At 42.4% G+C, this 144179-nt stretch overlaps 3 protein-coding genes across 40 annotated transcripts; all 3 read right to left on the reverse strand.

Annotated features, from left to right (window-relative positions):
* Positions 1–385: 385 nt before the first annotated feature.
* On the reverse strand, positions 386–67064 carry CFAP53 (cilia and flagella associated protein 53). Its single transcript, XM_022584276.2, is given in 9 exon segments — positions 386–406; positions 408–615; positions 10472–10574; positions 12179–12395; positions 31026–31244; positions 35931–36234; positions 61926–62099; positions 62608–62837; positions 66831–67064. Coding segments are annotated over 9 exon segments (1710 nt in total).
* Positions 67065–67165: 101 nt separating this feature from the next.
* MBD1 (methyl-CpG binding domain protein 1) lies at positions 67166–85043 on the reverse strand. Of its 35 annotated transcripts, none has more exons than XM_022584490.3 (18): positions 84862–84970; positions 83507–83640; positions 77244–77358; positions 76982–77148; positions 76814–76896; positions 76602–76642; positions 76079–76225; positions 75857–75985; positions 75619–75693; positions 75369–75488; positions 75217–75285; positions 74451–74618; positions 73777–74076; positions 73546–73683; positions 73061–73195; positions 72916–72977; positions 71712–71783; positions 69896–70007 (listed from the first exon to the last, which is right to left on the reverse strand). In XM_022584490.3, the coding sequence occupies exons 2-17, from the start codon at positions 83614–83616 to the stop codon at positions 71744–71746; spliced, it is 1899 nt and encodes a 632-aa protein (XP_022440198.2). In that variant the 5' UTR covers positions 83617–83640; positions 84862–84970; the 3' UTR covers positions 69896–70007; positions 71712–71743. The 35 variants fall into 35 exon arrangements, with proteins under 35 accessions (XP_089751317.1, XP_022440194.2, XP_022440186.2 ...); XM_022584489.3 differs by having other exon boundaries at positions 69909–70014; XM_089895191.1 differs by lacking the exons at positions 69896–70007; positions 71712–71783 and adding an exon at positions 67166–68228 and having other exon boundaries at positions 84884–85042.
* An 18002-nt stretch (positions 85044–103045) lies between these two features.
* On the reverse strand, positions 103046–113474 carry CXXC1 (CXXC finger protein 1). 4 transcript variants are annotated; one of them, XM_089895193.1, is made up of 17 exons: positions 113339–113474; positions 112435–112553; positions 112233–112333; positions 111681–111916; positions 111414–111590; positions 110975–111001; positions 110653–110898; positions 110378–110485; positions 110061–110245; positions 109565–109772; positions 109372–109482; positions 109195–109244; positions 108997–109093; positions 108569–108721; positions 106641–108487; positions 105200–105324; positions 103046–104471 (listed from the first exon to the last, which is right to left on the reverse strand). In XM_089895193.1, exons 1-15 carry the CDS (start codon positions 113339–113341, stop codon positions 108341–108343), a joined length of 1968 nt encoding a protein of 655 aa, XP_089751319.1. In that variant the 5' UTR covers positions 113342–113474; the 3' UTR covers positions 103046–104471; positions 105200–105324; positions 106641–108340. The 4 variants fall into 4 exon arrangements, with proteins under 4 accessions (XP_089751319.1, XP_089751322.1, XP_089751321.1 ...); XM_089895196.1 differs by lacking the exon at positions 110975–111001; XM_089895195.1 differs by lacking the exon at positions 105200–105324 and having other exon boundaries at positions 103046–104026.
* Positions 113475–144179: the final 30705 nt, after the last annotated feature.

Genomic DNA, 144179 nt, shown 5'->3' on the forward strand with positions numbered 1-144179 from the left:
CTGATAGTCCCAGCTCCGCCTGCAAAAATGCCCTGCTAATATTGTGAATGATGTCTGTGAGAGAGAAGAGAAAGGAGGCAAGAGGAAATGGGCATATTGGCAGATGGATGGAAGAAAGTGAAGCTATTAATAAATGAACAAGAAAGGGAGGCATGGAGATAAATAAGGAAAATAACTGTGTGATAGGAAGTAGATCATTCAGATTTGTCAGTCTATGAAATCTCAAAAAGGAACAGTTTAATCTGTAAGAAGGAACTTTCGTGGCATATAATTATGCAAACTCAGTATAAAAGAACAGTTTATCCATGAGTTAAAAGGGATATACAGGCATGCTATAGTTTAAAATAGTAAAGGACTGAGAAAAGCTAGGTTGACGTTTATGAAGCTATGGTGGAAGTTTATCAGGGCGATGCTCTCCGCATGGGATGAATACTTTGGGGCAGCACTTGATGGGTGGACAGGATCTCCTGGATCTTGTCCTGGAAATTCTTCTCTGCTGTCATCCCTGCTTCAAACTCTCGGCGTTCCTCCTCCTTCTCCGCTTCACGGGCCTGCTGTTGGGAGCACATTTGCATCTGAAGTTGCTTCCTGTACTCCTGGGCTAAACTGGAGCGTCTAAGGTATCAGAAATGTCAAAGCATAAAACTGTCAAAGTAAGTATTTGGATTTATGTAGACCATTACACTTAAAATGTAATTTTCAAAGTCAAATTAAAATTCCCATTAAAATCAGGGTGAGTGGGGAAGAAATAGATGAAAAATTCAATAATGTGTTTATTACCCAATAATAATTAAGACAACCTTAGAACAAAAATTGATTTTAGCAAGGGAATGTCTCTTCTTCATTCAAAATATTGACTGCTATGTGGAGAGAGCCCTTGGCCTCTCTCCATCCCCTCTCACTCCCCTCCAAGGAAGAAGGTAAAATGGAACAAGTTGTTCTGCCTATTTCTTGTCCGCTTTCTATATCAAAGGGGGCATATTCTCCCTGCAGGGGAGGCCTGCAGTGGTCTGGCACTGCTGGTGACTGGGTGGGTTGCTGGTGACCGGGTGGGTAAGTTTGACTCATTCTGTTCAGTATTAACTAGGTGATTTCCTCCATATATAAGCCACAGTTAAAATATATAAGCCACATTTAAAAATTTATAGTGATTTTTTTTACTGTGGTAAAAAACACATAATGTAAAATTTACCATCTTAACCATTTTTAAGTGCACAGTTCAGTAGTGTTAAGTATATTCACATTGTTGTGAAGCAGATCTCCAGAACTTTTCGTCTTGCAAATCTGAAACTCTATACCCATTAAACAACAACTCTTTTCTGTCCCCTCCCACCAGCCCTCAGTAACCACCATTCTACTTGCTGTCTTTATGAATTTGACTCTTCTAGGTACCTCAAGTAAGTGAGATCAAACAGTATCTGTCTTTTTGTGACTGGGTTTATTTTACTTAGCACGTCCTCAAGGTTCATCCATGCTGTAGTATCTGACAGGATTTCCTTCCGTTTTAAAGCTGAATAATATTCAACTGTATGTACATACCACACTTTGTTTATCCATTCACCTGTTAATGGATATTTGGGTTATTTCCACCTTGGCTACTGTGAATAGTGCTGCTATGAACACAAGTATACAAACATCTCTTTAAGGTCCTGCTTTCATTTATTTTGGATTTATACCCAGAAGTGGGATTACTGGATCATATGGTATTTCTAATTTTAATTTTTTGAGGAAACTTCATATTGTTTTCCATAGCAGTTTTACCATTTTACAATCTATAAGCCACATTATTAATATAAGACTTTATCAGAAATAGAGATTACAGCATGCATACGCCTCTGTGTGGCAGATTCCATTTTCCAAAGACTGCCACAGTGATATCGCCCCCTCCCATATGCTCTTCTGCAATGTGAACCTCTACTCCCCTATCAAGAGGTGGAGCTTATTTCTCCATCCCACTGAATCTAGATGGGCCCTGTGGCTGCTTTTTTTTTTTTTTTTTTTTTTTTTTGCGGTACGTGGGCCTCTCACTGCCGTGGCCTCCTGTTACAGAGCACAGGCTCCGGATGCGCAGGCCCAGCGGCCATGGCTCACGGGCCCAGCCGCTCTGCGGCATGTGGGATCTTCCCGGACCAGGGCACGAACCCGTGTCCCCTGCATCGACAGGCGGACTCCCAACCACTGCGCCAGCTGGGAAGCCCTGTGTGGCTGCTTTTTATGGCCAATAGAATATGACAGAAGTGATGCTATAGCAGTCCTAGATGTAGTCCTTAATTGGCCTGGCAGCTTACCCTTCCTGTCTCTTGGAATGCTTGATGTTGGAACTATCCCTCTCAAAACCAGCTACCACACTGTAAGAACCCCAAGCCCCACGGAGAGGCCACGTGTACGTGTTCTGGCTGGTAATACCAGATGAGATCCCCAGGCACAGTCAGTACATGCTACAAGCTATATGAATAGGTATCTTAGGTGTGCATTCCAGCTGAGCCTTCACATGAATGTAGCCCCAGCCAGCATCTGACTTGAACCACATGAGAGACCCCAAGCAAGAACCACCCAGCTGAGCCTTGTCAACCACAGAATCATGAGACAGAATCATAACTCACTTTAAACCACAAATTTGGGAGTGAGTTGTTATACACCAGTAGGTAACTGTGATACCTTCTGCTCACACGACTTTTCTTATTTCTCAGTTGATTCAAAAGTTGGGCAGGGGCTTAGGACCTGCACAGAAGGGGAGAGGCAGCACGTTGAAAGGAGGGCCTCTGGAGTGTGGAGGTCCAGAAGTTTGGAGATGGAGAAACTGAGGCCTGGAGAATAAAATAGGCTGCCCAAGTTTGCACAGCTGCTGTGTGGCTAACAGGGTCTTGGTGCTCCTGCCAGGTGTTCGGCCTGAACCTCTGAGGTGGGAGAGCCAAGTTCAGGACATTGGTCCACCAGAGACCTCCCGGCCCCACGTAATATCAATTGGCGAGAGCTCTCCCAGAGATCTCCATCTCAACGCTAAGACCCAGCTCCACTCAATGACCAGCAACCTCAAGGGCTGGACACCCAATGCCAGACAACTAGCAAGACAGAACACAACCCCACCCATTAGTAGAGAGGCTGCCTAAAATCATAATAAGGTTACAAACACCCCAAAACACACCATCGGATGCAGTCCTGCCCACCAGAAAGACAAGATCCAGCCTCATCAACCAGAACACAGGCACCAACTCCTCCACCAGGAGGCCTACAACCCACTGAACCAACCTTAGCCACTGCGGACAGACACCAAAAACAATGGGAACTACGAACCTGCAGCCTGTGAAAAGGAGACCCCAAACACAGTAAGTTAAGCAAAATGAGAAGACAGAGAAATACACAGCAGATGAAGGAGCAAGGAAAAAACCCACCCGACCAAAACAATGAAGAGAAAATAGGCAGTCTACTTGAAAAAGAATTCAGAGTAATGATAATAAAGATGATCCAAAATCTTGGAAATAGAAGGAGAAAATAAAAGAAACATTTAAGAAGGACCTAGAAGAAATAAAGACCAAACAAACAATGATGAACAACACAATAAATGAAATTAAAAATTCTCTAGAAGGAATCAATAGCAGAAGAACGGATAAGTGACCTGGAAGATAAAATACTGGAAATAACTACTGCCGAGCAGAATAAAGAAAAAAGAATGAAAAGAATTGAGGACAGTCTCAGAGATCTCTGGGACAACATTAAATGCACCAACATTTGAATTATAGGGGTCCCAGAAGAAGAAGACAAAAAGAAAGGGACTGAGAAAATATTTGAAGAGATTATAGTTGAAAACTTCCCTAACATGGGAAAGGAAATAGCCAATCAAGTCCAGGAAGCACAGAGAGTCCTATACAGGATAAATCCAAGGAGAAACATGCCAAGACACATATTAATCAAACTATCAAAAATTAAATACAAAGAAAAAATATTAAAAGCAGCAAGGGAAAAGTAACAAATAACATACAAGGGAATCCCCATAAGGTTAACACCTGATCTTTCAGCAGAAACTCTGCAAGCCAGAAGGGAGTGGCAGGACATATTTAAAGTGATGAAAGGGAAAACCTACAACCAAGATTACTCTATCCAGCAAGGATCTCATTCAGATTCGACAGAGAAAATAAAACCTTTACAGACAAGAAAAACCTAAGAGAATTCAGCACCACCAAACCAGCTTTACAACAAATGCTAAAGGAACTTCCCTAGGCAGAAAACACAAGAGAAGGAAAAGACCTACAATAACAAACCCAAAACAATTAACAAAATGGTAATAGGAACATACATATCGATAACTACCTAAAATGTAAATGGATTAAATGCTCCAACCAAAAGACATAGATTGGCTGAATGGATACAGAAACAAGACCCATATATATGCTGTCTACAAGAGACCCACTTCAGACCTAGGGACACATACAGACTGAAAGTGAGGGGATGGAAAAAGATATTCCATGAAAATGAAAATCAAAAGAAAGCTGGATTAGCAAGTCTTATTATCAGAAAATATAGACTTTAAAATAAAGACTATTACAAGAGACAAAGAAGGACACTACGTAATGATTAAGGGATCAAACCAAGAAGAAGATATAACAATTTTAAGTATTTATGTACCCAACATAGGAGCACCTCAATACATAAGGCAAATACTAACAGCCATAAAAGGGGAAATCGACAGTAACACAAGCAAAGTAGGTGACTTTAACACCCCACTTTCACTAATGGACAGATCATCCAAAATGAAAATAAATAAGGAAACACAAGCATGAAATGATACATTAAACAAGATGGACTTAATTGATATTTATACGACACTCCATCCAAAAACAACAGAATACACTTTCTTCTCAAGTGTTCATGGAACATTATCTAGGACAGATCATATCTTGGGACACAAATCAGCTTTGGTAAATTAAAAAAATTGAAATCTTATCAAGAATCTTTTCTGACCACACACTATGAGACTAGATATCAATTACAGGAAAAAATCTGTAAAAGATACAAACACATGGAGACCAAACAATACACTACTTAATAACCAAGAGATCACTGAAGAAATCAAAGAGGTAATCAAAAAATACCTAGAGACAAATGACAATGAAAACACGATGACCCAAAACCTATGGGATGCAGCAAAAGCAGCTCTAAGAGGGAAGTTTAGAGCAATACAATCCTACCTCAAGAAACAAGAAACATCTCAAATAAACAACGTAAACTTACACCTAAAACAATCAGAGAAAAAAGAACAAAAAAAACCCAAAGGTAGCAGAAGGAAAGAAATCATAAACGTCAGATCAGAAATAAATGAAAAAGAAATGAAGGAAACGATAGCAAAGATCAATAAAACTAAAAGCTGGTTCTTTGAGAAGATAAAGAAAATTGATAAACCATTAGCCAGACTCATCAAGATAAAAAGGGAGAAGACTCAAATCAACAGAATTAGAAACGAAAAAGGAGAAGTAACAACTGACACTGCAGAAATACAAAGGATCATGAGAGATTACTACAAGCAACTCTATGCCAATAAAATGGACAACCTGGAAGAAATGGACACATTCGTAGAAAAGCACAACCTTCTGAGACTGAACCAGGAAGAAATAGAAAATATGAACAAACCAATCACAAGAACTGAAATTGAAACTGTGATTAAAAATCTTCCAACAAACAAAAGTCCACTACCAGATGGCTTCACAGGCAAATTCTATCAAACATTTAGAGAAGAGCTAACACCTATCCTTCTCAAACTCTTCCAAATATAGCAGAGGGAGGAACACTCCCATACTTATTCTAAGGGCCACCATCACCCTGATACCAAAACCAGACAAAGATGTCACAAAGAAAGAAAACTACAGGCCAATATCACTGATGAACATAGATGCAAAAATCCTCAACAAAATACTAGTAAACAGAATCCAACAGCACATTAAAAGGATCATACATCATGATCAAGTGGGGCTTATCCCAGGAATGCAAGGATTCTTCAATATACGCAAATCAATCAATGTGATACACCATATTAACAAACTGAAGGAGAAAATTCATATGATCCTCTCAATAGATGCAGAATAAGCTTTTGACAAAATCCAACATCCATTTATGATAAAAACCCTCCAGAAACTAGGCATAGAGGGACCTTACCTCAACATAATAAAGGTCATATATGACAAACCCACAGCCAACACAGTTCTCAATGGTGAAAAACTGAAAGCATTTCCTCCAAGATCAGGAACAAGACAAGTTTGTCCACTCTCACCACTATTATTCAACATTGTTTTGGAAGTTTTAGCCACAGCAATCAGAGAAGAAAAAGAAATAAAAGGAATCCAAATCGGAAAAGAAGTAAAGCTGTCACTGTTTGCAGATGACATGATACTACACATAGAGTATCCTAAAGATGCTACCAGAAAACTACTAGCGCTAATCAATGAATTTGGTAAAGCAGCAGGATACAAAATTAATGCACAGAAATCTCTTGCAATCCTATACACTAGTGATGAAAAAGCGGAAAGAGAAATTAAGGAAACACTCCCATTTACCACTGCAACAAAAGAATAAAATATCTAGGAATAAACCTACCTAAGGAGACAAAAGACCTGTATACAGAAAACTATAAGACACTGATGAAAGAAATTAAAGATGATACAAACAGGTGGAGAGATATACCATGTTCTTGGATTGGAAGAATCAATATTGTGCAAATGACTCTACTACCCAAAGCAATATACAGATTCAATGCAATCCCTATCAAAGTACCACTGACATTTTCACAGAACTAGAACAAAATATTTCACAATTTGTATGGAAACACGAAAGACCCCAAATAGCCAAAGCAATCTTGTAAAGAAAAATGGAGCTGGAGGAATCAGGCTCCCTGACTTCAGACTATACTACAAAGCTACAGTAATCAAGACAATATGGTACTGGCAAAAAAACAGAAATATAGATCAATGGAACAGGATGGAAAGCCCAGAGATAAACACATGCACATACGGTCACCTTATTTTTGATAAAGGAGGCAAGAATATACAGTGGAGAAAAGACAGCCTCTTCAAGAAGTGGTGCTGGGAAATCTAGACAGCTACATGTAAAAGAATGAAATTAGAACACTCCCTAACACTATCCACAAAAATAAACTCAAAATGGATTAAAGATCTCAATGTAAGGGCAGACACTGTAAAACTCTTAGAGGAAAACATAGGCAGAACACTCTAGGACATAAATCACAGCAAGATCCTTTTTGACCCACCTCCTAGAGAAATGGAAATAGAAACAAAAATAAACAAATGGGACCTAATGAAGCTTAAAAGCTTTTGCACAGCAAACGAAAACATAAACAAGACAAAAGGACAGCCCTCACAATGGGAGAAAATATTTGCAAATGAAGTAACTGACAAAAGATTAACCTCTAAAATTTACAAGCAGCTCATGCAACTCAATATCAAAGAAACAAACAACCCAATCCAAAAATGGGCAGAAGACCTAAATAGACCTTTCTCCAAAGAAGATATACAGATTGCCAACAAACACATGAAAGGATGCTCAACATCACTAATTATTAGAGACATGCAAACCAAAACTACAATGAGGTATCACCTCACACCAGTCAGAATGGCCATCATCAAAAAATCTACAAACAATAAATGCTGGAGAAGGTGTGGAGAAAAGGGAACCCTCTTGCACTGTTGGTGGGAATGTAAATTGATACAGCCACTATGGAGAACAGTATGGAGGTTCCTTAAAAAACTAAAAATAGAACTACCATATGACCCAGCAATCCCACTACTGGGTATATACACTGAGAAAACCATAATTCAAAAAGAGTCATGTACCAAAATGTTCACTGCAACTCTATTTACAATAGCCAGGACATGGAAGCAACCTCAGTGTCCATCGACAGATGAATGGATAAAGAAGATGTGGCACATATATACAGTGGAATATTACTCAGCCATAAAAAGAGAAGAAATTGAGTTATTTGTAGTGAGGTGGATGGACCTAGAGTCTGTCATACAGAGTGAAGTAAGTCAGAAAGAGAAAGACAAATACCATATGCTAACACATATATATGGAATCTAAGAAAAAAAATGTCATGAAGAACCTAGGGATAACACAGGAATAAAGACACAGACCTACTAGAGAATGGACTTGAGGATATGGGGAGGGGGAAGGGTAAGCTGTGACAAAGCGAGAGATAGGCATGGACATATATACACTACCAAACGTAAGGTAGATAGCTAGTGGGAAGCAGCCGCATAGCACAGGGAGATCAGCTCGGTGCTTTGTGAGTGCCTGGAGGGGTGGGGTAGGGAGGGTGGGAGGGAGGGAGATGCAAGAGCGAAGATATATGGGAACATATGTATATGTATAACTGATTCACTTCGTTATAAAGCAGAAACTAACACACCATTGTAAAGCAATTATACTCCAATAAAGATGTAAAAAAAAAAACAAATACCATATGCTAACACAAGATATGGAATCTAAAAAAAAAAAAAGGGGGGTTTCTGAAGAACCTAGGGGCAGGACAGGAATAAAGACACAGACGTAGAGAATGGACTTGAGGACACAGGGAGGGGGAAGGGTAAGCTGGGATGAAGTGAGAGAGTGGACTGGACATATATACACTAGCAAATGTAAAGTAGATAGCTAGTGGGAAGCAGCCGCATAGCACAGGGAGATCAGCTCCGTGCTTTGTGACCACCTAGAGGGGTGGGATAGGGAGGGTGGGAGGGAGACGCAAGAGGGAGGAGATATGGGGATGTGTGTTTATGTATAGCTGGTTCACTTTGTTATACAGCAGAAACTAACACACCATTGTAACGCGATTATACTCCAATAAAGGTGTTAAAAAAAAACAGGGCACTGGGTTAAATTTGAATTTCAGATTAAAAAATATATATTTACATATATTATAAATATATTTAATATTTTATAAACCTAAATAAATACATTCTGAAGCAAAACTGAAAAAAGAGAAAATAGACTCATGTACCACAATGTTCATTGCAGCACTATTTGCAATAGCCAGGACATGGAAGCAACCTAAGTGTCCATTGACAGATGAATGGATAAAGAAGTTGTGGCACATATATACAATGGAATATTACTCAGCCATAAAAAGAAACGAAACTGAGTTATTTGTAGTGACGTGGATGGACCCAGAGTCTGTCATACAGAGTGAAGTAGAACCTAGGGGCAGGACAGGAATAAAGATGCAGACGTAGAGAATGGACTTGAGGACACGGGGAGGGGGAAGGGTAAGCTGGGATGAAGTGAGAGAGTGGCATGGACATACATACACTACGAAATGTAAAACAGGTAGTAGGAAGCAACCGCATAGCACAGGGAGATCAGCTAGGTGCTCTGTGAGCATCTAGAGGGGTGGGATAGGGAGGGTGGGGGAGAGACGCAAGAGGGAGGGGATGTGGGGATATATGTATACGTAGAGCGGATTCACTTTATGATATAGGAGAAAGTAACACACCATTGGAAAGCAATTATACTCCAATAAAGATGTTAAAATAAGAAAAAAATAAAAGTTGGGCAGGGAAGAGAGTTGTTATTCATTAAATTCCCTTCACATCTCCAACAACAGACTTTTCAAAAGTGAGAAGGAAGGACCTCCAGAGTAGAACAAGTAGAGGAAGTCAGTAGGGTCGGCCAGATATTGTTGGTAGTGCCCCCAAAGTAACAATAGGCTCAGGTATATAAACCATACTCTTCCTATAAAGAAGAGAGCTTATTTCTATGCACCAAATATGGGTGAGCCGGGGAACAGGCCCTAGGGACAGGGAGGGTGACCAGTAATTAGAGGAGCCAGGTCCTCTTTCTCCACCACACTGGTCACCTGAATTGGGTGTCATAGTCATCAGTGGGAAGGGACTGCTATGATCTGTGAAAGGCTGCAAGGAGGCATCAGCCAATTATCTCTACCTGAGCCTGATTATGGTGATCAGAGGGACACTTGCCCGAGGAGGGAAGTGGTACATCTCAAAGCACCCAGAGCACTTCAGTTTTCCAGCTCAGCGAGGCTACAAAAAATCTTCCTGGGACATTTGCATGGAATCATAACCCCATAAGCCATTTCTGTTAATCTAAGTAATTAGGTCATGCTGTATTTCCGGGTTTATTTCATGGGGATAAAAACTTATTTCATTATGATTTAGGGTTGGTGCCTACTTTATAAAAAATGTTTCTAATTTGTTTTATTTTTTAAGATGTTTATCTAGTTTAATACCTAATGTGTATAATCAGAATTACACAATGTACAGAATTTAATTTTACCAAAATGGTTGTTGCTTATTTTTATATGAAATTTTATAAACTGAATTGAGCTTTTAGGACAAACATAAGACTGATGTAAAATAACATCAATAATACATGAATTATGGCACATTGTCCTCTATGCTAAAAATCTCCTATTTTTGGTTAGTTAGTAATAATAAAAAAAACAAAATCATACCTTGTAAAATCCTCCCTCTCTTCACGGTTAAGCTCTTTAAGACCTTCATTTATGCGTTCCTGTTCCATAGCACGTTCTTCCTGTTCTTTTGCTTTGCGTTGCACTAAGAAAGACAAAAGTAATTTTTGCTGAATGACTTTTTCAGAAAAGCCTTGCTGACATCTTTCGGGGCATCGATGCCATATTGTCTTTAGAAAGGCAGAGCTTAGGATCACTGGGCTGGATCTTAGCTTAATAAGGTAGAAGTAGTCATCTCCTTTAAGGAAAGAATAGGGTTTAGATTCATATGTGCTGCAATCTACAGAGATTTTCTCTTAATCATTTGTCATTGAAATCTATGATCAGCCTTTTTCATACCAGATTACCACTGTTTGAACACTTCTCACCTTTCTCTTCTTGAGGACAAACAGTTCTATTGCCATTTATATTAATAGGCGACTTTATTTATTACAAAATAAGTATTGGAAAAACAGTATGTAAGTCTCTTATAAATTAAATAAGGAAAACTTAAACAACCCAGTAGGTAAAAAAAATGACAAAGAGAACAGAGTTCACAAAAGGATAAATAAAACCAGGCAATATACATCTAAAATGTACATATCTTTGGTCCCAAATCCATTTACAGGAATTTATCTTAATCATATATGAGCCAAAAAACATATGTACAGAGACAGTAACCTCCAATGCTAACACAGGAGGAAAAAGATTCAAAACAAGCTGAAGGTCCATTAGCTGTGTTTAGGTAAAATAAATTATGGTCCATTTTTATAATGGATTTCTAGGCAGCATTACAAATCTTACAATTGAAGAAAAATAACCTGGAAAAATGTTAATGATAAGTGGGAAATGCAGGCTGTAAAAAAATATATACAACAAGATCCTAATTTGTGAGGGGAAATGACATATATAATAAAAAATACTCGAAGGAAATACAGGAAGTTGTGAACAGTAGCTATTCCTGGGTGGTGCATTATGGTTGGTTTTATTTCCTTGTTTATAAATGGTTCCAAATACTTAAATTTTCCATGTTTTCTCAATATATTCTAAAACATTTATCATGGGACAATACAGAAATCATTTTATCATAGAAGCTTTCTTTTCATTTCTTAAAACTCCATCTAATACTGGCTTAACAATTTTCAACTGCCATTATAATTCCTGGAGTGGAGAATTAATCAGTGGAACCAAGATGAGCTTTCTCTTGCAAAGACAGCTAGTGTGAAGTCCATAGTACCCTACTAGTAAATGTTTACATCTGGGTATAGAAATCCTCTCAACAAATATTTCCTTCTGTGACCAAGCACTGAAGCTGAGGGAATTCAGTGGTATGCTAAGAGATGTGAACAAGCAATGGTGAGAACCCCAGAAAGAAGATTTATTATGAATAGAGGAACACAGAGGGCCTCTCAAGGAATGAGATATTTGAGCTGGCCTTGAAGGATGTCCAGGATTTCTCAAGATCAAAAGTATCATAGGGAGAGAAAACTACCCAAGCAAAGGCATGCAGGTATGGACGTATGGAGACACCTGCAGAAAGATATTCAAGTATTCAATTAGGTAAGGTCCCTGCAAAGCAGCGATCTTGCCTTAATCCGTTTTACATTCTTCATAGTATTTCACACATAATACTTATTTAATAAATATTTTGGTTGCTACTTAAATTGAATTAAGGCCCTAATATAATATAATTATAATTCATTTCCTTACACTTTTCTTGAACTTGCAGTTTTCTTGTATACATGACCTCATTCAAAAGTTGTTTTCTTGCCTCCTTTTCAAGTCTCAGCTCCTTGTCCTTCTCAGCAAACTTCTTTTCCTTCTCTTTCTCTAACATTCTGTCCAGTTCTTTCTCCTGAGCTTTTTCTTCCTCACGCCGCTGTGCCAAGTACTGATGATATATCTTCTGTTCTCTTATCATATCTTCCTACATAACATAAAAATTACCTCATGTTGTTAAAACTTTTAGGTGCAATAATGATATAGAGGATAAGTTTTAAAATAATCTTTTAGAGCTACAATTCCAATATTTCAGAATTACATACTGAAACATTTACAGATATTGTAAAATATTATTTCTAGGGTTTACTTAAAAATGTTCGGGGTGGGGCTTCCCTGGTGGCGCAGTGGTTAAGAATCCGCCTGCCAATGCAGGGGACATGGGTTCGATCCCTGGTCCGGGAAGATCCCACATGTCGCGGAGCAACTAAGCCCATGCGCCACAGATATGGAGCCTGTGCTCTAGAGCCTGCAAGCCACAACTACTGAGCCCACATGCCACAACTACTGAAGCCCACGCACCTAGAGCCTGTGCTCCGCAACAAGAGAAGCCACTGCAATGAGAAACTCGCACGCCACAACGAAGAGTAGCCCCCGCTTGCTGCAACTAGAGAAAGCCCACATGCAGCAACGAAGACCCAATGCAGCCAAAAATAAATAAATAAATTTATTTTTTAAAAAATTCGGATGACAGTGGAAAATGGGTGGGAGGGACAGATGAAACAAGAAGAGCTATTGGTTGATGGTTGTTGAAGTTAGGAAATTGACGCATGGGGGTTCATTGTACTATTCTTTGCAACTGTTTGAAATGTTTTATAACACATTTTTGAACAGTTCAAATAGTAATTCAAATACTTTCTCAAATTGTTTCTCAAAGAAGTTCCCAAATAATTTTCAATTATACAACTTTATTTTAATTTAGGTAGATGAAATATCAACCTGATAAAATAAGTCACTACTATTATTACAGCACTGTCTCTGACTAGAAGGTGAGTTAGTTGATAATTTACAACAGCAAATGTCAATCTTAGCTACACTTTGAAATCACCTGGGGAGCTTTAAAAAGTACTAAGTCTCACCCCTTGAGATTCCTATCTAATGAATAGCTTTTAAGTTCCCCAGGTGATTTGACTGTGCAGCTAAGGCTGTGAACTAGGCTTTATAACACAGGTAATTTCAGTTGCCTTCTGTCTTTCATGGTATTATATTTGTGCTGTTTGATCCAATCTGTGATCTCTTTTGAGAATATCACAGATTTGAGGTAGAACTAGCAAGATCTGAGGGTGTAGCTGCACCCTCAGAATGGCTTGTATACATAGTTTCATACTTCGGGGAATAATTTAACAAAAGAAGTGCAAACCTTATACTCTGAAAACTAAGAAGCATTACTGAAAAAAATTAAAGAAGACCTAAATAAATGGAAAGATATCCGATGTTCATGGATCAGAAGACAATATTGTTAAAATGGCAATTATCCCCAAATTGGTCTATAAGTTCAAAATAATCCCTATCAAAATCCCAGTTGGTTTCTTTGCAGAAATTGACAAGCTGATCCTAAATTCAAATGGAAATTCAAGGGAGCTGGAATAGCCAAAACAATTTGAAAATGAAGAACAAAGTTGGAAAATTCACATTTCCTGATTTCAAACTTACTACAAATCTATAGTGATCAAGACATGATATTGGCCTAGGAATGGATATATAGATTAATGGAATAGAACTGAGAGTCCAAAATAAACCCTCACATTTACTGTCAATTGATTTTTGACATAGTGCCAAGACAATTCAATAGAGGAAAAATAGTCTCTTCAACAAATGGTGCTGGGACAACTGGATATCCACATGCAAAAGAATGAAGTTAGGCCTCTACCTCATACCATATACAAAAGTTAACTCAAAATGGATCAAAGGCAGGTACTTCTCTGGCAGTCCAGTGGTTAAGACTTCACCTTCCCATGCAGGGGGTGTGGGTTCAATCCCTGGTCAGGGAGCTAAGATCCCACATGCCTCGCGGCCCAAAAACCAAAACATAAAACAGAAATAATATTGTAACAAATTCAATAAAGACTTTAAAAATGCTCCACATCAAAAAAATCTTTAAAAAAAATGGATCAAAGGCCTAAATGTAAGAGCTAAAACTATAAAACTTTAAGAAGAAAACAGGACATCTTCATGACCTTGGCGTAATAAGAGTGTTTTGGATATGACACCAAAAAGCACAAGCAACAACAGAAAATATAGATAAATTTTACTTCATCAAAATTTAAAACTCTTGTACTTCAAGGGACACCATCAAGAGCGAAAAGGCAACCCACAGAATGAGAAAAATATTTACAGATCACTTATGTGATAAGGGATTTGTGTCTAGAACATAAAAAGAGCTCCTACAACTCAATAATAAAAAGACAACCCAGTTAAAAACTGGGCAAATAACTTGAATATACTTCTTAAGACTTCAGTAGCCTTTAGACAGATTACTCCAAGGAAGATATATAAATGGCCAATATGCACAGAAAAAGAGGCTCAACGTTTTTACTCATTAGGGAAATGCAAATGAAAACCACAGTAACATACTACTTTAGACAAACTAGGATGTTTAAAATAAAAAAGACAGACAATAACAAATGTTAACAAGCATGGGGAAAAATCAGAACCCTCCTAAGTATGTGAGAATGTAAAACAGTGAAGCCACTTTGAAAAACAATTTGGTGATCACTCACAAGCTTAAACATAGAGTCAGTAATTCTACTCCTAGGCATATGCCCAAGAGAAACAAAAATATATGTCCAAACAAAAATTCACATATGAATGTTCACATTAGCATTATTCATAATAGCAAAAAAGTAGAAACAACTCAAATGCCCATCAACTGACAAATGTATGAACAAAATGTGGTATATCCATACACTGACATATTATTCAGCCGTATAAAGGCGTAAACTACTCATACAGGTTACAACATGGATAAGCCTTGAAAACATTATGCTGCGTGAAAGAAGCCAGTCAGAAGATCCCATAATATATGATTTCATTCATATGAAAGTCCAGAATAGGGAATCAATAGAGACAGACTATTAGTAGTTGCTTAGGATTGGGGGTGGAGGGAGGGGAAGAGGGAAAGTGGGATAATAAAAATGTTCTAAAATCAACTGTGGTGATGGTTGCACTAAAATCCATTGAAATGTACACTTTAAATGGGTGAATTGTATGTTTTATGAATGATACCGTAATGAAGCTGTTAAGAATTTAAGAAAAAAATATCCAATTGAGAAGAAAAAGCTCAATATCAAAAATAGTAAGAAAGAAAGAAAGAGAAAGAAAGAAAGGGAAAAATCAAATAAGCAATCCAGTTAGAAAATGGGCAAAAGATATCAGAAGACATTTGGTTGAAGAGGATATACAGATGGCAAATAAGCACATTAAAAGTTGGTCAACATCATTAGCTATTTTGGAAATGCAAATTGAAAACACAATGAGATTGGCCGGAGGCTCAGTGTGGACTGCTCTGAGTTAAAAACTCTAAGGGGACCCAATCATCCAGGGGGACCCCACACTTTTGTGAGTTTTACCTCCTGTAAACTCACAAAACCTTACCTCAGGTTCTACAGTAAATATCAGAGAAAAATCCCCTCATGCTTATGGCAAGGGGAGGGGAAAATGAACCATTCTGAAATACACCAGAGCATTCTATTCTTCTTAATAAGGTTTGGCCTCAGGAGAAAGTATTTAACCAGAGTCTAACCTGCTGGGGTTTTATCAGAGCCTCACTGACCTGGGGGAAGGGAAATACCCAACTCTGGGCAACCTCTAGCCTTCCATGTGGGAAAAGGGAAACACCATAATTGAGGCTTCCAATGACCAGGGAGAGTCCAAACCCAAAGGCACTAGCCCTAAAGGTATAGAAAGAGAATCCCTTCCCCTGTTTACTTGGATTTTTAACGCTTGGCACTGAGATCACCCTTCTACTGCGGTTATTACCACAAAGGTTCAAAGCCAATGGAAAACACTAGATGAGGCCTGACTCCCTCTCTGTAAGACTGGTATGGGTCAATGGATCTATCACTTCTTTGAACAGAGCAACCCAGATGACCTAGATTTCACCTCCAATCCTGAAGAGGCCCTAATTGACCCCAGATCCAGATAATTCTTCTTACAGGGAGTCCCCCCCACAAATTACAAGGCCATGTTCCTCCACTTTGTGAGGGGTTCAACCTGGCAGAGGCTCGGCACGGCCACTGAGGCCTCACTGTTAAAATGGAAATAGCACCTTCAGAAAAGGGCTAAATCTGATATCAAGGGTCTTTCCAAATTACAGGAAAGTGGTTTCCCCATGCCCAGCCCCTTGCTCACTGACATTGAGGTGCAACTAGTGGCACCCTCATGCCAGCCCATCTAGTAGTTTGGGGAGGCCCTTCCTTGCAAACAAAATCTGACATGGAAAGGGAGTTGGTATTCTTCACCATTGGCAGCACCACCATTGTACACATAGGCCATGGCACATCCCTAGTATAGGACAGCTTTCTTGACTCGGTCCAACTGGCAGAGTTAGAGGCAGTGTACCTTGATCTACGACAGATCATAAAAATGAGATTTCTAAGGGCACATACTTTTCCCTCACTCCTGGGAGGTAGCCAATGGATTCACAGTCTAGTCTGGACAATGGCAAAAGGATAATTTCATGATTCAGGGAAAGCCCATCTGGGGTGCCTCCATTTGGAAAGAAATAGCCAACTCACACATGCCGATTAGGGTCATTCGTCTCTGCACACACACACACAGCAAACACCAGAAGCATATAGTAACATTACAGACTCATCTAAATTACATGTATGAGCCCCCTCCCGGAGTACCAAAAGCGAGCCTGGACACAACTATTCCTCAGTGCCATACTCACTAGCAGAGTGGGCCCATATTATATCAGGCCATAGGGGAGTGACAGCACTTACTGACTGGGCATACAGGTGTATGCCCTTTACTCCAGCTCTAGCCAAAGTGGTGGTAGACAATTGCTTCCTTTGCTCCCGAACAAAACTCTGGAAAGATGCTTGGTGGGGACACATGCCCCAAGCGACAGACTCTACTTCAGATGGCATATGGAGTTTATAAGGCTGCTGTTGCCCTCCACAAGATCTAATAGGTATGCAAACACCATCATCCATACCTTCAGTGGATGTCTGCTGGCTGCTTCCCATTATGTGACCTCCTTCTTAATCAAGTATGTGCTCATCCCCTTTGCCCCACCAAGAGTAGATTCAGATCAAGGTACCCATTTCACCTCCCAAGTTGTTCCGTCATGGGTTCTAGAATACGGAATCTTGTGGAATTCTACTTAGCTTACCAGCCTCAAGCAGCTGGACTTACAGAAAGACACAATGGCCTATGCATAGATATACTCCTCAAGCTCTTATACACTGTGTTGTCCCCCAAATGGGCAGAAATTTGGCCCCAGGCTCTAATACTACTTAATTCCCAGCTTCATGTCTCTAAACACCACCACACGTACTACCAGTCTCCTCCAAAGACTCTCCTGTTAGTACTAAAAGGGAACCCCCAATCCTTTGACATTAGAGAGGATGCCACTCACATCCACTCACCAGGTGAATACTCCCCTTACCATTCTGATTATTCCATTGTCTCTCTGCCTTCCACACGCTGGCAACCCAGTCAAGGGAAGATTGTGCAATATGATCCTCTTATAATTGAAAGCCTGAGAGGACAAATTCCTACCAAATTCCTTAGAATCATGATTATACAGATTTTATTGACCCAGAAGATGACTCAGTATCAGTCACGAATCTAGGGCCACCAGCTACGGCTCATTATTTGGGTTATAAAGGCTGGTTAATTAAAACAAATTCATCACAAATTTTGCTGGAGATTGAAATTATAGCTCCAGGACCCACTAGCTGAACTGTGTGGATCTCAGAGAGAGGAAAAGTGGCCCTCAACCTAGTGGTTGTCAACCACATTAGGAAATGAAATCCAAAAAGGACCCTGGGATCTAGCAGCCTCTATCAGCAGATGTGGGCTGGGTCCCTACCTAACTTTAGATGAAGAGGTAAATGAGCTCATGCTCCAAAGCAACTATACCCCACCTTTGGTCAGTATCCAGATTGCTGGCCCCAAAGGAGGCCTCTGCAAGTCAGTCAAATGTAAATGATCTTAGATGTGCCTATTACTCTTACTGTGTACAGCATGGGTAATAGGATTACCAGTAGACCCCTCAGGCCTAACCATGTCTCAGGAGATACGCTGGAACAAAACCAGCCAGGGGCGCAACTGGATAGCAGAGCACCCGGCGCTGGCAGGCCCTGTTAGAAGAGTTTCTGCCAGTTTGCCAGCAGGCATGGATTCTGACCCAGAGTTCACCTCCCTCTACATTAAATGGTGCCAGTAGAAGCGATGCTTAAGTGAGTCACTCCCTTTTAGACCATGCCTCAAATTATATCCCAGGCAGAACGGCCGTCTCAATGTAACCAAATCAGACTCCTCTGGCTGGCAAGTTCATGCTCTAATGGTCTTACTATAGTTTTAATGGGGTGATCTCTGGATTACAAAGCTGCCATCCACAAAATGTCCCTAGGACTAGCCTATCATTGTGCCCAGAATCTATACACATTGTGGTTAGAGTCCCCACAAAGCTTGGTCATGGACACCAAGTGTTCCTTTGCAAGGTATGCCCCTGATGACCCCATGGAGTTCACTGAATCTGCTCAACTAGTAGTAGAGCGCATACTTGTAGTTTCGTCCTGAGTCAGGCCTCTAGCATTTATACTCAGAACTTAACACCAACCAGCCATTCCTACCCTTCATGACTCTCCACCTGGGAAGAGGCTAGTGTAAGGCTAGTGTAAGCTAGCCTCTGCCACCCCGAAGCACACTAGCTCCGCAGAGAACATAGCCCCAGACCAAGGGCTCACTGCTGGACATGACTGCACCTCAGGTGACAACACAACAACCCAACAGAACAAAGAGGGAGACAACGTGCCCCAACCTCATTGGACGTTGGGACTTTTGTCTCCCAGGTCCCCTCCACACCAGGGGGTGATGACTGTGGTGACTGTTAACCTCAAGGCTGTTGAAACCAAGCAGGACCCTATGGGACCTTCCCGGTCACAGAGCTCTCTGTGTCCCCTGCTTCTTTTTTGTAGGAAAAGCTTTGGTTTCCTCGTCCTCTTGAGTTTTAAAGACCAGGCTCAATAAGTTAATAATTAGAGAATCGGGGTAATGCAGAAACAAAGAAAAAGCAGTCAAGCAAGAAAAGTAATAGTAACTTAAACAATAAGTCAGCCATAAAACAGAGTCAGAGGACTGTGGTTCCTCCCTGAGGGATCCAGATAGCAATCTGATCCACACTCTTGAATTGTTTTTATAGACACCAGCACCCCACCAGACCCTGACCACCAGCACATAGACCCCCTACTATAGGAGAGACCCCCAACTGTGGGGAGCCAGAAGACTGATGATTTAGGTTCCCGAAACATCATCCTGTTGCCTCACCACCCACCAGTCAGAAAACTGTGTACGAGCTGATCATGTTACCCATGACCCTCTCCCTCACTTTGTCTTTAAAAACTCATCCTTGAAAGCCATCAGGGAATTTAGGTCTTTTGAGCATGAGCCACCTGTTATCCTTGATTGGTGCCCTACAAATAAACACTGTATTTTCCTTCACCACAATCCCGTGTCAGTAGATTGGCTTCGCTGCATGTGTTGGGCGAGCCGACCCAAGTGCAGTTCGGTGACAGTGACTGTTAACCTCAAGGCCAAGATGCAAAAACGCCTCCAGTAGATCAACCCAGAAGACTCTACAGAGTACTATTTTCCTGAAATAGCTAACTGCTTGCCTCACGACCCTTGCCTCTATAAAAACCCTTGAAAATCTATAAGTCCCCTGCTGACTGCCTGGCAGCATTAGACATCATTTCACCTTTATGGCAAGCCAAACAATGTATTCTAAACTATATGAGCCACAATGAGGCACCTCTAGCCTGACTGACCTGCCTAGACCCCATGGTCAGGGAATTCTCAGTGCTGTGTTCCCTGCTCAGTGTACTAGGTTACAGCTTTTGCTTTCTACCTGATGTATCCACAACAGGCCTACTCCCCTCATTATTCCCAGCACCACCACCACTGCCAGCACATCCTCCATACCCAAAAAGCTACCTCCACACCTCTCTACATCTCATCCACAACTCCTTCCTGCTGCATGCCACGATCCTGCCCCACACCACAACCCTAGATCCTACATGACAAATATATTCATACAAACCTGCAAGGTGGCAGCTCAGGACTTGCAAGTAAAAAGGTGTTGGGTCTGTGAGCACCCAGGGCAAGATGTACAGCCCCATGTCCCTACGTATCCTATAGCTCTTCCTGGTTATCAGACCCTTGTACTAATTCCCTCCAAAACACCTCGAGCCTCATTTAGGCTGGACCAAACCCCTAATCTAGACCCTACACATGGCACCCTGTGGGTAGGCATCAAAGTAACTGCAGTACTTTCTGAGGGCTACCGACTATACTCAAACACAAAGGCTGGACCTCACCCTGTATACTCATCGCCTCTTAACGATGAATAACACCGCATTCATAGTCTGTTGTGGATCTGACTCAAGGGGCTGGAGCAGGTCTACTTGACTCTGCCCAGTCTGCAAGCTATCCATGGAGATGGTCCCTATTATTGTAACATTGTTACAGGCCAACCTCCAGATGTCAAGAGATACAGGTCATGCTTAATATCACTAAAGTATTTCAACAAATTCCCACATTCCGAGGTCCCTGATTTGTTCTCATGGCTCTCGACATCCACCTGAGGGCAATGGCTAAGGCCTGGATTCCAAACAGTAGCAAGTCTATTTATCATAGGCTTCATCATTATTGCCTTGGTTAAATGTGCCTTAAGGTGGCTTCAGAAAACAATACTGGGACTTCCCTGGTGGTCCAGTTGTTGGGACGCCGTGCTTCCAATACAGGGGGTGCAGGCTTGCTCCCTGGTATGGGAACTAGGATCCCACATGCCATGCGGCATGGTCAAAAAAAAAATTTTTTTTTAAAGAAAGAAAACAATACCTATGTCTTTAACATATCCACTACACAAGTGATTGTTATTCCTGATGACAAGGAATCACAAGATAGACTGTCAAGAGTTTAGCTAAGGGCTTCCCTGGTGGCACAGTGGTTGAGAGTCTGTCTGCCGATGAAGGGGACATGGGTTCATGCCCCGGTCCGGGAAGATCCCACATGCCACAGAGTGGCTGGGCCTGTGAGTCATGGCCGCTGAGCCTGCGCGTCCGGAGCCTGTGCTCCACAGCGGAAGAGGCCACAACAGTGAGAGGACCGTGTACCACAAAAAAAAAAAAAAAGAGTTTAGCTAAGCTACTCTACTGCATCGCTGCCTCTGAATCCATATTGTTTGGCTAAGTATCCTGCAGGGATCTCAAATTGACACGAGCCCTCATGCAAGTGCATGCTCTAGATAGCAGTCCACAGAGTCACAAGCTAATGTAAGTTCCTAATATGACTTCCCCAAGAGCCCCTGTGATCGACAGTGCCCGACCTCCCAACATCTTCCCCTTATATACCTCTTAGATAAGACCCCTGTGGGGCTTACTGAAACCCCACACTTTTGTTTTGAGTTGACCAATCCAGCCTTAGCCTGGGAACCACAAAGTACTCCACCCATGGATCCTAACAAAGGCATGTGCCTCAGGTCCTGCCTCTCTCTGTCTGCACTCTGCTTTGACTACCATCTGTGGTCCCTGAAGGCATGCCATGTACTTCCTCTAGAATATATATATAAATATACACACACGTATATACATATATGCACACACATACATATAAGGAAAGAAAAAGATCTAAAATCAATAATCTATGGAGGAGCTGCAAGATGGCGGAAGAGTGAGACACGGAGATCACCTTCCTCCCCACAAAAACATCAGAAATACATCTACATGTGGAACAACTCCTACAGAACACCTACTGAACGCTGGCAGAGGGCCTCAGACCTCCCAAAAGACAAGAAACTCCCCACATACCTGGGTAGGGCAAAAGAAAAAAGAATAAACAGAGACAAAAGAATAGGGACGGGACCTGCACCAGTGGGAGGGAGCTGTGAAGGAGGAAAGGTTTCCACACACTAGAAGCCCCTTCGCGGGGAAAGACTGCGGGTGGCGAAGGGGGGAAGCTTTGGAGCCATGGAGGAGAGCGCAGCAACAGGGGTGTGGAGGGCAAAGCGTTGAGATCCCTGCACAGAGGACCGGTGCCAACCAGCACTCACCAGCCCGAGAGGCTTGTCTGCTCACCCGCCGGGGCGGGCGGGGGCTGGGAGCTGAGGCTCCGGCTTCGGAGGTCGGATCCCAGGGAGAGGATTGGGGTTGCCGGCGTGAACACAGCCTGAAGGGGGCTAGTGCGCCACAGCTAGCCGGGAGGGAGTCCGGGAAAAAGCCTGGAGCTGCCGAAGAGGCAAGAGACTTTTTCTTGCCTCTGTTTCCCGGTGTGCGAGGAGAGGGGATTAAGAGAGCTGCTTAAAGGAGCTCCAGAGACGGGCCCGAGCCACGGTTAACAGCACAGACACCAGAGAGGGGCATGAGACGCTAAGGCTGTGGCTGCCGCCACCAAGAAACCTGTGTGCAAGCACAGGTCACTATCCACACACCCCCTCCCGGGAGCCTGTGCAGCCCCTCACTACCAGGGTTCCGTGATCCAGGGACAACTTCCCCGGGAGAACACACAGCGCGCCTCAGGCTGGTGCAACGTCACACCGGCCTCTGCCGCCGTAGGCTCGCCCCGCATCCGTACCCCTCCCTCCCCACGGCCTGAGTGAGCCAGAGCCCCCGAAGCAGCTTCTCCTTTAACCCCGTCCTGTCTGAGCGAAGAATAGACGCCCTCAGGCGACCTACATGCAGAGGCGGGGCCAAAGCCAAAGCTGAACCCCAGGAGCTGTGCAAGAAAAGAAGAGAAAGGGAAATTTCTCCCAGCAGCCTCAGGAGCAGCAGATTAATTCTCCACAATCAACTTGATGTACCCTGCATCTGTGGAATACCTGAAGAGACAACAAGTCATCCCAAATTGAGGAGGTGGACTTTGGGAGCAACGATATATATATATTTTTCCCCTTTTTCTCTTTTTGTGAGTGTGCATGTGCATGCTTCTGTGTGTGACTTTGTCTCTATAGCTTTGCTTTTACCGTCTGTCCTAGGGTTCTGTCTGTCCGTTTTTTTACTTAAAAAATTTTTTTCTTAATATAATTATTTTTTTATTTTAATAACTTTATTTTATTTTATCTTCTTTCTTTCATCCTTTTTTTTTCTGCCTTTTATTCTGAGCCGTGTGGATGACAGGCTGTTGGTGCTGCAGCCAGGAGTCAGTGCTGTGCCTCTGAGGTGGGAGAGCCAACTTCAGGACACTGGTCTACAAGAGACCTCCCAGCTCCACATAATATCAAATGATGAAAATCTTCCAGAGATCTCCATCTCAACACCAAGACCCAGTTCCACTCAACGACCAGCAAGCTACAGTGCTGGACACCCTATGCCAAACAACTAGCAAGACAGGAACACCACCCCATCCATTAGCAGAGAAGCTGACTAAAATCATAATAAGGCCACAGACACCCCAAAACACACCACCAGACGTGGACCTGCCCACCAGAAAGACAAGATCCAGCCTCATCCACCAGAACACAGGCACGAGTCCCCTCCACCAGGAAGCCTACACAACACACTGAACCAACCTTAGCCACTGGGGACAGACACCAAAAACAACGGGAACTACAAACTGCAGCCTGCGAAAACGAGTCCCGAAACACAGTAAGTTAAGCAAAATGAGAAGACAGAGAAACACACAGCAGATGAAGGAGCAAGGAAAAAAACCACCAGACCTAACAAGTGAAGAGGAAATAGGCAGTCTACCAGAAAAAGAATTCAGAATAATGATAGTAAAGATGATCCAAAATCGTGGAAACAGAATTGAGAAAATACAAGAAACATTTAACAAGGAACTAGAAGAGCTAAAGAGCAAACAAACAGTGATGAACAACACAATAAATGAAATTAAAAATACTCTAGAAGGGATCAATAGCACAATAACTGAGGCAGAAGAACGGATAAGTGACCTGGAAGATAAAATACTGGAAATAACTACTGCAGAGCAGAATAAAGAAAAAAGAATGAAAAGAATTGAGGACAGTCTCAGAGACCTCTGGGACAACATTAAATGCACCAACATTCAAATTACAGGAGTCCCAGAAGAAGAAGAGAAAAAGAAAGGGACTGAGAGAATATTTGAAGAGATTATAGTTGAAAACTTCCTTAACATGGGAAAGGAAATAGTTAATCAAGTCCAGGAAGCAAAGAGAGTCCCATAAAGGATAAATCCGAGGAGAAACACACCAAGACACATATTAATTAAACTATCAAAAATTAAATACAAAGAAAAACAATTAAAAGCAGCAAGGGAAAAACAACAAATAACACACAAGGGAATCCCCATAAGGATAACAGCTGATCTTTTTTTTTTAACATCTTTATTCGAGTATAATTGCTTTACAATGGTTAGTTTCTGCTTTATAACAAAGTGAATCCATTATACATATACATATGTTCCCATATCTCTTCCCTCTTGTGTCTCCCTACCTCCCACCCTCCCACCCTTCTAGGTGGTCACAAACCACTGAGCTGATCTCCCTGTGCTATGTGGCTGCTTCCCACTAGCTATCTATTTTACATTTGGTAGTGTATATATGTCCATGCCACTCTCTCACTTGATCACAGATTACCCTTCCTCCTCCCCATATCCTCAAGTCCATTCTCTAGTAGGTCTGTGTCTTTTTTCCCGTCTTACCCCTAGGTTCTTCATGATCTTTTTTTTTTTCTTTCTTAGATTCCATATATATGTGTAAGCAAACGGTATTTGTTTTTCTCTTTCTGACTTACTTCGCTCTGTATGACAGACTCTAGGTCCATCCACCTCACAACAAATAACTCAATTTCATTTCTTTTTATGGCTGAGTAATATTCCATTGTATATATGTGCCACATCTTCTTTATCCATTTGTCTGTTAATGGAAACTTAGGTTGCTCCCACGTCCTGGCTATTGTAAACAGAGCTGAAATGAACATTTTGGCACATGACTCTTTTTGAATTATGGTTTTCTCAGGGTATATGCCCAGTAGTGGGATTGCTGGGTCATATGGTAATTCTATTTTTAGTTTTTTAAGGAACCTCCATACTGTTCTCCATAGTGGCTGTATCAATTTACATTCCCACAAACAGTGCAAAAGTGTTCCCTTTTCTCCACACCCTCTCCAGCATTTATTGTTTCTAGATTTTTTGATGATGGCCTTACTGACCGGTGTTAGATGATATCTCATTGTAGTTTTGACTTGCATTTCTCTAATGATTAATGATGTTGAGCATTCTTTCTTTGGGGAAATGTCTATTTAGGTCTTCTGCCCATTTTTGGATTGGGTTGTTTGTTTTTTTGTTATTAAGCTGCATGAGCTGCTTGTAAATTTTGGAGATTAATCCTTTGTCAGTTGCTTCATTTGCAAATATTTTCTCCCATTCTGAGGGTTGCCTTTTCATCTTGTTTATGGTTTCCTTTGCTGTGCAAAAGCTTTTAAGTTTCATTAGGTCCCATTTGTTTGTTTTTGGTTTTATTTACATTTCTCTAGGAGGTGGGTCAAAAAGGATCTTGCTGTGATTTATGTCACAGAGTGTTCTGCCTATGTTTTCCTCTAAGAGTTTGATAGTGTCTGGCCTTACATTTAGGTCTTTAATCCATTTTGAGTTTATTTTTGTGTATGGTGTTAGGGACTGTTCTAATTTCATACTTTTACATTTACCTGTCCAGTTTTCCCAGCACCACTTATTGAAGAGGCTGTCTTTTCTCCACTCTATATTCTTGCCTCCTTTATCAAAGATAAGGTGTCCATATGTGCGTGGGTTTATCTCTGGGCTTTCTATCCAGTTCCATTGATCTATATTTCTGTTTTTGCACCAGTACCATACTGTCTTGATTACTGTAGCTTTGTAGTGTAGTCTGAAGTCAAGGAGCGTGATTCCTCCAGCTCCATGTTTCATTCTCAAGATTGCTTTGGCTATTTGGGGTCTGTTGTGTTTCCATACAAATTGTGAAATTTTTTGTTCTAGTTCTGTGAAAAATGCCAGTGGTAGTTTGATAGGGATTGCATTGAATATGTAGATTGCTTTGGGTACTAGAGTAATTTTCACCATGTTGATTCTTCCAATCCAAGAACATAGTATATCTCTCCATCTATTTGTATCATCTTTAATTTCTTTCATCAGTGTCTTATAATTTTCTGCATATAGGTCTTTTGTCTCCTTAGGTAGGTTTATTCCTAGATATTTTATTCTTTTCGTTGCAATGGTAAATGGGAGTGTTATCTTAATTTCACTTTCAGATTTTTCATTGTTAGAGTATAGGAATGCCAGAGATTTCTGTGCATTAATTTTGTATCCTGCTACTTTACCAAATTCATTGACTAGCTCTAGTAGTTTTCTGGTAGCATCTTTAGGATTCTCTTTGTATAGTATCATGTCATCTGCAAACAGTGACAGCTTTATTTCTCCTTTTCTGAATTGGATTCCATTTATTTCTTTTCTTCTCTGATTGGTTTATCCTAGGTAGCAAGGCTGGTTCACCATGCAAAAATCAATTAATGTAATCCATCATATCAACAGGCTAAAGAAGAAGAACCACATGATCATATCAAGTAATGCAGAAAAAAGTTTTGGCCGAATCCAACACCCACTCATGTTAAAATTTAAAAAAACCCTCTCAGTAAACCAGGAATAAAGGTGGGAATTCCTCAACTTGATAATGAATATCTACAAAAAACCTACAACTAACATCATACTTAATGATGAAAAACTAGAAGCTTTCCCACTAAAATCAGGTACAAGGCAAGGATGCCCCCTCTCAGCACTCTTTTTCACATTATACTGAAAGTCCTAGCTGAAACAATAAGACGAGAATAGGAAATGAAAGGTATATTGATTGGGAAGAACAAAATAAAGTTGGTCTTTTTTCACAGATAACTTGGTCGTCTATGTAGAAAATCTGAAGGAACCTATAAAAAACTCCTGGAGCTAATAAGCAATTAAAGGAAGGTTACAGGATACAAGGTTAACATACAAAAGTCAACTGATTTCCTATATACCAGCAATGAAGTAGAATTTGAAATTAAAAACACAATACCATTTACATTAGCACCCCAAAAATGAAATACACAGGTACAAATCTAACAAAATATGTACCAGATCTATATGAGGAAAAGCACAAAGCTGATGAGAAAAATCAAAGAACTAAATAGAGAGATAGTCCATGTTCATGAATAGGAATACTCAATATTGTCAAAATATCAGTTCTTCCATTCTTGATCTATAGATTCAATGTAATTTAAAAAAATCCCAGCAAATTATTTTGTGGAAATCAACAAACTGATTCTAAAATTTATATGAAGAGGCTAAAGACCCAAATTGGCCAACTCAGTATTTAAGGACAAGATCAAAGTCAGACGACTGACCCTGCCCAACTTTAAGACTTACTATAGTAATCAAGATGGTATGGAATTGGTGAAAGAATAGATCAATGGATCAATAGAAAAGAACATAGAGCCCCAAAATAGACTCATATAAATATAGTCAACTGATCTTTGACTAGGAAGCAAAGGCTATACAATGGAGTTAAGAGAATCTCTTCAACAAATTGTGCTAGAACAACTGGACATCTACATGCCAAAAAAAAAAAAATAGAATCTAGAAACAGACCTTACACCTTTACAAAAATTAACTCAAAATGGACCAAAGATCTAAACATAAAATATAAAACTCCTAGAAGTTGTAAAAGAAAAAAAAAAAAACTCCTAGAAGATAACAAAGGAGAAAATCTAGGTGACCTTGGGTTTGGTGATAAGGTTTTAGATACAATAGCAAAGGCATAATCCATGAAAGAAAGAATAGATAAGCTAGACTTCATTAAAATTAAAAATTTTGCTCTATGAAAGCTCTGATCAAGAGAATGAAAGACAAGTCACAGACTGGGAGAAAATATTTGCTAAAAACTTATCTGATAACGGACTGTTATCTAAAATATACAGAGAGCATTGGAGACAAGATGGTGGAACAGAAGGACTTGAGCTCCCCTCCTCTCATGAAAACACAAAAATCACAACTAACTGCTGAACAACCATTAACAAAAAAAGACTGGGACCTACCAGAAGAGATATTCTACGTCCAAAGACAAAGAAGCTACAACAAGACGGTAGGAAGGGTGCTTTCGCGATAAAATATACAAAGAACTCTTAAAACTCAACAAGAAGAAAACAAACAACTCAAAAAATGAGCCAAATATCTTAACAGGCACCTCATCAAAAATATATAGATGGCAAACATATAAAAAGATGCTTGTGGTATTATGATTTATAATAAATATATATTTGGTCTTCATCCCCATTTCTGGCACAGAACTCCTAAAACCCTTAGAATTTCCTAAGTGATGAGAGCAACAAAGTTGTCTTTTGTTCTGTTAATGAGGTGACTTTTGGACCACACCTCTGGTTGCCAGGAGAACCAACCATGTGATTAGAGGGTTGGAACTTTCAGCCCCAGTTCCCTGACCTCTGGGGAGGGGAGAAGGTTTGGAGGGTGAAATCAATCACTGATGGCCAATGACTTAACCAATCATGTCTATGTAATGAAGCCTACATAAAAACCCCAAAGGAGAGGGTTCAGAATTGGGGAACCAGAACACTTCCACCATGCCAGGCCCCAAACTCCATGAGGACAGAAGCTCCTTTGTTCAGGACCTCATCCTATACGTCTCTTCATCTGGCTATTTATTTGTATCCTTTAATATACTCTGTAATAAATTGGTAAGCTAGTGAGCAAACTGGTTTCCTGAGTTCTGTGAGCTGCTCTAGCCAATCAATTGAACTCAAGGAGGGGGTCATGGGAACCTCTGATTTACAGCCAGTCTGTCAAGTAACAACTTGGATTTGCAATTGGCATCCTGAGTTTGAGGGGGAAATCATTGGAACTTCCAGTTTGTAGCCAGTTGGTCAGATGCACAGGTAACCATCTGGGCTTGTGACTGGCAACTGAAGTAGAGGGCAGTCTTATAGAACTGAGCCCTTTCCCTGTGGAATCCGATGCTATCTCTGGGTAGATAGTGTCAGAATTGAACGGAATTGTAGGACACCCAGCTCGTGTCCCGAGCAGTGCTTGGATACCACTCTACATATTGGAATTGGGTTCAGAATCCTTAATGCTCTATATCACATGACATTAGGGAAATTAAAATTAAACAACAATGATATGTCACTACGCACCTAATAGAATGGCTCAAGTCCAGAATACGGATGACACGAAATACTGACAAGGACGCTGCGCAATAGGAACTCTCATTCACTGCTGGTGGGAATGCAAAATGGTATAGACACTTTGGAAGACAATTTGGCTGTTCTTACAAAACTACACATACTCTTACCATATGATCCAGCAATAACGCTTCTTGATATTTACCCAAAGGTTATGCTGATATTTACCCAAAGGTTATGTTCACACAAAAACCTGCCTAAGAATGTACACAATAACTTTATTCATAATCACCAAAACCTGGAAGCAACCAAGGATGTCCTTCAGAAGGTGACTGGATAAATATACTGTGGTACATCCACACAATGGAATAGATGCAGTGCTAAAAGTAAATGAGCTATCAAGCCATGAAAAGATATGGAGGGAAATTAAATGCATATTAGTTAGTGAAAGAAGCCAATCTGAAAAGGCTACATACTATATGATTCCAATGATATGACGTTCTGGAAAAGGCAAAACTATGGAGACAGTAAAAATATCAGTGGTTTCCAGGGGTTTGGGGTGGAGGAAGGGATGAACAGGTGGGGCACAGAGGATTTTTAGCCTAGTGAAATCACTCTGTATAATACTCTCATGGTGGATAAATGTCATCATATGTTTGTCCAAACCTATAGATCTACACCACCAAAGAATGCACCCTAATGTAAACTATGGACTTTGGGTGATAATGTGTCAATGTAGGTTCATCGATTGTAACAAATGTACCCTCTGGTGGAGGATGTTGAGAATGGGGAAGGCTATGCATGTGTTGGGGCAGGGGGTATATGGGAAGTTTCTGTACTTTTTGCCCAATTTTGCTGTGAACCTAAAACTGCTCTAAAAAATAAAGTCTATCAAAACAAAACAAAACAAATCATAGTACCTTTAGGAAAACAACAACACCCTAAAGAGTTCAATACAAATTTTAAAGAAACAGCTAAATAAACACTGGAATGATTTTCTCTACTCTCTTTGCCTGTCAAAACTACATATCCTTCAAAGTACAACTTGAACACCACTTTCTCAGTGATGTCTTCCCCAACTTCTGGACATACTTAGTCACTCCACTTCCTGCGATCCCATCCTGCTATCACAGTACTAATACCATGTTATAGAGTAGGAGTTCTCAAATTTTAATGAGCATCAGAATCACCTGGGAGAACTTGTTAAAACAGGTTTCTTGTCCCGGCCAAGATCTGAATTTGGAGATTCTGAGTCTGAAGCCTATGAATTTCTATTTCTAACATCCTCCCAGATGATGCTAATGCTGTTGGTTCGTGGACCACACTTACAGTAGCAGTTATGCTTTATTCTACACATGGCTGGCTCCCGTAAGACTGAGAGCTCAACAAGGAACCTCATCCAGCACACAGTAGGCACTGAATAAATGTCTTACTCTTTTTTGCTTCCTTTTATCAGCCTCTTCCTGTAAGTTTTGAAGGGCGCTTTGCATGAGCTTCATGTTCAAGTCCTGATCTTCTCTGTATTCCTGCTGAATATGCTCCATCTTCTCTTGGAGGGCTTTTTGCAAAGCAGCCCTTATTTCCTGTTTTGTCTTCTGTTTCTTTAGCCTATCCTGTTCATTCTCAAGTTTCACCTGTGCTTTGTCATTTTCCTATGGCAGAACAATAGTGAAGATACTGTATCAGTACAGTTGGACAAAACAAAGAAGTTAATGCATTTCATTTAAGAGGTGAGAATAAATGGTTTCTTGGAAACACACACTCCTGGGTGAAAAGGTACTATAAGAAATAAAACTTGCCTTTTCATTGCTGAATCAGCAATACGGCTTTGTGAAATTGCTGTCTGTGTGTGATTATCAAGTAATAAATAGTTGTGGAGTTCAAAATGCAGAAAAGTATAAGGATAAATCACTTTTATTCTTAATACCCATTCACCCACTACCATTCTCAACGTTTTGGTGTATTGACCTTCCAGACTTTAGTCTTCTATGCACATCTGCACATCTAGATTTGGATACATTATTAACCAGCAATAAGAGTCCAGAAATGCAGATGTCCACATCAGCTAAATATACAAAAGTAAATTAAGCATTTTGTTCTTTAAAAGCTCTCCCCCATTCCTCTCATTTTCTTATCTATCTGACCCTCCTGGCTAGCTTAACTGCCTGACCAATCAGTTTTAACTGGGGTACCACTGCTGTTGGGTGCTGTGAGCTTGGTATAAACTGAGGCATTAATCCTCCTGTCAAAGGCATTTGCACTCTCCTGGAGGGATAAGTCCTTGCCCAGCGGGGACAGGAGATGACACATTGATAGTGAGGAGGGATATAATCCCCAATTGACTTGATCTAACTGAGACTCACGACAGCCATGATTGCCATGATTTCTGGCTTGTGAGAAGAAAGTTATATGCTAGACTTTTCCATTAATGTCATGAGAGTAATTCCACACTGAATTGTGAGGGTCAAATGAGACAATAAAAGTAAAAATGCTCTGCAATATTTAAGGAAAAACGACGGATATCAAACATGAAAGCCAGTGGGATAGCAGGCCACACTTTTTATTTATTTATTTATTTTTCATTCATTTATTTATTTGGCTGCACCGGGTCTTAGTTGCCGCGTGCAGGACATTCGTTGCGGCATGCGGGATCTTCAGTTGCGGCATGTAAACTTTTACTTGTGGCATGTGGGATCTAGTTCCCCGACCTGGGATCAAACCCGGGGCCCCTGCAGTGGGAGTGTGGAGTCTTAGCCACTGGACCACCAGGGAAGTTCCAGGCCACACTTTTTAAAAAGTAAGGTTGACTATACCAGGAGGCAGCAATCAGCCAAATCAGACTATGAAGCAGGTAAAGATGGTATGGGGGGAGAACTGCTCAAAATTAAGAGACCTAAAAGCAGTTTACTATGTCTTGGTTTTCCCAGGATAGTTCTGATTTTACACTGTTGCGCTTATGTACTGAATTAAATGCACCCCTTTCAATCTCAAATGTGACCATATTTGAATAATAAACAGTGACTCATTCTAAAAGAGACTTATAAGAGGACAACAACGTTTGGATCCTGATTTAAATGTCAAATAACTTAGACAGTGATGGAAATTTGATGCTGATTTTAGATGATAGCAATGAATTATTATTAATTTTTTTAGGTTTGATATTGGCATTGTATAAGAAAATATCCTTAATCATGTTGTTGAGACGCATACTAGAGATGTATTTAAGGGAGAAATGACATGTCTGGGATACACACACACACACACACACACACACATATATTTTTGGCTCCATCCGGTCTTAGTTGTGGCCCACAGGATCTTTGCTGAGGCACGCGGGATCTTTCATTGCAGCGTGCGGGCTCTTTGTTGTGGTATGCGGGCTTCTCTCTAGTTGTGGCGTGCGGGTTTTCTCTTCTCTAGTTGTGGTGCTTGGGTTCCAGAGCACGTGGGCTCTGTAGTTTGGGGCACGCGGGCTCTAGCTGAGGCACGCAAGCTCAGTAGTTGTGGCATACGGGCTTAGTTGCCCTGCAGCATGTAGGATCTTAGTTCCCTGACCAGGGATTGAACCTGCGTCCCCTGCATTGTGAGGTGGATTCTTTACCACTGGACCACCAGGGAAGTCCCTGGGACATATTTTAAAACAAAAACAGAAGGAGGTAGAATATAGGAAATCAACATGTCAAAATGCAACAGCTGCTGAAACTGGGAGATCAGTACATGAGTATGATCATTGTACTCTCCACTTCTGTGCATTTGAAAGTGTTCATATTATTATTTAATATGACATTACTGTTATAATTATAACAAATGTTATAATTATAAACATTAAAAAGGGTGAAAAAACATTCTTGAAATTACAAAATAATAGAGATAAAGAACCCATCAGTGGCTGCCAGGGGTTAGGGTTGAGGGTGGTGATGAAATAAAATTTATATTTTAAGGTAGGATGAAAATGTAAACATAAAATTCTTTCTCTCTCTGTTTGGGCCTCCTCCCTCCCCCTTTACAGTGCAATGTGCATCTTCATTATACATTAACCAGACCTCCTCAAAGATGGGAATGCCTACTTCACGGCAAAGATCAATTCTTTTTTCTTTCTTCTGACGCCAGCAATAGAACTTTATAGAAGATTAATATTCTTTCCCAACTCTGTAAGGGGTCATGGTGACTTACTGCTTGCTTCGTATGTGCTTACCCGGACTATGTATCTTTGGTGAACTTATGTAAAATGTCAGTGCGTCATTTTGATGTATGATCCTCTGTCTTGAAAATGTATATGACTGTGCCTTCAACTACTAACAGGTGGAACAATTCTCAGAGCTTCTGAGTCTGTCTCTTGTATTATATAATCCTTAGTTTGGCTTGAATAAAATTCTCTTTTCCTTCTTAACTTGATTGTTAATTGAATTTTCTTTGACAGAGGTTATAACAGTAAAGGAGTAGCTGGAAGGAGTTTCTTTGAATGATGGAACAATTCTATATCCTGATTCAGTAGTGGTTACATAAATGTAGTGGTTACATATGGTAAAATTTCATAGAACTACACCCCTTCCTCCAAAGAGTGCATGTAAAAGCTGGTGAAATCCAAAGGAGGGTTTTTTAGTTTAGTTAAATAAGGGAGTAACTTTAGTTGAAAGTATTATACGAGTTTAAGTTTTTATAAGTCTCTATATATAATATTTTGTCATGTAAAGGTACACAGAAACTCTAATATTTTTGGCAACTCCTTGTTAAAGTTATTTCCAAAAAAAAATTTTTTTAAAGTAAGGTAGAAATAGAGATAGCTAGGTGTGCTATAAAAAATAAATATTTTGTCTTTGCCCCTGGTTCCTGGCACATAGCTCCTAACACCCTTGAAATCTCCAAAGTGATAAGATTATCTTTTGTAGCCTAATGAGATGACCAGTGGCTGGACCCCCTAGATAGCTTCAGGATGGGAGATGATAACTAGAAAGACCAAACCATGTGATCAGAGGGTTGGAACTTTAGCTCCACCCCTTGACCTCCAGGGAGGGAAGAGGGGCCAGAGATTGAGTTCAATCACCAATGGTGATTGAATTAATCAATCACGCCCATGTGATGAAACCTCCATAAACCCCGAAATGATGAGGTCCAGAGAGCTTCTGGATTGAATGCATCAAGGTGGTGGGGGCATGGAAGCTCTGTGTACCACCCCACATACCTTCCCCTATGCATCTCTTCCATTTGACCATCTCTGAGTTGTATACCTTACAATAAGCTGGTAATGGTAAGTAAAGCACTTTCCTAAGTTCTATGAGCTATTTTAGTGAATTACTGAAACTGAGGGGGAGTCATGAGAACCTTGGACTTTGTAGCCAAGCTGGACAGAAGTGTGGGTAACCTAGGGACCCACTACTTGTGATGGGTATCTGAAGTGAGGGCAGTCTTGTGGGACTAAGCCCTTCAACTTACAGAGTCTGACACTAACTCCATATAGTATCAGAACTGAATCAAATTGTAGGACACCTAATCAGTGTCTGCAGAGCATCAGAGTATTGTTTGATGTGAGAAAAAAACCCACACATTTGGTGTCAGAAGTGTTGTGAGTAAAACTGGCTCACTAAGTATCTTACACCAGAGGAGGGGGTATATATAAGGCCATTTGGGGGCCACTATTTTGATTTTCTTAGAGATCTTCTACTAAACTCTTCAAAATAAAACAATCTTAAACCCAGAGAAGATTTCTGGGCTCTGCATGTACCTTACCTTTGATGTTTCTTATGGTTTCAAATTTCAATACTTGGGATTCCCCAAGAAAATATTACCATCTTCCTAAATTTAGTGGTATTAAAGTATCAGATGTTGAAAGCTTTATATACGTATAAAATTGCTACCTTTTTGAGTGCTTGCACACATTTCCATTGACAACTCTAATTTGTATATACTAGGGGCAGTGATCTTGTAGGAACAAAATTATTGATGCTGGTGGTCTGGGGGGTCACTGTAGCTGTTGTATAAGCACTTTATATAGGATTTGGAAACTATCAATTATTCATATCAAAGAATGGGGGGATGTTGCCAAACTGCCACTAGGCTTCATTGGCACTGCCAATGATTATCCCATTTCATCCTCACAACAAAGACAAGTGCCCTTTGCCTCATTTTGTAGATGAGGAAACTGAATCACAGTAGTGAAGTAACTTGCCCTATACAATGAGATGGCACTGTCAGCTGGGCCTTGAAATCCAAGGCTCTGACCATGGTCTGTTGCTCTGTGAATGAGCCTTGGCCATCAGGCAAACTACAGTAGCAGGCCCGGAAACTGTATTCTAGCCACTGAGTTCATCGTCCTATCACAAGCATTTCAAAAGACCCACCACAAGGCGCGCCTCCTCCTCCTTCAGCCGCCGTGCTGCCTGCCTTTGCGCCTGGATGCTGGTGATCTGGGCATTCAGCCCCAGCCGTGTGTTCTCCACCAGCTCTCTTTGTCTCCTCGCCTCTTCGGCTTCTCGCTTCTCTTTGGCCAGTCGGTCTTCCTCCCAGAGCTTTGAGAACATCTGCTCTTCCACCAGCTTCTGCCTTTTCAGCTCCTCATTAAATGCTATCTGTGCTTTCCGATCCTTGCTCACTGCCTTCTGATGGATACAGGACAACTCAACACGGAGCTCCTCACACCGTTCCCTGAAAGGACAATTTTAAAAAGAAACCCAGCCTTTCATAAGACATTGCTCTCTGTAGGCACAAATCTGCACAGTCAGACACTGAAGTAAGAAAGTTAAAGACCTGGATGTAGGCCATCTGAACACCGGAAACACATGAGGGAGCAGCAAGGAGGCAGGCACCATGATGCCACAGACAAAGCACAGGCACTGGAGTCAAGCAGAGCAGGCTTTGAAATCTGGTTTTGATATTTCCTATGTGACCTTAGATCAAAAACTCGATCTATCTGAGCCTGTTTCTATATCTGTGAAAGAACTGACTTTCAAGGTTCTGGTAAGAATCAGAGATAGATGGACATAAATACCTAGTAGGTAACAGGAACTCAGTAAATGGCAACTACTATTATTACTATAGAGGAAATAGAAGAGGGATGAGTCCCTGCAACATTACAAGTAGATTAAGGCTTTGGTAGAAAGAGACCCTGAATGTACATCCAAGAAAAGACCCAAGGATAGAGTTAGCATATCATGGTGATGTTTCCCCATTGCATCTAGATTCCTGGCAGGGCACACATCCACTGAAGGGGTTTCTGCTAGAGTTGAGAAAACAGCCCTCTTGTTGCCTTTTTACAACCAGGCTTGTGTCACCATTCAAGAAGAAATGCTATTTCAGTAAGTGTTTGGACCTCATCCTTTCTTTCAGCCTCAGTAATTTAAATTTCTTCAAATGTTCTTGACTGAGCCCATTTTTAATTTAAGAGCTGTGAAATTATTTAGGAATATTTTCAAAACCCTACTCTCCTCTTCCTCCCTACTCCCTCCCAGACCAGACTTGTTAAATCAGAATGTTTAACACATCTGTATTTTTTAAAAGCTCCTCAGATGGTTCTGACATATAGCCAAGTTTGAGAACTGTGATGGAAGGCAATGTTTTTTATAAACATCAAGTCTTCCTGGTTTCTAAATCAAATTCTACACCAAGAAGCTAAAGTTTGGAGAATAGGCTCAATAAAGAACTTTTAAAGAAATTCGAGTTGTTAAGACTGAAAGAAAAGATGATGTCTAAGCTCTTATTGCAAGAGTGGTCAATTTCACACAAAATGAAACCCCCAAAATACACTTTAACATTTAAAAAAACGAATTCAGCTGTCTGAAATTCATCAGTGAAATTCTCAGAATTGGCCATGATAACTTATTAAAAGTCCTTCCCAATCCTATGATTCATACTCTAACAAAGGTATTCAATTAATGGAAATCTAAAGCCTAAGGATAATAAGTATGGCTTATATTTTTAAATTTTTATTTAAAATCAACTCTTTCTTCCTAAGTATAAAACTAATACATGTTCATTGCAGAAAAACTAGAAAATATAGAAAAGTATGAAGACACTAAAAATAACACGTAATCCTACTATCAGGAGATAATCACTATTAGCATGTTAATATATTTCTTTCCAGTCTTATGTATGTGCATTTTTACTAGAACTGGAGTTATTCTGCATATCTATATCTCCTTGTATCTTAATTTTTCCACCTACCATTATATTGGGAATGCTTCCTCATGAAATATTTTTTAAAACAATTCCTAACCTTAGAACTTTATTTTAGTTTACTAAGCTGCATAACAGAGGCTACAGCCTATAAATATATCACGGTTTACTTAAACATTCCCCTATTTGATGAACATACAGGTTATGTCTAACTTTTATTACAATGTTGCAATGAACATTGTTTCTGTAGCTCTTTGTTTATTGCTAATGACTTTCTTAAGGTAATTCCTTCCTTAATATGAAATCTAAGAGTACAAAGACATTCTTAAGGCAGTTGATGATGCATGCTGCCAAGAATGCCAGAATTAACACATTATTGACCAGAGATGTATTAATACGTCTTTTGTTACCCGAACATTATTGACCAGAGACGTATCAATATGGTTTTAGAGAGTGATACAATTAACATCACCATGCGAAGTTGTTAGAGCTTAAAATTGATCACAACTTATGATTGTCATTATCATTCACATTTTGCTCAGTTAGGTTTTTGTTCCAACCCTGTGTATATTATAAATGCAAGTTTATTATCATAAAATGTTCAAAAATAACGCATTGCGAAATTTTGAGTGAAGAAGAACTTTTCAGTGAATTTTATGCAGATACTTTCTCTGATTGTCTGAGTGACATATATGCTAGTGTCTCAGAAGATGGTAGTTCTTCAGAATACAGTTCTGATTCAGATGATGTGAATATTAGACCAACAAAAAGACAAAAAACCTTAGTGATTGATTCTGATACAGAAAGTGAAAATGAAACTCACGGTGCTGGAGAATGCTCCTTTGCTTCTACAGAAAAGTGGACTGAGGACAACATTTCATAACAAAAATTAGAAGACTTTAGAGGTGTGTCAGGTATAACTATTGAATGTAATAACACGCAAAGTATTAGCAAAATAACAGAATTAATTTTTGGTAATGACTTTTTCAAGTTGGTCGCTTCTCAAACAAACTTGTATCACCAACAGAATGAAAAATCATATAAAAAGTATGATAAGGCTTTAAAATGGACTGATGTAACCAATAGTGACATGAAAAAGTTTCTTGGATTAATAATTTTGATGGGACAAATAAGAAAGTCACACTGGAAAAAATAGTCGGTTGATCCCTTACTTGAAACCTATCTTTCCAAAGATTATGACCAGAAGAAGGTTCGAACAAATAATGACATTTCTTCACTTTAACGATAACTTGGAAACTCCACTTCCTGCCGACAGAATTTCAAAAGTTAAAGCTCTTTTGAATTATTTTCTACCAAAATTTCAATTGATCTATATACTCAAACAAGAGCTATCACTTGATGAGGCAATGATAAAGTGGAGAGGACGACTCAGATTCAAAACCTATAATCCCGGAAAACTTACAAAATATGGAATTTCGGTCAGGATGGTTAGCAAAAGTGAAACCGGATATATATGTAACCTTGAGACTTACATGGGTGAAGAAAAGAAACTTCAAGAAACGGTTTCAGTCCTACAACCTTATCTTAGTTCATGGCACCATATTTACCAAGACAATTATTACAACAGTGTGTCCACATCTGAAATACTGTTGAAAAATAAAACCAGAGTTTGTGGGACTATAAGAGATAATTGTGGTCTACCAAACCAATTAAAGGATAAATCTAAAAATCTACAGAGGGGAGAAATGACATTCTTATGGAAGGGAGAAGTGATTCTTCTTATATGGAAAGACAAGGGGTTAGTCCGCATGGTGACAGTTATTCATGACGCCTCCATAGCATCTACAGGAAAGGAAGACAGGAGGAGTGGCCATCAGATAACTAAGCCCACTTGTCTAATAGAGTATAATAAATATATAAGGAGTTGATCGATCTGATCAATGCCTGGAAAACTTCAATATCCTCTGGAAAACTCAAAAATGGTATAAGAAAGTGGGTTTCTATTTGAGTAATTGCAGTTTATTCAATGTGTTTAAAATTAATTGTGGCTTTAACGCACAGAATAAAATGACTTACAAGCAACTTTTGTTAGCAATAGTTAGAGAATGGGTAACTGACCATTCTGGTGAATGTAGTGGTAGTCCCGCACCTGGTCCTTCTTGTGGCGTTTCTAAAAGAGTCCCCCACAAAGATCCACCTTGTCAACTATCAAGTAAAATAAAATAACGTATTCTAGAGGAAATAATATCCACAGGACTAAAAAAAAAAAAATGTCACCAGAAAGTGTAGAGTCTGCTCTTCCAGGGGAAAGTGCAGTGAAACATGGTATATTTGTAATAGATGTTCTGTTCCCCTGCACAGAGGTGCCTGCTAGGGCCTATCACACTCTAACGAAATATTAGAATGCTTTCGTAAGACATGTACAAAGTTTCAAATAAATACATTAAGTGCAAAAAAAGTTGTTGATATTTACTCAAACGTGGGTGTTTCAATATTCACTTACAAAACAAATCTTTGGCCACAGGCATTAGTTTATGCAAAAATCCCCCAGTCAATAATGTGTTAACACTGCATGAATGAGCTCATATCATAAACACTTCTTTAGATCAGTAGGTTTTCAAGCTTTTTTGATTATGTATGTCTTTCAGTAAAAAAACTTCTAAGCACCCACAACATTGTTTATAAATTATATGAGGTTATTAATATGTAACTATATCATATAAATTATTTATATGCAAAAATTAAAATAGATGAGCTAAAAAACATCAAATAGAATATCTATTTTAATGATAATAATCATTAATAAGAGGAAAACTTTTTGTCAGTGCTTCACATGGCACTTTCACACATAAAATCTTATTTCATCCTCATAAGTGCCTTATAACTTAGATGGGGCAGCAAGTATCATCCCCATTTTAGAGTTAAAGAAATCGAAACCTGGCACTTCCCTGGTGGTCCAGGGGTTAAGACTCCACACTCCCAATGCAGGGGATCCGAGTTCAATCCCTGGTCAGGGAACTAGATCCCGCATGCCGCAACTAAAAGATCCCACGTGCTGCAACTAAAGATCCTGCATGCGGCAATGAAAATACCACATGCCACAACTAAGACCTGGCGCAGCCAAATAAATAAATAAATATTTTTTAAAACAGAGGGATTTCCCTGGTGGTGCAGTGGTTAAGAATCCACCTGCCAATGCAGGGGACACAGGTTCGAGTCCTGGTCTGGGAACATCCTACATGCTGCGGATCAACTAAGCCTATGTGCCACAACTATTGAGCCTGTACTCTAGAGCCTTGAGCCACAACTACTGAGCCCGTGTGCCATAACTACTGAAGCCCGTGGACCTAGAGCGCATGCCCTGCCACAAGAGAAGCCATCGCAATGAGAAGCACATGCGCTGCAATGAAGAGTAGCCCTCACTCACCGCAACTAGAGAAAGCCTGCGCACAGCAACGAAGACCCAAGGCAGCCAAAAAAAAATAAATAAAAAATAGTAATAAAAGAAAAGAAAGAAAGAAATAGAAACTCAGGGAGCCTAAGTATCTTTCCAAGCCACAGAGCCAGGAGTAGTAATATTATTAGCAACAGTTATTAAGTGCTTACTATTTGCCAGGCACTGTTCTAAGCACTTTACATATTTGAACTCTTATGATCTTCATAACAACCAGTCTTGCAACAAACACTATTGTAAGCTAATTATTATTATTATTTTATCCCCAGTTTACAGATGAGGAAATGAAGGCACAGAGCTGTTAAGTATCTTACGTAATTTCATACATTCAATATGTAGTAGAGCAGGGACTGAAGACCTGGCAGTCTGGTCCTGGAGTTCCTTGGTACTTCATTATATCATCAAGTGTTCTGACCACACATCCTAGGATATTCATTTAATAAAAACACCACAAAATACTAAAAAGCCAAAAAAATTCCTTCCTTAATCTGGGGTCCAATCACTGTGTACAAATATAGGACATTTAAAAAGAAGTCTGGGGCACAGAGGGAACATACCTCAACATCATACTTAACAGTGAAAAACTGAAAGCATTTCCACTAAGCTCAGGAATAAGACAAGAATGCCCACTCTCCCCACTTTTATTCAACAGTTTGGAAGTCCTAGGCACAGCAATCAGAGAAGAAAAAGAAATAAAAGGAATTCTAATTGGAAACAAAGAAGTAAAACTGTTTGCAGATAACATGATACTATACATAAAAAAATCCTACAGACACCACCAGAAAACTACTAGAGCTCATTGGTGAATTTGGTAAAGTTGCAGGATACAAAATAAATATACAGAAATATGTTGCATTTCTATACACTAACAACAAATAATCATAAAGAGAAATTAAGGAAACAATCTCATTTACCATCACGTCAAAAAGAATAAAATACCTAGGAATAAACCTACCTAAGGAGGTAAAAGACCTGTACTTGGAACACTAAAAGACTCTAAAGAATGGAATTGAAGATGACACAATGAAATGGAAAGATACACTGTGTTCTTGGATTGGAAGAATTAATATTGTTAAAAAAGGATCATACCACACCCAAGGCAATCTACAAATGCAATGCAACCCCTATCAAAATACCAATGGCATCTTTCACAAAAATAGAATGAATAATTTTAAAATCTGTATGGAAATACAAAAGACCCCAAATAGCTAAAGCAATCTTGAGAAAGAAGAATACAGCTGGAGAAACCATGCTCCCTGACTTCAAACTATACCACAAAGCTACAGTAATCACAACTGTATGGTACTGGCACAAAAACAGACACACAGATCAATGGAACAGAATAGAGAGCCCAGAAATAAACCCATGAACTTATGGTAAATTAATCTATGATAAAGGAGGCAAGAATATACAATGGAGAAAATACAGTCCCTTCAATAAGTGTTGGGAAAACTGGACAGCTACATGTAGAATAATGAAATCAGAACATTCTCTAACAACATATATAAAAGTAAGCTCAAAATGGATTAAAGATCTAAATGTAAGACCAGATACCATAAAACTCCTAGAGGAAAACATAGACAGAAGACTCTTTGACATAAACCATAGCAATATTTTTTTGGATCTGTCTCCTTAAACAAGGGAAATAAAAGCAAAAATAAACAAATGGGACCTAATTAAACTTAAAAGCTTTTGCATAACAAAATAAACAATCGACAAAATGAAAAGACAACCTACTGAATGGGAGAAAATATTTGCAAATGATATGACTGATAAGGGGTTAATATCCAACATATATAAACAGTTCATACAACTCAACATCAAAAGAAAAGAAAAAAAACCCGATTAAAAAATGGGCAGAAGAACTGAAGACATTTCTCCAAAGAGGATATGCAAATGGCCAAAAAGCACATGAAAAGATGCTCAGCATGGTTAATCATCAGGGAAATGCAAATCGAAACCACAATGAAGGGATTCCCTGGTGGTCCAGTGGCTAGCACTCCATGCTTTCACTGCTGAGGGCCCAGGCTCAATCCCTGGTTGGAGAACTAAGATCCCACGATGCACAAGGCATGGCCAAAAAAAAAAAAAAAAAAAAAAAATGAAAGAAACAAAACCACAATGAGGTATCACCTTGCACCTGTCAGAATGGCTATCGTCGGGGGAGACCTTCAAGCTGGCAGAGGATTAAGACGTGGAGATCACCTTCCTCCCCACAAATACATCAGAAATACATCTACATGTGGAACAACTCCTACAGAACACGTACTGAACACTGGCAGAAGACCTCAGACCTCCCCAAAGGCAAGAAACTCCCCACATACCTGGGTAGGGCAAAAGAAAGAAGAAAAAACAGACAAAAGAATAGGAAAAGGACCTGCACCTCTAGGAGGGAGCTGTGAAGGGGAAAAATTTCCACACACTAGGAAGCCTCTTCACTGGTGGATACAGGTGGCAGAGGCGGGAAGCTTCAGAGCCACGGAGGAGAGTGCAGCAACAGGGGTGCAGAGGGCAAAGCGGAGAGATTCCCACACAGAAGATCAGTGCCGACCAGCACTCACCACCCTGAGAGGCTTGTCTGCTCACTCGCCAGGGTGGGTGCGGGCTGGGAGCTGAGGTTTGGGCTTTGGAGGTCGGATCCCAGTGAGAGGACTGGGGTTGGCTGCGTGAACACTGCCTGAAGGGGCTACTGCACCACAGCTAGCCGAGAGGGAGTCCGGGAAAAAGTCTGGAACTGCCTAAGAGGCAAGAGACCATTGTTTCGGGGTGCATGAGGAGAGGGGATTCAGAGCACCGCCTAAACGAGTTCCATAGACAGGCGCGAGCTGCGGCTATCAGCGCGGACCCCAGAGACGGCCATAAAATGCTAAGGCTGCTACCGCAGCCACCAAGAAGCCTGTGTGCAAACACAGGTCACTATCCACACCTCCCATCCTGGGAGCCTCTGCAGCCCACCACAGCCAGGGTCCCGTGATCCAGGGACAACTTCCCCGGGAGAACACACAGTGCACCTCAGGCTGTTGCAACGTCACGACAGCCTCTGCCGCTGCAGGCTTGCCCCGCGTTCCATATCCCTCCCTCCCCCCCGCCTCAGTGAGCCAGAGCCCCCGAATCAGCTGCTACTTCAACCCTGTCCTGTCTGGGTGCAGAACAGACGCCCTCAGGCAACCTACACACAGAGGCGGGGCCAAATCCAAAGCTGAACCCCAGGAGCTGTGCGAATGAAGAAGAGAAAGGGAAATTTCTCCCAGCAGCCTCAGGAGCAGCGGATTAAACCTCCACAATCAACTTGATGTACGTTGCATCTGTGGAATACCTGAATAGACAAAGAACCATCCCAAAATTGAGGCGGTGGACTTTGGGAGCAACTGTAGACTTGCGGTTTGCTTCCTGCATGTAATTCGTTTCTGGTTTTATGTTTATCTTAGTTTAGTATTTAGAGTTTATTATTATTGGTAGGTTTGTTTATTGATTTGGTTGCTTGCTTCCTTCTATATATATATATATATATATTTCCTTTTTCTCTTTTTGTGAGTGTGTATGTGTATGCTTCTATCTGTGATTTTGTCTGCATAGCTTCGCTTTTACCATTTGTCCTAGGGTTCTGTCTGTCCCTTTTTTCTTTTAGTATAGTTTTTAGCACTTTTTATCATTGGTGGATTTGATTTTTAGTTTGGTTGCTCTCTTCTTTCTTTCTTTCTTTTTTTGAATTACTTTATAATTTTTTTAGCACTTTTTATCATTGGTGGATTTGATTTTTAGTTTGGTTGCTCTCTTCTTTCTTTCTTTCTTTTTTTGAATTACTTTATAATTTTTAATAATTTAAAATTTTTTTTATTTTAATAACTTTATTTTCTTTCTTTCTTTCCTTCCTTCTCTCTTTCTTTCTTTCTTTTCTTTCTTTTTTTTCTCCCTTTTCTTCTCAGCCATGTGGTTCACAGGGTCTTGGTACTCTGGCCAGGTGTCAGGCCTGTGCCTCTGAGGTGGGAGAGCCAAGCTCAGGACGTTGGTCCACCAGAGACCTCCTGGCTTCACGTAATATCAAACAGCAAAAGCTCTCCCAGAGATCTCCATCTCAATGCTAAGACCCAGCTCCATTAAATGACCAGCAAGCTACAGAGCTAGACACCTTATGCCAAACAACTAGCAAGACAGGAACTCAACACTACCCATTAGCAGACAGCCTGCCTAAAATCATACAAAGTTCGCAGACGAAGCCAAAACACACCACCAGATGCAGTCCTGCCCACCAGAAAGACAAGATCCAGGCTCATCCACCAGACCACAGGCACTAGTCCCCTCCACCACGAAGCCTACACAACCGACTGAACCAACCTTAGCCACTGAGGGCAGACAACAAAAACAACAGGAACAACAAACCTGCAGCCTATGTAAAGGAGACACCAAAACACAGTAAGTCAAGCAAAATAAGAAGACAGAGAAACACACAGCAGATAAAGGAGCAAGGTAAAAATCCACCAGACCAAAAAAATGAAGAGAAAATGGGCAGTCTACCTGAAAAAGAATTCAGAGTAATGATAATAAAGATTATCCAAAATCTTGGAAATACAAGGAGAAAATACAAGAGACGTTTAAGAAGGACCTAGAAGAAATAAAGACCAAACAACCAACGATGAACAACACAATAAATGAAATTAAAAATTCTCTAGAAGGAATCAATAGCAGAATAACTGAGGCAGAAGAACGGATAAGTAACGTGGAAGATAAAAATAGTGGAAATAACTACCGCAGAGCAGAATAAAAAAAAAAAAAGAAAACAACTGAGGACAGTCTCAGAGACCTCTGGGACAACATTAAATGCCCCAACATTCAAATTATAGGGGTCCCAGAAGAAGAAGAGAAAAAGAAAGGGACCGAGAAAATATCTGAAGAGATTATAGTTGAAAACTTCCCTATATGGGAAAGGAAATAGTTAATCAGGTCCAGGAAGCGCAGAGAGTCCCATACAGGATAATTCCAAGGAGAAACATGCCAAGACACATATTAATCAAACTATCAAAAATTAAATAAAAAGAAAAAACATTAAAAAGAGCAAGGGAAAAGCAACAAATAACATACAAAGGAATCCCTATAAGGATAACACCTGATCTATCAGCAGAAACTCTACAAGCCAGAAGGCACAGGCAGGACATATTCAAAGTGATGAAAGGGAAAAACCTACAACCAAGATTACTCTATCCAGCTAGAATATCATTCAGATTTGACGGAGAAATTAAAACCTTTACAGACAATCAAACACCAAGAGAATTCAGCACCATCAAACCAGCTTTACAACAAATGCTAAAGGAACTTCTCTAAGCAGGAAACACAAAAGAAGGAAAAGATCTACAATAACAAACCCGAAACAATTAACAAAATGGTAACAGGAACATACATATCGATAACTAACTTAAATGTAAATGGATTACATGCTCCAATCAAAAGACATAGACTGGCTGAATGGATACCAAACAACACCCATATATAGGTTGTCTACAGAGACTCACTTAAGACCTAGCAACACATACAGACTGAAAGTGAGGGGATGGATAAAGATATTCCATGCAAAAGGAAATCAAAAGAAAGCTGGAGTAGCAATTCTCATCTCAGACAAAACAGGCTTTAAAATAAAGACTATTACAAGAGACAAAGAAGGACACTACATAATAATTAAGGGATCAATCAAAGAAGATATAACAATTGTAAATATTTGTGCACCCAACACAGGAGCACCTCAATACATAAGGCAAATGTTAACAGCCATAAAAAGGGGAAATCAACAGTAACACAATCATAATATGGGATTTTAACACCCCACTTTCACCAGTGGACACATCAGCCAAAATGAAAATAAATAAGGAAACACAAGCTTTAAATGATACATTAAACAGATGGGCTTAATTGATATTTTATAGGACATTCCAGCCAAAAACAACAGAATACACTGTCTTCTCAAGTGCTCATGGAACATTCTCCAGGATAGATCATATTGTGAGTCACAAATCAACCCTTTGTAAATTTTAAAAAACTGAAATAGTATAAAGTATCATTTCTGACCACAACGCTATGATACTAAATATCAATTACAGAAAAAAATCTGTAAAAACTAAAAACACACGGAGGCTAAACAATACACTACTAAATAACCAAGAGATCACTGAAGAAATCAAACAGGAAATCAAACAATACCTAGAAACAAATAACAATGAAAACACAATGACCCAAAACCTAGGGGAGGCAGCAAAATCAATTCTAAGAGAGAAGTTTATAGCAATACAATCCTACCTTAAGAAACAAGAAACACCTCAAATAAACAACGTAACTTTACACTTAAAGCAGTTAGAGAAAGAATAAAGAATAAAGAATAAAACCCCAAAGTCAGCAGAAAGAAAGAAATCATAAAGATCAGATCAGAACAGAAATAAATGAAATAGAAAAGAAGGAGACGATCTCAAAGATCAATAAAACTAAAAGCTGGTTCTTTGAGAAGATAAACAAAATTGATAAAATATTAGCCAGACTCATCAACAAAAAAAGGGACAAGACTCAAATCAACAGAATTAGAAATGAAAAAGGAGAAGTAACAACTGACACTGCAGAAATACAAAGGATCATGAGAGATTACTACAAGCAACCATATGCGGATAATATGGACAACCTGGAAGAAATGGACAAATTCTTAGAAAAGCACAACCTTCCGAAACTGAACCAGGAATAAATAGAAAATATGAACAGACCAAACACAAGCACTGAAATTGAAACTGTGATTAAAAATCTTCCAAAAAACAAAAGCCCAGGACCAGATGGCTTCACAGGCAAATTCTATCAAACATTTAGAGAAGAGCTAACACCTATCCTTCTCAAACTCTTCCAAAATATAGCAGAGGGAGGAACACTCCCAAACTCATTCTACGAGGCCACCATCACCTTGATACCAAAACCAGACAAAGATGTCACAAAGAAAGAAAACTACAGGCCAATATCACTGATGAACATAGATGCAAAAATCCTCAACAAAATACTAGCAAACAGAATCCAACAGCACATTAAAAGGATCATACACCATGATCAAGTGGGGTTTATTCCAGGAATGAAAGGATTCTTCAATATACGCAAATCAATCAACATGATAAATCATATTAACAAATTGAAGGAGAAGAACCATATGATCATCTAAATAGATGCAGAAAAATCTTTCAACAAAATTCAACACCCATTTATGATAAAACCCCTGCAGAAAGTAGGCAGAGAGGGAATTTTCCTCAACATAATGAAGGCCATATGTGACAAACCCACAGACAAGTTCCTCTTCAATGGTGAAAAACTGAAACCTTTTCCACTAAGATCAGGAACAAGACAAGGTTGCCCACTCTCACCACTCTTATTCAACATAGTTTTGGAAGTTCTAGCCACAGCAATCAGAGAAGAAAAAGAAATTAAAGGAATCCAAATCGGAAAAGAAGAAGTAAAGCTGTCACTGTTTGCAGGTGACATGATACTCTACATAGAATATCCTAAAGATGCTACCAGAAAACTACTAGAGCTAATCAATGAATCTGGTAAAGTAGTAGGATACAAAATTAATGCACAGAAATCTCTGGCATTCCTATACACTAATGATGAAAAATCTGAAAGTGAAATCAAGAAAACACTTCCATTTACCATTGCAACAAAAAGAATAAAATATCTATGAATAAACCTACCTAAGGAGACAAAAGACCTGTATGCGGAAAATTATAAGACAATGATGAAAGAAATTAATGATGATACAAATAGATGGAGAGATATACCATGTTCTTGGATTGGAAGAATCAACATTGTGCAAATGACTCTAGTACCCAAAGCAATCTACATATTCAATGCAATCCCTATCAAACTACCACTGGAATTTTTCACAGAGCTAGAACAAAAATTTCACAATTTGTATGGAAACACAAAAGACCCTGAATAGCCAAAGCAATCTTGTAAAGAAAAATGGAGCTGGAGGAATCAGGCTCCCTGACTTCAGACTATACTACAAAGCTACAGTAATCAAGACAGTATGGTACTGGTACAAAAACAGAAATACAGATCAATGGAACAGGATAGAAAGCCCACAGAGAAACCCACGTACATATAGTCACCTTATCTTTGATAAAGGAGGCAAGAATATACAGTGGAGAAAAGACAGCCTCTTCAATAAGTGGTGCTGGCAAAACTGGACAGATACATGTAAAAGTATGAAATTAGAACACTCCTGAACACCATACACAAAAATAAATTCAAAATGGATTAAAGACCTAAATGTAAGGCCAGACACTGTCAAACTCTTAGAGGAAAACATAGGCAGAACACTCTATGACATAAATCACAGCAAGATCCATTTTGACCCACCTTCTAGAGAAATGTAAATAAAAACAAAAATAAACAAATGGGACCTAATGAAACATAAAAGCTTTTGCACAGCAAAGGAAAACATAAACAAGACCAAAAGACAACCCTCACAATGGGAGAAAATATTTGTAAATGAAGCAACTGACAAAGGATTAATCTCCAAGATTTACAAGCAGCTCATGCAGCTCAATAGCAAAAAAAAAAACAAACAACCCAATCCAAAAATGGGCAGAAGACCTAAATAGACATTTCTCCAAAGAAGATATACAGATTGCCAACAAACTCATGAAAGAATGCTCAACATCACTAATCATTATAGAAAAGCAAATCAAAACTACAATGAGATATCATCTCACACCAGTCAGAATGGCCATCATGAAAAAATCTGCAAACAATAAATGCTGGAGAGGGTGTGGAGAAAAGGGAACACTCTTGCACTGTTGGTGGGAATGTAAATTGATACAGCCACGATGGAGAACAGTATGGAGGTTCCATAAAAAAGTATAAATAGAACTACCATACGACCCAGGCATCCCACTTCTGGGCATATACCCTGAGAAAACCATAATTCAAAAAGAGTCATGTACCAAAATGTTCATTGCAGCTCTGTTTACAATAGCCAGGACACGGAAGCAAACTAACTGTCCATCAACAGATGAATGGATAAAGATGTGGCACATATATACAATGGCATATTACTCAGCCATAAAAAGAAACGAAATTGAGTTATTTGTAGTGAGGTGGGTGGACGTAGAGTGTGTCATACAGAGTGAAGTAAGTCAGAAGGAGAAAAACAAATACCGTATGCTAACACATATATGTGGAATCTAAGGAAAAATAATGTCATGAAGAGCATAGGTAGGACGGGAATAAAGACATAGACCTACTAGAGCATGGACTTGAGGATATGGGGAGGGGGAAGGGTAAGCTGGGACAAATTGAGAGAGTGGCATGGACATTTATACAGTACCAAACGCAGGGTGGATAGCTAGTGGGAAGCGGCCGCATGGCACAGGGAGATCAGCTAGGTGGTTTGTGACCACCTAGAGGGGTGGGATAGGGAGGGTGGGAGGGAGGGAAACGCAAGAGGGAAGAGATATGGGAACATATGTATATGTATAACTGATTCACTTTGTTATAAAGCAGTAAGTAACACACCATTGTAAAGCAATTATACTCCAATAAAGATGTTAAAAAAAATACTAGCAAACAGAATCCAAAAGCACATTAAAAGGATCATACATCATGATCAAGTGGGGTTTATCCCAGGAATGCAAGGATTCTTCAATATACTCAAATCAGTCAGTGTGATACACCTTGTCAACAAATTGAAGGAGAATAACCATATGATCCTCTCAATACATGCAGAAAAATCTTTCAACAAAATTCAACACCCATTTATGATAAAAACCCTCCAGAAAGTCAGCACAGAGGGAACTTACCTCAACATAATAAAGGCCATGTATGACAAACCCACAGCCAACATTCTTCTCAACGGTGAAAAACTGAAACCATTTTCTCTAAGATCAGAAACAAGACAAGTTTGTCCACTCTCACCACTATTATTCAATATAGTTTTGGGAGTTTTAGCCACAGGAATCAGAGAAGAGAAACAAATAAAAGGAATCCAAATCGGAAAAGAAGAAGTAAAGCTGTCACTGTTTGCAGGTGACATGATACTCTACATAGAATATCCTAAAGATGCTACCAGAAAACTACTAGAGCTAATCAATGAATGTGGTAAAGTAGCAGGATACCAAATTAATGCACAGAAATCTCTGGCATTCCTATACACTAATGATGAAAAATCTGAAAGTGAAATTAAGAAAACGCTCCCATTTATCATTGCAACGAAAAGAATAAAATATCTAGGAATAAACCTACCTAAGGAGACAAAAGACCTGTATGCGGAAAATTATAAGACAATGATGAAAGAAATTAATGATGATACAAATAGATGGAGAGATATACCATGTTCTTGGATTGGAAGAATCAACATTGTGCAAATGACTCTAGTACCCAAAGCAATCTACATATTCAATGCAATCCCTATCAAACTACCACTGGAATTTTTCACAGAGCTAGAACAAAAATTTCACAATTTGTATGGAAACACAAAAGACCCCGAATAGCCAAAGCAATCTTGTAAAGAAAAATGGAGCTGGAGGAATCAGGCTCCCTGACTTCAGACTATACTACAAAGCTACAGTAATCAAAAGTATGGTACTGGCACAAAAAAAGAAATATAGATCAATGGAACAGGATAGAAACCCAGAGATAAAGCCACGCACATATGGTCACCTCATCTTTGATAAAGGAGGCAAGAATATACAGTGGAGAAAAGACAGCCTCTTCAGTAAGTGGTGCTGGCAAAACTGGACAGATACATGTAAAAGTATGAAATTAGAACACTCCTGAACACCATACACAAAAATAAATTCAAAATGGATTAAAGACCTAAATGTAAGGCCAGACACTGTCAAACTCTTAGAGGAAAACATAGGCAGAACACTCTATGACATAAATCACAGCAAGATCCATTTTGACCCACCTCCTAGAGAAATGTAAATAAAAACAAAAATAAACAAATGGGACCTAATGAAACATAAAAGCTTTTGCACAGCAAAGGAAAACATAAACAAGACCAAAAGACAACCCTCACAATGGGAGAAAATATTTGTAAATGAAGCAACTGACAAAGGATTAATCTCCAAGATTTACAAGCAGCTCATGCAGCTCAATAGCAAAAAAAAAAACAAACAACCCAATCCAAAAATGGGCAGAAGACCTAAACAGGCATTTCTCCAAAGAAGATATACAGATTGCCAACAAACACATGAAAGAATGCTCAACATCACTAATCATTATAGAAAAGCAAATCAAAACTACATTGAGGTATCACCTCACACCGGTCAGAATGGCCATCATCAAAAAAATCTGCAAACAATAAATGCTGGAGAGGGTGTGGAGAAAAGGGAACCCTCTTGCACTGTTGGTGGGAATGTAAATTGATACAGCCACTATGGAGAACAGTATGGAGGTTCCTTAAAAAACTAAGAATAGAACTACCATATGACCCAGCAATCCCACTACTGGGTGTATACCTTGAGAAAACCATAATTCAAAAAGAGTCATGTACCAAAATGTTCATTGCAGCTCTGTTTACAATGGCCAGGACATGGAAGCAATGTAAGTGTCCATCATCAAATGAACGGATAAAGAAGATGTGGCACATATATACAATGGAATATTACTCAGCCATAAAAGGAAATGAAATTGAGATATTTGTAGTGAGGTGGATGGACATAGAGTCTGTCATACAGAGTGAAGTAAGTCAGAAAGAGAAAGACAAATACCGTATGCTAACACATATACACAGAATCTAAAAAATAAAATGGTTCCGAAGAAACTAGTGGCAGGACAAGAATAAAGATGCAGACGTAGAGAATGGAGTTGAGGACACGGGGAGGGGGAAGGGTAAGCTGGGACGAAATGAGAGAGTGGCATGGACATATATACACTACCAAATGTAAAATAGATAGCTAGTGGGAAGCAGCTGCATAGCACAGGATATTAGCTCAGTGTTTTGTGACCACCTAGAGGGGTGGGATAGGGAGGGTGGGAGGGAGATGCAAGAGGGGGGGATATAGGGATATATGTATACGTATAGCTGATTCACTTTCTTATAAAGCAGAAACTAACACAACATTGTAAAGCAATTATACTCCAATAAAGATGTTAAAAAAAAAAGAATGGCTATCATCAAAAAGAACATAAATAACAATGTTGGCAAGGATGTTGCACTATTGGTAGCAATGTAAATTAGTGCAGCCACTTTGGAAAACAGCATGAAGGTTTCTCTAAAAAGTAAAAACAGAACTACCATATGACCCAGCAATTCCAGTCCTGGGTACATATCCAAAAATAAAAAAACAAACACTAATTCAGAAAGACACACACACCACAATGTTCATAGTAGCAGTATTTATAATTGTCAAGATATGGAAGCAACCTAAGTGTCCATTAACAGATGAATGGATAAAGAAGATATGGCATATATATACAATGGAATACTACTCAGCCATAAAAAAGAATGAAATTTTGCCATTTGCAGCAACATGGATGGACTTGGAGAGCATTATGCTAAGTGAAATAAGTCAAACAGAGAAATACAAATACCATATGATATCACTTACATGTGGAATCCAAAAAAATACAAGAAACTAATGACTATAACTAAAAAGAAGCAGACTCAGAAATATAGAGAACAAACTTAGTGGTTACCAGTGGGGAGAGGGAAGGGGGGAAAGGCAATACAGGGGTAGGGGATTAAAAAAGTTTTTTTCATGATGTACCAACTTTTTCTCTGTGAAAGACACCCCTAAGAGGAAAAAAAAACAAGCTACAGACTAGGAAAAACTATTTCTAAACCACATATCCTACAAAGGACTCATATCTGGAATATACAAAGACTTTTCAAAACTTAACAGCTAATCCAATTAGAAAATGGGAAAAGATATGAAGAGACACTTCACCAAATTGAATGTACACATGGCAAATAAGCATATGAAAAGTTGTTCAACACCACCACCCATTAGGGAAATGCCAGTAAAGGTGGCAATGAGGTATCATTACACACCTCTGCTGTACTAGTGACAGTAAGAAAAGCTGGCAAAGATATGGAAAAACTTAATCTTTTACACATTACTGGTAGAAATATAAAATCGTACAGCCACACTGGAAAACAATTTGTCAGTTTCTTACAAAATTAAGCATACATATAAGACCCAGCATATGGCAATTATCCTAGAGAAAGGAAAACTTACGTTCACACAACTATCTGTACACAAATGTTCATATCAGATTCATTTGTAATAGTTAAAAACTAGAAACAATCAAAATGTACTGCAGTAAGTGAATGATTTATAGAAACTTAAGTACATCCATGCAATGGAATACCACTCAGCAATAAAAAGGACAAACTATTGATACATGCAGCAATTTGGATGAACCTCAAAGGCAATTCATTGACTGAAAAGAGCCAATTTCGAAAGATCACATATTGTATGATTCCATTTATATAAAATTCTTGAAATGATGAAATTATGGAGACGGAAAAGGGATTAGAAATTGCCTGAGGTTAGGAATGATGGGGGTGACAGTGGTGGTTGTGACTATAAAGGGGAGCACAAGGGAGACTTTTGTGATGATGGAACAGTTCTGTATCTTGATTGTGGTGGCGGATTAGATGGATCTACACATGTGATAAAATGGCACAGAATTATATACATACATTATACCAATGTCAATTTCCTTCTAGGATACTGTGTTATAGTTACATAAGATATAACCATTGGAGGAAACTGGGACTGTAAGAATACATGAGATTTTTGTACTATCTTTTCAATTTCTGTGAATATATAATTATTTAAAAATAAAAAAAATTTTGGGCTTCCCTGGTGGTGCAGTGGTTGAGAGTCCGCCTGCCGATGCAGCGGACATGGGTTCGTGCCCCGGTCCAGGAAGATCCCACATGCCACGGAGCGGCTAGGCCCATGAGCCATGGCCGCTGAGTCTGCGTGTCTGGAGCCTGTGCTCCGCAACAGGAGAGGCCACAACAGTGAGAGGCCCGCGTACCGCAAAAAATAAATTAATAAATAAATAAATTTAAAATCACTGGTTATCTTGTCACTGTTATTCATTTCATTTCATTGTTATTACTGAAAATAATTTTGCTGTTTGGAAGACCTGGAGCAATACAAATGATCCATTCTAGAGTGTCAAATATTCTAGGTATGCCACTGAATATACCTAAAAGAAATGAATGTGCTTGTCTACCAGAAGACATGTACAAGAATGTCTGCAGCAGCTTTATTTATAGGAATAAACTGGAAATGACTGAAATGCCTATAACCTGGAAGATGAATAAATTGTGGTATATTCACACAATGGAATACTAAAAGGAAGAGGAAGGGAAAGGAGAGGAAGAGGAAAAATTTCATCTCACTTTATGTATACATTAAAGCCTCAATTATATTTTCAGTAATGGGGCCTGATTTAGCATCCTTGATCAAAATTTAACACTGCCCCTTCACCGTTATAATGAATTAAAACTATATTTGCTGCTCTGTATTAAAGAGTTGGTGGTATTACATTAAAAACACTGAAAACAGTTGGATTTCAAATGAATTATGGTAGTCTCCTTTACCCACCATTTCACTTTCTACAGTTTCTATTACCCACAATCTACTGTGGTCTGAAAACATTAAATGGAAAACTCCAGAAATAAACAATTCATAAGTTTTTCAACTGCACTCTGTTCTAAGTAGTGTAATGAAATTTTGCACCCACTTGGGATCTCCGTCAACATTTTCTGCTCCTGACATCAACCATCAACATCGTCATTGATCAATGATCCAGGATCACCCGAAGCAGGCGATCCTGCTTCTGACGTGTGGTCAGAAGGCCAGTAGCCTAATGCTACATCACAACGTCTACATCATTCACGTCACTTCATCTTACTTATCACATAGACATTTTATCATCTCACATCATCACAAGAAGAAGGGTGAGTACAGTACAATAAGATATTTTGAGATAGAGAGATAGACCGCATTCATGAATTTTACAGTATATTGTTATAACTGTTCCATTTCATTATTGTTGTTAATCCCTGACTGTGCCTAATTTATAAATTAAATTTTATCATAGGTCTGTATGTATTGGAAAAAACATAGTATATACAGAATTTGGTACTCGCCCCAGTTTCAGACATTTACTGGGGATGGATAAGGGGGGCTACTGTATATTGTTGCAGGATATAACTGTTTCTTCAAAAATTCGAATAATTCATCTAACTAGCAAGTTATACAACTTGAAGTTGTATACTTAGTTATATAAGATCTCTCTATGAAATCTGTAAAAATTGTTACCAAATTAATACGTATTTTAAGAGCACAAACCACTTATGAAACTTCATTTTTATTACTGTGTCAAAAAACATTTACTAGAGAGTGGAAAATATATTAATGGTCCATTGAAATTCACTTCCCAGTGTCCCCTTTGCCCCTTACAGCATCTTCTCCTCTAGCAGCCAGTAGGGAGAATCCAGATCCTGCCAAAGACAGGGTGTGAGGCTATGCTTTACATACACTCGAGAGAACAAGAAGTGTAGAGCAGGTGCATCCATAGAAAAGGTCTGAGAAAGGTCTCAGAATCCCTAGCTGGGCTGATTGGTGATGGTATTTCTTTCCTGAGGCCAGCTAGTAAAAACTGGAGGGGGTAAATACTTCTTTCAATGCAAAGACAGCAACACAAGACTTCGAAGCTTACAAAAAATCAAGGAAACAGACACCAACAAAGGAACACGATGATTTTCTAATAACCAGTCCTAAAGAAATAAAGCTCTACAAATTACCTGACGAAGAATTCCAAACAATTGTTTTAAGGAAGGTTGGTAAACTACCAGAGAACACAGATAGACAATGCAACAAAATCAGGAAAACAACACAGGAACAAAATGAGAAATTCAACAGAGATAGAAATCATCAAAAAGAACCAAACAGAAATTCCGGAGCTGAAGAATACAATGAATGAAATGAAAAATCCAAGAGACAGCATCAACATCAGGCGTGAACAAACAAAACAGAAGAAAAAAATCTGAGAACTCAAAGACAGGTAATTTGAAATTATCTAGTCAGCGTGTCTGAATGTATAAAAAACAATATCAAACAATATGCTGCTTACAAGAGACCTGCTTCGGCTTTAAGGATACACATATCTTTAAAGTGAAGGGATGGAAAAAGGTATTTCATGCAAGTAGAAACCAAAAGAGAGCAGAGGTAGCTACACTTATGTTAGATAAAATACACTTTAACTCAAAAGCTGTAATAAGAGAGAAAGAAAGTCATTATATAATGATAAAAGGAGCAATTCATCAAGAGGATATAACAATTATAAATATAGATTCATCCCTTGGTATCTGCAGGGGATTTGTTTGAGGACCTGCTACAGATACCAAAACCCACAGATGCTCAAGTCCTGTAGTCAGCCCTCCACATCTGCGAATTCAACTAATCCCAGATCATGTAGTACTGCATTTACTGAAAAAAACCACATTTAAGTGGACCTGCAGAGTTCATATCTGTGTTGTTCAAGGGGTCAGCTATATATGCACCCAACATGAGAGCACTCAAATATGTTAAGCAAATATTAACAGATATCAAAGTAGAAACAGACAGCAGTGTGGTAATAGTAAGGAACTTCAATACTCCACTTTCAACAGTGCATAGATCATCCAGACAGAAAATCAGTAAGGAAACACTGGATTGAACCATACTTTAGATCAAATGCACCTAACAGACATACACAGAACATTCCATCTAATAGCAGCAGAATACACATTCTTCTCAGGTACACATGGAACATTCTCCAGGATAGATCACATGCTAGGTCACAAAAAAGTCTTAACAGATTTAAAAAGATTAAAGTCATATAAGTATCTTTTCTGACCACAATGGCATAAAACTAGAAACCAAACACCGGAAGAAAGCTGGAAAATTAACAAATATGTGGAAATTAAACAACACACTCCTGAATAACCAATGGGTCAAAGAAGAAATGAAAAGGGAAATCAAAACATATCTTAAATGAAAACAGAAATACAACATACCCAAACTTATGGGATGCAACAAAAGCAGCTTTAAGAGGGAAGTTTATAGCAATAAACATCTATATTAAGAGAAAAGAAAGATCTCAAATAAACAACCTGACTTTAAACCTCAAGGAACTATAAAAAGAACAAACTAAGCCCAAAGTAAGCAGAAGGAAGAAAATAACAAAGATCAGGGCAGAAATAAATGAAGTAGAGACTAGAAAAATGATAAAACAAATCAATGAAACTAAAGCTGGTTTTTTGAAAAGATAAACAAAATTGACAACCTTTACCTGGACTAGCTAAGGAAAAAAGAGAGAAGATTTGAATAAATAAAACCAGAAATGAAAGAGGAAACATTACAACTGACACTGCAGTAATACAAGGGATCATGAAAGACTATTATGAACAATTATATGCAAACAAATTAGATAATCTAAAAAATGGATAAATTCCTAGACACATATAAACTACCAAGGCTGAATCATGACAAAATAGAAAATCTGAAAAGACCAATAATGAGTAAGGAGATTGAACCAGTAATCAAAAATCTACCAATAGGGCTTCCCTGGTGGCGCAGTGGTTGGGAGTCCGCCTGCCGATGTGGGGGACGCGGGTTCGTGCCCCAGTCCAGGAGGATCCCACATGCTGTGGGTGAGTTCTACCAGATATTTAAAGAAGAATTAATACCCATCTTTCTCAAATCCTCCAAAAAAATTGAAGAAGAGAAAACACTTCCAATATCCCTGAATAACACAGATGCAAAAATCCTCAATATAATACTAGCATGGCAAATTTAACAGCACATTAAAAGAAGCAGATACCATGATCAAGTGGAATTTATCCTTGGGATGCAAGGATGGTTCAACATATGCAAATCAATAAATGTGATATACCACATTAACAGAATGAAGGATAAAAATTATATGATCATCTTAATACAGAAAAAGGTTTGACAAATTCATGATAAAAAAAAAACTCTTAACAAATTACTTATAGAAGGAACGTAGCTCAACACAATAAAGGCCATATATAACAAGTGCACAGCTAACATCATGCTCAAAAGTAGAAAACTGAAGGCTTCTCCTCTAAAATCAGGGATAAGACAAGGGTGCCCACTCTTGCCACTTGTATTCAACATAGTACTGGAAATCCTAGTCAGAGCAATTAGGCAAGAAAAAGAAATGAAAGACATCCAAAATGAAAAGGAAGAAGTAAAATTATCTGTTTGCAGATGACATGATCTTGCATATAGAAAACCCTAAAGACTCCATCAAAAACTGTTAGAACTAATCAATGAATTCAGTAAAGCTATAGGATTTGAAATCAACAAACAAAATCAGCTGCATTTTTTACACTAATGATGAACGATCTGAAAGAGAAATTAAGAAAACAATCCCTTTTGCAACAGCTTCAAAAGCAATAAAATACAAAAGAATAAATTTAACCAAGGAGGTTAAAGATCTGTACACTGAAAATTATGAGACACTGATGAAAGAAATTGAAGACTCAAATAAATGGAAAGATATCCTTTGTCCTTGGGTTGGAAGAATTAATATTTTTAACATGTCCATACTGGGGCTTCCCTGGTGGTGCAGTGGTTAAGAATCCGTCTGCCAATGCAGGAGACACGGGTTCGAGCCCTGGTCTGGGAAGATCCCACATGCCGCGGAGCAATTAAGCCCATGAGCCACAGTTACTGAAGCCTGTCCACCCTAGAGCCTGTGCTCCGCAACAAGAGAAGCCACCACAATGAGAAGCCTGCGCACCACAATGAAGAGTAGCCCCCGCTTGCCGCAACTAGAGAAAGCCCGCACGCAGCAACGAAGACCCAACACAGCCAAAAATAAATAAACAAAATAAAATTAATTAATTAATTTTTAAAAATGTCCATACTACGCAAAGTGATCTACCGGTTCAATGCAATCCTTATCCAAATTCGAATGGCATTTTCACAGAAACAGAAAAAGAAAAATCCCAAAATTCCAACTGAATTACAAAAGACCATGAATAGCCAAAGCAATCTTGAGAAAGAAGAACAAAGCTGGAAGCATCACATACTTGATTTCCATCTATATTACAAAGCTATCATAATCAAAACAGTATGGTAGCTGCATAAATACAGTTGCATAGACCAGTGGAACAGAATAGAGGGCCCAGAAATAAATCCAGGCATATATGGTCAACCAATCTTTTACAAGGAGACCAAGAACACACAATGAATAGTCTTGGTAAATAAACACAATAAACAGTCTTGGTAAAACTGGATATCTACATGCAAAAGAATGGAATTGCATCCTTATATACACCATTCAAAAAAATTAACTCAAGGGCTTCCCTGGTGGCACAGTGGTTGAGAGTCCGCCTGCCGATGCAGGGGACACGGGTTCGTGCCCCAGTCCAGGAAGATCCCACATGCCGTGGAGCGGCTAGGCCCGTGAGCCATGGCTGCTGAGCCTGCGCGTCTGGTGCCAATGCTCTGCAACGGGAGAGGCCACAACAGTGAGAGGCTCGCGTACCACAAAAAAAAAAAAAAAAAAAAAAAATTTAACTCAAAATGGATTAAAAATTTAAACATAAGACCTGAAACTGTAAAACCCATAGAAGAAAACATAGAGAAAAAGCTCCTTGACATTGGTCTTGACAATGATTTTTCGGATATGACACTAAAAGCAAAGGCAACAAAATGAAAAATAAACCAGTAGGACTATATCCAATTAAAAAGCTTCTGCACAGCAATGGAAACAATCAACAAAATAAAAAGGCAACCTACAGAATGGAAGAGAATATTTTCAAACCATATATCTGTTAAAGAGTTAATATCTAAAATACATAAGAAACTCATTTAACTCAATAGCAAAAAAAAAAAAAAAACAACCAAATAATCTGACTAAAAAAATGAGCAAAAGTCCTGAATAGACATTTTTCCAAGAAGACATACAAATAGCCAACAAGTATGTGAAAACATCACTAATCACCAGAAAAATGCAAATCAGAACCACAATGAGATATCACCTCACACCTGTTCAGATGGCTATTATAAAAAAGACAAGAGGTGACCAGGTGTCAGCAAGGATGTAGAGAAAACGACACCTTTGTACACTGTTGGTGGGAATATAAATTGGTATCGCCGTTCTGAAAAACAGTATGGAGATCCCTCAAAAAATTAAAACCAGAACTACCATATGGAAACAAACTAAGTGTCCATTGATGTATGAATGGATAAAGAAAGTATGAAATGGAATATTATTCAGCATAAAAAAGAAAATTCTGCCATTTGAGACAACATGGATGAACCTGGAGGATATAATACTAAGTGAAATAAGCCAGGCAGAGAAAGACAAGTACTGTATGATCTCACTAAATGTGGAGTCTAAGAAAAAAAAGTTGAATATATAGAAACAGAGAGTAGAATGCTGGTTCTCAGGGGTTATGGGGTGGGAGAAATCTGAACATATTGGTCAAAGGATATAAATTTTCAGCTATAAGATGAATGAATAAGTTTTGGGGATCTAATATACAGTATGGTGACTACAGGCAATAATACTGTATTATATATTTGAAATATGCTAAGAGAGTGAATCTTATGCATTCTCACCACAAAACAAACAAAACTCCTCAGTATCTGCATTATGCGATGATGTATATATAATTAACAAGACTTAAAGGTACAACTACTGTGTATACCCTCTTAAGGCTACACTTTACTGTAGTTAGCTTTCCTAAATAATTCTTAATATACCAACTTCAGGTTCTGTGTGTGTGTTTTTCTGATATCATTACCTGAATTGCTGGTCTAGCTTTTCAGCCACAAAATCCTGTCTCTCTTTTTCTTTCTTCTCTCTTAATAATCTGATTTTTTCTCTCATTCTATCTTTTTTCTCCTCAATTGTTTCTTCTTTCAATTGCATTTCAATAAAATATTCATTTTCTTCTGATGCTAAAAGTTCACGTAACCTAAGTTCACAAAACAAAATGACAAGAGAAAAGGAAATTAAAACTATCATGCCACATGTACCATTTCACTAACTGATTTTTATTTTGTTAAATCTGATTTCAGAAGTACACATTCAGTCATAAATTTTTTAAGAAGGAAAGATCATTACAGTATTCCATAAAATAAGACTAGTTGCCATTTAAAGCAATAAAGATACTGATCTATGCCATGTTTTATTTGATCACATACAGATGAGATATGTAATGTATATCTTCAACAAAAAGGCAAAATGAGCAGATTTTAATTAAAAATAAAGAAATCTGAAACAATATGTTCTTTTGCTTTCTATCAAACATAGGTTATCACAAGTGAAAATAGAAACAAGCAATAGCTATTGGTTTGGTAGGAATATGCATAGCTCAGCCATGATCCTTACTGTAAAAATTCACTTGATTTTTGATTGATCAATCTCAAACTGTGGTTTTAGGAATGTTTCAGAGTCTGGATCAGCTGGTTTACGAGCCTTACTTATTTCGTCTTTCTTCAGTATTGATGATAAACCCTTGCATGGCATCCTTGACTCTTGCTTTCACAAGACTGTCCACAAACTTGCGGTCATTGTGCTGGTCCCACTCAACTTTCAAGCGATCCCGCTCGTTTGACTTAATGGAAGCCAAAATAGCATGATGCTTCTGATGGCTGCGTCGGATTCTTTCCAGATGATGTTCAGCCCCTTGGCCTTTGGGAGGCTTGGCTCTCTGAAAACAAATAGCAACTATCACTTATGATAGACCCAAAATCGATTGCATATTTTCAATTAATCATGACCTCCACCAATACTCATATTAATCAAAACTTGGTATATAAAACTAATACATCCTGCTACAACTGCAAACAACTTAGGTGCCTAAGATGTAACTTGTTTGATTCTTTGAACCTATACCTAAGATGTCATCAAATCAGTCTCAAATATTTCTCAAATGCCATTTGAGTAAAAGTTCATGGAATTATAAAGTTAAAAATTTGAACAGGGCTCCAGAGATTATCTAGTCAATAGATAATTGACTAGATAATCTCTGGATTATCTAGATAAGTTATAACTTAACAATAGATAAGTTATTTGCTCAAAGTGCTTTAAATAGTTAGGGCAAAAAAAAAAAATAGTTAGGGCAGACCTGGATAGAACAAGAATTAGTTCCTGACCTTAATCTTGCCACCAACTACCCCACATTGTTTCTCAGGGGTGGACAACATAGTTACCGACATAAAAATTCTTTCAATTAAGAGACTACTATCTAAGTGTAAGGATATATCAATATATAACAAGTTGTGACAATGAAAAACCCTTTACTAAGAAGGAAGCAAGGAAGATAGAAAGGGAGGGAGGGAAAGAAGGAAAAGAAAAGCGGGAAAAAAAAAAACCCTAGTGGTAGAACTTTTTTCCTATTTCTATTGTACCCAGAAGTTTAATGTAAGAGCCGTGCTCCTGACATTTTGGGGTAAATTGAATTTCTGTAAATATGTTCATTTTATACAAACTTCCACCAGAAAGTTGGAAATGCATACATCATTGTGAATACATATTGACACATTTAATAAAATCATATGGACTATATCTTTTTCATTTCTGTATTCCTAGCAATGAACATGCCTACCAGCATCAGGTTCTCAATATGAATGGGAAAGATGAATGAATGAAACAATGTTTATGGGTGGGCTTGATGTGATTCCTGCTCCTCCTGGGCCACCATGAAATCCATGGTCTTGAGCTTTGTATTTTCAGCCAGTTTTAGCAAATCATCCTTAGGTGAGTAGTGAGACTCTGGTGTGCTGATTCACAGTAACAAAACTTTTTTTTTTGCGGTAAGCGGGCCTCTCACTGTTGTGGCCTCTCCCGTTGCGGAGCACAGGCTCCGGACACGCAGGCTCAGCGGCCATGGCTCACGGGCCCAGCCGCCCCGCGGCATGTGGGATCTTCCCGGACCGGGGCACGAACCCATGTCCCCTGCATCGGCAGGCAGACTCTCAACCACTGCGCCACCAGGGAAGCCCAGGAACAAAACTTTTAACTCATGTGGCAGAGTCAATCTGATCATTTACACTTAGAATTGGGACTTGGTAAGGGAATCTCCTAGGGAAAGAAAATCAACATTTGAAGATAGCTTCATGAAAAGATTCAGGGCTCAGGGTATATATATATATATATATATATACACACACCTAGATTAGTTGAATAAGATAATACAAAACTGAGGTAGGTTGGAGACAAAAGATGATACTGAGGGTTACATCATGGGAAGTAGCTAATTCATATCCAAATTATTTAGAGCCTAGATTTAGTTAACAAACTACTGTTCTCTAATACATAAAACATTTTATGAATGTGGATTCAGTGACAACAAAGCAGAGCTGGGTCAAGACTGCACCCTGGGCAGGATATACATAGGAACTCACGCTCCCAGTAGACAGATGGGCTGAGAACAGGAACCAAGCACCAAGGTCATAAGGAATCAATTGTCAAATTGTCAGGGCAAGAACCAGGTTCTGAGGTACATTTTGACTGAAGAGGGGGATGGGGGTGGAGGGTGGTGAGAAACAGCCTGAGCAGTAGCTGGGGATTAGGAAGCCCTTTAAGGCTTGGGCATCCTGTGTAGGACTTTGTGATCAGGAAGGACCTTATCTCTGGATGAACAGGTATGATCTGGAGTTCTCTAACAACGAGGTGGTGCCAATCCATGCAGTCTTAGCATTATGTAATCAAAACCTGTCCTGTTTAACAGAAATATAATATAAACCAGATATGTAATTTAATAACATTTTCTAGTAGCTGTATTTTAAAAAGTAAAAAGAAACAGGGGAAATTAATTTTAATAATATATTTTTATTTAACCAATATATCCAAAATATTATCATTTCAACATGTGACTCTACGCATAGTTCAAGTGCTCAAAAGCCATTTGTGGCTAGTGGCCACCATAATGGACACTGCAACTCTTAAACCATGCTAAATTCAGAACAAAGGGTTTAATAACTACTCTGTACTTTCAAGGTCACTGAAGGCTTTTGTTACTGCAACATCTCAAATTAGTTTCTACTATTACAGTTTAATGTCTTAAAGAATGATGTCTTACAGCCTAGGTTTGATCCTGGCCTCTACTGATTACTAATTGTATGATCTTGAGCAAGTTACTTAATCTTTTTAAGTCACAGTTTTCTCACCTGTCAAAATGAGCAAAATAAATGTCCTCCTAAAAAATTATTTCAAGAAGTAAATAACTGGGTTCCTAGGAGGCACTCACCAAATAGCCGCTCCTTTTGCTTCTCCATTACTTCAGACATTTCATCTTTCACCAACTTCTCCTGGAGGAATTGTTTAGCATCCAAGTCTCATCTCTGGTGGCTTTAATTCTTCTCCCACCACAACTCTGCAACCTCTAACATCCACACTTCTTATCACACTCTGACATCTGAGATACACCAGCTCTGACCTCTTCCTTTTCCTCTTTATTCTTCTATAAACTTAAAGTATTCAATAGGCCTCCTTCTCCGGTTTGGTGGTAATTTGGTGGAACAGAAATCCTTATTGGTTCCCAACACAAGTAATATCACCTGACCAATGGCCCAGCCCCTGAGCTCAGTGTTCGCATACAGAACCCAAAGTACATCAATTTCTGTCCCTCATAAAGTCTGTCTATAATGATCACCTTGAACCGTACAGACTGTAAAAGACTCCACTCTACTGATTTCCAAACCCAGATCCTACAGTCCCTGGACCTAAAAAAGAGGGGGCATTGAGAACTGCTATGCGCACTATGGAGCATAATAAAACTGCACCCTTCATTATCCCTGATATTTCTTCCACAATGTTCCAACACAGACAGTATAGCACATCATTATCTACTGTGTTAACCTTTGATGGTTTTGTGCATGAGCAAGTTTTTTCTGCAGTTAGATGATAAGCAACGTGAAGGCAGGGATCAGACTTCTAAAGAAGGGTAAACCTCCCAGGGTCACTGTATTCACCCCTGTATTTTCCACAGAGCTGTGCACACAGCAGGGGCTCAAGTAATACCTCTATAATTGCCTGCCTACACGTGGTTTTCTAGCCTGTAGAAACCAGTGTGTAGAAACAAAGGTGCATGGACCAAGCGTCTGGGGTTCTGAGCAGGATCTGCAGCACGCAGCATTCCCCTGGCCTCCTACCACCTCCCCTGCCTTAAAGGCAACCAACCTCCTATTCCCAGGCCTGCAGGGACGCTTCTGTTATGGTTGAGTCAGCAGAGAAAGGGCTCTATAACCACTCACAACCCCTCACAGCCCAATACTCCTTCAACAGACGATTTTCCTAGGCGTGTAGAACTAGCCCAAGACCGTACAGCTGCATCACTGCCAGCCCAGACCCCAGATTTCCTGCCGCCTGACCCAGCACCGTTTCCTTGACACACCCTCCGCATTGCAAAGGGACGACCTCTTTCAGCAGTCTTGGAAGACTGAAAACTCTCAAGATCTAAAGTGGTGTTTCTCCAAATACAGAAAGTAAATATTATATGACGCGGGGGGTTGGGGGGTAGGGAGGGACGGAGTACGAGAGCTAGGCAAGAGACCTTATCCTTCCCTCTTTCAAAATTCAAGCTGCTGCATCAAGCACCTGCTTCCCTCGAGAGAGCCCCTGTTGGGGGCCAGGGTGGGCTGCGCTGAGTTGGGGGAGATGCAGAAAGCGGTAGGGTCCCGCACACACATCCCGTGCTTACCACGATCACCACTTTGGGAGTGGGGCCCTTAACCTCCCGCTGTACGATGCCAAATCGCTGGCTGTACATTTTCGAGTCCCCTCGGGTTGGGGGCGGCGCCCGCCGCGGTTCCCCAACCACAGCGACCTGAGGGACCAGATTCCGCGACGCAGAGGTCCGGTTGCCATGGTGCGCCTCGCGGGGATCAGGGCAGGTGAGTGGGGCGGAAGTTGGTCCCGTCACCATGGTGACCATAGACTCCAGCACTCACGACTTCCTCTGGGAGTGGAAAAGCTGAGTCTGCGCAGTCCTCTCCCCGCCCTCCGCCAGGCCTCCCGCCGACCTCACTCCCTTCTTCCAGGGTTCATCAAATAGCAGAAAAAGAGCCTCCTTAACCCGAAGTTTAGTCGAAGATCTAACTACATTCCAATTGACTTTTCTATTTATATCTTGTAATCGGTCTAAAAGCATGAGAAAGGTTAGTGGGCATTTTGTTGGTAGGCTAAAATTTGAGGCCATCTCTAAGTTAATCTTCATGACATAAATCATCACAAGACAACCTTATTCGCGTAGTTCTTTACAGGAATTTACAAGTTATTTTCACACATAAAACCTCTGAGCCTCACAAATATCTTACAAGATTGATGGAACAGCGGGTATTATCCTCATTTTACAGCTAAACAATTAAAGCTGAGAGAGCCTGTTTTGTCAGCCAACTCAACCAGTAATGACAAATTTGTTAATAAAATCAGGAAACCAGGGCTTAGACTTGAGGTACCCTAGGATGGGGGGCAATCAGATGGGCTGGTACGGCAGTGACACGACCTGGCTGGGCACAATAAAAACTAGGGCCAGGGGGAGGATGTGGATTAGAATTGCAGGTGATCGGGCTCTGAGATTCCAGATCCCAGGCAGGAAAACAACACAGGTCAGGAAACCTAGAAGGGGCCCTCAGCACAGGTGGAGACCACAGCTGTACTTCTGGTCAAGAGCAAGGTGGTAGTTAATACCTAAAAGCCAAATAACACTTTGGTACTCTTTCTATAGTGGGGGTGAACATAGAACCAACACTACAACACAAAAAAAATCAGCACCTAGTCGGTCACTGACGTGTAATAACCAAAGTACAACTAGTACTGTGCATCCCATCTTAAGACCGCAATTTACGGTAAATTAGCATTGCTTAATCATTTGTAATGCGCCCACTTCGGATTTTGTAGGCAGTAATGTTTCTAGGTTTGGACTCCATTTCCTGAATTGCTGGTTCAGGCTTTCAGCCACAAAACAGTGTCTCTCTTCTCTTTCAAAATTTCTTTTAATAATTCTCTCATTTTGTCTTTTATGTCCTATAAAGCTTCTTCCTTCAACTGCAGTTCGGAAAAATACTCATTTTCATTTACTGCTAAGAGTTTACGTAGCCTGAAACAAACAAAAAAGAAAGAAATTAGATGGTTGTCTCCGTTCCCTGGACACGGTCCTGAGGGCCAGTTCCTTGATCTTCGATTCCCACGGGTGCCTGGCCCGCCGGCTGGTCTGAGTGGAAGCACCCTGACACCACACCCTTGGGCAAGAGAGGCGACGAAAACGCCCTCGGCCTAGGAGCGGGTTTTGGTAAAAGCCACTGAGATCCTTGGGCGCCCGTCGGTAACCTCCGAGGTCTACACCCTGGAGTTTTCAGCGACAGACAGGGGAAGCAGACCCTTGGCAATACCCGGCTGCCCTGCACATCCCAGCGTTGGTCCTGAGCTCGTCTTGCCGCGCCCTCACCCTGGGCGTGTCCCGTAACTTAATTCCGCTTCGGTTTTACCTGTTGAGCCACTTTGTGAAGAGGGGATTCGGCTTCCCACCGTGACGGCTCGGCTTGGGAACAGAAGCCTGGACCCAGCGGAGGCCACGCCCACGCCCCAGGGCCGCCCAGGCAGGCGGGTGAGGGGCAGCGTCTCCCGAGCCCCGGTGGGAGGACCGCGGTCCGGGCGCCGGAGCCCCCTGGCGGGCCTATTCAGTGGGTGGAGGGGCTGGGCCAGGCGCCAAGCCCGGTGAGACGAGGCTTTCAACCAAGTCTCAACCTCCTGGGAGGCCTAAGAGAAGTGATTCACCCAAGGTCCATGGACAGAACCTGACCTTGCTCTTGCCACCCATTATACCACTTTCTCAGAGGCAGTCAATCAACACTTAAGCACCATCAAGACTCTCCAAAAGAAACACTAAGTGTATAAATCAGTAAACGGGACAATAAAAATCATTTAAAAATAATTTTAAAATAGAACAGCATAGAGATAGAAACTATTTATATTATTTCCAATGCCTATTGTGCCCCAACAAGGTTCACGCAAGGGCTGTCCTCCCAACAGTTTCCTGAATTCTGTGTTTTCACCATTAAATTCCACGATAAAGTTGGAAATCCATTCACCATTTGTAAATACATATTGATGTATTTAATAAAACTGCATGGACTATATCTTTTTCATTCCTGAATCCCAGTATTAAGTACAGTGCCTACCATGGGCCAGGTTCTCAATACTTGAATGACACAAAAATAGCCGAGACCAGCAAGTTTTTTCTGGGTGGGCTTGACAGAATTTCTGTACTTGCTGGGGTCACCATGAAATCCATGGTCTTCAGCTTTGCATTTTCAGCAACGCAGCTTTATCAAGTTATCCTTTATCCTCAGGTGAGTAGTGAGACCCTTGGGAGCTGATTCATGGCAGGGTGGCTTTGTAACGTGTCACCTTGACTAGGCTACGTTTCCCAGTACTCCCTTCCCCGTACGCTTCCGGTTAGGATGGGCCACAAGAGACATTTTGCGTGATATCTGGAGGGCAGAAGTGAAGCAGCAGCACACTCGGAAGGTTGGTGCAGGGGCACCAGGCACTGTTGCAGTTCACACATGTCATTTATCTGCTGGCTCACCTCGTTGGTATGGGGCAGCAGTCAGGCCTGCAGCCAGGCCTGCAGCTGCTCCACCTTCCCCAGGATCTTCCTTCAGCTTCTCTAATTCCTGGCCCAGATGCATATTTAACTCTGTGATGAAGGGCACCAGCTTCTTCTGCAGGAAACCCACATCATCGAAGTTGGAGGTGGTGAGAGGCTGACATGGGTTCCGGGCCATCCGCGTGGTTTGCAGCTCGTGCTCGTGGGCGCCAGTGTCTCCTCGGTCTCCCACTCTTTACATCCATCTTCCCTTCCCGATTGCCTGCCCTGCAGACTTCAAGCTCCAGCATTAGATGTAAAAACAACAGCCTTACAGAGACTGTTCAATCAGCTCCCACAACTGCATAAGGTCAAATCCCTACAAAAAATCTTTTAATATACATATTTATATGTACATATACACATAAAATCTTTATATTAGTGATGCTGCTTTTCTGACTGTATCCTCATACACACAATAACCAAACTCTTATCTCATGAATCAGAATGCTATTCAAATAAACTTCACTTAGGACATCACTGTCAAAATACCACTAGAATACTAGGGTTGAGTGGTTGGATCCTTGGGCGGGGGAGCAAAACAGTATCAATAAAATTATCCAGTCTTGCCTCTGGCTGAAGTAGGCAGGGTGAGGCAACGGAAGGAGCAGAGGAGGGTGGCAGAGGGCTATATAATGAGTTAAACTAAGGAAAAGTTTAATCTACATCTGAATTATCTAAAGCTGCAGGGCTGGGACTAGAGTAAGGCAAGCGAAGCACATAGGCTACAAAATTTAAGGAGGGAGGCATGCACTCAGTCCTGCCACTGTAAAGCTAACTAAGTAACGAATCACAGGTCTAATCTTCTTGGCACTTTATGCAGAATTGGAAAGTGAGGCAGGGCTGAGCCAAGACTGGCCCTTAGGCAGGACTTGTAGCAGGAACTCGGACTCCTAGTAGATAGGGGCTGAGAGCAGAAACCAAGCACAAAGGTCACCAAGGGACAGGGGATTCGAGTTGTGAGGAATGATGAGCCAGGCCAGGAGCTTTACTTCTGAAGGCTGCTTTGGCTGAGGACGGGGAGTGACGGTAACAAGCAGCGCCAATGGGGAAAGATGCCCTTTGGGTTTGAGGGATCCTATGCAGCACCCAAGGCCTGGGAAGAACCCAGTCTCAGGAGTCGCGGGTGCTCTGATAAGGTGGCACCATCCACAATGCCCTGGTGCTCCCTAAACCACCCTAAGGGCAGCAGTGTTAAGGGATTTGTTATAAAGCTTAGAGTAATCCACCTTGTTTTCAAGGTCACTGACAGGAAACTTGCGTTAATATAACATTATTACACACTATTAGATATAGGTTATAGTTAACAGTTTAGTGGCTTAACTTAGGACAAGGCTTTTACAACCTGGGTCTGATTCTAGGCTCTATCAATATTAGCTGTTCAACACTGGACAAGTTATGTAGTTTCTCTGCATCTCAGTTTTCCTGTCTGCAAAAATGGGCAAAACCAATGCCTTTCTAGAAAGATGTTTCTGAGGACTAAACTAGGTCCATGGGAGGAACTCACCAAATAGCAGTTCCTTTCCTCATTTATTCACATTACATTCCCAATTGCTGTCTCCCTGAGGAAATGTTTAGTCACGGCCAGGTCTCATCCAAATGTATTTAAAATTATTTATGATGATGGCTTGTTTAGGCTGAAGGTGGCTTTAATTACATCCCATCCCAACTCCCCCATCCTTAATATCCACACTTCTCAGGCTCTTGGGATTTGCACCGGTTGGAGCAGGTGCACCAACTTTCTACTCTTTTCCTTCCTTTTCTGCTTACTTCCTCTATAAGCTCAAAGTACTGAACAGGCCTGCTCCTCTGGTTTGGTGGTAGGTTTTCCCAGTTCCTACTGACTCCCACACAAGCCCTGGCAATCCATCTATGGTCCAGCCTCTGAGCAGATCAGTGTTGTCTCTCATAAAGTCGGTCTGTAAATATCACCTTGAGTCCTACAGTCTGCAGAAGCCTCCAGTCTACTGCTTTCTAGCTCCAGGTTTTTTAAGGTCCTTGGACCTAGAGAAGAGGGAGCAGGTCTGTATGTTGAATGAGGTTCCCTATGTGCAAAATGGAGCATCACAAACCATTCCCTACTCTTCCATTTCCCCTTAATTTTCCCTTCTCTCTTCTAAAATCTTCCATTACAGACAATGTAGCACATCAAGCACATCATTACCTTCTCCAGTAATATGTAATGACTTCATGCATAGGGGAAATAAGTCTCCCCAGTTGGATTATAAGCTCCCTGATGGCAGAAATCCTGTATCTTCTGAAGGATAAGCCTTCCAGGGTCATTGATTCACCACTGTATCTGCCACACTGCAGTGTACCCAGAAGGGCCGCAATCAGTACCTCAGTACTTGCCCAGGTGCAGGTGGAGAAGTCTCTGGCCTGCAGACACTAGTTTGCAGGAACAAAGGAATCCAGGAGTTTAGGCCAACAGGTTTATGTTGCCTGTGTCTGGGGCTCTGTTCAGGGCTGTCAGCAGTTCTGCAGGGGGCAGCATCCCCCTGTCCTCCTCCCACCGTCCCAGTCCTTACAGGCACCTATCCTGCCTTCTACTGCCACGCCTGTGGGGACAGTCCTGTGCAGCAGCTAAAACAGTAAATGACCTCAATGGGCTCTGGAAAGGCTGAAGAAACACAGCCTAATCCCTTCCACAGAGGATACTCCAGTTGTATGTGGACCCAGATCACAAAGCCATCTTAGGACCCAGGTCTCCTGCCCACCCACCATTGCCCAGCCCACCCATTCATCTTTTGGAGACTCCACAGGCCTTCAAGATCCTGAATGATAATTCTCTGAATAAGAACTTATATATTAAGCCTGACCTCTGTGGATTTTCTTAGGGATATGGGGACAAGGCTTTCCTTTTCTTTTTCTTTCAAATCTCATCACAGGTCACCAAATCCTCTCCCCGCATCACCTCCCGTAACCCTCCTCAAGAACAGCCCTGACCTGGACCTCAGGAGGAATCTCTAAGGTCCTGTACAAACCCCGTCACTGACTGTGACAAGAGCAGTGGTGTGGGGCCTTTACCTCCCACAACACCATGCCAAAACGCTGAGTGTACTTTTAAGACTCAGGGCCCACATCTGACAGGCACCCCACCCAATCCCATCCCCACCCCTCCCTGTGGAGGGCACACCTTGGCAACCAGACTGCTGTGTCCCGGAGGCGGGTTCCACCCAGGCTGAAAATCTCCGTGATCTGGGGAAGAATTAACACCAGGGTCAACATGGCTGGTGGGGCTAAAGCAGGGTCAGGAGAGTGAGGTGTCCCCCAGCACTGACCACGGGCGTGCCAGCCCCTCCTGCCTCCTCCTCTGGGGCCAAGTCAGCGGTGGGGTCATCCTTGTTCTCATCCTCCTTGTCCTCCTCAGGGTCAGGTGGCTCTTGCTTCACAGGTGGCAGGCCTGGGTCTACTGCCTGGGGGAGGTGGAAAACGGGCAGTTGTCAGAAGGGTAGGGCTGGCCTGAGGAAAGTGTCTCTATCAGCCAACATGTCACTGTGCTGACAATCCCACTTCTGTCACACTTGAGCACAGAAAAACCATCTCTCTGCCTACAAACCTTTCCCATTCCTCACAGATTTCCATTCTTCTGTTAGCTGGGCAGCAAAGCAGGCAAAACTAGTTGCCTGGGGAGGGTGGGGCATCTGTCAGACAGGCGGGATGATTCTGTGAGAGGCTGTCATCAGCACACTATTACTTTGCTCAAAGAACCACCATCATGGCTCACCATCACGCTGCTCACAGACCACCCATCACTGACCCCCACCTTGCTGGGGCAGCCAGGCAGCAATACAGGAGAAGTCAGGATGGCTGTGCCCGGTGTCCAGTCTTCCTGGGCATCCGCCTTCTCTTGCTTCACCTGGGGTAAGGCCACGACCCAACTCAGGCCAGGGCACTGGGCCTCCTGCGTGAAGGAGGATGGCAGCAGACTTGGTCCCAGCTTCCCCACACGAGGCTGGGTGGGGTCGGGAAGGGCAGGATAAGGTGGGACCCTCACCTGTAACAGAGCCGCTGTGGAGGCTGGAGCTGGGCCAGGCACCTGCACGGGACTGCTTGCACCCTCCCGCAAGAACACGAGGTCGGTGCCAGGCGGGGGCAGCACAAATCCACTGCCTGCTTCCTGCTTCACTGGAGTCTGGGCACGGTCTGGCTGGGCCATGGGCGTGACCAAGGGAGGCTTCGGGGTCTGACCCAGACGGGGCCTTCGAGCAGAGCCAGGCCTCTTTTGACGCGGGTAAGGTGTGGGTGGCCCGGCACCATCCTCGGAACCTGCCCAGACACTTGGCAGCAGCCGCTTCTGTGAGGAGAGATGGGGTGTTATGGCCGCTGGGTACAATGGCCAACCACACTACCCTGCCCCGATCAATGTGCCTGTGACTCCGCTTCCCCCACCCCCGTTAATCCCAGCACAGAGTCTCCTCAGGTATGAGCCCCTCGTCACCAAGCCTGCTAGTCTCCTGTTGGCAATGCCAGTGCCACCCAGATTCTTCCTTTATCTCAGCACAATGTCTGCTAATTGCTGGCCGAACCCCTTGCCCCACCCACCGCTCTGAAGCTGCAGGACCCATCTGGCCGGTCCCCACCCACCTACCAGGCTGGCCCATCCCTCTCAGGCACTGGGGGGCCTGGCACTGATCGTCCCACCCACCTGACCCATCCTGCTGCACCCACCATAGCAAACTGCAGGCACTGGCGCCAACGACACTTCTGGCGCTTCTGGTTGCTGCCCCCGAATTTGGGCTTATCACAGCAGAAGTCGCAGTGGCCACAGTCCATCCGCCGCAGGCAGGCCGCACAGGCCCCACACTTGCGGTTCTGCCGACGGTTCGTGTAAGGCTGCTGGGGAGCAGAGGGACAGGGGACGCTGTCACTAGGACAGTTACAATGCTGCTCCTGTTACTCCTCCACTAGCCCCACTGGAGGGAACTGGCTGGACACTGGTCTTAGCCTGACTCCCCACTAGTCACACCTCAGTGTCTGCTAGTCGAGCACCAGGCAGTATCACTGTACCGGATGGCCCTTGATACCACGAGGACTGTGGCTGCTCCAGCACAGTATCCATCGTTCTATCTGCTAGTCCCCCACTAGCTACCAAGACAATGTCTTTGACCCCCATCTCCAGCAGGATTTTGCTGACACTCTTTTAGCTCCCATCACTGCACCTGCAACATCTGCTCATCCTGCGTGAACTTCAGTCACCGTGCCAGCTGTTCCTCTATTAGTCCCACTAGAGTGCTGGTTCATCCGACATTAGGTGCTGTCAATGCACCTGTTGATCCCATATTAGTGCCTACCCCACTGTCTGCTCATCCCACACTAGCACCCATCACTGTGCCTTACTATTCCCTTATTAGGCCCATGGAGCATCTGCTTCTTTGGGGTTAACCAAGTGCCCTGGGAGAGTCTAGGCTTGTCCAGGTAGGGTGAGGCCACTCACTAGCTCGTCCTCGTCTACACAGTAATAGATGAATTCAGCAGGTGGCGAGGGGGCCAGGGCTCTGGGGTGCTGCAGAGGCAAATGGGGTGGGGTCAGGGCAGGTAGTGGGTGAGGTTACGGTTGTGCCTTCCCCCTGCCCACCAGGGCCTCACCAGCTCTGGAGACTCTGGAGGCTGCGAGGGCGGAAGTGCAGGCAGTGGCTGGGTTCGGGGGGGGCGCCGCCGGGGAGCCACCTTGGAGTCGCAGCCTCCCCTGCGGCGGCCGTGTTTACCCTGAGAGAAAGCCAGAAGGACAGTTTAGGCTTGGTGGCACCAGGTAGACAAGGGACCACCTGCTTCCCCCGAGGTGTGCAGGAAGCATGCATGTGGGACAGGCAGGCAGAGGGTGGGCCGGGGCACTCACAGCAGGGGGAGCCACAGCTAGGGGAGGGCGTCGTTGACATCGCTGATGGTGGCGGCGGAGGCGGTGTGCAAGGTGCTGGCAGACAGGGGCAGGCGGGGCCGAGGAGGTGAGCACGGGACGGGGGAGAAAAGAAGACATGAGGTGGGCAAGGCCAGGTTGGGACGAAGCAGCAGCAGCTGTAACAGTACAATGAGCTCTGCCGCGGCCCACCAGCGCCGGCCCCTCCAGCCTGACTCACCCGCAGGCAACGCCGCTGGACGCACCTCCACTGGCGCCTGAGACCAGGGCGGGGAGGGCGAAGGCAGACTCGACAACGGCCACAGTCCTCTCGGGTCTGACAGCCCCGGCACACTCCACACCCTCGGCTCTGTGGGGGGCCGGAGGTGTGACGCATGGGGCCAGGGCTATGAGGGTCAGGAGTGCAGGTGAGCCTCGGGCCCACCCCACCTGCCCGACTCACCCTTTCCACAATCCGGAGGCACCGTCTTCGCTCACACTTGCAGAACAGCCCCGAGGCCACATCATGGGGCAACTGCAGAAGGCAGGTGGAGCAGGCCCCACAGTCTTCTGTTACCTGGCAGGCCGCACACTCCCCGCAGCCCACACGCTGCCAGGAATGGGCGGGGCAAGGTCACAGGTCCAGGCAGAGTGGCTCCAGGAGCACTGCCCCTCGTGTGTCTACTGACCCCACACTGGCCCCCATCATCATGTCTGCTCGTCCCCCATCTGTCTCATCACTCACTGTCTGATGACTACTGATTAGCCACCATCATTGAGGCCACAACGATGTCTACTGCTCCCCTGTGAACCTCGTCACTGTGTCTACTGATTAACTCCCATGACCGTCAGCTGACTGTAGCTAGCTCCCTACAAAATGACTCTGACACCCTGTGGATCCATCACTGTTCCTTCGGACTCTCACCAGCCCCTATCACATCCTGCTCCCACCACACACTTGTGAGGAGGAAGCAGGTCGTGCTTACCTTAAACATCCTCTGCTCTCGGTTGAAAGCAATTCTCTGTGCTGTAGGGAGGGAGAGAGTAGAAGAGAAATGTGAAGGGAGCATCAGATACCTGACCTCATGGCTGCCTCCATCCTGACATCTACCATTCAATCTCCAGCCAGACACCTGTGTCCTAGCCTGACGCCAAGCCTGCTCCGGCTCTACCTCCCAGTGCCCCAGGGGCCACTCACCTCGGCAGTCCTTGCACAGAGTCTTGAGCCGCTGCCGTCGGGTTCCATCCCCTGAAAAGCTGATTCCACAGTTCTCACAGCACCTGGGACAGGAAACATGGGTGTGGGGCCGGGTGCACCCCCAACCACAGCCCTCGTGGACCTGGCTCACTTGAGGCTGACACTCACCCAGGCGCAGGAAGTGAGGCTGGGACTGTGCCAGCATCAGCCTTGGTCTCATCCCTTGGGGCCTCCTTCCTGACTTCGCTCTTCGAAGGTCCAACCTGACGTTTCTGAGCCTTGGCTGGCTTCGAAGGCTTCTTCCGCTTCCTGCTGGGGATGGCCAAGGAATGGGCCTGGAGATAAGAGCAAGGGCAGGAAGATGTAAGTCAGCGGGTGGGTGTTAGGTGGCTCAGCCACTCCTGCCTGGGTATCCCACACTGTACAGTACCTTGGGGGCTGGATAGCACAGGATGCCTTGTTTGAAGTCGAAGAGGGTGAGATCGCACGCAGGGCCCAGGTATCGGGTCAGCTCAACTTTGCTTCTGATCCTGTCTCCTGTGGGGCTGGGGGTGGGCCAGGACGGGTTGGTACCTAGGTGGAACCACTGCCACTCCACCCCCACAACCCTCCCACTGGGCTGGTGAATAGGCCTGCAGAGCTGGTGGGATACAGGAGGCAGCCTGGGATCAGCCTACGAGCCCCGACCAAGTAACTACCCCAAATAATCCTGAACAGCAGGAAGATAAAAGGTGTATAAATACCAGCAAGTATACAAACAGTAATAAGTAATATAAATGTAAACAGATGTGCATGTATTTATAATGTGTGCTACTAGTGGTATTCTATGTAAGTGAAAATAAACACAAATAGCAGCACAAATACATTGAATAATGTAACTGTGTTAGCATTACATACTAAATACATAGACAAAGAAAACTTAAATAAGACACAAACAAATGTTTTAAATATAGCTGGCCCTTGAACAACACAGGTTTAAACTGCGCAGGTCCACTTATACATAGATTTTTTTCAATAAATATACTGGAAAATTTTTTGGAGATTTGTGACTATTTAAAAAAACTCAATGAACCACGTAGCCTAGAAATATTGAAAAAATTAAGAAAAAGGTGTGTCATGAATGCACAAAATATATGTAGTACTAGTCTATTTCATCTTCTACCACCGTAAAATATACATAAATCTATTATAAAAGTTTAAACATCAAAACTTATTTATCACACACTTAAAGACTGTATGTGGTACCATTCACAGTCAAGAGAAATGTAAACAAACATAAAGATGCAGTATTATACCATAACTGCATAAAATTAACTATAGTACGTATTGTACTACTATAATCATCTAACAGCCACCTCCTGTTGCTACTGCAGTGAGCTCAAGTGTTGCGAGTATCTGCTTAAAATGCCATGGAAGGCTAGTCATCTCCGAGTGAGCAGGCTGTTTCTCCAGTAAACTGCACATCACAGTAGAAAGTGACCCCTTGCGGTGGTTCTCATGTCATTTTCATCGCGTTTAGCGCAATACCGTAAATCCTGAATAACATCATGGGACCCATAACAAAGTGTAACTAGCTATGCTGGAAGTGCTCCCAAGAAGCAGAAAAAAGTCATGACATTACAAGAAAAAGCAGAGTTGCTTGACATGTACCATAGACTGAGATCTGCAGGTGGTTGCCCTCCAATTCAAGATTAATGAATCCAGTTGTAAGGACTATTGTAAAAAAAAAAAAAAAGGAAATTCATGAATCTATCGCTGCAGCTACACCAGCAGCTCGAAAACCTTGTATTTTTTGCAAAACACCTTTTTATCTCGCACTGAAAGTGCAGCTCTTATGTGGATGCAGGATTGCTATAAGAAAGCCATACCTATAAATTCCAATATAATTCAAGAAAAAATGAAGTCACTGTAATGACAGCTTAAAGCAAAAGGAAGGTGAAGTCTCTAAAGCCGGAGAATCTACTGCCAGCAAAGGATGGTCTGATAATTGTAGAAAGAGGTTTGGCTTTGAAAGTGTCAAGATAACAGGAGAAGCAGGTTCTGCCAACCAAGGGGCAGCAGACAAGTTCCCAGACGCCATTAAGAAAATCATTGAGGAGAAAGGATACCTGCCTGAACAAGTTTTTAATGCAGATCAAAGTGCCCTATTCTGCAAAAAAAATGCCAGAAACGACATATATTAGTAAGAAAGAGAAGTGAGCAACACGATTTAAAGCTGGAAGGGACAGGCTAACCCTACTGCTTTGTGCAAATGCAGTCAGGTTTATGATCAGTACTGCCCTTATCTATAAAGTTGCTAACCCTAGAGCCCTGAAGGGAAAAGACAGACCCCAGCTGCCAGTCTTTTGGTTGTACAAGAAGACCTGGACAGCGAGAACCCTTTTTTTTATTGGTTCCATTGATGCTCTGTCCCTGAAGTCAGGAAGTACCCTGCCAGTAAGGGACAGCCTTTAAAGTTCTTTTGATATTGGACCACACCCCTGCCCACCCAGAACCCCATGAATTCAACACCAAAGGTGTCGAAGTGGTCCACCTGCCCCCAAACACAATGTCTCTAATTCAGCCTCTAGATCAGGGGGTCATAAGGACCTTTAAGGCTCATTACACACAGTGCTCTATAGAAAAGACTGTCAACACTATGGAAGAGAACCTTCATAGACAGAACATCATGAAAGTCTGGAAAAATTACACCACTGAAGACGCCATCGTTATAGAAAAGGCTGTGAAAGTCATCAAGCCCAAAACAATAACTGCTGCTGGAGAAAACTGTGTCCAGATGTTGTGCATGACTTCCCAGAATTTACGACCAAGTCAATCAAGGATATCATGAAAGAGATTGTGGATATGGCAAAAAGGGGGGAGGGGACGAAAGGTTTCAAGACATGGATCTTGGATTCAAGAGCTATCAGACACCACACCAGAGGAATTAACTAACACAAGACGACTTGATGGAGATGAACACTGCCGAACCAGTGCCAGATGATGAGGAAGACGACGAAGAAAAAGGAGCGCCAGAAAAAAACTGACATTAGACAATCTAGCAGAAGGGTTCCGATATTCAAGAATACTTTGACTTATTTTACAACACGGACCCTTCTATGATATGGACACAAACTAAAGCAAACAGTGGAAGAAAGATTGGTACTGTGTAGAAACATTTTTGGAAAAGTGAAAAAGCAAAAAGGTCAGACAAGAAATTACCATGTACTTCTGTAAAGTTACACCGAGTGTTCTGGCCCTCCTGCCTTCCCTTCCACCTCCTCTCATTCTGCCTCTGCCGCCCTCCTCAGCAAGACCAAACCCCTCCTCTTTCTCTTCCTCCTCAGCCTAATCAACGTGAAGACAACAAAGATGAAGACCCTTATGATGATCCACTTCCACTTAACGAACAGTAAATAATCATCAGGCTGTACAGTTAATACTTACCTATCGTGTTTGTGCGTGAGTATCTTTGTGTGAAAACCTAACAACTGTACGGCAAGAACTGTATGAGACGTTTCATCACCCAAGTATTCACCTGTGCGAGACTTGAAGTGGATTGCCTATACTTACACAGGCATAAGGTGAGTGATATTTAATACAAACTTAACATGTTAGTTTTCTTACTGTTTTATAACTTTGCTTTCAAAGAATTACATTACCATATGGTATGCCTCTCTCTCTGGCAATCAGGGAAACTGCCTATCATCACAGGTAAGTGGTTTTTAAAAATGTAACAATGTTCCCAATACTGTATTATGAATATGATTATAATACTGTATGCCATAAAAATTTTACAATTCATTCATTAGTGTACAGGTGAGGCTACCATGAAGCAATCCATGAAGCAATCGTATCAATTATAGTACCCTACCATAAAGCAATCATATCGCTCCTTCTTAGTTATCAATGCATGAATTGTTATACCTGTAAATAAACGTAAATTTTTCAATTATCTCTTCATTTTTGATGTCTGGTATTAGTAATATGTATAATATCTACAATGTTTTGTATCATATAAGACAATATTGATGTAGGTACTGACATACAAGCAATTCATCTTGTAAACAGATGATGTAAACTTATGGTATTGATAAATACAGTACAGTACTGTAAATGAACTTTTTCTTCCTTATGATTTTCTTTTTTTTTGGCTGCACCGCACAGCTTGCAGGATCTCAGTTCCCTGACCAGGGATTGAACCCGGGCCACAGCAGTGGAAGCCCAGAATCCTAACCACTAGGCCACCAGGAAACTCCCTTATGATTTTCTTAATCTCTTCTCTAGCTTATTTTACTGTAAGAATACAGTATATGATATATACAACATACAAAATACGTGTTAACTATTTATGTTATCGGTAAGGCTTCCAGTCAACAGTAGGCTATTAGTAGTTAATTTTTTTGTGTGTTTGTTTTTTTTGCCGCGCCACATGACACTCAGGATCTTAGTTTCCCCACCAGGGATTGAACCCATGCCCCTGCAGTGGAAGTGCACAGTCTTAACCACTGGACCGCCAGGGAAGTCCCCAGTAGTTAACTTTTTAAGGAATCAAAAGTTATATGTGGATTTTCAACTGCACAGGGGATTGGCACCCCTAATCCTTACTACATTGTTCAAGGGTCAACTGTACACATATAAGTGTACATATAGATATACATACAAATACATATGTAAACAAATAAATGCAACTACATACAAAACAAAGTATAAGTAACTGATGTTGGGAGACAATATTCCACAGGTCTCTCACATTTCTACATGTCTTTCAAGAGCAGCATTGACTATCCTTTGTTATGAACTATCTTTTCAAGGATATGTGTACAGCATCAGCCTTGGAAGACAAGAGATAGGGTGTCCTTCCAGAGCAAAGGGAAGGCATCCTTACTGTCCTAACATTATAAAAGACTGGATTCCTTAAGCTCAAGGTTCCTCTCCTACAACACAACCCAGTGCGTGTGTAGGTGCTAATTAATTACTCTCTTCATGTCACCCTGTGGGAACTGGCATTTGGTGAACTGGCACAATAACGATGACATACTGGATACTGCTAATGCTGTGAGTAATACACTGTCTTTCATCTCTGAACCAGAAGCCTCATATCTCCTACTAGCATCCACAGAACCGCGACACATTCACTTGCTATCTTGCCTTAATTAGGGTAAAATCTCTGGCCTTTTCAGTTCTTGATCATTGCACTTATATTTATAAATTTTGAAAGTTTTATAAAAATTGTAAATATGTGGATAAACGTACAACTAATATAAATAAACATATAAACATTTAATATAAACATTTAAAAAATACCATATGTTTATTTATAAACATATAAATAAGTGTAATTGTAGGTACAATTTTACTATATTCCTCCAAGGAAACAACTTACATACAAAAAAAGTTTAAGAAATTTAATAACTGTATCACTAACATATTCTAAAAGACCTTAAATCCTTAAATGTAACTGGTTTATAAAAATGTATTTTCATGTATTTACAGTCAATTCTCATTATTCACAGTAATCTGTTCTATAAAGTCACCTTGAACACTCAATTAGTGAGTACAGGACCACTGCTCCTAATGGAACTACAGGTTAGGTTCCTGTAAGCCTCTGGTCACATTTTGTCAGCTGATCAGTACGTAACCTTGTTTTATGTGTGTTTCTGTTTAAAGACACCCTGCTTAATACAGTCCTCTTACAAATAATTAACTGCATGGCCTTTGAATGATTTAAAGCCAGGGGCTTTGGAAGCCATCTGTGTTATATAGGTTCCTTTGTCGATGTAAAACAAGCCAGTCCCATCAGCACTGAAAACCTACTCTTCTACATAACCCTTTTCCTGTATAACATTATCAGGTGTTTTTTAAATTCCTCCACAGTCTCTTATCTGCAGAACCTGCCTCACTTGCAAATTTAACACTTTTCACGATGTATCACCTTCTGAAACGTGTGAGCCAGCCAGCACTAGCTGAGACAGGCTTAACATTTTCATAACCCTGGGTAACATGACTGTCAATGTCCTTTGCTTTCAGCCTCACAACGCTGTCCACTACACTTTAATCATCATCTCATGGTTCCGCGAATTTAGCCACTTTAACACCTTTTCCTTAGCTTCATCAGATACTATAGATGTTACTTTAGCAGCCTCATGTACTAATTGGCAAATTTCCTCTTCTTTTTCTAGATATACTGCCTTTTTGATTTATTAACATTGAACTCACAGCCAACAGCACTGCAACTCATGCCTGAACAAAACTTATTTAATATGTATTTCTGCATATTGCACATCCCCGACTTCTTGCACTTAGAACACTGGACAGCACTTCAACACTACACTTGGGGGCAACTACAAACAGCAAAATCACCATTAAAAAGTACAAAAATGCAAAAAACAGAACACTAAATAGACCTCAAAAAGGATACTTATTTACAGTACAAGAGCTAAAATAAGAAAGCCTCGTACAACCTCGGCTGGGAACACATGCATCAGGCGACTTATTTTTCGCTGCTCTGTGCATATCCACAAATGACCATGAAAGCACAGTGAGTATGACTTTGGGGGTACAAACAAATTTTAGTAAGCAAATTTGCAAATATGGAAACTGCAAATAATAAGGACCAACTGTATATGCATAATTTAACCCCACCCCCTGATTTCACCCTGCCTAACCAGGCTCAGCCCTAACGCCTGACTCTGTCCACAACCCACCCAGTACCTCTGGTAATAGGTGTCTGAGCGTCCACAGGTGGCACCTGACTTGCGAAAGACCTCACGGCGCTTCCAGCCAGGGCCCAGGGCCGGGCAGTCCAGCCAGTCCTCAGCCATGGGGCCACAAGAAGGAGCAGCGGCCTGCAACATGGAGGGGGCAGTGGGAGAAACTGAGGCTCTAGGGAGGAACACGTTGTGCCCCAGGCCGCACAAACCCACGGATCTATTAATGCTCGTTTAAGATCTAGGACCTGCCACAAGCAACTGGCCAATGTAAGGAAGAGAAAAAACCCCATCCCCACTCCATTCTTCCCTGTCCTGGGCCCAGAAGCTTGTCATTCCCCCCACCTCTTGACCGGGTAGCCCCATCCTCAACCTAAGGGTCCCCATCCTCAATGCATCCCTCACTCTCAGCGTCCTAATCCCCAATCCCCCCCAGCCTCAGCTTGAGAGACCTCAGTCCTCCCATCCTCGGCGCAAGAGGCCCCCATACGACTCGTCCCCAGACCCAGGTCCCAAACTCTCCCTCAGTAGCCTAACCTCCCATTCATTCCCTTCCTTGACCCAGGAGTCACTAATCTCTCTCTTTCAGTCTTTTAACTCTCCCATTCCTTCCCTGTCTGCTGTCCTCTTATCCTGCTACCTCAGTATTATTGCCTCGACTTCCTCTGTGTCCTCTGCCACAGAGCCCCCAGCTCCTCCATATCATTGACAACCTCGCCCACCTTATTTTCCCTCTGTCGGTGCTCTAAGCCACAATTTCTTCCCAAGCCCCCAAACCTCCCTATTCCGCTCTTCTGCAACTAAAAAGTTCCCTTCAGCGTCCTCATCCTCCCATCAGCTTTAGACACCCTGATTTCTCCCTTCCGCGTTTGAACCCCCCCACCCCATTCCTCTCCTCTTGGGCCAGGATCATGCCATCCCTAACTGTCAGCGCACTGACCCCCTATTTTTCATCGTCCTCCATATGAGACCCCCGAGCCTCCCTTTCAGCATTCCAACGCATTTCTCCCCGTCATCAGCCTGAGAGCCCCTAATTTCTCCCCTTGAGCGTTCTGGACCCCCATTTCTCTCTCCTTAACCTGAGAGGCCCCGATATCTGCCCTCAGCGTTCGGATCCTCCCCTATTCCTCTCCGTCCTCGTCCAAGATCCCGACACTTCCACCTGTCAGTCTTCTGAGCCCATTCCTCCCCGTCCTTCCCCTAAATTCCCCCATTACTCCCCTTCAATATTCCGACGCCGCCATTCCTCCCACTCATCGGCCTGAAGCCCTTCACTGCTCTCCGTCAGCGTTCTGAGCCTCAATTCTTCCCCATTCTCCGCCTGAGCGGTCTCCATTTCCACCCCCACGACTGTCTCACCAGCTCGGCTCCCGGCCGGTACCTTCCACCGCTCTAGGTCCGCTGACCCATGGCGAGGGTCCCGCCTGTGGCTCTCGCCTTGCCCAGCTCCTCTTCTTCCTCCTCCGCAGCCGCTTCCTCTGAAGCTGTAGCTGTCGCCGTCGCCGTCGCCGTCGCCGCCGCCGCCGCCGCCGCCGCCGTTCGTTGCTCCAGGAACCGGATATCCGCCGCCCAACTCTCGGGCTCCGCCCCCTGGCGGGACGCCTGCGCACTAATACCCTGCCTGCGCGAACCCTTAGCGGGGAAGACTCCACGCCTGCGTGCTGAGTCCGGTGGAGGAGCGTGCCCCTTTTGAAGGGACCTGCTGCGCTTGCGCGCCGACGTCCCACTCAGGCCCGCGCCTCATCGGAGACTTGCAGCGCCTGCGCACCTCGCTTCGCGCCCCTCCGTCCATCTCGTTCTCGCCTGCGCTCTCCAGTCCCAACCTAAGGGGAGGAGGGGGATTGGGGTTGGTCCTGGTCTCTGGTTGGTTGGCGATCTCCACAAGGAGTAACTGGGAGGGAGGAGCGGAGAAGGCTGGGGTCGTGCCAGAACACTCCTCTTGCGCCTGTTACCTTGGTCGCGCCTGTGCTCTACCGTTCCTCCTGTCAAGGAAAAATTAATCAATAGTCGATCTAAAGAAGAAATAGAAAATTTTATTTGAGCCAACTTGAGGATTATAATCTGAAAGACAGTGTTTTGGAAAACTCTGAGGACTGTTCCATCTGTTAGAAATGGAAGGCACAGTTATGTACAGCTTTGAGACAAAGGATCAAACATCAAAATGGCACTGACTTTTTTTTTTTTTTTTTTTGCGGTATGCGGGCCTCTCACTATTGTGGCCTCTCCCATTGCGGAGCACAGGCTCCAGATGTGCAGGCTCAGTGGCCATGGCTCACTGGCCCAGCCGCTCCGCGGCATGTGGGATCTTCCCGGACCGGGGCACGAACCCGTGTCCCCTGCATTGGCAGGCGGACTCTCAACCACTGCGCCACCAGGGAAGCCTGGCACTGACACTTTACATTAAGTTAGCCAAAGGTGCTGTATGGCTGAACCACACTGACTCCATTTTTTCAGTTCCATCATAGGCCCACAGTCCTACCCTCCTCCCCTTTCTCTGTGATGGAGCTTTAGCCTACTCAGAAGGAATGCACGAGCGCCAGAGAAGTTCTCTATCAGCTTTTACCCTTGCCTTCATCTGATATGAAAATTCGAAGAACGCCTTTTGCTGACGCAGATGGTTAATGATTTGTGAGGAATAATAGTCCTGAGACCCCTGGGGAGAGAAAAAACCCTGGTTCCCGTTGGCATGGACGTGCTTCTCCCTTAGTAGTGAAACGGAGGGCTAACCTGAGTAGGCCCACCAAATTTAACCTGCCTCACTTGCTTTTAGTTTGCTTTTAGTTGATTTTAAACTAAACTCCCACTAGCTTCATTATATATAACATCCCTGACATATGGGTCACTGTAGTAATGGTTGCTTAAGTTGTTTTTCAGGAACTTGGAGCTAGTTCTTGCCCGATTCAGACCGGTTGAGACTACTGACAATCTAACTGGACTTGCGTGATGAACTTTTAACATCAGAAGGCCCAAAACTCCACCCTCAGAACATGCTAACACTGCCAGTTTTTGAACATGTGTCCTATGAAGAACCATGAAGCTTGACTACACTTGCACAGATCACTGATTACCTCGCTTTTCTTATTTCCAATCACCTTTCCCCATGCCTCAGACCATCCTGCCTCTTTATCCCGTAAATATTCCTAAAACCTATCTTTGGGAGGTGGATTTGAGATTCATCTCCTTGTTTGGCTGCCTTGTGAGTAAAGCTTTTCTCTACTACAAAGCTTGGCATCTCAGCGTTTGGCTTGCTGCATACAGGCAAATGAATCTGGCTTGGTAACAGTAGTCAGATCCTATCCTTAGCTTTGGCCCCTTTAAATAATCCTGTACCACATTTGGAGGTGTATAGTGCAGCTGTGAATGATTCCGGATTGAAATCTGCCCGATCCTACCTGTATGTAACCTACCCACAATAAACTTCATAATTGTACTTTATGGAGTTGCCTGCTTTGTTTTTCAGTCTCAAAGTTTCTTCTCAGTTCAGGGGATTTATTCAATAACCCTGTCTTCAAAGAATTGGCGAGCCAGCCAGGAGACCAAAAATGAAATAGACATGGGTAAGGGGACCATGTTGGGAGACAGCCTGTTGTCAGTGGGGGAAATCCCAGGATGGCCAGCCTCTTCCATGTGGGTAGACTTAGCCAAGTTTTTGGAACGCTTCAGGCTAGTGTGTGAGTACAGGGACACCCCCAAAACGCTATAAGGGTTACTGGAGATTCTAACCAAAGCAGTAGGTAAAGAGAAGCTAAGGTAGGAAATTGAACATGTTATAGCCGCAGTAGTATGGCTGCTGCTTTGGGCCCTGTGACTGAGTGCAGAAAAAGAACTCTGACTCAGGCAGGAACTAGGGGAAAACTAAAGAGGCCCTGGCATTAGAAAAGGATCTAAGAGTGTTTGTTTCTCTAATTCAGACCTACTAGCCAAAAAGGTACAACAACAAGAGGAACATCTAGAGGTCATTGTATGCAAAGTGGCAAAAATGCAAGGGTGGCACCATCCAACAGGGTGAGGACCATTATCTCACAGGAAAATTGGAATCCCAAATGATGGGATCTATTGTGTAATGATTTCTCTGAGAAGGGAAATATAGTTGTTGAAGGGGAAGATGACCTAAGGGCTTGCCCCCTCATTCAAACAAAGACTCAGGCAACCCGTGAGCCCAAAGATGAACAAGAAGTGATACCAACTAGCCAAAAGATAACTATGAGGGAGTATTCTTCTGCAGAAGTAGTTGAGTTGACAGCCAGGTTCAAACAAAAGACCAGGAAAGGAGTAACTGCATGGTTACTCTGCCTGTGGGACAGAGGAACAGATAGTATCATGCTAAATGGCCTGGAGATGTCTAAACTGGATTTGGTGAAAGCACAGCCAGCCCTGAGACAAAGGTTATATGCTGCTGGAATGGGAGGGAACTGAGGATGGTGGCTGACTTGGTTACTTGGATTAGGGCTGGGGTAAAGCTGCCCTGGCCTAACAAAGGAGATGTCCCATCTCCTCCATTACACTGGAACTCCATGGAAGAACTACAAGACATCATTAGAGAACTGGGAATGAGACATGCTATATATCCAGGCAACTTTATGGGGCCAGATGAAGAATAATTTATCTCAGGTATGAAGGGCTGCATCTTACAGTCTGCTCCTGGAGTTTGGTATGACACCTTAGTATCAGTTCTGGCACCTATATTCAGTAAAGTGATAGCTCTGGTAGCTGCCATTATAGCAGATCTCAGTGAAACAGAAAGAGTCCTCCATGGAGGAAATAGAAAAGTAGACAAAAATAAAGAGATAAAAGAGAAACAAACAAAGGGTGGAGAATAAGCAGGGAAAGGACCAACCCAGGTATCACATAAACAACTTTGGCAGGATTTAATGTTAGCAGGGACTCCAAAGGAAAACAGTGATAAAACAATGACAACAACAGCAACAACAGCAAAACCAAAGAACAGAAAGCCTAATTCAGTCCTGTCATCTTTGTGGAAGTCCCTAGCAGAAGACAAACAAATTACTCCTCTTTCTACTGACAATAAACATGTGGCAATGCATCCCAGTGTCCCCCGCTAAAAGTAGAATGCCAGGGGTGGATTGTCCTCTCACTGAGGAACTAGGTGTAGGGCCAACGTTTCCCTGTAGTGCATGCAGTGTGGGAGTGACTGGAGGCTTCATGTAGAATTGACAGTTTATTGGTCCCACATAAACAAACAGGCTTAGCGTTGGTAGATACTAGAGATGAGTGTACATTGCTGTATGGCAAACCCTCTAAATTTCAGGGAGAAATATGGGCTACAGACAGACATGGGGGTCAAACTATTCAAATAAGACAAATCAGATTATATTTCCAAATTATCTGTTTGCCAGCCTGACTGTTCCACGTATACATTTGCCTGGTACCAGAATATATCCTAGGTGTTGATGTTTTACAAGACCTAGATTTGACCACTACCACTGGAGAGTGTCGCCTTCACACCAGAATGGTGACACCAATGTTGGTAGGCCATGCACGTCCGTTTACCCACACCCCACTGTATTGTTAATGTCAAACAGTATAGGCTGCCTAGGGGCTATGAAGAGATTACTGCTACTGTTAAAGAACTAGAAAGGGTGAGAGTTATCAGACACTCCCATAGCAATTATAATAGCCCAGTGTGGCTGCTAAAGAAGCCCAACAGGACTTGGAGGATGACTGTTGATGATAGCCAATTAAATAAGGTGGTCCCTCCCATCCATATGGCAGGTCCCAATAATACTACTATTTTAGAATATCTCTGTGATGAAAATGTTTTATTGTATGCTTGACCTGTCTAATGCGTTTTTCAGAATTCCTTTGGATGCTAGCCCTCAAGATCAATTTGCCTTCACCTGGGACAGGAGGCAAGGGACCTTTCAGGTCTTGCCTCAGGGTTGTTTACATAGTCCCACCATTTGTCATGGTATGGTCTCCCAGGACCTGGAAATCTGGCAAAAGCCCCACTCTGAGTTGGAATTATCTTATACTGATGACATTATGTTAACCTGTGATGACTTATCTCTCCTCTCCTAAGCTGCTGCCCCTTTACAGACACATTTACACAAACCAAAACCAAGGATGGGAAATAAACGCTGACAAGATCCGGGGACCTGAGCAATCAGTAAAGTTCTTTAGAATTGTCTGGTTGGGTAAGACAAAAGTTATGCTGGCTGAAGTTATTGATAAAATCCGAGCCTTGCCCACTCCACAGTTGGTCAAGGAATTACAATCTTTGGAGGGGGGGCTTACTAGGTTATTGGCATCTGTTCATACCTCATCTGGCACTAATAATACAACCTCTATACTCTCTAGTTAAAAAGGGACAAAAATGGGATTGGGACTGCCCCCACTGAAACCTGCAGCAATAACCTCTGAGACATACCCCTGGTCACAGTGAATGAGCCTCTGACCCAGTGACCGGATGGAAAGTGCACTATATCGACCTACTACCCTTATCAGAGAGACACAAACACACATTACCACCTCTGGTCTGATGCAATCCTTTGCTAGTAAAAGAGCAAATCTGGGATGGTTATGTGCTAAACATAATCAACTGGGACATACTGCTCCTTTTTGTAAAGAGGGACAAAAATCATACCTGGTTGGCCAGACATAAACATATGGTGTGGCTACCACCATCCTCTTGTTCTTTGTCCACCTGGTTTTACAAACTGAATGGACAGATCAAGGGGTTTGACCAAGTTGGAAAGTGTATAAGAGACCCCACTCACATAGATAGCAACCAAAGGACCCATTTCACTGGACATGATGTACAAGAATAGGCAGAAGCCTGTGAGATTTTATGAACCTTCCATCTGCTTTATAACCCAGCAGCAGCAAGGTGGGTAGAAAGAGTTAATGGGTTACTGAAAGAGACATTGAAGAAGACTTCTCTGGACAGGTCTTTAAGAGGATGGTCTTCACGACTGTTAGAGGCCATCCAGCTATTAAACACTGCAACCCACAGCAGGCTATACACCTATTTATGAGACACTGACTGCACCTGCTCTATCAGCTAGGGCCTTAAAAGTACAAGTCTTGGAAGGAGGACTGCGACCCATCTAGCAGGATATGGATATTGTCCTAAGAGTGTCACAGGACCTCCCACCTTGGAGACTTAAATGATATCCCCCTCCCAGGTGGCTTGGCATCCTTATATCTTTGTGGAAAGGGGTAGCCCCTGGTATAGTATTTCCCCAACCTTTCTAAGAGAAGGCCCACCCATAAACAAGGTGATCTCCTCCTTGAAATTAGATGGGGGACTGAAGTAGGGCTCCTCTTATGGGCTCTACCAGAAGTCCCACATATAATATCTCCCTGCCCACTTCTGACATAAAGGGAAAAAATGTCTGGTATTGTCCTCTGGGAAAAGTGCCAAAGCCTGGGGTGATCCTGGTACATGGAGACCAAACTTCTATGGTGTTGTTTCTGAATGAGCATTTGCCTTTCTTGGCACCTTTCAAACGCTTATCATTCTTAGCCTTTTCCTTCTGGGATTCATGCCACCTACCTCCAACAATGTGTTTCTGTCCTGGGCCACCACCTATGCCGAAGTCCATAACTGCTCTGACTGTTGCGTGTACAGATTGCTGCCAATGTCTAGCACTGAAGGAATGCATGGGTCATTCTGCCTTTCAACCTCATGGCATGGGGACAATGGGTGGGCATGGCAGGTAAACTCCTGTTGGGGGCACTAGATGTCACCATGGCTCACATTTCCCCCTTTGACTGTAATGATAGTAAAAAGCATTTTCTCCTTGGCTTGTTCTTGAACCCAATTCCTCTAAACTTGACACTGCCTATCATGTCTGAGATGATCTTGGGAGGTTATGTGCTATACACAGTCAACTGGGACATACTGCTCCTTTTTGTAAAGAGGGACAAAATCACACCTGGTTCGCCAGACATAAACATATCGAGTGGCTACCACCAACCTCTTGTTCTTTTGTCCACCTGGTTTTACAAACTGAATGGACAGGTCAAGAAAATAAGATTCTTAAGGGAGGGGCTTTCTTATCACCCAAAGGTGCATCTGGATACGTGGCACCAATCTTTGGCCTTATCTCCCATATGGGTGGACTGGCCACTATACCCTTGCTTTTCCCTCTTTGTCAAGAAAGATCTATTCCTCATTGCCAGACACTCTCAAACTTGCTGGCTCTCAAAACTAGGTGGAACCATAGTCTCTCCTGTTGTGAATGGCTGGTCTCTATCTTTCTCCCTCAATATGTAGGCATTCATGCTGAATTAGAAATACAAGCCCTAGCCAAGTTCACTGCTTCTGTATTAAATAATTCTAGATAAAGCATTTTTCTACTAAATCAGGAAACTGCACAAATGAGGAAAGTAGTTTTACAAAACCATACGACTCTGGACATGTTGACAGAGGCACAAGGGGAAACATGTCCTAATTCAACAACAATGCTGCACTTACAGCCCCTCTTATGAATCTAACATCACTGATTTATCGTCTCGTATGAAAAAGGCTATTAACCATGTAGGGAATATTTATTTTGCAGACGACTTCATCCGTTGGTTGACCTCCTTACCTGGCATATGGGGTATGGCCCTGTTAGGCATCCTTCCTTGTCTAGCAGGGATTCTTGGTGCTTGCTGTTGTGTATATTGCTGTTGTGGGTTAGGCATGCAGGTTACCTCCCAATATCTGGCCCTAGGGTATTCAAGGAAGAATGGCAGATAAGATTGTGTGGGCCGTATAGATGTTGGGGGTGAAATGTGTGGCTGAACCACACAGACTCCATTTTTCTCAGCTCCATCTTAGGCCTGCAGTCTTATCCCCTCCCCTTTCCGTGTGACTGAGCTTTAGCCTACTCACAAGGAATGTGCCCAAGCCAGATAAGTTCTCTGTTCAACTTTTACCCTTGCCTTCATCTTATATGAAAAGTGAAAGAATGTTGTTTAGTTTGTTTGTTTGTTTGTCTGTCTGCTGACACAGATGGTTAATGGTCCATGAGGAATGACGGTCACGAGAACCCCAGGGGGAGGGAGAACACCAGTTCCTGTTATGTGGATGTGTCTCTCACTTAGTATTCAGATTCTGTCTTTAGCTCTGGCCCCGCTAAATGCCCCTGTACTCCTTTTAGCAGCTGCAAATGCCCCCGGATTGGTAAGTCATCATGACCCCTTACAGGATTAGGAAAAGAAAGATGAATCTTCTAAGGAGGTACATTTCTGGCATGAGAAGAAGGAAAAAATGATCTTTACGGTTGAGCAGACATTCTTGCCTTTCAGGAGGTCTGGTTAATATATAATGCAGATGCACATTGCCCATTAGGGAGGGACCAATATAGGCAGGGAGTATGTTACTCTTAAATTTTCTTGTCCTGCCTCAAAACATAAATTTTATTCCATTGTTTCCCACTTTTGATCATTAATCTTTCGATAGAAAGTATTAGGTTATGAAATGCTTGGTCCCTCGACACCAGGGTGGTGTCTTACCTGCCCTGGATCTATCCGGTCCTGCAATACCAGGTCCCAATAGGCCAGTTTCTTCTATCTTTCAGGGGTTTATGTGTCAGTAAAGTACCAGACAAGGACTCATAGCTAATCTCATGCTGTTCAATAGAACTCATGCCAATTATTGTCCAATCTTCCTCCTACGTGCATTGTGCCTGTCCAGTATTTTATATAGAGCTATACGTATGATCAATGGTTTCAAGTCTTATAGACATCATTATTTTACTTGCAGGTTTGTATATGCAGCAAAAAGCACAATAGATTATTACTCTACAAACGATACAGAACACAATCAATATAGCCAACAACAATAATAAAGTCATAAGCAGAGATTTAAACCATGAACCCCCAGAGCTGAACCATTTACCCAAGATGTAACCTAGACTAGGAAGGGGATTCCCTAATGCAGAGATTTAATTTTTAATGTGATTCATTAGATGAGTTATATTAGAGGACAGATCTGGCATGAAAACACAACATTCAGTCTGGATTATAGCACACATTCTTCCTTGCCAAGCAGTTAAAATGTCAAGATCCATTTGGTTTGGCAACACTGATTTCCTCAGCATAAAAACTTCAGAATTAAGCAAACTAAAGGAGAAATTAGTTAATTGAATGTAGTGAACAGCACAGAGATATATGCTAACAGGGAAACATTTTATAGGCTATACATGTTATCAATCATATTGACTTGTTGCACAAACATTGTATGTGTACTTTTAGCAATAGAATTTAAGTGAGCAATGATACATGCCATGAGTAACTTGATAGCTATGAAAAGAATAATCATACATCTGTAAAACAGAGGGAAAAAAATTACCTAGTCCTGTAGGGAGTGACCAAAACAGATTTTTTAAGGGTTTTTCTTTTTTTCAGTCTTACAACAATTTTGCCATTTGGAAATTTTATCCAGGAGCATTTCTACTTCTGCAGAGGTATTGATATAAGTTCAACAAGTAGTGTGAGCAATAGCACAAACAACTCCTTGACTAGCCAGTAGAAAATCGAAGGTGATTCTAATTATCCAATACTACTTGGGGTAAGGAATTGAGGGATGTCTGTTGTGCTGCAATGCATTTTGCAGTCACTCCAGGTATTTGACCAATGATTTGACCAATGGTGGCTGATAGATTTCTGACCATATCTCTCTTTACATGTACTCTTGCACTAGGAATCAAGATTCTCAAAAGACTTTGCTACCAGGTATCTTGGTATCCTAATAACATGGATCTCTTGATTCTGTAATGGAGAGAGAAAGGAGGTCCATCTGTCTCTTTTATATAGACAATGGGGTAACATAACATCCCAATAAGTATAAACTTTCTATCTGCCAGCTATTAAGGTATTTATGTGTCCATTCTTGGGAAGGTGGGTCAATTCCAATACCACATATGAAGACAGAACCTGAGAGAGTGCAAGTGATCCTTCCAAGAGAGCTCTCATTGATAGCCTCATCAATTGGAAATTTTGCTAACATGGTATTAAACATGGTCACTGCTCTTGCAGGCTTTCCAAGAGCCATCTATATGGTATTTGACATAAGGGAGTTGCTGGTACAACTTGTCTTTTTCTCTTCAAGACATTTGTTAGGGACCTCCCTGGTGGCGCAGTGGTTAGGAATCTGCCTGCTGATGCAAGGGATACTGGTTCGAGCTCTGGTCCAGGAAGATCCCACATGCTGTGGAGCAACTAAGCCCATGCGCCACAACTACTGAGCCTGAGCTTTAGAACCTGCGAGCCACAACTACTGAGCCTACATGCCACAACTACTGAAGCCCGTGTGCCTAGAGCCATGCTCTGCAACAAGAGAAGCTACCACAATGAGAAGCCCATACACCACAACGAAGAGTAGCCCCCGCTTGCCGCAGCTAGGGGAAGCCCATGTGCAGCAACGAAGACCCAATGCAGCTAAAAATAAATAAATTTATGTATATATATATTTATTTATTTATTTATTGTGGTAAACGGGCCTCTTACTGTTGTGGCCTCTCCCTTCGCGGAGCACAGGCTCCGGACATGCAGGCTCAGCGGCCATGGCTCACGGGCCTAGCCGCTCCGTGGCATGTGGGATCTTCCCGGACTGGGGCACGAACCCGTGTCCCGTGCATCGGCAGGCGGACTCTCAACCACTGCGCCACCAGGGAAGCCCCCTTTAATTCTTTTGGTGTCAATCAATAGTCCTTCTTGAGATATTAAGTAGCCCAAATGTTTTACAATAGGTAAGCAAAATTGGAGTTTATCTTTAGGCAACTTGTGTCCCTTAGAAGCTAGTTGATGTAACAGATGGATGGTATCTTTTTGAGAATCCAGTTCAATTTTAGAACATAAAATCAAATCATCTATATGTTGAATTAAAGTAGAACCATCAGAAATGTCTACATCAGCTAAATCAGCTTTAAGTATTTGAGAAAAGTAAGTGGGGTTCTCACTATAGCCCTGTGGCATGGCTATCCAGGTGTATTGATGATTTTCCCATGTGAAGGCAAAAAGGTATGATTGTCCTTCTCTACTGGGATGCTAAAGAAGACACTGCATAAGTCTATCACTGAAAAATAACAGCTTTTAGTTGGAATGACTGAGAGTAAGGTGTGTGGATTTGGGACCAAAAGATGTCGAGGAATTACAATATTATTTATTGCTCTCAGATCTTGGACAAATTTCCAGTCTTTTCCATTCAGCTTTCTTACTGGCAGGATAGACATGTTACAAGGACTAGTACAGGGAACTATAAGCCTTTTTAAAAGAAATTCCTGAATAACAGGTGATGGAATAAAATTTATGTTTTGAGGTAGGGCAAGAAAATTTAAGTGTAGCATACTCCCTGTCCATGTTGGGCCCTCCCTAATGGGCAATGTGCATCTGTATTATACATTAACCAGCGTTCCTCAAAGGCAAGAATGTCTGCTCAATTGCAAAGATCATTTTTTTCCTTCTTCTGACACCAGCAGTGTACCTACAGAGAAGATTAATTTTTCCTTTCCTAATCCTGTTCGGGGTCATGGTGACTGCTTGCCTTGTATGTGTAGATCTGCTCTATGTATCTTTGGTGAACCTTATATAAAATGTCAGTGTGTCATTTTAATGTATGATCCTTTGTCTTAAAATGTATATAATTGTGCCTTCGACTTCTAACAGGTGGAACAACCCTCAGTGTTTTCTGAAAGACTGTCTCCTGGGTTATAACCCTCAGGTTGGCTCAAATAAAATTCTCTATTTCCACTTTAGATCGATATTGATTACTTTCTTGTTGATATTTGCTTGGCGTAGTTAGCAGGATATCAGAGACGCCCACCAGAGGACACCTGGAGTCTACTCTAAACCAGCGCTCAGTACCAGCATTGGCCCTTTGAGCCCCACCGGCTTTTTGGTATTCCTCAGTTGCTTTGGTGAGTTCTCCTGATATCTGGACCTCATTGCTTTGCATGATGATCCTGAATTTTATCCAATCTGTTAAAATTTTAGGATTTATAGTCTTAACAGGGTACCGGTACATTTCCAGGTAAAAGGGACGGAGGGGGAATTTCCTAGGCAATGGGCTAGATGGAGGTTCCTAGAAGGGGAAAGCCAAGAAGGAACTCTGGAGTGAACTGGGTTGGCTGGTCTTTTTAAATTTGGCTCAAGTTGGAAAGATTGTGTATAAATGGTTTGAACAAACTGTTTGACAGCAGAACAAGAGACTGAACCTATTCATCTCTGAAGAAACGGACATTTGCTCCTTCCAGCCACCAGGCCTTCTCTGGTGACTGAGAACCTAGAGGAAGTGTCTGAGGATTAATCCTTATAATGAGTAGCAGTCCCATAGGAAACGCCCTTTTAACACTTTAGGTAATTTACGGTGCTTCAAGCCCCCATGGTGGCTTTAGACAGCTTACAGGAGAAACGGAGACACAGAAGATCTGAACCGACTCAAGGGTGACACCTTGAGGAGCTAAGCTCACAAGCAGCACACTTCTGACCCTGCAGTGCCCTTAGAAATTGTGACCTCATAATACAAATTAAACAAAAGGAAAATGGGAAATCGTGCTTCTAAAGCCTACCAGTTCCCAGATGGATAGCCACCCACTGGAACTTCGGCTGGCTTCATGTACAGTATGTATGGAGCTGATACTTGCAAGAACTTGGTAAAATGGGAGGCTCTAACTTAACTCTTAAATGGCCAAAACGGGGAACATTCGACTTACCAAAATTAGTTTACTTGCGTGCAAAATTGGAAAATGCTGGCTATAAAATTACATAGCCACTGGGCTTCCCTGGTGGCGCGGTGGTTGAGAGTCCGCCTGCCGATGCAGGGGACACGGGTTCGTGCCCCGGTCCGGGAAGATCCCACATGCCGCGGAGCAGCTGGGCCCGTGAGCCATGGCCGCTGAGCCTGCGCGTCTGGAGCCTGTGCTCCGCAACGGGAGAGGCCACAGCAGTGAGAGGCCGGCGTACCGCAAAAAAAAAAAAAAAAAAAAAATTACATAGACAGGATGGGAAGCATATTTCAATTGGTACTTAGAAGCTTTGAAGCATGGTAATGATAAAATGACACCTTTACAGGAAACTAACTGAAAATTATTAGAATCTGTTGCTAAATTGGAGAAAAGCTCAGAAGCTACTCTATCCCTTTCTCCTCCTCCTTCCCCTCCTTTCTGAACTTTATACCTTCTCCTTTCTGAACATCCATATCTCAACTTGTCTGTTCTACCTCCTCCTCCACCTCCAAAGGAAAAATTAACTGGACCCCAGGGAATAAATGAGAGCCCTAAAATCATTGCAGGTCCCTTTAAAGAGAAACCTACTGGAAGAGGTGAGCCTGAACTAATATATACTCCCTGGACTAGAGCAGAACTTAAAATTTTAACTAAGGATTTTCCAGGCCCTTTACAAGATCCTTTAGGGTTTTTAAGAGAATTCATTCTGTAAGGATACATGAGCCAGGATACTTAGATTTGTAATAGCTTGAGCAATTGCTGGTATCCAAAAGTAAAGTCAAGTATGGCTACAAAAGGGAGAATGGAAGACACGTATGGAAGATTTTCATAAGCAAGAGCATGCAGATGTTCACAGGTGTCGAGAACTTGCTCGTAACTTGTACCAAGCCATCCCCAAAAGTTTTCCTGAGAAAATAGAGTGGGCAATGATCCACCAATGCAAGCAAAAGTGCAGAGAAACTTTTTTTTCCTTTGAGAGGTTTGAGAAAACCTCCAAATAGCACCCTGGAATGGCCCCTGAAAGTTTTCAAAATCATCAAAATGATCCAATTCTAAATTCAATCTTTAAGAGGGATTAGATGAAAAAATAGCAAAGCTAATTAAAAGACATGAATTGGAATGGGCCATAATACATTCTAACATGCTTGTCACTATTGCAGAGAATCTCTCTAAAACCTTCCAAAGAAGAAGAAAGAGTCACTAAAGTCATGAATGTACAACTACCGCAACTTAGAGGCCCTATTAAAACACTTTTCTTCTAACCCTGGCCCAAAACGAAATGCCCGCACTTGTTTTTAGTGCAAAAGCCATGGTCTCTTCAAATGAGAGTGCCATACATTTAAATGGAGTTTGGAACATGGCAAAACAAAAAGAAATAGGAGTGCTTGACAATTATGAGAGGGTATTTCCCCCAGCTCTTCACCAATACCTTAGGGGAAATTGAGACAACAATCAGAGGGGAAACTTCAAAGGCCATTGTAGATACTGGGGCTACAATCTCTGGTCTTTACCCTACCCTTATTCATTGCCCTCTCTCTTGGAGTATAAGGTCAATTCAAATAGTAGGGGTTTCTAATTTACCTTTGCAAATTTTAAAATCAGAGTCGCTAACCTTTCAGTTAGGAACTATCACAGGGAAACTTGTGTTTCTCCTAGTAAAATGTGCCCCAATTCATCTGATAGGAAGAGACCTTTCAGAAGCCAGCAATGCTCATATTGCCTTTTCACAAAAAGGTGAAATGCTTCTAGGTTTAGAAATTTTAATGCTGAGCAAAATCTAGTTACTGAAAAATAGATGGTTATAAAAATCAGTGGTTCAAACAGACCAAGAAGAAATGAATGACCTGTTATTGCCAGTGCCTAAAGAATTATGGTCATCTTCTTCTTCAGATATTGAAAAAATTAAATTGGCTACTCCTGTTAAGGGGACTGTTGACAACTCCAAGCCTCTACCTAATATTTGACAATATCACTTAAACCAGAGACATTAAATGGAATAAACCCTGTTATTCAGGACTTTCTTAAGAAGGGACTTATAATTCCTTGTACCAGTCCTTGTCACACACACATATCTTACCAGTGAGAAAAGCAAATGGGAAAGGTTGGAGATTTGTTCAAGATCTGAAAACTATAAATAACATTGTGATTCCCGTTGTCCTGTGGTCCCAAATCCACACACTCTGCTCTCAGTCATTCCAGCCGATAGCTGCTATTTTTCAGTAATTGATTTATGCCTTCCTTAGTATCCTAGTAAAGAAGGACAGTCAGTACGTTTTTGCCTTCACATGGGAAAATCATCAATATACCTGGACTGCCATGCCACAGGGCTATACTTTTCTCAAGTGCTTAAAGCTGATTTAGCTGATGTAAACTTTCCTGGTGGCTCCACTGTAATTCAATGTGTAGATGATTTGCTTTCATGTTCTTTTTTTAAAAATAAATTTATTCATTTTATTTATTTATTTTTGGCTGCGTTGGGTCTTCGTTGCTAAGCGCGGGCTTTCTCTAGTTGCAGCGAGCGGGGTCTGCTCTTCTTTGTGGTGCACGGGCTTCTCATTGCGGTGGCTTCTCTTGTGGCAGAGCACGGGCTCTAGGTGCGTGTGCTTCAGTAGTTGTGGCACACGGGCTTAGTTGCTCCGCGGCATGTGGGAATCTTCCCGGACCAGGGCTTGAACCGGTGTCCCCTGCATTGGGAGGCGGATTCTTAACCACTGTGCCACCCGGGAAGCCCCTGCTTTTATGTTCTAGAAATGAATTGGATTCTCAAAAAGACACCATCCATCTGTTACAACAACTAGCTTCTAAGGGACACAAGTTTCCTAAAGATAAACTCCAATTTGCTGACCTATTGTAAAACATTTGGGCCGCTTTATATCTAAGGAAGGACTATTAATCAACTCTAAAAAAATTAAAGAGATTTTAGCTTTCTCACTTCTCCAAAAAAAAGAAACAATTGAGGGGATTTCTGGGTCTGACTGAATATTGTAGCAATTGGGTACCTAATTTTCCACTTATTTCTCAACCTTTAAATGCACTACTTAAGTCTGACCAGCTTGATCTGGTTGAGTGGATGCCAAAAGGAAAAGAGGCCATAAACACCTTAAAATCCATCTTAACTCAGGCAGCCTATGAAAAATGGAAACAGGTTGCAGAGTTCTTAACTGCAGGTTGTAGTTCTATACCACTACCAAAACAGTTGGCAGGTATTAAAACACTGGGGCATCCCAAATCTGACATTAAGGAAGCTAAAGGAAATCAGCTTGCTGATGCTGCAGAAAAACAGACAACTTTAACAATTCATCCTGTTCAGCTTTGAGAACTTCCACTGCTCTCTGTGAACCCTGCTAACCCAGTAAAAGATTTCCTTCCACAGGCTCAAGAAATCGCCACTAAAGAAGATAAACAGATGTGGCTACAAAAAGGGGGAATTTTTGAACCCATCACACAAATATGCTTTGGACCTGATTTTAAAAACCTATAGTGTCTCTTAGAGCACAATGGCTGTTACTCCAGCACGTATATTCTTTAACTCATGAGGCACCTGAAACATGGTTTTACGGGGAAAACTATAGTTTTGGAAACATTCTCCCATGGTGGCTCATAAAGTATGTACTCGCTGTACTCTGTGTCTTAAATATAATCCCAGAAAACCACTTCATGGGGCACAAGGCCACGTTCTTCTTCCTAAGGGACACTTTGAGGTATGGCAATTGGACTTTGTCCAAATGCCGCCACCTCGAGGATATAAATAATCTTGGTGATGATCTGTATGTTTTCACACTGGGTTGAAGCTTTTCCGTGCAGGAGAGCAAGGGGTATAACAGTAGGTAAATCACTATTGGAAATAATAATTCCTGTTTGGGGAATTCCTTCTGAGTTACATAGTGACCAGGGACTCACTTTGCCAGACAAATAATTAAATCTATTTATGACATTTAGCCAATAATGCAGCATCTTTAATGCACTTATCACCCCCCTCCAATCTTCAGGACTGTTAGAAAGAACTAACAACACTATCAAAACCCAACTGACAAAACTCTCAGGGGCTTTTCATCTTTCATGGCCAGAAGCTCTCCCATTGGTGCTTCTCAACCTTAGGTCCACTCCTTTTGGTAAGCAGCAACTGTGTCCTTTTGAAATAACCGCTGGATGACCTATGTGCCCAGATGAAGGCATGTATGAACCAACATTGCATAAGGGTGTGATATGTTGCATTATCGTCAGGGACTCGTTAAGGCACTTAAAGAAAATGAAAAGCTGGCAACATTCCTTTCACCGTGAGCTCCCAGGAGATGAAGACCTTATGGATCATGGACTGCAACCTGGAGATTTTGTCCATTGGAAAAGGCATAAATACAAGATGCTTTGCAGCTGCGTTGAAAAGGGCCATATCAGGTATTAGTACTAACCCCTGTGCTGCAAAGCTCAAAGGAGTAAACTCCTAGGTTCCTATCTCTCATTTTTTAAAAAGGCTTCTGCTCCTAAATGGACCGTGACCCCTGTTTCTGACACCTGACTTCAACTAAGACAAGCTTCACCAAGCTGGGATGAGAAGAAATCGACAACAGTAGCAGACAGCTAACCCAAGAGTCCAGACCAGCTCTTTAAGACCCATCCTACTGGTTCAGTTGTACTGTTTACCTACTGTCTGTCTCTCTGTCAACATTGAGAGTTATTGTTTCTCTTCTGGCTATACTTTTGACCCAGTGTTTAGGATGGAAAGGAAATTCTTTAGTAAAGTTGTCACAGAGTATAGCTACTGGGGGCCATTTAACCGATTGTTGGACTTGCAACTTTGGGATCACTTGCATCCTCAGGTTTTGTCTTCATATACGGCATTGGAATTGACCCATCTTCCCAAAACTGGGCACATGAATATCTTAAGAGCTGACAGGCAGAAGGTTTATGCTTATTGGGGTGTTATGCTATCCCATTGTCTATATAAAAGAGACAGATAAAACTCCTTTCTCTCTCCATTACAGAAGAGATCAATGTTATTAAGATACCTGGTAGCAAAGTCTTTTGAGAATCTTGATTCCTAGTGAAGGAGTATATGTAAAGAGAGATACGGTCAGAAATCTATCAGCCACCCGTTGGTCAAATAGCCGAAGAGACTACAAAAAGCATTGCAGCACAAGAGACATCCCTCAATTCCTTAACCTAAGTAGTATTGGATAATAGTTACCTTCGATATTCTTTTCTTTTTTCTAATCTTTTTTTTGTTTGTTTGGCCTCACCGCTTGCAGGATCTTAGTTCCCTGACTGGGGATCAAACCCGTGTCCCCTGCAGTGGAAGCATGAAGTCCTGACTACTGGACCGCCAGGGAATTCCCTACCTTTGATTTTCTACTAGCTAAACAAGGAGTTGTGCTATTGCTCACACTACTTGTTGCACTTATATCAATACCTGTGCAGAAGTAGAGATGCTCCTAGATAAAATTTTTAAGAGGCAAAATGGTTATGACATTAAAAGAAAAAAAAAGACCCTTTTAACGATCTGTTTAGTTGGCTCTCCTCAGGATTAGGTAATTTTTTTTGCTCTGTTTTAGAGATGATTATTATTTTCACTGTATGTATTATTATCCTTTTCCTAGCTATCAAGCTACGCATGGCGTGTATCACTGCTTGCTTAAATTCTACTGCTAAAAGTACACGTACAGTGTTTGTGCAACAAGTCAATATGATTGATAACATGTATAGCCTATAAAATGTTTCCCTGTCACTATATACCTCTGTGTCAGCCACTCCTATTTAAATGACTGTTGACAACTCCAAGCCTCTGCCTAATATTCAACAATACCCACTTCAACTAGAGGTACTGAACAGAATAAGACCTATGTTGATGAAAAATTAATCAACAGTCAATCTAAAGGAGAAATAGAGAATTTTATTCGAGCCAACCTGAGGATTAGAACCACAGAAGTTGTTCAGAAAACTCTGAGGACTATTCCGCCTGTTATAAGTTATATACATTTTTGAGACAAAGGGTCGTACATCAAAATGACACACTGACATCTTACATAAAATTCACCAAAGATACATAGTCCAGATCTGCACATAGGAAGCAGCACCAGGTCACCATGACCCCTTACAAAATTAGGAAAGAATTAAGAATGTTATCGTCTAAGGAGTTACATTGCTGGCATCGAGAAGGAAAAAATTGATCTTTATGGTTGAGCAGACATTCCTGCCTTTGAGGAGTGTTGTAGTTTATCTTAGGACAGGGCCGAAAGTAAGCTCATCACACGAGATGAATTGTGCCGAAGCACAGCAGTAGAGGGCTGCCGCTCGCTCAGGCAAAACAGCGCCGTCTGTCCTGTTGTGGTAGCTTTTATTAAAGCATTATCTAGGTTTACACTTTAAGACTTGTTTTTTTTAACATTTCAGAAGTGCCAAAGCAGCAACCTATGTTTTTATTAATTATACAAACAATAATTGGCTTTCTTGAGAACCTGCCGTTCTTCGTCCTTGAGCGCAAAAGCAGCACAAAGTTCCCACCATTGTTTTGATTATACTGAAGTAGCACAAGGACATTTCCTTGCGTTCCCACCACTCTGATTAGACTGAGGACATGTCATGGATCAGTGCCCAAAGCACTCAGTGCTTCTTCGCAGGCCCCCGGTTTGCCGCGGGGGGGCTCAAAGCAATCAGGACTGTTCGTAGTTCTGGCTTATTCGTCAGCCCCCAGTTTGTTGGGAGGGGGGGGCTCATGGGTCATGTCTCCTTTCCATGTCCTCAGTTATTCCACTACCTTTCCGCCTTTTTGTTTTGTAATTTTTGCAGCATCAAGGAGAACACGGCAGCTTGTTGCGATGTTGTACGGCGGGTGACTTTCAATCGTCGTCGGACTATAATTAAACATATGATTATTATTATAATGAGCATTAGCAATCCTGTAAGTAGAAGCTGTTATGGCTATAATACCCATGACAGCTGCAATCAGCATTTCTACAAATCTTTAACTTTTTTTTAATGTATCAGTTAAATATTGTAAAACAGTCATAGGAAGAGATTTTTGCCATTTCCTTCCAAGATTGACAGGAAGCCAAAGACCTGTCCGAGCTCGTAAGATACACAAACTTTCAGTAGATATGTTAAAAGATATACTAGAGGGCTTCCCTGGTGGCACAGTGATTGAGAGTCCGCCTGCCGATGCAGGGGACACGGGTTCGCGCCCCGGTCCGGGAGGATCCCACATGCCGCGGAGCGGCTGGGCCCGTGAGCCATGGCCGCTGAGCCTGCGCATCCGGAGCCTGTTGCTCCGCAACGGGAGAGGCCACAACAGTGAGAGGCCTGCATACCGCAAAAAAAAAAAAAAAAAAAAAAGATATACTAGAGTTAATGCAGGTATACAGAGAGCAATTTTTACATATTATAATACCTTGAGTCTCATTCCATACAGCTGGTCCCTTTAACAATATATAAGGTAATTTCACACAACTACGAGTATATCGAGTAACATTTTTATGAAAAGTCAAACTATGATTTCCAGATTTGTTAACCATATGTCCTACCCAGGCATTAATCTTTTTCAAAGCTGTCATAAGCTTCCACAAATCCTTTTGGATAGGATATCCATTTAAATGAGGACCAGGAGGAGAAAACCCTCCTGCATGCCATACTATGGTATCATTAATAGTATTGCTATAAATAGTGTTATCCTTTCTATGCCAGTATAAATTTTTCAGACCGCTTTTTCCTTGGGTGGAGCCAAAAGGGCTCCAATCAATGACGCTTCCCCAAGAAGTATTAACAAGAACCCGAGCCATATCTCCTCGGCATCGAGTCCAATGGACCCAATCCGATAATCGATCCACAAGAGGCACCTGGCATGGAGGCAAATAAGGTGCGGAAACATTCTCATTAAGAGTGGAATTAGAACTTTCAAAACTATAAGCACTCAAAAGATATAACCCATGATATCTGCTTTTATTTTTGACAACACTTAACCACGTCTGATAATTCATTTTAAGGCAATGATCTCCCTTTCCCATACAAATAGGAGGTCCATTAACACCCACCGTGTAATTTTCTATTATCCTTCCTTCTTCTTCCGGTTTCAAAGGGCCTCTATCATCAAAAGGACCAGGCAACCATCCAGACTCATTTACATATACAAGAATTGGGGCATCCCACTAGGTAACCCCTATATTAAGAGGAGGGTTAGGAATATAAGTCCAATAAGTATGGTTAGTACAATTTACCTCATTGGTTGATATGTTTATTACTTTTGCAGACAACATTGCCAACATGGCTACAAAAAGATTGGTGCTAGTGAGGGGTTTACCCTGTGAAATGACAAGATTTTTGGCAGTGTCTGCAAACTTTTTTATTTGCCCCCAGGTCAGTGGAGGTGCCTTCTTCTTTCCACCAAGTAGTAGTCTTGGCAAGCGCCTTTTAATCCTGAGGAATTAATATGTTTTTGGAAGCATACCTAAACAAAAGACCTTGAACATAATTAGAATGCATCCCATATGCATTAATGGCTTCTTTTAGCATTTTTAAAATTTTTACATTATGAGGGTTATATTTAACGTTCATATATCCATTCGGAAATTGATCATTAGCAGGCATAGCTTGTCTAACAATAGGGAAAGCAAAAAATGATTCAGAATATTGCTTTTCTTCCGTATTCATCTCTTCTTCCAACAATAGTCTATTAAATTTAGGTTTTAGAGGAAAGTGAAACTGACGAGAGGCTCCAACAGGATAAGCTGCTAATTCTAAAGGAGGAGTCGAAGGAATAGTAGGACATGGCTCCTGATATGAGGGAGTGCTAGCATTATTTTTATTTTTTTCCAATTTAACCATCAAATTTTTTTAACTTTGAAAGTATATCAGAAATCTCATTCTGTTGAGAAAGTGGCATCTCATTTTGTTTGTTAGCCTGCTCCTAACCTTTATCATCGTCAGAAAAAGCCCCTTCATCACTGGAATCTGAAAAATCCTCTCCTGTCTTAGACACAAGGGGAGGAGGAGGCGGAGGAAGGTCCTCTATAGGAGACTCATGAAACAGAGTACGAAAAGCAGCAGAATGATCGGGAGCAGAATTCGGACGCTGAGGATGCGCCCCATTTTCATTTTCCGTCTCAGATTGTAATGGTTCCAGGGCAAGGGAAATTAATTTACAAAGAGACCAAACACGGACAGATACAGGGTCTCCATGCTGATGAGCTCTACTTAAGGCTCGCATAACCTGTTTTCAAACTTTTAAATTTAACTGGTTATGACCAGTAGATTGAAACCAGTAACAATGTTTACGTACCAGCGCAAACAATTCATCAAAAGATTCTGGTTTCACTTTCACTCCTGAACTCCATAATAACTGTTTTAGGAGTTTAATGTATTGAAATTCTACTGAATGGGAATTCCCCCTTACAGTTACTCTACTGTTGCCGAAGGTTTTGCTTACTCTGAGCGGACCAATTTCCCCTTCGGTCCCGCGATCACGCGATTACTTACCTTCAGGTCCCTGTTCGGGCGCCAAATGTTGTAGTTTATCTTAGGACAGGGCCGAAAGTAAGCTCATCACACGAGATGAATTGTGCCGAAGCACAGCAGTAGAGGGCTGCCGCTCGCTCAGGCAAAACAGCGCCGTCTGTCCTGTTGTGGTAGCTTTTATTAAAGCATTATCTAGGTTTACACTTTAAGACTTGTTTTTTTTAACATTTCAGAAGTGCCAAAGCAGCAACCTATGTTTTTATTAATTATACAAACAATAATTGGCTTTCTTGAGAACCTGCCGTTCTTCGTCCTTGAGCGCAAAAGCAGCACAAAGTTCCCACCATTGTTTTGATTATACTGAAGTAGCACAAGGACATTTCCTTGCGTTCCCACCACTCTGATTAGACTGAGGACATGTCATGGATCAGTGCCCAAAGCACTCAGTGCTTCTTCGCAGGCCCCCGGTTTGCCGCGGGGGGGCTCAAAGCATTCAGGACTGTTCACAGCTCTGGCTTATTCACATGCCCCCGGTTTGCCGGGGGGGGGGGGGGCGGGGCTCAAAGCAATCAGGACTGTTTGTAGTTCTGGCTTATTCGCCAGCCCCCAGTTTGTTGGTGGGGGGGGCCTCATGGGTCATGTCTCCTTTCCATGTCCTCAGCTATTCCAGAGGACGTCTGGTTAATGTATAATGCAGATGCACATTGCCCACTGGGGAGGGCCCAATACGGGTAGGGAGTATGTTATGCTTAAATTTTCTTATCCTGCCTTAAAACATAAGATCTCCCCCAGGGCTATTGTGTCCCGTTCTCTCTTCCCGGCTGGAGTCACTAGAGCGCCTAGGGACATGTCATGCCTGGCAATGGCCAGAGCTTCTTCCACTAGGGGAGGGCTGGTGCTGCTCTGCAGGCAAACAGGAGGCCCGTGAGGGCGGGTCCATGCTGGAAAGGTAGTGTTGTGTGGCTCACTGCACCTGACAATGAGAGGACAGGCTGGTGCGCCCGACAGAAACCCAGTGGGCTCCTGCTGTACACTCGTCCCGAGAGAGGGGTTTCTGGGGAAAGAGAAGGGCCTTGTGTCCGTCATTTCATACAACTCTGGTCTGGAGACCATCAATAAGAGTAAATAAGAAAATTCCTGCTCACACAGGAATGATGAATCAGCCATACACGGACTGAGCACTGACTGTATACCCACTGTCTCACAATGAGAGGACAGGCTGACAGTATAGGTCCCTGGACTCTCCCTCAGCACCTCATATCCCCACAGACCAAAGCGGAGCCTGCAGAGCACAGAGTGGGCACCGACTGGATACGTGCAGCCTACACCTGTACTGCAGCCTCTCCAGAGTACAGGTATGCCACTCTACTCTAGGGGCGCAGGAAAGCAGTTGCAATGGAAAAAAAATTTGGAGACCGTCCATAGTTAGCTTTCTTGGTTCATCAAAATTTTATTAACAAAACCAGAGTGGGGGAGGCAAAGGTACGGAGACTCCGCAAGCCCTCCCAGGCACAGAGAACAGAGAGGCAGAAGAACAGACAAGGACGTGAGAAAGTTCTGAGACCCTGTGGTAAGGGCAAACAGGCGGTCAAACGGTGCACGGGCACAGGCAGAAACTCAGGGACCGTGGGAGGAACATGAATGGCAAACCAGACAAATGGGGGCTCCGGGGCCACTCCCGCCCGTGCCGCAGGGCGGGAGGGCGTCTGGACCGCTGGGGCTCAGCGGTCGGCGCTGGAGCGCAGGTCGGTCGTGAGCGGGTCGTGCTGGATGGTTTGGTGCAGCATCAGGGCCAGTAAGCCCGCCCGGTTGGTCATAGCGGTGCGGACGTTGCGCTCTTGCTCAAACAGCTCGTCTAGCTTGTACCACTGCCGGGGGAGCAGGGGGAGCCGTGACAAGGGGATCCCCGAGCCACCCCCCCTCCCCCCGCATCCGCCGCCGAGACCTACCACGCGCACGCGCTCCAGGTCCACCTCGGCACGCCGCAGCTTCTCCCAACAGTAGTGGCGGTTGCACTGGCGCTTGGGCAGGCGGCAGAACTCACCCGTGAGCTCAAAGACGTCACGTACAAGGGGGCACCCACATACCTCGTCAGCTGGCACCTGCGGGGAGACCGGGGTGGGCGTGAGTGCGGAGCGGCGAGGCCGGGAGGAGGACAGGAGTGGGGGCCGGGGGGTGGGAAGGAAAGGCGAGGTGGGGGGAGTAGGAAGGGATGCAACAGGGAAAGGAGAGGCACGGAGGGCGAGGAGGCAGGGCAAGTGGGGGCTGTGGAAGTGGGCCGGCAGGAAGAAGGGAAGCGGGAGAGGGAGGAAGGGAGAAGTGTGGCCCGGGGGGAAGGGAGGGGGACAGAATGGGGAAAGCTGAGGGAAAAGCTTACTTTGGGGTCCCGTGAGTGCTCGGGGCACAGCACCTGGAGCCGCTTGCAGTATGTCTTGCTCTGAGGATTGTAGACGTCGCAGAAGAGTCGTGTGGCCCTGGGGGTGTGGAGCAGAGAAGGTAGCAGAGAAGGTAGCAGAGGAAGCGGAGGGTGGCGCCCAGACCCGGCCCCGCTAACCCCCGCAGTGCCCACACTCACCCCTCGATGCGGGTCGGGTACATGGACCCAAAGGACGTCTGGCTTTCGTACTGGAGGGGTGAGCACAAACGGAGGGACTGTGGATGTACGCCGCATGCCCTCGCGAGACAGCACCCCCGCCCCCAGGGACCCAGGGATGTCCCCACACCGTCCACCCCCTCAGGCCGACACCCTGACCTTGGCATAACAGCGCTCCATGTGGCGCAAGGCAACACGTGGGTTGATGGGGTGCCCACAGGAGACACAGAAGATCTGCAGGTCCGTGTCATCGCTGTCACCCTCATTGCTCTGCACGGGGTGGAGGAGACGATGAGGCCAGGCGGGAGCAGGTACTGGGCCCTGCGCCGCTGCTGCACCCGTGCCTGCTCACCTCCTCGTCCTCGCGCACAGCCTGCTGTTTGGCCCGCAGGATAATGGCCTCGAGCTCGTGGAATCGGCGCTCCATTTCCTGAAGGCGGGTGCGGGCGCTCTGCTGCTCCCGGCGGATGCGTTCGAGCAGCTTCTTGCCGTGCTCCTCAGCAATGCAGGGGCTCTGCTGCCACTGCTGGATGCGCTGGGGGAGGATCTCGTAGATGCGGCTGCAGGGAGGCAGTGAATTGGGTGAGCAGAGAAGGAGGCAAGGCAGCAAGGTGAGCAGTGTGATCCAAGGGCGCAGAGCAGATGGGTGACTCAGTGGTGAAAGGTAAGGAACCAGGTGACTGAAGGGCAGATGGCTGGGCGGACAGACAGACAGATGCGGGAGCAGGTGGATGGCCCGGTGGGTGCTGGGTGACTGCATGGTGACTGACTGGCAGACACACAGGGGGCTCTGGCCATGCCCCACCCTGTACTCCCTGACTCCCCTGAACCCTCCAGCAACGACTCACTTGGCTGCCAGCTTCATGCCGCAGTCGTCTGAGCAATACTTGGAGCCGGGCTGGGCAGCGCGCACACAGCCAGGGCCCAGGCACTGCGGCAGCGACGCAGGGTCCTTGGCGTCAGTGCGCTCCGGGTGTTTCCATTTGTCCTTGTGCTTCTGCTTCTGCCGATGCCGCTTGTATCTTTCTTCCTTCTGTGGGACAAGATGGGCCAGGGCAGGGCGCAGCTGAAGTCAGCCCCGCACCCCTGTTTCCCCCTGCACCCCAGCCCTTCAGCCCCTGACCTTCGCCCTCCCTCCCCACACCCACTGCACCCTCTCGGTCACCTTCTTCTCAGACTTCTTCTCCCGACGCTTCACGTGCTTCACTTTCACTGCCCTCTTCCGCAGCGCAGGGTCCAGGAACGGGGACTCCTCCGTGTCACTCATCCAGGGCTGCAAGTGAGGCACACGCTGATTCGCCTGCTCCACTCGTGACTTCCCTACCACCTGCTCGGTCCCCACGTCAGTATTCCATACTCTCTGCCTCCTCTCTCCTCATCATGGATACTCTCTGCTTCTGTAACCACTACCCTTCCACATGGGACGCTCTGTCTACTCACCAGGCCATGGTCATCAAAGGCCCCTGCACAGAAGTCCTGGTACAGGTCAGGGTCCAGTGGGAGGTCCTCGTCCGAGAGTGGCTCGGGTGTAGCCGTAGCCTCAGGCAGCTCCTTGACTGCTGCTGCTGCCACTGCCCCCTCGTCCTCGCGGATGCGCCCCAGCTTCTGCGATGGCTGTGGCTGCTGCTGGGTGGGCAGTGGCCGGCGAGGCCTTGGCAGGGACTCTGAGGGCATCACCGGCGAGAGCTGCAGGGCAGAATCTCAGGACTGGCCCTGACCGCCCTGCCCGCAGGCCCCGCCCGCCCTGGGGGGCTGGACTCACCGAGGAAGGGAAGTACTTGTACGATTCCTGTGCCGGCAGGAGGAAGGCCCAGGTCAGCCCCAGGTGGATGGAGGGGGCCCTGCCCTAGCCCTTCCCACAAGTGCCCAACTCGACCAACTAGCCCCACCTCGCCTCCCTAGACACACCAGCGCCCCCCGCCCCCCATCGCCAGGACATGCTCGGCCCTGCCCCAGCTGCGCTGACACGTCTGACCACCTAGGAACGCCTGGCCCTACCCTGTGCATCTGGGGTTGCGGACTCCCCTGCTAGCCCAGCACACCTGGTCACGACCCACTCGTCTGAACCAGCCAGGTCCCTCCCCACCTGTCCGTATGCGATTAGGCCCCACTTCACCCGGCCCACCCATCCTAGCCTCAATCAGCTCTTCCCAGACATCCTGGCCCCCCACCTGACCCTGCCCAGCTCTGCCCATGCTCACCCGGGCCCGAAGCTGGCACTGACGCAGCCGGCACTTCTGCCGGATCTTGTTGGGGCCCCCAAACTTCTTCATGTCTCGGCAGAAGTCACAGTGGCCACAGTCCTCGGTGCGCCGGCAGGCCTCACACTCCCCACACATACGGGCTGACCGTTTGATCTGCTGCTGCTGCTGGTGATGCTAGCAAGAGGCGCCCGCAACACAGCTCAGGAACCGAGCAGGGCCTGAGATGGGATCACCTCCCCTAACCCAGCCGTCGCGGCCACTCACCTGGCTGGGTGTGGCCACCAGGGGCTGTGGAGAGGCTTTGTGGGGCGAAGCAGAGCCCCGAGCAAGCATGGCCCCAACCCCTGTCCCTGACCCCGCCCGGCGCTGCAGGTCCAGATCCGGGGCAGGTCTCTTGCGCCCTCCACCCTCATCCCGGGGCTCACTGCCGTCTCGCTCAGTGCTGTCCCGCTCCCGTGACTTCTTGTGCCGATAGCGGATCTCCAGCTTGGGGTCCTTCTCTGCGGGGTAGAGGGTGGAGCCAGCGTGGGTTGGCACCGGGGGATGCGGATGGCACCAGAACTCTTTCTTCCTCTTCTCTCCTCTTCGGTCCCACCCTCCTGTTCTGTCTCCCTACTCGAGGGCAGAGCTGTCCCTTCCGGTGGAGCTTTCTATCACAGCTCACGATGGAGCCTCCATTCCGGCTGAGCACTGACCAACAATCACTCTGCCCACAGACACAGATCACTACTCCCCGTGAACCACCCTCCCATTAAGGCTTCTCCTTCTCCTCCCTGGCGGCCCCAGCTGCCTGCCCTGTCCACTCCGGCCCCTCACCTCGGCACTCCCGGCAGTACCACTCCCGGATGGCCTTGGCCATCTTCTCAGTGATCCTGATGCAGTCCCCATGAAACCACTCATTGCAGTTGTCACAGCCGCTGCGGAGCATGGGGCGAGTGAGGGAGATGTGAGGGGCCAGACCCATCGGCCTCTCCCCACCCGGCCAGGTGTCCATCCCGCCCACCGCTCCGCGGCTCACATCATGAAGCAGTTGATGTCTGGTTTGCGGCAGATGCAGTATATGGGCGCGTTTTCCCCGTTCTCTGACTTGCTGTCCTCCCCGGCATCTGGAGGCTCTGGGTCTGAAGCATCCGCCTCCTGTGGGAGCCCCCAACATGGCTCCTTAGAGAACCCCCATCATGATGCCTCATCCCTCCAGTACAGCTCCATCACGGCTCACCACAGACCTCAACAGTCTGCCAATAGACTTCCCACCATGGCTCCTCATAAATCTCTCCACCAGAGTCCCCACAGACCACCCCCACTCACTCACCGCTGACACCCCCTTAGCCTGCTTATAAACCCCCATCACTCTGCCTCTGAACTTCCAACCGCTTACCCCACTGACACCCCATCACTCTATTCACCCACTGAGCCAGCTGCTGCCCGTTACAGACACCGCATCACTCACCACATTTTGCCCTCGTCATGGCATCTCACAGACCCCCATCACCGGGTCTCAAGACAGCACGGTTCCCCTCAGATCCTCCGTTACTAACCTCACAGACAACCCCGCCCCCCTAGAGCCCCCGATACAGACTCATCACGGCTCACTCCAGACTGCCCAGCACAACACTTCGCAAAGCCCTCATCACTCCGCACAAAGAACCCCCCATTCGGACCCCCACGAAACTACCACTAAACTTCCATTACGGACCCGCATAATGGCTCATCACATAACTCTCAGACGGTTCACACACGAGTAAAAAAATCTGACCAGCAGACCCCCATCATTCTAAGGCTCAAAACAGTCCCCCGCCCCATTCTGCCCACTGACTCCCGTTATGGTTCACCACAAACCCCCATGCGTCTGCCGATGGACACCACCATTTCCAGCCCCACTGACCTCTACCGCCGACTCCCTCGTGGGACCTCGTACTTACCATCTCTCTGCTCACAGCGCACCCCTTCACGAACCCCGCCAGCGACCCGCGAACCTACACAGACCCTCAGCGTCGTCCCCGGCCGTTGCAAAAGCGCCCACCAGCACTTCCGGTTTTGGTCGCACCTCCCAGGCACTACTGCGCAGGCCCAGTGCGTCGGCTCCGCGACAAACAAGTCGGTCGCCCGCCTAGAGCTCCGAAAGTCTCTCAGGCGCCGCCATCTTGACTACTGAGACCGTACGGCGGCGAGTCCATACATTCTCAGGAAACATGGCCACGCCTGTATTTCTGGACGCCTCCATCTTGGAGTCTGATTCCGTAAGATGGCGTAGTCCGTACGTTCACTAGCAACACATGGCAGCGTGCTAATCGGCTTCCGAGAGGGCGCCGCCATCTTGGCGGTCGATTCCGGCGCCAGCAGCTGGTACTGCCTAGATGTTCACAGGGAAAGGGGCCCGCTTTAGGAACACTACCTGGATTAAGTCGCTCTCATATCACCGTAAAATCATTTTTCCCTTCTGCATGTACTAATCGGCGCCGGCATACTGTGTGCCTTACGCTGGGAAGGAAAGCAGTCCCTTTGTCATATGCCTCCCACATTACCTCTGATTGAAGAAATCTTTGTATATTGGGGGCTGGGGAAGCCAGTCAGGCTTATACCTGATGTGGCCTGAACTTTATGTAAACTGGAACAGCCTGATTTACGGTCTGTCAAATATATGTTGTACATTTGTTTTAACCATTACAGTAAAGCATGCCCACTCTGACAATAGGGATAAATGCTTCCCTTCCTATGACACCGATGCTAGTATTCCTTGGAAGATAAAGTTCCCGTCCCAGATGCCAAGGTCATGCTCACTCACTGTGTATCTGATAATTTGTAACTATACATCTCTGTTGAAACCTTGAAGGAATGTACCTCTGTCATGTCTGATATGTGTTCTTTGTTCTGACATGGTATAAAACTGCTGAAATGGGCTTCCCTGGTGGTGCAGTGGTTGAGAGTCCGCCTGCCGATGCAGGGGACGCGGGTTCGTGTCTCGGTCCGGGAGGATCCCACATGCAGCGGAGCTGCTGGGCCCATGAGCCAAGGCCGCTGGGCCTGCGCGTCCAGAGCCTGTGCTCCGCAACGGGAGAGGCCCGCGTACCGCCAAAAAAAAAAAAAAAAAAAATTGCTGAAAACGATGCTTCTCTGGAGTGTTTTCTTCTTCGGTGGATGGAGGCTGCACTCCTGGGCCAGTCCTCATCTTGGAGCAAATAAAACTCTCTTATATTCTTTAATATAGATTGTTTATTGATATCTGTGTTGCTACCTTCCACCACTCTTTCCAGCTGTCACACTCCTCCCAGCAGTTCCTTAGCCAGGCCTCGCAAGATGATTCAGCCTCTGGGCCTCTACAGCAGCATTCATCCATCAGAATTAGTCCAGAGCAACAATCGATGGCCATAAATGATGGTGACCTGACCATCTCTGGTGAGAATGGTTGGACCAAAGTAGACTTTGAAATCAGGGACCACCAGCTTCACCAAGTCTTCCTCTGACCACACACAATGGGTCTGTCACTTGGGGTGCTTAGCCAATGAACACACCAAGAACTTTCAATTAAAGCAGAAGCATTTATTACTTGTTTATTACTAGCGACAAGTAAGGAGACAGGGAGATAGCTCTCAAAGCACTGTGTCAAAAAAAAAAAAAAAGGGACTTGCCTGCTGGTAAAACTCTGTGCTTCAAATGCAGGGGCCATGGGTTCGATCCCTGGTGGGGGAAATAGGATCCCACATGCCACGCGGTGTGGCAAAAAAAAAAAAAAAAAAAAAAATCACCGTGTCCCTGGGGAGTTTTAAGCCTGGGGAAGGCATGATCATGATAATGAGGCAAAGGTTACTCTAGGTTGCCCAAAACTGCAAGTAAGTAGGTGCTTGGTTACTTGTTCTCACTGTGGTATCTTGTTTACTGGAATGCACTGTAACCTTTTTGGACCATCTGGTGTCTGCAGCTTTCTGCAAATTAATGGCTAGTTTCTGCAAAACAAAGCACACTTTGGTTTAACCCCATCTCATCCCTACTGCTGCCTAGCTGACACCCACCACTACCGGAGCATAGATTTCCTCAATTCCTGGTGATGTCCCGTTTGGTTCTCTTGTTTCATATGTATTTAGTATTCTCTCCTATAAAGTTAATTTTTTAAATTTTTAAAAAAATTATGTATAATCAAAAATCTGTACAGATCAGAGAGCTAGACATCTCTTCAGGGTAATGCTCTAACCTGGGCAACCATGAAAATCAAGTGGGGTACAAAACGTCAGTACACCTGCCCCCCTCCACACACACACTGGATACGGAAGTTGTGGTCATTATAAATGTCCACATGTCCACGTTCAAAGTCAAAATGACTTTCTCTCAGGTTGAGGAAAAGGGTCTGGGGAAAATGAAAATTTTCACCCTTGGCTGAGAGTTTTTCTGGCTTTCTTGGCTCTGGACATAGTAGCAACTTTTTTGCTATTCGTGGTTTAGACTTGATTTTTTTTTCACCTTTCCTAAACATTTTTACTCATGGTCTCTTCCACACTGTCACAGACACCAAGACACAGAGGCTACAACATGGGTTCTGTGACCTCCTCCCCAAAGGGGTTTTTAACCCGCTAAACAGAGACCTTCAGATCCAGCATAAGACTTGCCTCATTTTTATTTATTAATGTAGAATTAATCTTAATTGGATTGTAACTTATTTTAATTAATATAATTTAATTTTTAATTTAGTTTTTCATTTAATGTATTAAATTAACTTTAGTATAGTTGAATATGTGTTGGTAAGGTACTTAGATAAATTTATTTTATTACCATCAATTAATGAATTTTATATAATTCAATTTTAATTTTATTACAGTTTGATGTAGGAAAATAAGTTTAAGGCAATATAGTTCAAGTTTAACTGAAATTTAATTACTCAAATTAAATTTAATTTAATGTAATTGAATTTGGATTTATTAAATTTAATTTGGTTTAAAACAATTTAATATTAATTTAATGTATTAAATTCAATGTCTTGTGTATTTTTTAATTTCAATTTAATTTTGGTTTAATTTAATATATTACATTTTATTTCATATGGTTTAATTTAGTTCATTCAATTTAATTTTACATATTTAAATATTCAAATTCACCTTAATTCATTAAACTAAAATTTTATTATGTAATTAATTACACTGAGTTAACTAAATTTATAGTCAATTACTATATTTTTGAAATATAATTTATTAAATTAAATATGATTTATTTAATTAAGAAAAAACAGTGACAAAACATAAATTACCCAAATCATGAATGCAAAAGAGCCATCAGTACAGATCCTACAGATATTGACTAGAGAATTCACACATTTATACTGACTTAATGTAATATATTTGACTGCTTAGATAAAATGGACAAATTCCTTGTCTTTAGTAAGACAATTTACCAAAATAACACATGAGGAAATAGGAACGTTGAGTAGCCATATAGATACAAAATTATTTGAGTTTCTGATTAAAAACCATCCCACAAAGAAAACTCCAAGTCCAGATTACTTCACTAGTAAATTCTGTCAAATATTTAAGGAGGAAAACTATAGCAATCCTAAATAAAGTCGTTCAGAAAATAGAGGAGGAAGGAATACTCCCCAATTCCTTTTAGGAGTCATTTCCCTAATACCAAACTAGACAAAGACGTTACAAGAAAAGAAAATGATAGACCAATATACCCCATGAATATAGATGCTGCAAAATTTGAGGAACAGTCTCCAAGAGACCATCTTTACTTCTCACATCATGGCAGAGTTTAAGGGCCTCCAAGACCATGCTTACTTCTGACACCAATTGCAAGTCTGGGGGTCCCCAACTAATTTGCTAGAAGGACTTACAGAACTCACTGAAAGTTGTTATATCCACTGTTACCACAGGAAGAAGATACAGATTAAAATCAGTCATAGGACAGAGTCCAGGAGGGCTCCAAATGCAGAGCTTCCAGTTATCCTCTCCATGAGGAATCATGGACAGGGTTAGCTGCTTCCAGGGACGATGTATGACAATATGCATGGAGAACTGTCTACCAGGGAAGCTCACCTGAGCCTTGGTGTCCAGAATCTTTATTGGGGTTCCATTACATAGGCACTGTTGACTGCCCGTGTGCCTGATCTCAGTTTTTAGCCCCTCAGGAGGTCAAGCTGATACCATGTGACCCAAAGTCCTCACCCTAAATCACACTGTTAGACTTATGGCCAGCCACAACCCTAAATCACTTTGACTGTCGAGTGACTAAAGATCAGGCAAACAAAGAGACTCCTGTGAGGAACAGCATTGACAGGCTTAGTTAGATATTACCACCTTAAGCCAAGGAGGGCAAAGGGCAGACCTCTCTTTGGCCAAGGTTAAATTCTTTACTACATAGATGAAAAAGTCATTAACAAAATATAAGAAAATTGAATCCAGCAATTTTTAAAAATGATAACACACCATGAGCAACTGTATTTATGCCGTGAATGATCCCAGGAATGCAAGATTGGTTTAAGATTTGAAGTCTCTTGGAGGAATAGCTATACCACGGCACCCTGTTTACCTTATACATCTCCATACAGGCCAAGTAAGCAAAGCTTAACTGCAGTGTAAATGAGTCTTGGTAGAATGCCCTGCATTCCCCCAAACCAAGGGAGACAAGCAGCCTTAACAGAAATAGCCAAAAGACCATTTTTCATCCACCTTCTCAGTTGCAGTTGACTTCAAGACTTCATTTCACCTCCTCTTTGGATATGGCTGCAGGTTATAGAAGCCCTTGGCTTAAGTTTAGAGCTGACTCTTCAGTGAAAGAATGACCACCATTCTAATTACCCATTATATGGCTCCTCTGTTTTAGTGTTTTCCATGGGACTAGGGATGCAGGAAATTGATATCATGATGATTGTGCTTTTGCTAACTGCAATGAACTGTCTGAATGTATTTGGGCTTGCTGTGTCCTAACCAACTGAGTCTATGGAAGCATGGTAAGCAACTGAACAGCTATAGTAGTGATTCATGTAACCTCATTAACCACCACACTAGTGCTTAAGGAACGCTTGTCCACTTGACAGTTTGGGGCAGTGAACACTAAGACTCCCTGGGATCCAGTAACAAATGCTCTTGCCTAAGTGGTGGGTGATGGGAGATTAAGTGTCCCCCATTGTCCAACCTGTTAATGCATGTTTACAGACTGGGCAGCAAGAAGTAGGATTGAAAGAAGTCACCTGACTGGTGCTTTGGTGGTTGTTCACTCACCTCCAGTGCAAGAGAAGAAAGCAATGTCATCAGGATAATGGGAGAGCAGACCCTGCTGCCTAGGTCAAAAGGCAGTGTAGGCTATGGGTAGTGAATTAGGGGATTGAAAAACTGAAAATAAATAATGTCCGCAATGAGGATATAGAGCTTTGGGTAGACTACAAATGTTATGAGTTTGTATGCTTAGCATGAATGGGCAGCAGCAAGAAGCTTCAAGTATATGCACAGCCTTGCTTACTGGTGCTGAGCTACTCTCTCCCTCCCTGATCTCTGCTTTACTCTGACCTTAGCTGCTTTAAAAGGGAAAATGTCAAGTAAACTGGGGAATTCCGGGTAGAGGAAGGACTCAAATTTTTACTGAGTTGGATTTGCTGGATACAGGTGCCCAAGTCATCATCCTACCATGGTGGATGGGGGTGGGTGGTGGTTGAGGCACAGGGGTAGCTGATTGTACCAAGGCCTGCAGGACTAAGCTGTGGCATGTGAGGAGGAAGAAAGAGCAAGCCTCGGAACCCAGGTGCTCTCCAGACACTGGGAGATACAAAGGGGTGGAGGATGCATCCAGTGGGCAAGGAGCCAAAGCATAAAAAAGGCTCCCCAGTTGCTCCAGCCAACCTCTACAGCCTAGCCTCCACCATCCTCCAGCAATCCTCAGGCTCTCAGCCAGAATGTAACATGATCTCCTGATAGAATTTGGGCAAAACTTACAGTGAAAAGGGGAAAAAAAATTAAAGTTACCATATAGGTGAGGGCCCTGGGACAATTAATCTACTGTTGCTATAGCTTCCTCTGCCAAATATATAATAAAATTGATGTGTTATATGCTTTAACTATAAATGCTCATAAACTTCCAGGAAACATTCCCCCCTTTGGGGTAGAGCTAAAGGTAGAGAAGTATTATGGGACAAATTCCCCTGCCATTGGCACCAGTGCAAGGTCAGGATATAGCACAAGTGCTTCTATCCCGATTCCAAAGCTTTCTCTTAATAGATGATAACCTGTTGTTTGGCAAATCAAAGTCTCAGTGTCAAGAAAGTCTCACTTTTGGGCTTCCCTGGTGGCGCAGTGGTTGAGAGTCCGCCTGCCGATGCATGGGACACGGGCTCGTGCCCCGGTCCGGGAGGCTCCCGCGTGCCGCGGAGCGGCTGGGCCCGTGAGCCACGGCCGCTGAACCTGCGCATCCGGAGCCTGTGCTCCGCAACGGGAGAGGCCACAATAGCGAGAGGCCTGCATACCGCAAAAAAAAAAAAAAAGAAAAGAAAAAGAAAAGAAAGTCTCACTTTTGCATGAAAACCTGGCAACTATGCTACAGCTGCTGTTAAAGCTGTCAGCTATGTAGAATCAAAAGCAGATGTCGTCACTGTGCTCCATGGGAAGAACTCAAAAGGCATTTTCATAGTTGCAACCAGTACTTCCCTTCAGGAACCCGTTTTGTTTTGCTTTGTTTACTGATTCTTGGGCTGTTTGGTCTGCCACTTAAGAGTACAGACTGGCAGAGTAAGACACTCTTCTCTGGGGCTATGAACAAACTGCAGCTGCTAACCAGACCTTCTGGTCGCTCATGTAGATGCTCACAGTAAGGGATTATTCTCTGATGAGACTGACTGTAATCAAGCTGCTGATCAAACCGCACTGCTCAGATCACCACCAGACACTGCGGTGCATCCACCATCTGGGATGGGCACAAAGAAAAAGACTTTGGCCCCATCTGCTCCTGATGGATTGACTACATAGAACTCTTGACCCGCTTTTAGGGATACCAAGGATGACCCACCACTCCTGACACTTTTCAGCTTACAGTGAGATTCCAGTCTAATTAGCCAACTCTGGCCATACCATTTGGCCCAAGCATTAATTGGAACCCTCAACCCTCATACATTGGTGGGAGTGTAATATGGTGCAGCTGCTTTGGAAGAGATTTTGGCAGCTCCTTCAGAAGTTCAGCGTAGAACTACCATTTGATCTGGCAATTCCACTCATCCAAGATAATTAATTATCCAAGATAATTAAAAACGTATGTCCATACAAAAGCTTGTAGATGAATGTTCATAGCAACAAACAACCAAAAAGTGGGAACAAGCGAAATGTCCATCAACTGATGAATAGACAAACAAGATGTATTATAGCTCTACAATGTAATATTATACCATTACATAAAAGAATGAAGTACTCATACACCATGCTATCAATACGACATGCACGAACCTTGAAAACATTGCTAAATAAAAGAAGCAAACACAAATGGTCACATATTGTATGATTCCATTTATATGAAAGGTCCAGAACAGGCAAATCTATAGAGACATAAAGTAAACATCTTTGTTTTGTTGCCAGTCTTGAGGGAGAGTATTCAGTATTTTCCTATTAAGTGTGATGTTAGCCGTGGGGTTTTTTGTAGATGCCTTTTATCAGGTTGAGGAAGTTCCCTACTATTCCTAATGTGTTGAGTGTTTTGTTTTTGAATCATGAAAGGCTGTTGAATTTTGTCAAATGCTTTTCTGTGTCTATTGAGAAGATTAATATTCTATAAGTATTGATTTATAAAGATTAATTATTTTTTTTCGCGGTACGCGGACCTCTCACAGTTGTGGCCTCTCCTGTTGCAGAGCACAGGCTCCGGACGCGCAGGCTCAGCGGCCGTGGCTTACGGGCCTAGCCGCTCCGCAGCATGTGGGATCTTCCCGGACTGGGGCATGAACCCGTGTCCCTTGCATCGGCAGGCGGACTCTCAACCACTGCGCCACCAGGGAAGCCCAAGATTAATTTTTTATGTTAAGCCATGCTTGCATTCCTGGGATACAACCCACTTGATCATTGTGTATGATCTTTTTTATATGTTGCTGGATTTGATTTGCCAGTAATTTATTGAGGATATTGTGTTTTATATTCATAAGAAATCTTGATCTATAGCTTTATTTTCTTGTGATATTTTTGCCTCTTTTGATAAGTTGGAACTGTTACCTCCTCTTGTATTTTTTTTTTGAAGAGTTTGTGAAGAATTGACATTACGTAAACATTTGGTAGAATTCACCAGTGGAGTCATGTGGGCTGGGCTATTCTTTGTGAGAAGTTTTAAAAATTACTAAGTCTCTTTGCTTGTTATAGGTCTACTCAGATTTTCTATTTCTGTTATAGTCATTTTTGGTAGTTTGTGTCTTTCTAGGAATTTGTCCATTTCAACTGAATTATCTAATTTATTGGCAATGATTTATACTATTTTTTAAAATAATCATTTACTTCCGTAACGTTGCTATTTCGCTTCTGATTTTAGTAATTTGAATCACTTTTCTCTTGGTCATTCTAGCTAATTTGTCATTAAAGAAATCTTTTCATGGGAATTCCCTGGCAGTCCAGTGGTTAGGACCCGATGCTCTCACTGCCAAGGGCCTGGGTGCAATCCCTGGTTGGGGAACTAAGATCCCACAAGCCGTGTGGTGAAAAAAAAACCAACAAATCTTTTCAAAGACCTAGCTCTTTGATTTTGCATCTTTATTAACTTACACTTTAATCTTTATTATCCTTCCTTCTGATCACTATGGGTTTAATTTGCTTTCCTTTTTCTATTTATTTTAATCTGAAAATCTACATTGTTGATTTGAGTGTAATGGACTCTAAAAAGAAAAACTATATAAGTGGGCAATCAAAACTCAGTTTCCAGTAAAGCACACAATAAGATAGGCAATAATGTGGAAATTCTAGGAAGCACGCCTCCAATTTGATAGAATGCTCAGCCTCATGGTTGGGTAGGGGAATAAAAGTCCCAAGCTGGCTCTAAGAGACCCAAACCACATTATTAACTCACTCTTCTTTTACTTTCCATGCTTACCCCTGGGAAACTGGGCTACTGGAATTTAACCGTGGCAAATAAGAGCAAGGTGTGGGTGAGGACTCAGGTCTGGTGCTCCCTTTACCAGTTGGCTATGTTGTCCGAATGTGAGCAGTTGTGGGTATTGTTGACAATGATCATGCATATGAAAGCTCTAATTTTATCATTGGCAACAAATGCCATCAACTGTTTTATTTGAAGTGATGGTCTCACTATTATGAATTGTTTATTGATTATTTGCCTCTGACAGTTTTGAAAGCAGGAAGTGTGAGTCCGCCAACTTGTTATTCTTTTAAAATATTGTTTTGGCTATTCTGAGTTCCTTAAATTTCCATACAAATTTTATGATCAGCTTGTTTAATTTTTCAAAGAAGTGAGCTGGGATTTTGATAGGGGTTGTGTTGAATCTGTAGATCAATTTGGGGCAGTACTATCATAGTAACAATATTAAGTTTTTCCATCCAGAAACATGGGATGTCATTCTTTCCCCTTAACATGAGCCCTGACTGCAGGTCCAGCTGGGCTAGTCTGAGCCCAGGAATTGGAGGCAGCTGGACAACTTTCTAGGGTCTAGGGCCCAGGTCATTAACTCCCTTCTTTCCCCTTTCCCTTCCCATGTCCAGCTCCCTGCCCTCCAACTCCTCAATTGCCAGGGTTGCCAAGTAGGGAGTGTCAGGCCTTTCACCTCCCTGTGCCCCAGAAAGCCAAAACGTTGTCTTTACATTTTCAGAGCCCCTGGTACGTCAGCCGCCGCCACACTGGCAGGATGTCACAAATTGCAGCGACCAGTGAGGAGTGCTTCAAGGTTCGGCGTCCTGGTTGCCCCGGGCTACCAGCTCCAAGAGGAAGGTGTGTGGCGCTGTGTCTGCGTCTGGCCGGAAGTGGGCAGCGTGACCATGGGAACCTAGAACGCCGAGACCAGGTACTTCCTCTTGGCTCGAGGCTTCGAGATTCTCTCCTCCACCTCTCTGGATATTTTCGGGGTTCTGCCCGGAAGGCAAACCATGTTCTAGTACGTCTTTCCCCTTGGCAAAGTCGAAGGTCTAAATACAACTCCAATTTATACAACTAATTGTATCTTATAATAGGTATAAAGGTTTGGTTAGATCGCACCTGGTACCAGGAGTGCACAGTTCGGGCTTTCTTAGCACGTCGGGAAGATTTGTGTTATTTTGTTGTTTATTGTACTGGCTTAAAATGGGGGTGGGCGGGCAGGAGTGCCCCTCCCGGATCAGGCGGAGGAGAGCGAAGGTCGTGGTAGCATCCCTTCCCCGCCTCCCACAGCAGCCGCGGCTCCGCCCCCCGCCGGGTCCCCTCCGCTGCCTGCGGGTGCCTCGGCTTTGGCATCGGCGGGGGGGGCCCCAACCGGAGACCTCGGGCACTCCAAGAGCTCCACAACCCGCCAAGGAGCCCCGGAAGTCGAGTCCCGCGTGAGGTCCGTCCGCCCTCTGCAGGTTTGTCCAACGTCTGAAACCGCTCCTGGGAGGATGGGTCTTCATATTGGAAATCCTGCATCCCCCGGCGATCAGCGCGTACCCGGAGCTGGAGGGGCCTCGGCTCAGCGACAGGAGGCCCGGGCTGTGCCCGAGCCCAGCACTCTCCTGGGGAGACTCCTCCAGACACTACCCACCGGCAGGGTAGCTCTCAGCCGAGCCCCGGGGACCGGGTGGAGGCCGGGCGTCTTCCTGGCCGGGTCTGCAGCCGGCCGCCGGGCGCCCTTCACTCTTACGGAGAAACCCATGTCGACATAACGGAGAGTTTAACTGAGCTACTACTCCTGGGTATTGCTGCCTCCTCATCCATTTTGTTTGGCCAAGTGGTTTGCAGGGACCTTAAACTGACACTAGCCCCCTCATGCAAGCGCACACCCTCCATGGCAGCCACAGAGTCACAGGCAAACAGAAGTTCCTGGTGTGCCTTCCCCAACAGCTCTTTTGATCAACAGTCTCCCCCGCTTCCCAGCGCCTGTATGCCTTATGCACCCCTTAGATAGAACTCCTTAGGCTTACCAAAATTCTGGTTTGAATTGACCTATCGGATCCTAGCCTGGGAAGCCCAAAGCACTCCACCCAGGGACCCTAGCAAGGGCATGTGCCCCCGTGTCCTGCCTTCTTGCACTCTGCCTTGACCTGACAGCTGCTGTAGAGATGAAGTGTACTTTCTCCAGGACCTGTGAGTAATAAACTTCTCTAATTATTCTTGTGGTCCTGTTGTCACCAACCAGCACCCTGTGCCTCACTTAACAAATGTTAATTTAACAAAGTCACAAGACAGTGCCACTCTCATCCCCCTTAAGGACTCACCCCTCTGCCGCTGCCTAGGGAGAGCCAGATCACAGAGCCCTGGCCCAACCAGTTCAGATCCGGTGACAGGTGGCATAAAGAGCATGTGGCTTGGGAACTGGGTTGACCTCAGTAAGCCAGGAAGTGCATCGCGGGTCCCTGGGGACCGTGACACAAGGAGAAGCAGGAGTCAGAAAACCTGCATCACTGGCTGGCTGGAGTTTGCAGCCCATCAGGGATAGGTGTCACCTGGACAGGGGACGTGAGGCTGCTTCCTTGGGTATCTGACTGCGTTTGTCAGCCTCCATCCTCCGTACCTTCTGTGGGCCATGAGTACTAGGATAGAAAAAGGAATCTCATCAGCAGTGGGAGATCTGCTGGAGGCCGCTGTGTGATAATTGTTATTCTCTCCCAGGCACCACCTTTCACAACACAACTGAATTAAAAGTTACTATCACCACTTGCCAGATTGTCTTTTTTTCTAGTATTGTGATATGACTTTGTTTCCCTCCTGTGTCCCCAACTGACCCTTTTCTTCTCTTGATGATTTAGGAAGATAAAACAAATGTTTGCAAGTTTCAGAATGTTTATGGTAGGCTACCATGTTATGTCTCTGCTTTGCGCTGTTTTAAAAAGTGTAATTGTCCCAACATTCTTTTGATCTCAAGCATAACCGGGAATTGTGTGAAAACAAAACAAAGAACCAAAAAAAAAATTCTTGTAATTTCTTTGAAATAGTTTGGAACAGTTTTTACTGTTTTATCTTAATATAGATAGTGTTTTTGTTTGCATTTCAAAAAACAAATGTAGTTATAAAACATTGTATTGTTTGTTCTTAAATGTATTATGTAATCTTTATGAATTTACAATATATGTGCTTATATTTGCTCATTAAATAAAGGATTTTTTGAAAAATCATTTGTAATACTACAAAGAAGAATGGCAAATACAAAGGTTACTGTTTTCATTTCATAAATATTTTCCTTTGATCTGACAAAAACGGGAGAGGAGGGAAGTCACTGACTTTTTTTCTACCATTATAGTATTTTAAGATTAGTTACAACTCTTCCTTGATAAGGTAACTGTTTTTAACCTCAGCATTGTACAAGAAACTTCTTCAATCCATCAGGAAGAATCTTTGGGCCAGACCCTTCCTTTTAGGGTGTTTGGAACTCCTTTGCTGCAACATGTTAATAATTATACTATTTATAATTTCATCTTTACCAAAATGTCATATAAAAGGAAACTTTTTACATGGGCCTCTTTCACTTGGATTAATACTTTTGAAATCCAGCCAAGTTGTTGCATGTATCAATAGTTCCTTCTTTTTAATTGTGTTAGTATTCTTTGTATGAATGTACCATATTTTATCTATCTACTGAAAGGCATTTAGGTTGTTTTCAGGTTTTGGTGGTTATGAATAAACTTGCTATAAATATTTACGTACAATTTTTTACGTGAACATAAATTTTCATTTTTCTTGAGTAAATACCTACTTGGGATTGTAGGGTGATTTGGTAAGTTTTTTAAAACTGCCAACTTTTCCAGAGTGGCTGTACCAGTCTCATGAGCAATGTATTTTATTTATCTCATTGTTTTTTGGAAAACATCTTTATTAAGATATAATTCACATGTCATAAAATTTACCTGTTTACAGTGTACAATTCAATGCTTTTTGTATATTCACAGTTGTACAACAATTACCAAAATCAATTTAGAACATTTTCATCACCTCAAAAAAGGAACTCTGTACCCATTAACAGACATTCCCCACTTCCCTTCAACCACTCCATCCCTAAGCAATCACTAATTTACTTCTTGTTTCTATAGATTTGCTTAGACTGGACATTTCATATTAACGGAATCATACAATATGTAGACTTTTGTGACTGGTTTCTTAGCAAAATTTCAAGGTTCTTTCATGTGGTAGCATGTATTAGTACTTCATTCCTTTTTAGAGCCAAATAATATTCCATTATTTGGATATACCACATTTTACCACTCATTCGTTGATGGACATTTGGGTTGTTTCCACTTTTTTAGCAGTTATGAACCGTGCTGCTATGAACATTTGTGTACAAGTTTTTACATAGACATATGTTTTCATTACTCTTGGGTGTATACCTGGGAATGGAATTGCTGGATCATATGGTAACTCTACCTTTAATCATCTGATGAACTGCAAGGCTGTTTTCCAAAGTGGCTGCATCATTTTACATTCCCACCAGCAATGCATGGGTTAATTGTGACCTCCTGTGTCTTCCATCATACTGTACACATTGCAGAATCAATGTGGGGCTAAATCAGTATGTCTGTAATTGCATAAATGCAAATGGAGGGGTTACTAGAGTGTTGTACTGGTTAGGCAGAAACAAAGGAATTTGGGTGCTTATACCAACAATTCTACAGTGCTATGCAGAAATTATCAATATTCTATGGCAAGCAGCATTCCCTTGGTCTCTTCCACAACCATAGTCCTTCCAGGCGCCCGTCCTTCCTCCAGTTTCCAGGTCTGCAGGGTCAGTTCCGCCAAGCATCTCTCAGGGTAGAACTGGTCGCATAAAGCAGTCATAGAAGGCTGAGGGACATAGGCATGAAATCCACAGCTCCATCACATACCACAGACCACACTCCAAGAGATGCAGAACTAGTTCCATATCTCAAGCTGGTTAACAGCCAGCTCAGAGCCCAGATCTCCTGCCTCTCAGCCCTGTCTCTTGGGACATAACCTATCACAAGTGGACAGCATCCCTGACCCCCTTCCCCGATGTATCTTGGACACTGAAGGACATTCAAGACCTCAAATGATGATTTTCCAGAGACATAATTTATATGTTGAGTCTGACTAGTGGGGTATATTTCTTAGGAGTAGGGTACGTAGTGACCTCACCTGCCAAACCGCCCTAGTGAACCAGAGCACAGTCCCCTCAACTGGAGCCCTGACTGCGATCCAGTTGGGTGCGCTAGGTTGGGCCTAAGGATGGGGAAAGCCGGAGAAATCTAAGGGTCTCGCACACTCCCGCCAACCCCCGAGTTTTACCATGATAACCATTGGGAGTGGGGCCCTACACCTCCCGCTGCAGGACGCCTATCAGCGCCCTGCGCTCAGAGGGGATACTTTCCAAGTAAGAGACCGGAAGCGGCTCTGTCTCCATGGGAACCGAAGACTCCAGGACTCGCGACTTCCTTGAATGGCTGAGTCTGCGCAGTTCTCACCTCACCATTGGTCACGCCCATAGGCTCCGTTCCTCGCTTGCTCTCAGGTTCTGATGGAAAGGCGCAGACGCTCAGGAAATCGATTATGGTAACTACCATAAAAGTCCTTTCCCATGAGAAACTCACGATGTAGTTGGAGAGACGATATAAAAGCAAACACTTTCATTAAATTGTTAAAAGCGCATCAATAATCAAGGAACGCAAATTTCAGAAAAATATGACCTAGTCTAAACGGATCAAGGAAGATTCCCTGCAGAGGTAATTATTGACTTAAATTTTGAAAGATGATTCGAATTATTCACAGAGGATAAAAAGATTTTGTGGGCCGAAGGATATTCTGGACAGTAGAACGTGATGAACAGAAACTCAGAGGTGTCAAAGAGCATGCTTGTACTGGTAGGGTGCGGTTGGAGGCACACAGAAGTGGCAACCTCCAGAAACAGCTGTTTGGTGGGATTAACTGCTTGGCTAGAGAGGCTGGTTGCTGAGGTAGGCAGGAGCCAGGGCAACCGGTATGTCATACCAAGGAACCTGGGCTTTCCTTTGAAGATGATAGGGAGCCATGAAGGCACTTTTTTCAGGGGGAAAAAAAAGTGAGTCCTGCCACAATCACCGTGCTCACCCATGACCATTGTGTATCAGACATTCCTGATCTGGTTCCCCTCCTGTCAGCTGAACTCCAATTCTGACCCTGTTTTTCTTTCTTTTCACTTAAAATTTTTTTTTATTTATTTAATTTATTTTTGGCTGCATTGGGTCTTCGTTGCTGCCTGAGGGCTTTCTCCAGTTGCGGTGAGCAGGGGCTGCTCTTCCTTGCAGTGCTCAGGCTTCTCATTGCAGTGGCTTCTCTTGTTACGGAGCAGGGTCTCTAGGCGCACGGGCTTCAGTAGTTGTGGCGCGGGGGATTAGTTGCTCTGCGGCATGCGGGATCTTCTTGGACAAGGGCTCGAACCCACGTCCCCTGCATTGGCAGGCAGATTCTTAACCACTGTGCCACCAGAGAAGTCCCTGACCCTGTTTTTCTAATCAATAACAAATCTGAGTGTGATGAGGATATTGTTGTCAATTCCAAATTTGTCATGAACATCTATGCGGCAGGCCAGATGAAAGGGCAGGACCTCCAGGAGCTGGTCAAGAACAGAACAGCACAGTAGATCATGGGCCAGATAATCCAGACATTCCATTTTGGATGATAAATAGCTTAGCAATAGAATGCACAGGGATAGCGGATCCTGTATTGCACTGCCCTGTGGGACATATTCCCCCAGCTGCAGGTAGTGTTGTTAGAAAATTCACCAAGAGGCTTTATTGAGGGTCTAAAACATGCAATGGGAAAAATGTTCATGGAAAACAATGCTAAAAGCAAAATGATTAAAGGCTGGGATATTTAGTTGTATAGAATGATTTACTGATGGGCTGATTAATTGATCTGAGCTGGGTTTTTGTTTGTTTTGTTTTTGTTTGTTTGTTTTTTAAATTCAAGGGGGAGGAGGTTAATTACATAGGAAACAGAGGGCAGAATCTAATGGGCAAAGTCCAGAACAAAGAGGGGGACATTGGTCCTTAAGGGGAGGTTGTTTGTTTTTTTGCTATTGAGCTGCATGAGCTGCTTGTAAATTTTGGAGATTAATCCTTTGTCAGTTGCTTCATTTGCAAATATTTTCTCCCATTCTGAGGGTTGTCTTTTGGTCTTGTTTATGGTTTCCTTTGCTGTGCAAAAGCTTTTAAGTTTCACTAGGTCCCATTTGTTTATATTTGTTTTTATTTCCATTTCTCTAGGAGGTGGGTCAAAAAAGATCTTGTTGTGATTTATGTCATACAGTGTTCTGCCTATGTTTTCCTCTAAGAGTTTTATAGTGTCTGGTCTTACATTTAGGTCTTTAATCCATTTTGAGTTTATTTTTGTGTATGGTGTTAGGAAGTGTTCTAATTTCATTCTTTTGCATGTAGCTGTCCAGTTTTCCCAGCACCACTTCTTGAAGAGGCTGTCTTTTCTCCATTGTATATTCTTGCCTCCTTTATCAAAAATAAGGTAACCATATGTGCGTGGGTTTATCTCTGGGCTTTCTATCCTGTTCCATTGATCTATATTTCTGTTTTTGTGCCAGTACTATACTGTCTTGATTACTGTAGCTTTGTAGTATAGTCTAAAGTCCAGAAGCCTGATTCCTCCAGCTCCGTTTTCCTTTCTCAAGGTTGCTTTGGTTATTCAGGGTCTTTTGTGTTTCCATACAAATTGTGAAATTTTTTGTTCTAGTTCTGTGGAAAATGCCATTAATAGTTTGTTAGGGATTGCATTGAATATGTAGATTGCTTTGGGTAGTATAGTCATTTCACAATGTTGATTCTTCCAATCCAGGAACATGGTATATCTCTCCATCTGTTTGTATCATCTTTGATTTCTTTCATCAGTGTCTTATAGTTTTCTGCATACAGGTCTTTTGTCTCCTTAGGTAGGTTTATTCCTAGGTATTTTATTCTTTTTGTTGCAATGATAAATGGGAGTGCTTCCTTCATTTCTCTTTAGGATCTTTCATCATTAGTGTATAGGAAAGCAAGAGATTTCTGTGCATTAATTTTGTATCCTGCTACTTCACCACATTCATTGATCAGCTCTAGTAGTTTTCTGGTGACATCTTTAGGATTCTCTATGTATAGTACCATGTCATCTGCAAACAGTGACAGCTTTACTTCTTTCCAATTTGGATTCCTTTTTCTTCTCTGATTGCTGTGGCTAAAACTTCCAAAACTATGTTGAATAATAGTGGTGAGAGTGGGCAACCTTGTCTTGTTCCTGATCTTAGAGGAAATGGTTTCAGTTTTCACCATTGAGAACAATGTTGGCTGTGGGTTTGTCATATATGGCCTTTATCATGTTGAGGTAAGTTCCCTCTCTGCCTACTGTCTGGAGGGTTTTTATCATAAATGCGTGTTGAATTTTGTGAAAAGCTTTTTTTGCATCTATTGAGATGGTCATACGGTTTTTCTCCTTTAATTTGTTAATATGGTGTATCACATTGATTGATTTGTGTATATTGAAGAATCCTTGCATTCCTGGGATAAACCCCACTTGATCATGGTGTATGACCCTTTTAATATGCTGTTGGATTCTGTTTGCTAGTATTTTGTTGAGGATTTTTACATCTCTGTTCATCAGTGATATTAGCCTGTAGTTTTCTTTCTTTGTGACATCTTTGGTTTTGGTATCAGGGTGATGGTGGCCTCGTGGAATGAGTTTGGGAGTGTTCCTCCCTCTGCTATATTTTGGAAGAGTTTGAGAAGGATAGGTGTTAGCTCTTCTCTAAATGTTTGATAGAATTCACCTGTGAAGCTATCTGGTCCTGGGCTTTTGTTTGTTGGAAGATTTTTAATCACCGTCTCAATTTCAGTGCTTGTGATTGGTTTGTTTATATTTTGTATTTCTTCCTGGTTCAGTCTCGGAAGGTTGTGCTTTTCTAAGAATTTGTCCATTTCTTCCAGGTTGTCCATTTTATTGGCATACAGTTTCTTGTAGTAATCTCTCATGATCCTTTGTATTTCTGCAGTGTCAGTTGTTACTTCTCCTTTTTCATTTCTAATTCTATTGATTTGAGTCTTCTCCCTTTTTTTTGAGTCTGGCTAATAGTTTATCAATTTTGTTTATCTTCTCAAAGAACCAGCTTTTAGTTTTATTGATATTTGCTATCGCTTCCTTCATTTCTTTTTCATTTATTTCTGATCTGATCTTTATGATTTCCTTCCTTCTGCTACCTTTGGGTTTCTTTTTTTTTTTCTTATTTCTCTGATTGGTTTAGGTGTAAAGTTAGGCTGTTTATTTGAGATGTTTCTTGTTTCTTGAGGTAAGATTGTATTGCTATAAAGTTCCCTCTTAAAGCTGATTTTGCTGCATCCCATAGGTGTTGGGTCATCATGTTTTCATTATCATTTGTTTCTAGGTATTTTTTGATTTCCTCTTTGATTTCTTCAGTGATCTCTTGATTATTTAGTAGTGTATTGTTTAGCCTCCATGTGTTTGTATTTTTTACAGATTTTTTTTCCTGTAATTGATGTCTAGTCTTATAGCATTGTGGTCAGAAAAGATACTTGATATGATTTCAGTTTTCTTAAATTTACCAAGGCTTGATTTGTGACCCAAGATATGATCTATCCTGGAGAATGTTCCATGAGCACTTGAGAAGAAAGTGTATTCTGTTGTTTTTGGATGGAATGTCCTGTAAATATCAAGTAAGTCCATCTTGTTTAATGTATCATTTAAAGTTTGTGTTTCCTTTTTTATTTTCATTTTGGATGATCCGTCAATTGGTGAAAGTGGGGTGTTAAAGTCCTCTACTATGATTGTGTTACTGTCGATTTCCCATTTTATGGCTGTTAACATTTGCCTTATGTATTGAGGTGCTCCTATGTCGGGTCCATAAATATTTCCAATTGTTATATCTTCTTCTTGGATTGATACCTTGATCATTATGTAGTGTTCTTCTTTGTCTCTTGTAATAGTCTTTATTTTAAAGTCTATTTTGTCTGATAATGAGAATTGCTAGTCCAGCTTTCTTTTGATTTCCTTTTGCATGGAATATCTTTATCCATTCCCTCACTTTCAGTCTGTATACAGCATATATACAGGTCATGTTTTTGTATCCATTCAGCCAGTCTATGTCTTTTGGTTGGGGCATTTAATCCATTTACATTCAAGGTAATTATCGATATGTATGTTCCTATTACCACTTTCTTAATTGTTTTGGGTTTGTTATTGTAGGTCTTTTCCTTCTCTTGTGTTTCCTGCCTAGATAAATTCCTTTAGCATTTGTTGTAAAGCTGGTTCGGTGGTGCTGAATTCTCTTAGCTTTCACTTGTCTGTAAAGGTTTTAAATTCTCTGTCGAATCTGAATTAGATCCTGGCTGGATAGAGTAATCTTGATTGTAGGTTTTTCCCTTTCATCACTTTAAATGTGTCCTGCCACTCCCTTCTGGCTTGCAGAGTGGAGATAAATGAAATATAGAATAGAAAAATAATAGAGAAAATCAACAAAACTGAAAGTTAGTTCTGAGGAAAGATTAACAAAATTTAGGTAGAGGGTATGTGTGTGAGAGAGGGAAAACACAAATAACTAAATCAGAAATGAAAGTGGGGACCTTACCTCTAATCTTGAAGAAATAAAAAGGGTTGTCAGAAAATACTATGAACAAATTTACACCAAGAAATGAAATAATCTGTATGAACTAGACAAATATCTACAAACACAAAAATTACCAAAATATCTCAAGAAGAAATAGAAAATCTAAAAAGAACTATAATAATTAAAGAAATGGAATGAAAAATAAAAAAATCTCCCAGGTAGTTGCCAGCCACGGGGTAGGAGGGGAATGGTGCGTTATTGCTTCATGGATGCAGAGTCTCAGTTTGGGAAGATGAAAAAGCTCTGGAGGTGATGGTGGTAATTGTCACAGAATAATGTGAATGTATTAATGCCACTGAACTCTATATTTAAAAATGGTTTAAATGGTAAATTTTATGTTATGCATATTTTACCACACAAAGAAAGTGTGAAAATTCTTTTCTAAAAGTCTCCCAACAAAGAAAAGTCCAGGACCACACGATTTCACTGGTAAATTTTACCAAACTTAAAAGAATAATTAACACTAATTGTTCTCTAACTCTTCCAAAAAATAGAAGAGGGAACACTGTCTTAATTATTTGTGCTGCTACAACAGAATACCACAGACTAGGTGGCTCATAAACAACAGAAATTTATTTCTTACAGTTCTGGAGACTGAGAAGTCCAAGATCACGGCACCAGGAGATTCTGTGTCTGGTGAAAGCCTGCTTCCTTGTTCATAGGTGACAGTCACCACGCCGTGTCTTTACATGGTGGAAGGAGCAATGGCACTCTCTGGAGCCTAAGAGCACTAATCCCATTCGTGCGGGCACCACCTCTCGATCTAATCACCTCCCAAAGGCTTCATCTCCAAATATTGTTACATTGGGGATTAAGTTTCAAGATATGAACATAAGGAGAGACACGTTCAGTCTATAGCAACTTCATAACTCATTTTATGAGGCCAGCAGTCCTGATACCAAAGTATAACAGGAAAAGACATCACAAGGACACTACATACCAATATCCCTTAAAAATATAGAGGCAAAAAATCCTCAACAAAATACTAGCAAACTAAATTAAACAGCATATTAAAAGAATTATACACCATGATCTAGTGGGACTTACTCCAGAAATGCAAGGGTGGTTCAACAAAAGAAAACCAACCAATGTAATATGCCACATTAATAGAATGAAGGGGAAAAAATGGTCATCTCAATTGATGAAGAAAAACATTTGACAAAATCTAACACTTTTTGGGCTTCCCTGGTGGCGCAGTGGTTGAGAGTCTGCCTGCCGATGCAGGGGACACGGGTTCGTGCCCCAGTCCGGGAAGATCCCACATGCCGCGGAGCGGCTGGGCCCGTGAACCATGGCCGCTGAGCCTGCGCGTCCGGAGCCTGTGCTCCGCAATGGGAGAGGCCACAACAGTGAGAGGCCCGCGTACCGCAAAAAAAAATCTAACACTTTTTCATGGTAAAAACACCCAGAAAACTAGGAATAGAAGGAAACTTCCTCAACATGATAAAGGGCACAGCTTTGAAAAAAATCCACAGCTAGTATCATAGTAAATGGTGAAAGACTGAAACCTTTCCACCTAAGATCAAGAAGAAGACAAGAAATGGCCACTCTCACCACTGTTTTCAACATTCTACTGGAAGTTCAGAGTTATTAGGCAAGAAAAAAAATCCAGATTAGAAAGGAAGAAGTAAAACCATCTCTATTCTTTGATGATATAATGTTATATATATAAAATAGCAAAGAATTCACAAAAATAAACTATGAGATATAATAAACAAATTAAGCAAAGTTGCAAGGTACAAGGTACAGGATCAACTTTTTAACCTGATAAAGTGCATCCATAAAAAAAATTCTATAGCTAACACCACACTTAAATAGTGAAAGACTGAATGCTTTTTCCTTAAGAATGGGAACAACGCAAGGATGCCTGCTGTTGGGAAATGCAGTCACGTGCAGCTTCTTGCCCCTTGCACAGTTGTATGAGAGGCCTTTGACCTGGAACATTTCCTAGCAAATAGATAAAGAGCCCTCACAGCCCAAGCTAGGCATATCTCTTTGCTTGGGAATATCTTGCCCTGTTCCAGGCTTAACGCGTACATCTTTGTTCTGCTTATGGGTGTGTGTCCTATAGCACCTGGCCAACCCCATTGCTATATCTGTTCTTGGAGGGGAGGTAATGGATTCCTTTACCTGCAGCACAAGAGGGGTGCATGCAGACCATTTCCTTGTGTCAGCTGCTGGGCAAGCCCTGCTGGCCACGAGGGACAGACACTATTGAAGCTGATCTTGCTCTGTCTCTTCTCTACGTGAGGAAAGCATTGTTCCATCCGGCACCTATGCAAGTCATGTCTTTCTCTGCTACCCTGACATTTGCAAACCATGAAGGGTTGACACCCTGGGATTGTTGCTGCTAGCCAGCAGGTGTCACTTGCTCAACATCTGCTCTTACCATTCCCGTTACACATCATACTCACAGCCTAGTCAGTAAAATGAGAAAATAAAAAGAAGTAAAAGGCATACAGATTGGAAAGAAAGAAATAAAACTTCCCCTATTCTCAAACAACATGATTTTCTATGTAGAAAATCCAAAAAAAACTTTAAAAAAGGCTTCCATAACTTATAAGTAGTTTAGTAACACTACAAGATGAAGGGTCAACAGACAAAATTAATCGTGTGACCATATGAACATCATACCAACTTGAAAGCAAAAGAATTTAAATAATACCATTTAAATAACTCCAAAATAATGAAACACGTAGTATAAATCTAACAAAACATGTGCTGTATCTGTATGCTGAAATCTACAAAGTGCTAATGAGAAAAATAAAAGAAGATGTAATTAAATGGAGAAACATGTCAGATACGTGGGTTAGATAATTCAATATATTTAATATGTCAGTCATTCCCAAGTTGAGCAACAGATTTAACACAATTCCAGTCAAAGTATCAGCAGAATTTTTGGTGTATATATACACAAATTTATTTTAAAATTTTATGGAAACAAAGGAACTAGAATAGCCAAAACAATTTTTTTTTATTTTATTTATTTTTGGTTGCATTGGGTCTTCGTTGCTGCGTGGTGTGCGGGCTTCTCACTGCGGTGGCCTCCCTCGCTGCAGAGCACGGGCTCTAGGTGCTCAGGCTTAGGTAGTTGTAGCACGCGGGCTCAGGAGCTGTGGCGCTTGGGCCCAGCAGCTCTGCTGCATGTGGGATCCTCCCGGACCAGGGCTTGAACCAGTGTCCCCTGCATTGGCAGGTGGACTCTCAACCACTGCGCCACCAGGGAAACCCCAAAACAATTTTTAAAAGAAGAAATTTGGTGGGTTCACACAACTTCATTTTAAGACATGACACTATAGTAATTCAGACAGGATGGCATTAGTGAAGGGATAGACATATACATCAATGCAACAGAATAGAAAGTCCAGAAATAGACTCACTCAAATACAGCCAATTGATTGTTTGCAAAGATGCAAAGGCAATTCAATGGAGAAAAGATAGTATTTTTCAACAAATGATGTTGGAACAGTGGGACATCCACATGCAAAAAAAGAAGAACCTCAGCCCAAACCTCACATCTTATGCAAAAAGTTACTGAAAATGTACCATACAACTAAATGTAAAACATGAAATTATAAAACATCTAGAAGGAAACATAGGAGAAAATCTTTATGATCTGGAGTTATGCAAAGAGTACTTAGACATGACATCAAATTAAGATCCATTAAATAAAAATGTAGAGAAACTGAACTTCATCAAAACTCAAAACTTTTGCTCTGTGAGTGACATTGTTCAGAGGATGAAAACACAAGAAGGGCTGGGAGAATATATTTTAAAAACACATATCCAACAAAAGACGTCTATCTAAAATATATAGGGAACTTTCAAAACTCAAAAGTAAGAAAAGCTAAACAACCCAATCTTAAAACGCGGACAATAGATTTGAACAAGCATTTCACCAAAGTTGAATTTCTCTGTGACGTCTCCTCAGGTGTCAGTGTTTCACCTGTATTTTAAAATGACTGTTTTAAAATTAAAAATTGTTTTTCCTCGTTTGGTACCTACTGCTGCTGTTGTCACAAGATTTGGTATCCATGGTGAGTACTATGAATGGTGAATGTATCCTTTCACCCACAGTGCCAACAAATTTCAAAAAATAGCCATTATACATTTAAAAGGGAGATTATGGTTTAGGTAAGGTTGGATCAGAGCTGGGATTATGGTTAGGTTTGGGTAAAAGTCATAATAAGTGAGAGAAGAGGAAACCATGAGCAGAGGGTGTTTACAGAGAATGCTGGAAATGGTCCACATTTACGCATTTTATCCTAGGAGTAAGCACGTGGACCTACGTTTGTTTCTGACAGGTGGAGTAATGAGAGTTTTCATTTTATTCTTTATACTCTTCTGTGTTTTTCAAATTTTCAATTAAAAACATGTGCTCCTCTTATAGTAGAAAAAGCGAGTGCTAAAAAGGAAGATAGTGAAGTTTAATTTCATAAACTTTTAGAGCATGTTGACTGCCCATCTGTGGCCAAGATTCCCTAAGTTTGCATTATGTTTTGCTGGTGCCCTCAAAAGAATGGTGTGCCCTGACATCTAGTGACCATGTGGCAAGGGAGCCTTCCAACCAGCATTCCGGTAAAGCCAAAGTCTGTTTTATCAAGTTTGAAGAAGACAACAAATATACTGTGTTCTAGGTAAAACTTTGATTTGGTTGAAGACTTAGTGGTACCAAACACAGATAAAGTATTCTGTTTCGTGATAATATCTCATCTTTTTTGCATCATCTGGGAATACAGTTTTCCACTCAAAGCTTAACTCTACATTACTACATAAACATTAAATGAACATTCTCACTCAATTCTTAAACTGAATATATTGGACACAACAACCTATCCTCTGGAGTTCATGGTCTTTTGAAATGATACATAGCTCCATCATCAGGAAGAACCCAGGCTTAGTTGTAGCTAATCAGTAAATCCAGGGCATGGCTGTAGCAGTTTCTTACAGTTACGCCCTGTGTTGGTTTGCTAGAGCTGCCATAACAAAGTGCCAGGCTGGGTGGCTTAAACAACAGAGATCTGTTGTCTCACAGTTCTGGAGGCTGGAAGTCTAAAATCAAAGTGTTGGCAGGTTTGCTTCCTTCTGAGGTCTGTGAGGAAAGGATTCCTTCCATGCTTCTCTCCTTGGCTTGTGGCTGGCCATCTTCCACCTGTGTCTCTTCACTTCATCTTCCCTTTCAAGGGATCTGTGTCCAAATCTCCCCCTTTTAATAAAGAAATCAGTCATATTGGATTAGTGCCCACTTAATGACCTCAGTTAACTTGGTTACCTCTGAAAGACCCTATCTCCAAGTAGGTCACATTCTGAGGTAGTGGGGTTAGGACTTCAACATATGAATCTGAGGGGTGGGGTGCACAATTCAACCCATAATACCTCCCAATGTTACATTTCAGAAGGAGACCAGTTAGCCTCAGGTTGGTACCTGCAAATCCTCAGCTCCTTGGTTCTTCCCCTCTTCCTTTTCTTCTCCCTCAATAGTGTTTAACCCTGAAGCACATGAAAATTATCTGAGGAATTTTTTTAAAATTCTAATCATGAACCCTACCCGTAGATCAGTTGAATCAGAATTGCTGGAGGAAATTTGCAAGGAAACCTGACCCAAATGAAGGGGTTCAGGAAGGCTTCGGATAGAAGCGGATTTATCTGCTGAATTTTGAAAAATGAATGGAAATGCTTGAGGTAGAAAATAAAGAGGGACATAGCCAAGAACATCGTGAGCAAAGACACAGAGGGGTCAAATAACATGGATGGGCTGGCAGGGTCTGCGTGCGTCTTGGCAGGGCTCATGCACAGGGGCACGGGTGTATCCCTACAAACAAGAGGTACTGGGAGATGAAGCTGAGGAGGCAGGCAGGGCCCAAGGGTGGACTTGTGCATCAATTCAGCATTTCAGAAAGGGAGCCTTGAGACCCACCATGATCACTGCGCTCACTCCTGACCATCCCGTCCTTGCCTCCTCTATTTGGCTGCCCTCCTGTCAGCCGAATCACAGCTCTGATTCGACTTTTGTAAACAATAACAAGTGTGAGTCAAAAGATACGAAGAAGAATGCTGTTGCCACATCCAAAGGTGCCATGGATGGCAGTGAGTCAGGGTAGAGTGGAAGGGGCAGGACAACGGCTGGGCAAGACTCATGGAACATAATGGATGGTGGGGAGATCTGGACCCAGACAAACAATGGGGCGGATAGTGCAGAAATGCATTGTGTGGAGGGGAGAAGGGAGGTGAACAGCTGGGTCCAGGCATTGAGGTTAAAGACATGATAAGGACCCATGCTGGGTACAAGGGAAAAGGCAGAGGGGAAAGTCTGGGCTAGTGAAGGCCCTGGGAGCAGCTTCACTGGGATGTGGTGAAGGGGAGTAGAGCCACTGCACTGCTGAATGCACAACTGCTAAGCTCTGGAGGGCCGAGCTTTGCTGCTCCAGGCACTGGCGTGGCGCAGGCACACGTGGGCTGGCGTGATGGTGCTGCTTGCTGTGAGTGTGGCCGGGAGCCCTTATCTGCAGTTCAGACTCCTGAGTGAGAGATTCCTGGTGTAATTTGACCATTTTCTAGATTATCCAGGAAGTTTATCTGGAGGTTTGGGGGATATAGTAAATCCTAAGAGTGCTCTGATGATTTCTGATAAATCTTTGAGGCAAAGATTGAAAATCTTGCAATTTATTATAAGCACCTTTGAAATGCATGAGTTACTATTAATTTAGATTTAGATAAGGCTTACACAAGATTTGTAAATGTACCTGTTATACAGAATGTACTTCAGTATGTTTGGTTGCATCCACACAGACAGAAGTTTTCCAAAACATGGAAATTACCTCATCATACAGACTTGGACATCAAAATGACAGTTAATAAAATGAAATTCTAACTGAGTTTTCCTTTTCATTGCTACGTTTTTCTTAAGGAGAAGAACTTTCAGAAGGTAAGCAAGAAAAACACCTTAGTTCCAGGAAATTAGAACATATTCAGCAAAATGAACACACTGATATAAATGATACCCAAACAGTCTTTTCTGGCTTTCCTGCGCCCTGCTATTAGAGATCTGATTGGCAGCTATTTCCACAATTAATTGATTCTGGAAAATGTGGCAAGATTTACTCTTCTCTATCTCAAGAATCGGACAACTGCCCACTTTGTAAATATCAATATAATAATATCCTTTAAGTGCTTTGGGAAAAGTGTCTGTCAAATAAAAGATACAGTTATGTAACATTACAGTACCCGATTTCAAATATTTATATATAAATATTGATGCGTGTTCTGAGAAATATTTTACCAAATTCACAAAGTATGTCAATATATGAATGCCGTAATCTAACTATGTCCTGACTGCCTTCCGCTTGCCCCTCAGTAACCAGTCTCCATGGCCTTCCATCCAGCCCTGGACCCAGGGGGCCTGACCTATACAGACTACTTCAAGAGTTTCCTTTGCTTTCTGACTTCAGGATGGATGTAGCCAATGGGACTGGGAAGATCCACAGGTGGGAGGACAGTAGAGGCAGGTACTTATTCTCCCAGCTTCCTTCCTGCTACGTTCCTGACAGGTGTGCTCTGAACCTAACCAGAGGCCACAGCTCCTGCCTGGTGGCACCTCCATAGAACTGTCTCCGCAGGCTCATGTGACCGTTAGTATTCGTGCTTAGAGATAATAACTTGTCCTTGAGTTTGTGAACGCCAGGGAACCTCGCCATCACTTGTTACCTTCTGTAATCTCTGCCTACACATTGTGGGTAGCTTTTTAATTAAATTCTCCTCCAATTATCCCGTTTGAGTTTTCAGTCTGATCCTTGCCAAGGTATTGAATGATACAATGTGGTTATTCTCCTCCTCTGTGTGAACTAAGCATATGCCCAAAAAAGTGCTAAAACACAACCTTTAATTGTGAAAAACTGGAGAAATTGTGTACTACAAATGTGCTCTATTAATATTTCTCTCTTCCTCCTTTTAAGTATTGATAGAAACCAATGCTCCAATTTCCAGGCAGCTCTGAGTCTCTCTTGAGGTCAGGTCACCCACAGCCTGCCAGGATTCAAGGGATTATTCATACATTGCTAGTGTTTGCGTTGGACATTTTATACCCCTGTATGCAGCAACCATTCTCTAGAATGTGTGAATGAGAAAGAGGATGGATTTTCTTATTATTGAAAAATTATTAAGTAATTTCTTTCATTTGTGTCCTTGTCCCTTCCTCTAAATAGGCAGCTGATCCTATCATCTTATCCTACTATTACATATACACATTCTGTCACATTAAAATACTAGAATCTAGGGATTTCCCTGGCGGTCCAGTGGTTAAGACTGCGCTTCCACTGCAAGGGGCGCGGGTTCGATCCCCGGTCTGGGAACCAAGATCCCGCATGCCGCAGGGAGTGGCTGAAAAGAAAATAATAATTAAAAAAATTTTTAAATTGCTAGACTCTAGAAGCCAGAGATATAAAAGATTAGCCTCCCAGTTTCAGTTGGAGACTGCCAACCTTGCTGTGGACTGAATTGTGTCCCCTGAAAATTCATATATTGAAGCCCTAACCCAACATTGTGACTATTTGGAGATATGACTTTTAGGAGTCAATTAGGTTAAATGAAATCATGAGGCTGGGGAGCTTAATTTGATAGGATTGGTGGCCTTTATAAGAAGAGGACGAGATCTCTCTCTCTCTCTCTCTCTTCCTCTCTCCCCATCCCCGCCCTACCCCAACCCAACCACTCCTGCCACTGGAGGACACAAGCCAGGAAGTGGGTTCTCATCAGGAAGCGAATCAGCTGGCACCTTGATCTTGGACTTCCCAGCCTCCAGAACTGTGAGAGGTAAATGTCTGTTGTTTAAGACACCGAGACTATAAATTTTGTTAAAGAAGCTCAAGCTAAGACCGTGCGTCCTTTATTTATGTGTATTGAAAATGCAGGGACAAAAATCCTATCACAGCAGTAACAGTGGATATAACCACTGCTAGCCTACTTGACATATTTGCTTCCAGTCCAAACCCCACCCTCACCCCGTTTAAAGAAAGCCCATACTGGTTTACTTTTTCATTAAAGTGACAGATGCTTACATATAAAGATTTAAGGAGCACATCAAAAGGCAAAAGTGAAAATTAAAATGTTACACAAAGGGCAAAATCTGCGAACCACTACTCTGGGTGCTGGGTGGGGTCTTCGCGGCTGGCCCCTCCCAGCATGGACCCTCTGCCCTGTGAATGAGCTGGAGGGAGGGCCACTGGGGCCCTAGTAGTCTCAGCCTGCCAAGCCTGGGGTGGAGCCTCTTCGTAGGGAGGGGCTGCGTAGAGGAAGGGGATCCCCCGACTTTTTGGTCGCTCTCACCAGAAATTCAGCCTTTTCAACTCAGAGTTGGAGGGAATGAGCAATACTGGTGGCTTGCCCTGCTGGTGAGATACTGTGTTCCCTGATAGAAACCCGAGGGGAGAATGATCCCCACTCTCTCCTTGGCCACAACTGCCTGGAATAGAGCTTCCATCAAGCTGAGCTGGAGTTGGAAAGACAGGAAGGAGGTGGTGGCTCAAGGCCCACAAACTTTCACTGGTCTTAACTAAGTTTTAGAAGCCTTTATGAATAAATATTTCTTAATTTTCTGTATGCCCTTCAGACAACTTCCAGACATTTTAAATGGCTTTTTTTCCCTTCATAGTCTACACTGGTTATGTTTGTTCTGCTGGGGAGCAGGTCCTAGGGGCTCCCCACATTGCCATCCCAGGAGTGAAACCCTCACATATTTCATAATTTCACCTGAGATTCCTTTTTCCACCCATGTGTTGCTGAGAAGTTTGTTGTTTAATTTCGAAATATTTGAGGATTTTCCAGCTATCTTTTTACTATTGATTTCCAATTTAATTCCATTGTTGTCTGAAAACATACTATGTATTATTTCTATTCTTTTAAATTAGTTAAGGTATATTTTATGGCCCAGAATGTGGTCTCTCTTGGTGAATGGTCCATTCAAGCTTGAAAAGGATGTTTATTCTGCTGTTGTTTGACGGAGTATTCTATAAATGCTAATTAGATCAAACTGATAGTGTTGTTCAGTTAAACCATATCCTTAATGTTTTCTGCCTGCTTGATCTATTGGTTATTTGACAGAGGGTTTTGGAGTCTCCAGCTGTGAGAGTGGATTTGTCTATTTTACCTTTCGTTTCTATCAGTTTTTGCCTCATGTATTTTGATGCTGTTGTTAGGTGCATACATGTTTAGGATTGTATGTCTTTTTGGAGAATGACCCCTCTATTATTATGTAGTGTCTCTGTTTATCTCTGATAATTTTTCTTGGTCTGAAGTCTACTTTGTCCAAAATTAATATAGCTATTTCAGTTTTCTTTTGATTAGTGTTATCATGGTATATCTTTACCTCTCTCTTTACTTTTAATCTATTAGATTCTTTATATATAAAGTGGGTTTCTTACAGACAACATATAGTTGGGTCCTGTGTGTGTGGTTTTTTTTTTCTAAATCCAGTCTGACAATCTCTATCGTTTATTGGTGTAATTAGAACCATTCACATTTAAAGTGATTATTGGTATATTTGGATTAATACCAACAATGTTTGTAACTATTTTCTATTTGTCACCAGAGGCTTATTTTCCTAACTTCTCTGGTTTTAGTTGAGCATTCTTTATTAGTAAACAATTATTCTTCTTTTAAAAAATTTTGGGGAATTCCCCGGTAGTCTAATGGTTAGGACTTGGCGCTTTTGCTGCCATGGTGCAGATTCAATCCCTGGTTGGGGGAACTAAGATCCCGCAAGCTGAGCAGTACGGCCAAATACAAGTGGTTTCCCTAGATTTTGCAATATACAATAATATTTCTGAAGTACATATATATCACAATGTGGCAAAATATTAACATTTGAAGAAATTAAGTGAAGGATATATGAGTGTTTGTTGCTCAACTGTTTCTATTTTTATGTATGTTTGAAATTTTTCAAAATAAAAAGTTAAGTGCAGTTATCTGAGGCACCCTGATATTTTCCCTTCTTATAGCCAATTTGCTTTTTACCTTAATGCTTAAAGAACTCTTTATCTTTAAAGGTGAATAATTTAAATTGA

This window comes from Delphinapterus leucas, chromosome 14 (assembly GCF_059928025.1).
Source record: "Delphinapterus leucas isolate spDelLeu-1000000601 "Yukka" chromosome 14, BTC_Dleu_Yukka2, whole genome shotgun sequence".
In the NCBI taxonomy this organism is placed as follows: Eukaryota; Metazoa; Chordata; class Mammalia; order Artiodactyla; family Monodontidae; genus Delphinapterus; species Delphinapterus leucas.

Bases quoted from the DNA above. Each gene is read 5' to 3' on its own strand.
- MBD1 (XM_022584478.3), bottom strand. From the start codon at position 83,616: ATGGCTGAGGACTGGCTGGACTGCCCGGCCCTGGGCCCTGGCTGGAAG. The intron at 75,489-75,618 runs GTGAGTGCCCCG...GCTTTCTCTCAG, and splicing joins TAGCTGTGGCTCCCCCTGCT to GGTAAACACGGCCGCCGCAG. The intron at 74,077-74,450 runs GTGGGTGCAGCA...CTCTCCTCACAG, and splicing joins AGTGCCTGCAGTTTGCTATG to AAGCGGCTGCTGCCAAGTGT.
- CXXC1 (XM_089895195.1), bottom strand. The intron at 111,002-111,413 runs GTGAGCATGGGC...CTGCCGGCACAG, and splicing joins AGTGCCAGCTTCGGGCCCGG to GAATCGTACAAGTACTTCCC. The intron at 109,773-110,060 runs GTGAGTCGTTGC...GCCTCCCTGCAG, and splicing joins GGCATGAAGCTGGCAGCCAA to CCGCATCTACGAGATCCTCC.